The sequence below is a fragment of the Spermophilus citellus genome, assembly GCF_964194105.1.
Source record: "Spermophilus citellus genome assembly, chromosome: 8".
In the NCBI taxonomy this organism is placed as follows: Eukaryota; Metazoa; Chordata; class Mammalia; order Rodentia; family Sciuridae; genus Spermophilus; species Spermophilus citellus.
Genome location: NC_138189.1, coordinates 71,275,402 through 71,419,580, shown reverse-complemented (window position 1 = coordinate 71,419,580; position 144,179 = coordinate 71,275,402). Strand labels below are relative to the sequence as shown.

Here is a 144,179-nt window from a genome sequence, read left to right as displayed (position 1 = left end):
GAACATTGATGTAGCTATGTCCCTGTAGTATGCTCTTTTTAGGTCCTTTGGGTATAGTCCAAGAAGGGGAATAGCTGGGTCAAATGGTGGTGTCTTTTGATTAAAGATTTTAGACCACTTACCTTCAAAGTTGTTATTTAGAAATGATTTCTATTCTCTGACATTTTGTTTTACTTCTAATGTTTAAAGTGGACTTGATTGTCCTTTGACTATTCTACTAGTACACTTCATTCCTATGTTGCTTATCATTTTTATTCTTCATTTCATTTTCATAAAATTTTCCCGTGAGTGTATCTTGTAGGTCAGGCTTTCTAGTAATAAATTCAATTGGCTCTGTTTATCATGGAAGGTTTTTATTTCAATTTCAATTCTGAAGCTTAATTTTGCTGGCTATGGAATTATTGGTTGGCATCAATTTTATTTCAGATCTTGGTATATATTATTCCAAGTCCTCCTGACTTTCAGGGTCTGGGTTGAGAAATGAATTGAAATTTGGATTGGTTTAGTTTGAAATGTGACCAACCATTTTTCTCTTGCAGCTTTCACAATTGTATCCTTATTTTGTATGTTAGGCATTTTCATTATAATGTGTCTTAGAGTGGATCTATTGTGATTTTTCTATAATTGGAATTCTTATGCCTCTTTTAATTGAATTTCTATCTCATTCTTAAGGTTTGGAAATTTTTCTAGTATTATTTTATTCAAGACTGTGCATCTCTTTAGCTCAAATTTCAGAGCCTTCATGTATCCCAATGAATCTTAAATTTGGTCATTTAATATTATCACATTTTTAAAAATATTTGATGGGAGGGGAGGGGAGGGGACGGAGTGGGGGATAGGAAGGGCAGCAGAATACAACAGACACTAGTATGGCAGTATGTATAAATGTGGCTGTATAACCAATGTGATCCTGCAATCTGTACACGTGGAAAAATAAGAATTCATACCCCATTTGAATCAAATGTATGATATGTCAAGATCATTGGAATGTTTTGAGCAACTAATAAAAAATATTTTATTTATGGTCTCTTAACCTCTTTTCTTTATGGTCAGCTTTATTTTCAAGATTATATACTTTGTCTTTAAGGCCTGAAAATCTATCTTTGAAGTAGTTTAATCTATTGGTGATGCTTTCATTTAAGTTTTTAATTTGGTTTTTTGAGTCTTTTATATCTAACATTTCCATTTGATGCCTTTTCAGAATTTTTTTTAATCTTTATTGAAATAATCTTTACTTCCTGTATTTTCTTTCAATTTCACTTCTTACATCTTCCTTTAGGTCATAGAACATTTTAACTATGAACTTTCTAAATTCTTTCTCTGACATTTCCTCTGCTATAATGTTGACAAAGTCAGTTGAAGCATTATGGGAAATTTGGGGTAGTTCATTCTTTTGCCTTTTCATACTGTTTGTATGTCTACCCTTGTATGGGTATAGTTCTCACTTCTTCTTTTAAGAGCGGGATTATTTTGTGAGTTTCTTTCTCTTAAGAGTCCTGGGTAGGTTGAATATCCACATATTGATTTTTTATTTTTTATACCATGTTTGACTTCTACTTATTGCAATATCAGCACTACTTTTAGAGGTGCCACCCTCTTTATTATAATTGCTTCTGAGCCAAGCCTCATGCTGTTCAACCTTATGAGAAACTAAAACTTCTTGCTATTTGTTTTTTATGGTTCCTCAAATCCAGTGTAAACTTGGAACAAACTTCTGTAACAGGCAAAAAAATGGGTATTTAATTTAGTAAAATTACTATACTTAAATGAGGGCTAAATGGGGGAAAGGAGAAAGATTGGGCAAATGGAGAGGGAAAAGAGATACTGAAAATAATAAAAAGAAGTTAAGTTATAAAAGGGTAATTCAGACCCAGATATAGAGAGAAATAGATAGATGTTGTATATTTGAAATGGTAGCAGATAAGGCAAGAAGATGAATTAGGGGTAAGAGGAACATTTATCAGCTAGAACTAGAAAAGCAAAGATAGGATTGATTCCAATTAATGCTTTAAATCATTGGATCAAATAGTTTCAAATGGGTTGAGGGTACAATGTTAGTTATTGGGAAACAACTATCATTCAAGTTAAAGAGTTTTATATATTATCAAAGTTGATATTAGAGTTGTTTATAGTAAACCATGCCGAGGCAAAGAAAAACCTTGTTGAATTTTGATTTAGATTTCAGTGGGGTTTGGACATTTAGGAGATTACCATCATTCTTTGGCTGTGGATCTGTTCATATTACAGGGGCATAGGAGCCAATTTGCAAGTTGCTGTGAACCTCCACCAGGCAATTCCAGTTTGTCAACTCAGGGGCTTGAAGCTGTCTGCTTGGAGGGTGCAGTGTTGTATGTTGGTTGTTTTTATTGTGCGTAGGAGTTCAGGATGCAGAATCTGGAGTGTCCCTATGAGTGCCATGGGTCACTGTGTACCTCTTACCCTCTATCAGATCCTTTTAGTGGTGGTGAGGATCCTGGTGACTGACTGAGTGCAGCAACTCTATGAGCACAGGAACTCTGTGTTCTTTGATGCAGCTGTCTAGGTATGGGAAATGGCCATGGTGATTTAAGGGATAACTTTAAGGGGTGGAAGGACTGTGGACTCCAGTTCAGTTTTCTTTTCAGATTTGGTTTTAAGCTATTTGTTCTAAGAACCCTGCTGTTCTTGTCACACTTTAAATTTTGTCTGTCTTTCTACTTGTTTTTAAGTGGGTGAGCTTAAGAGTTTTTTCTGCTCCCTCCTTTCTCTCTTTGTTACCCCGTCCCACTTTACCTATCTGGTTCAGTTTTAGGGTTAGGGGACTCTGTGCTCTTTTTCTACTCTGGTAACCTATCATCAAGTCTCTCTAGGTCTTAAACTTTGTAATATTGCATCTTAAAGCATTTGTTTTGTCACCCAAATCTTAATTCTGCTTTTCCTTAACTACCTCCTTCTGTGTGAGCTGATTGGGACTCGATAATTCTTGTGCTGTGATTCACTTTGTTGTAATTGGGCTTCCAAATGATATTTGTTTACCTCGGGAGTTACTTCTAATTTGTGTAGTGATAAACTTATTTTGTAAAGCCTTTCTTCTTTCTTTCACAGTTTTCTTTTCTCATCCTCTTTTTTGTTGTTGTTTTTATTTCCAGACTCTTACATCATTCTGATTTCTCATTTGTTTACCTCTTCTCACTTAATTACAAAAGGAAATAAGTACATTTACTTACCTTATCAACACATTATCAATCAAAAAATGTCTCCAAAAAATGTCTCTGTATACAATCAGCTGTTTTAAGTCCATATTTTTTGTCACAATCATGGTATACAATATACAATTGCTTTAGACTCGTGATTGATGAAGATTTAATACAAATCATTTTTTTAAGTTCCCAATTTTTAAGGTTTGCTTAATCTTAAAAATCCTTTTTGTTTTGTTTTGTTTCACTGGTAAGTAGATCAACATGGATATAAAGGGAGGATGAAAAAATAGGAAAGACATTTGACATTCAGTATCTTGTTGACTTTTTCCTTTGTAAATTATTCATTGTATTCCCCCCTTCAATACTGATTAGCTTGTCAAAAGTTGAATTCCATAAGATTCCATGACATTGGTCGTAATTTGTTACTTAAAGTAGAGAAAAAATTTAAGAAAAATCTCCTGTAGGGAAAGGTTTCCTAAAACTCCAAGCAATTACATTTTTAGTATACTTTTCTTTTGAAGGTTTTTATCTATTTAGGGAGATATATAAAATTAACTAGAGTGATAGTAGTGGTAATATCATGTATTTGTGTAGCACTTTTAATATTAAGCACCAACTCTATATTTATATTCAAGTATTTTTATTAGTTTATAATAATCATACAGAATAATAGATTCCATTGTGGCATATTTGTACAAGCATATGACATTTTGATAAAGGTACCCAAAAGTCTTTTATAGTTCATTTGTTAATAATACCCAATCAAGGGCCATGAGTAGCATTTGGATATCATCTGTTTGGAGACTCCAAATTCCAGATGTGTTTTCTACTTCCTACCTCCCCAAAACCTTCTTTCTTCCCTCCATATATATTTACTCATTGCAAAGACTGGGCCAGTTGCCCTGTGGAATAAATCGCTTTTCTGGATTTTTATGAAAAGATCAATCAGGAATTCCAAGATAAGTTAAGGTATAGAAAACAACATTTTGGGGAAAAAATTATGAAATTGAAAAGATGCTAAAATGGTATAGTAAAAAGTGTACATTCCTGGCTCCAACTTAACTCTCTTTATCCAATCCACTTGGGATTGTTTTGTGGAGGCAGTGTGTCAGTGGGAGGTGGTTAGAAAACACTGAAACATTGCTAAAGATAGTTTGCTCTCCTATCTTAGTAGGGATTTTTTTTATGTCAGAGTCATATTTTTTTTTTAGAGTTGTAACTTACTCTCTTAAAACTAAATACTTGACTTAGTGAGGAACATACAGAACTATTAGAGCCTGAGCTTTAATAATACATGATATTACCACTACTATCACTCTAGTTAATTTTATATCATATCAGGTGCAGTCACTTGACAACTTTGCTCTGGGCCTCACATTATGCATATGATAAGAGAAACCTCTCCTTCTCCCAGGTGTCATTTACTTAACATACAAAATAATCAACATAATGAGATAACATGTCTCTATGAAGAATGGTACAGTTTAATTCATCAAATGACAGTGACTGTATTCATTCATGTGGATGATGATAATAATTTGTGTTTTAGGTGAAATCTAAAGGAGAACGAAAAATGATTAGTATAGGAATGGAGCTGATCCTTGATCCTTCCATCTTGTTCCTGGATGAGCCCACAACTGGTTTAGACTGGAACACAGCATATAAGGTCATTAAACTCCTGAAAAGGTAAATGCTATGGCAACGTTGTTTTTAAATTTATTTACTATCTGTTCACCTGGTATTCTTAGTGCAGAGGATTCAGAATCTAAAAAAGTGCTCCTCTTGGTTAGTGGAATACAGTCAATAAACAAGAAGCGGTTCAAGAAAGATGAAACAAGAGCATAGGGTAGGAAGTTCATGTGAAGTTGGGAAGCTTTTAAAATAGCAGAAAGGTCAGGTAAGACCACAAGCATGTGACACATGAGGAGAGAGTGAGAGCAAGAGAGAGAGAGAGAGAGAGAGAGAGAGAGAGATGCTGTAAATTCAGAAGAGAGTTCTGGTTGTAAGAAGCAGGCAGTGGCTCTTAGGCAGGTCATATCTGTTGTGTGGACATCAGAGAGGCCAGAGGGACAGACCCATGGACTAAAGGTAGTGGAGGTTGGCTGGGGGCTTAACAAAAAAAATAATTTTCTTATGGCTCTGGAGGTAGAAATTTGACATTAATGCATCCTCGGGGTTGTTTCTTCCTTAGCCTCTCTCCTTGGCTTGTAGATGGCCATCAACTTCATTGTGTGTCTTTGTCCTAATTTGCTCCTAATTGGAAAGGCAGATGAGCGACTTTCGAAGACCACATTTAACTTTAATAACATCTTCAAAGGTGCTGTGTCCAATGTGGCCACATTTTGTGGCACTAGAAGATATGGCTTCAACGCCTGAGTTTGGGGAGGACCCAGTTCAGACCATCACAGGTGGATTAGGATATGAGGTGGAGTTGGGCTCTTGGCAGACTGCATAGATCTCATAGGCCATATCAGATGTGTGCTTTTCCTGTCACTAGGGGACATGGGGATGGTTTGAGGGTTTAAAGCAGAGCAATGACTGTGGAGAATACTGTGCAGTTGGGCAAGGTGAGGGAGGACCCCATGAAGGAGTTGCTAAGGGAGGATGGAGCTTTGACTATGCTAATCGTGGTGAGAATTGGGCAGTTTCTGGGTCTGTTTTCAAGGGACTCAACAGGATCAGCTCAGGATTAGACTTGGGATGGGAGGATGGAGACAAACTGCTGAGATTTGGGGCTTGAAGATGTGGAAGAATGAGATGAAAGAAATGACTTTCCTCTTATCAAGAAATAAAACTACGAGGGATCACTTATAAGAAAATTTTCAATAGCTGGGATTTAGACATCATCTTTAAAAATATAGAAAAATATTTCATACCGACAGAAAGGATGCAAATATAATACAGATGAAATCCTGCTCTTCTCACCTGGATTACTCACTGTCATACTTCACTGCATCTATAGCCCCTCCTGCTCTCTCTGGTGCTCCCTACATAGTTTTTTTTTCTGCCATCATGCCCTTCTGCTCCAAATACTACCTACTCCAGACTCCAATGAGGGAGGCCAAACCACTGCCTGCACTCCCCAGTCAATAAGCATGGCTTGCCAGGATTCAATCCAGGGCTATTCAGATTTCACCACTTCTCCATACCGTCTATTTACACTCAGCACTCATTGCTCCCTGGCAATCCCATTTCCATCTTCCAGACATTTCCCAACTCATTATGGCCTTTAAAGTTCCAGTTTCTAAGTGAAGGGTTCATCATGAGTTTGTTTTGCTCCTCACTTTAGTTATATTTTTCACCCAACACAACACCAAGACAAGCACACACATAAGCACTGCTTATTGTGTGACACAGAACAGCTTCTGGTACTTTCTGAATAGACCTGTTCAGTTTACTCTTTGTTCACCTTGTTCTTTAACCGTGAGTATCTCTTTTCTTAACTCACTCCTGTTAGTGCTTTCAATATTCTACTTATATTATTTTAAGACTGGGTTGTAACCCTCTGTTTGTTTACAAGGAACCATTAGCTACTTCTAATCATCATATTGAAATTACAGATTCCTATCTTGTGTTTCTCATTGAATCAGAACATTCTTGGATACATTGCTAGATGCACAAGGTGCTTATCAAATTTTTAAATTAAAATGATTCTTCTCTTAAAATAATTTAAATAACTGTTTTGAATAGTGATTGTGGCCTTTGTTTCTTCTACCCATAAGTAATAACTTCTATAAAAGATAGTTTAGCAGTGTTCCTAGCTTAGCATTAGTTCAGAGCTCAGATCCCAAACTTGCCCCTTAGTAACTGTGAGTCCCTTTTCAGTTGCTTGACCTTTAAGCCTTATCTGTAAAATGGAGGGAAATGATTATATTAGAACTGCCTTATAACAACATTTTGTAAATGAGTTTAACTCTAAAGCATTTAGTGAAGATATTCTGAGTGCTTAGTAATACTATATCATGAGGATAGAAGTGAAAACCAATTCCTAATGAGAATTAGTTATATGATATTCTTTTAATCATTGGTCCATAACTACTCCTCAAAATGAGTGTACTTAGAGATTATCTGTGATGCTTATTAATAATACAGATTCCCTATACATAACTCCAGATATTGTAATTCACTGTCTGGGAAGACTATATAAGAACCTGCATTTTCACTAAAATTCTAGCCAATTCTAGACTGCTGATGCATCAAATTTTAAGAATCTTTATCTTCTTTAAAAAAGCATTAAATTGAGGTTCCCTGGTTTCCAAGTATGAGATATGGAATATGACAAACCCTAAAATAGTATGGCTTGGACAGAGGATGTAAAAAGAAAATTAGCACATTAACAGCATTGATCCTTTCCCAGTTCATTCTTCCCAGTGACAGAACAATCCCTAGAAAGGAAGTCAAAGCATTAATCCATCCCCAAATAAACCCTTTCCCAGTGACAGTACAGTAGGACCCTGAAGGGAAAGAGACAAGCACTGTACGCTGACCCCAGACCCTCCATTCTTCCCCAAGTAAAAATATTTCCCAGTAAAAACAAATTTTCAAATTCTCCCAAACCTATTTCCTGAGTGCCCAAACTGACCACTGACCCTAGATCTCTCCCATTTCACCCAGTATGTCATACCCCAAATTCCTAAGTGCCCCAAACTAATAAGATCATTAATTAAGTCACCTCTCAGTATAGCTTATATAAGCCCAGAAGCCTCCTTTGTCCAGGGGCTCAATTTCCACCAGAAGAGTGGGTCCATTCCTGTGAATGTAATCCCCTTCTGGAATAAAAGGCTGAAATGATCCATGAAGTTTGCACCCGGCCCTGTCCTTTTGTGCTAACACCAAGTATATAATATGAATTGAAATGAGAAGTTTGTGGGACGAGATCAAGTTGAACTGAGAGAAAATGCTCTACTGACAGGAATAAAGTATTTTACCAAGAAGTGCAAGGTTTGGAAGTTTAATAATTCATTATTTTCCCTTTTTCACTTAGCCTTTCAGAGCAGGGACCAACAATCATCTTCTCTATTTATCAGCCTCAGTATTCCATCGTCCAGCTGTTTGACAGCCTCACCATATTGGCCTCAGGAAAACTAATGTACCATGGTCCTGCCAAGATGGCTTTGGAGTACTTCAAATCAGCAGGTGTAGTTGACCTTTTCATGCATGATCCTTCATTCATAGACTCCTGGGGAGAGCAGACGGGGTAGCAACAGTGCTGCTTGATCTTTGCATAGACCTAACTGGATTTTCACCACCCTAAAACATTTTTGATCAGTTTGGTGCCAGAGTGTTCCCTCATTTTGCAGCACTTGCTTATTGTTCAGGGCTCTCTCTTTCTCTTCTCCTATGTAAGTATGCATACTGTGTGTGGGGGGGGGGCGGGGGAATACACGTGTATTTCTCATGGGCAATTCATTGCCTGTTCTATTTCCAGTTGTGATGACCTTTCCCTTACAGTTAAATAATTAACATGTTGGATTTACAGCTAGTTATTTTGTCGGTTGAACATTTTTTAAAAGTCCCAAATCATTGCCTTTTGGACCATGTAACAGATTGTTGTTTTCCAGTATTTTCCCTGACACATGATCTTGCTCTGCCTTCCTGAGGGTTCATGAGATGCTGCTGCATTTTCTAGTAATTTAGGTTTGAAGATGTAGGTCTTGAGTGATGTGGTCTTGAGTGGAATGGCTGGCCCTGAATCTGACATTAATGGACCAAACATTCCAGGCTGCTTGGTTCTATTTCAGATTAAATATTATGATTTCTTTAATGGCTTATCCATCTTCTTCTTTTTAGAAGTTTTTGGGTATTATTATAGATGTTTCTCCATGACCCTAAATCAAATTGTTAATATTATCTTCCTCAATTTGTTTTTATTAAATCTTTGTTGTTTAAAAATAATCAAACACATGTGAATCTGGGGAATCCAGGGAAAATGAACTGAAAAGTTAGAGCTCAGGCCAAGTTTAGATGATTGTGCCACAGGAAGTTGAGGTGAGAGCTCAGATGTGCTGTGCTGGTCACATTCTGTTGATAGTGCTTCTTATGGGAATTTCTTGTCTATTTGGGATTATGGCAGTTTGAGAGGTGATATTTTGGATCTCTGGATTTAATAGGTAGCCAAGCAGTCCTTGCTGATATGCATATTGCTGTTTCAGCATTCTTTCCATGAACTGAAAGTTCACAAGAAACTTAATATTTTTTCTTGGACCTATATTTAGATTTTTGAAGAAGTACTAATAAGCACCAAGACATATTGAAAGCTACTTGCGGTTCAAAGATTTATGAGAAGTAAGGATTAATATAAGATTTCAAAAATGTTTTGGAATTTTTTAACTTGGGGACAGAGTTTATGAAATATTGTAGGACTAAATGTATAAGAGGAAAGGATAAATCAGTGAGACGAAAAGAGAACAAGGAGAAATAAATTATTGAGTCAGTCTTCCCTAGCCTTACCTCCATCAGACTTACTGAGTCTGCTCTATTTTCCAAGACCTATGTGGAGTTCTTGCTGGTATCTTTTCTAGGTTACAGCTGTGAGCACTACATCAATCCTGTTAAAGTCTTCTTTGAAGTCATTAATGGTATAATAAAGCAAAAGTCAGAAGGTATGTGAATCTCTAATATTTCCATATTTTTGCCATATTAAGTTGGTTAAGATTTAGCAATGCAGTATCTCATGAAAACACAGCCTAGTGAATTTACATATTAATGTGGTGACCAAATAGATTTAGTTGTCAGTGAATACTGTGAGTATTTTTATCTAATTTACAAGTGATTATGTTGGTTTTTTTGTACTCAAGTTTCAGAATTTAGGAGTTATACAAATAAGAGTTCACAGAAAAACCTGGTAAAACTGGTAGTAATCTGTTACTAATGAGGTAGTAATCTGAGGCCTGTTATCCACTTTTATTCCAGCCAACAACAATGAAATGCCTTCAACAAATGAAAAGTCAGTCATAGAAGCATTAGCTGATTTTTATGAAAAATCCCCCATCTGTGGAGAAACAAAATCTGAACTAGAATGACTCTCAAATGATCAGAACAAGAAGAGCTTATTCAGGAAGGAGATCACCTATGTTACCTCTTTTGGTCATCAGCTCATAGGCATCACCTGGCGTTCATTCCAAATCTTGGTGGGTCGTCCCCAGCCCTGGATAAAACAGGTAACTGACAGACTCTACTAATTATGCTGTGAAATAATCATGTGAGAACTATTTGGTTCTGATATGAACTGCTCCAGAATTATTTTATCTTCTACCCATCCTCCCATTTATTTGTCATTCCTATTCTATTTGAGATATAGAAAGAGTCAATTGAACCAGAGTAATAGTTTGGAAATGATGTAAGTCTTCCCCCCAAGACTCATGTGTTGAAGGTATAGTCCCCATAGAGCAGTATTCAGAGGTGAGGCTCTTGGAAAGTGGTTGGATCATCTGACCTCATCAAAGGATGGAGGGATTCATAGTTTGGTGGCAGTATTGGGAGGTTGGGAAAGTAGGAGGTGAGGCCTAATTGGAATAAGTGGTCTCTGGGGTAGTGGGGGGTTGCCCTGGAAGGGATTATCTTGTCTGTGGTTCCTCCTTTGCTCTGCTTCCTGGCTGTCATGAGGTAAGCAGCATTTCTTCATCATGCCCTCCTGCCACAATGTTCTGCCTCACCTCAGGCCCAAAACAATTCAGCTAATAGACCATGGACTGAAACCTTTGAAACTGTGAACCAAAATAAATCTTATCTCCTGTCAGTGTCCTTTTTTCTGTGACCAAAATAGCAGAAAACAGAGGAAAAGGTAATTTGAGTCTCATGGTTTCAGAAAGTCTCAGTTCATAGAGACTGACTCCATTGTTCTGGGCCCCAGGGGAGGTAGCACTTATACAAATAAGTGTAAATGCTCAGAAGCAGAGAGTGAGAGTGAGAAGGGGCCTCAGGAAGAACAATACTTTCTGGGCATGCTCCCCAGTGACCCACCTCCTCCTACCACACCCCATGTGTCTGCAGTTACTACTCAGACATTCCATAGTAATGGATGGACTGGTCAGATTACAGCTCTCACAATTCAACCATTTCACCTCTGAATATTGCTGCATTATCAAATAAGTTTTCAGGGGACACCTCATATGAAAGTTATAATATTTCCTTTAAGTTGATTTTCTTAGGTATTTTTTTCACAATGATAAAAAGCTGAATAACACATCAGGTAAGACACAATTACATTTCTACCTTTGCAATGCTTTTTAAAGTGTTTTCCTGGACTATATAACTCAAAATTTTAATGATGTAGAAAAATTTTAATGGAAAATCTTCAACAAAATTTTATTTTTTTAAAAAGTGTCAAGTAAACAAAATATCAACTAAATACAGTATTTTCTAGTAGCTGTCCACTATCATTTATTAATTCATTCGAAAAGTTCAACTCAAGAATTATGTGTTCCACTAACATCATCAAAATGGCGATATTACCCAAAGTTCTCTACAGGTTTAATGCGATGCCAATTAAAATCCCAACGGCATTTCTTGTAGAAATAGATAAAGCAATCATGAAATTCATATGGAAAAACAAAAGACCCAGAATAGCAAAAGCAATTCTAAGCAGGAAGTGTGAATCTGGAGGTATAGTGATACCAGAGTTCAAACTGTACTACAAAGCAATAGTAACAAAAACAGCATGGTACTGGTACCAAAACAGGCAGGTGGACCAATGGTACAGAATAGAGGACACAGAGACTAATCCACAAAGTTACAACTATCTTATATTTGATAAAGGGGCTAAAAACATGCAATGGAGGAAGGATAGCATCTTCAACAAATGGTGCTGGGAAAATTGGAAATCCATATGCAACAAAATGAAATTGAATCCCTTTCTCTCGCCATCCACAAAAGTTAACTCAAAATGGATCAAGGAGCTAGATATCAAATCAGAGACGCTGCGTCTGATAGAAGAAAAAGTTGGCTCCGATCTACATATAGTGGGGTCTGGCTCCAAATTCCTTAATAGGACGCCCATAGCCCAAGAGTTAATAACAAGAATAAACAAAAGGGACTTACTTAAACTAAAAAGTTTTTTCTCAGCAAGAGAAACAATAAGAGAGGTAAATAGGGAGCCTACATCCTGGGAACAAATTTTTACCCCTCACACCTCAGATAGAGCCCTAATATCCAGAATGTACAAAGAACTCAAAAAATTAAACAATAAGATAACAAATAACCCAATCAACATATGGGCCAAGGACCTGAACAGACACTTCTCAGAGGAGGACATACAATAATCAACAAGTACATGAAAAAATGCTCACCATCTCTAGCAATCAGAGAAATGCAAATCAAAACCACCCTAAGATACCATCTCACTCCAGTAAGATTGGCAGCCATTATGAAGTCAACCAACAATAAGTGTTGGCTGGGATGTGGGGAAAAGGGTACACTTATACACTGCTGGTGGGACTGCAAAATGGTGAGGCCAATTTGGAAAGCAGTATGGAGATTCCTGGGAAAGCTGGGAATGGATCCAACATTTGACCCAGCTATCGCCCTTCTCGGACTATTCCCTGAGTACCTTAAAAGAGCGCACTATAGGGATACGGCCACATCAATGATTATAGCGGCACAATTCACAATAACTAGACTGTGGAACCAACCTAGATGCCCTTCAATAGATGAATGGATAAAAAAAAATGTGGCATCTATACACAATGGAGTATTATGCAGCACTAAGAAATGACAAAATCATAGAATTTGCAGGGAAATGGATGGCATTAGAGCAGATTATGCTAAGTGAAGCTAGCCAAGCCCTAAAAAACGAATGCCAAATGTCTTCTTTGATATAAAGAGAGCAACTAAGAACAGAACAGGAAGGAAGAGCATGAGGAAAAGAGTAACAGTAAACAAAGACGAATGGGGGGAGAGAAAGGGAGAGAGAAGGGAAAGCACATGGAAATTGTAGGAGACCTTCATTGATACACAAAATTATAAGAGGTTATGAGGGGCAAGGGGGAGGGGGAAAAAGGGGGAGTGAATTGAACAACAGCAGAGGAGGTAGAGAGGGAAGATGGGAGGGGAGGGGAGGGGAGGGGAGGGGGGATAGTAGGGGATAGGAAATGTAGCAGAATACAACAGTCACTAATATGCCATTATGTAATAATGTGAGTATGTAACTGATGTGATTCTGCAATCTGAATTTGGGGTAAAAATGGGAGTTCAAAAACCAATTGAGTCTAATGTATGAAAGATGATATATCATGAGCTCTGTAATGTTTTGAACAATCAATAAAAAAAAGAATTATGTGTTCCATTTTGATACTCTACTATACTGGTGAATGAAATGGGTAAAAATTAAAACCTCTACTGCCATAAATTTTATTTTCTTATGAGGGCAGAGACATAATATCTGAAAACAGAAAATTCATAGCATGCCATATGGTAGAAGGGACTATGAAGAGGTCTTAAAGAGAACGAAAATACAAAAGGGGAAGGGAGAGGGAAGAAGATAGATGGACTATGGTTGGTTTTCTCTTGATATCAGATGTTGAAGGAACCTAGTCTTATTGACTATTCCTGACGGTAGTTTGTTCTGTGCACTGTCTGAGGGAAGAGACTGTAGGCAGAATGCTGTTCCTTATAATGGACCCTCCTCGTTAAGAGATTCTAATCCTGGTAAAGCCATAGATGTCTCAAAGAATGTGCAGTTTATGCACGGGAAATAACCAGACTAAACAAGGCTATTCACGTCTGCTTAACTCCTTTATATAAGGTGTGATGGTGTTCTTTTTTTCCTTTTACTGGCTCTGTAGTAGTTGTTGATGATCACTTCTAAGGTTTTTTTTGTTTGTTTGTTTTTGGTTTTGTTTTTTTCCCACCACAGTGCTAGGACTGAATTTAGAGCCTCATACATACTAAACAATTGCCGTATCCCTGAGCTACAAAGCCAGCCCATTTTTTGATTTATTCATGGCCCTATGTCACACAAAAAACTAGTTCTCTCTCAGGTAGTTTATAAGAAAATCAATTTAGCTTGTTTTGGGGGTATTATTTTTAATATCAATCATTGAGTTTCTGTGGAATATTTAGATGTGGCTTGGTTTTGGCTGTTGTATGAGGCTCTAATTTCAGTCCTAGCACTGTGGTGGGAAAAAAAAATATCCCAGCTTCTCTAGCACAGTCTCAAATAATTCGACAAATGCTTTCCGTGTTTGAGTATGATACATGGCATCCTTCAGAAAAATATAGTTCCGTAAATACATTTTCAAGTTCTGTTGGGAAAAAGTCTAGAAAAAGTGTCCACATTAACCAGCTAATTTAGAGAATATGCCATCAATACATGATTCCTTATAGCTTGTCTTATAGTTTGGGGAACCAAAAGCGTGTTTACAATGAGAAGTTAACATCTCCACATATTCAAGGCTAGAGACACATCCCCTTTGTCTTGTTACTTACCCACCATGAAGTATACTATAAAAGTAAATATAAAACTTGGCAAGAACCTCCTGGCTAGTAAGTCAGAGAAAATATTTCCAAGGAAAAAAGACGACACCCTGTAGTATCAACTGATGTGCTCGTGTCTACAGAACAAAAACACACACCACACACCCCAGGTTAGTCCAAGAAGGCACAGCCCAGATGAGATGCTGCTGTGCAGACTCCTGCTGCCACCAGCTGGGATATTTATTGCCTATCTGTATTTTTTCTCTATATCTTACTACATGTATCTCTATGTAGAGAAAAATATACACAGGCAGGTAATATCTATGATATGCAGAGATATGTAGAAAGAGATTGTAGACTTCTTATCAGTATTCTTACAGATGTTCCAAAATCTTCAGACCATTCTAATACAGAGCATTAGCTCATGATAATTATAAAGTAATTTAAGAAGCTTGGCAGCCCTATTCCCAATCACAGAGCCGCGTGGTGATTATACTAAGGGGATTTATGTTATAAAGATGGCTACCCTTCATTCGCATGAAGAGAAACAATGAAATTAGTGACACAGGGTAGTTGCATGTGAGTGATGTTTTTTGTTGTTCTGATCTTACTTTCTCAGGCTATTGTAGTGTTATTGGCACTATAAACTGTTCCAGATACACAGGGAGCTACACAACTAAACTGATCCTTTGTTTTCTTTAAGGATCAAAACCATCAGTGGAGACTTTCTTCATCATGATCTTTACCCTCATGATGGTGGCTTTTTCATCCATTTCCATGTCACTGGCCATAGGAATAAATCATAGTGATGTAACTATAACAAGACAGGTCATGAACTTCTATTTTACGTTTATGTTGGTGAGTGTGAATTGGGCTTCTCTGGGAACAGAATTTTTCCCCCTGTTTCTCTGACACCTTCCTGTCATAAAAACGTCTGTTTTGAGGATTCTGGATGTGGGAATCTGATGGTTTCAGGAAGCCAAAGACTGAACTATAGTTTATATTAAAGAATGTACCTTGTTCCTATATAGGCTTTTCTGCTAGTGTTCTCATGTAGTTACTTATCTTAGCCATGTCCTTATTAATGAGCTTTTAAAAAAGACTTTTTGGTGATTATGAATGTTTATAAATTAGGACTTCAAAAACAAGAATAATGATTGATTCCCTCGCAAAAACCACAGGCTGTCCACCTGCCTTTCATGCTGGTGTTAGAGAACTGCCAGCTGTGTAAGCAGCAGAGCTGGTTTGGTTGGATTCATTATTCCCCAAGGTGAAAGTGAAGCTCCATGAGAAGTGTAACAGGGGGTCTAGCTTGGATGCCTCTTGCATTTTGAAAATGTTTTTAAATTACTGGAAATTTCTAAAGTCCATAGTATTAGGTCACCTGTTGTCTGGCTTGCTGAGAATCGCTAATATCAATATGTTTCTGTTTCATCTTTTTAGAAAATGATTACTGCTAAGAGCCACAGCCAAGTAATATGATGCATGGCATTTTTTGGTTGAAAGGTGACGCCAGCTAGCCATTGAGATGATATGATTATGTTAAGATTTACATTCATATGGATATTGGCCTCCTGCTGTCCACCTCGGCCAGCTACCGGACTCCTAGAGAGTTCCCATTGGTTGGGGAAGTGCGGTAGGAGAGAATTCCGGAGGAGGAACTTCCTCTTGGGATCGGGGAGAATACCTTGTATGTCGGTCGGCTTCTTCCCGGGGGCGTACGGGGCATTGGCGGCAGTTTCAAAAATAAAGTTTGTTCCTGCTTAAGTGGCTCATGATTTTGTGCCTAGCCAGACTGCGGCAATTGGTGGCCCGTACGGGGAACGCCTGAAGCTTGGAGGTGAGTAAAATTGCTTGCCCCTGAGGGAAGGCGAGAGAATGGGTGACCATTTCAAAAAACAATGTGCTCTTGTTTTGATCTATTTTGTTTTTGTTTCAAGCTGCCTATCCCTAGAATTTTCTCAGGCAAACTGGGAAAAATGGTTGGCTCAAGGTTTGAAGTTGTTCTGCCCTGAGAAAGAGAAGTCATAATCTTTCATGGTCCTAAAATTTGCACTCACATAGATGAATCAACAGATAAACAGAGCCTATTACCACACACCCCACACAATATCGGCTAAACAAGGATGTTCAGCCAATTGGTGTACACATCCTTTCTGGTACAATAGAAAGAGATGCCCTTGAATGGCACATATACAACACTTTAAAAAGTTCTTTTTATTAATGTGGTATAGTTATCTATAATTTGGGGTTCATTTTGAGTCAATCATAAAAGCATGGCTTACACATACTCTTGTCAAAGTTTAGTTCAATTTCTGAATTTGTCAACTGCCAATACATACCATCAACAATGTGGTGTCTAATTTGTATTTCATCTACTATAAAAAGAGTCCTTCAGTAAATAAAGATGTTTTGTTTGATTTATTTGATACATTGATTATGATTTGGAAGTTTTTGTGTAGAATTTTAAAAGCCAGTCGTAAAATTTTATTTCACTCAGAGATGTCATGTTATACACCAGGCACTTCTGGTAGATCAAGTCTGATATACGCAGGCACACCACGGCACTGCCACCATTGTGCAAATCCCAGCTCACCTCACCCCAGTTGGGGCCAGTGTTATGTGGGCCTCTCGTTCATCTCCAGTGCTCCTTCCTGAATCTGCATTGCAATATCACTTTTTCATAGCTTTAAACAGAGGGATTGTCCATGTTTTCTGCTGTACTACACCAGGTTATACAGTTTATAAGTTCTAGGCATTGGGAAACCTGAAGCCTACAATTCTGAACCCCAAATTATTATTAATATCATGGATGCAAAAAGCAAATCCTTGTAAATAACAAATCTTACAGTTGTATGGAAATGGAGAGGTGTATGTGAAGCTCAGGAACATTCTTGTATAAGTTCCTAGATTTTCAGGATCATTAGGGGCAACACATGCTGGTGCTATAATTAGGATAGTCAGTAGTCAGCTCTTTGTGTCAGTGAGTTCTGCATTAGAAAATTCAAACAACCACAGATGGAAAACATACAGAACAAGAATTAGGTATGTACTGAATATGTACATTTTCTTTTTTAGTTATTATTGCCTAAACTATATAGTTTAAATGGTTATAGGTATATAGTATAAACTACATATACAACATTTATATTATAGTAGGTAAAAGGAATCAACTCCAAAGAAATCCGTGTCTTAATACAGTGTAACCAAGATTTTAACTCCTACAAGTGATTTTGATGAAAACAAGAAAAGATCATTACCATAAGTCAGCAATATTCATGGAGCAATACTACATCATTTTAGTTATAAAGATTATAGGGTTACACAGTTAAAGAGAGAAGAAAGAAGGGGCTATGGGGTGATCTACCAAGAGATTTCCCTTCTTGGCCAATTGGAAGGAATATCCCAACCTTAGGCCTCTTAATTTCCAGGGAAATTAGTTAATGTGTGATATATTGTGAATATGCAACTTTGTATATATTTGGAAATAACAATAAAGATTGAAGTTGAAAATTTCATTGTTGTGATTCTTTGGAAATGTTTTGAAATTTAAAACCACCTTGCATTGTCCTTTGTGTCACATAGGCTTTGCAGCATAATGAATTTTGGGGACAATACTTCTGTCCAGCCCTCAGTATAACTCCTGGCAATAACTGTCCAAACTACGTAATGTAAGTTTGTGTCCAATGTCTTAAGAGGCTTTATTATTACTGTGATGAGATATAGAGAGTCCCCTGGGCTTAGAGCTGGAACAAGAATTTTCAGGGTCAACAAAACTTTCTGAGCCTACATTTTCTCCCTCATAAAGTTAGTCATTGTGCACTAATGCATGTGAACATGTTGTACTTGTATTATGCTACAGTCCAAATTGTTTTTGTATAGAAATGTTCACTGGGGGCCTGTTGAAAATTAATGTTTCAGTTTTTGAGTGATTTTTAGTTTTTAGTTTTTAGAGCATTTGAGTTTGAAACAGGCTGTTTGATAGTTTAGCAAAGCTTATAGTCTCTGGATGTATGGATTCTGTGCTGTCAGCCCAGCCCATGGACCACAGTAGGCCCTAACAGGGCTGCAGTAACCTAAAGGGGGTAACATTAAGATCTGGATCTAGTCCTTTCCTCTGCTCACATTATGTGTGTGTGTGAGTGTGTGTGTGTGTGTGTGTGTGTGTGTGTGTGTGTGTGTGACTGAGAGAGAGAGAGAGAGAGAGAGAGAGACTGACTTGGAATTCTCCCTATCAATGGTTATGTCCTTTAGTGAATAAACACATATTTCAACAAGTCAAGAAGGAATTCTCATTTTTGCATCAAGTTCTTAAAATAGAAATTCTGGTTTTAGTGAAATGAGAAGATCTTGTTTTGTACTTTTTATATTTTACTTTTCTATTACTGTTTTTAATCATTTGAGAGTAATAAAAAATTAATGAAAGAAAAGAGAATACTGGTATTTTAAATCCCTTTTGGATGTTTAAATAACTTAGAAATAATTCTTAGTAATAAAACAATTTTGTATTTTGAATTACTAATGAGAAAAACCTCTAGGAAAAGAGATTTTCTATTTTTGCCCGCTCTCCTTGGTTTGATTTGGGTGTGGCGTCTTTGTAACATAGAGTCACCACCAGGCTTCTAGGGAGGATGCAGTGGTTGGAAATGTGGGACCAGATAAGGAGGAGCCACCACAGGCTTCACACTTACATAGGGCTCATCTTCACAAGAGGAAGGAAGAAGCTCCTCTTAGCAGAGGGAGGTCATGGCTATTTTAGGAAATCCTAAATGCCAAGATGTACAAGAATGGCAACAGGCCATAACTGTGGCTGCACATTTGATACTGTCTTAGTATCAGGTGCTTTTCTATCTGTGGCAGGAATGCTCCATTCTGCTCTGTTCCAGCTGGTACTTCAGGTCTGAGTCTGTTTTCTGGGCCTGCAGGTAACATCCTGTACCCTAGCATCTGTGATGCTCAGCCTAATATTGGAGTGATAGCTGACAAACATAACTCTGGCTGGAAGCCCTTGCTCTTCTCTGGTCCTGGTTTTAGAATTCTTAGCCTATGTTTTTAGGAAGGTTGTCGTGAGGATAAGCAGAACTGCAAACAACTTTGATCATCTTAGGAAGGGGCATAGGTGTCATAACTTAGGCCACAGTTTTCCCCATCAGGAGTAAGTGAAAGGTCACTTGATAATCATTTTGGCCCTTTGAAGAGAGCAGCATTAGAGACTTAAAAACATATGAATTTGATCAAACTAGAAATTTGGTTCTTAATGTGACTGTACACTTGGCCAAGTTCATTAAGCCTACTTCCCTTCCTCTTTTAAATATGTAGGATATGTATACCCCTTTGATTTATTTAATGATTCATAGGTATTATATATGAAGGGATAATTATTGAAGATTTTGTGTGCATAAAGATGTCTTTAAGGAACAGCAACTGTATTGACTAAAATTTCATAGATTCTAAGAATGAAGTTACATTCTTTCTGTGTTTAATTTCAGATGTTCTGGTGAAGAATTCTTGGAACTGCAGAACATTGATCTCTCACCTTGGGGTTTGTGGAAGAATCATGTGACTTTGGCTATTTTGATGATTATCTTACTCATAATTGCCTACCTAAGAATATTATTTCTTCACAAACATTCTTAAATTCTGCTTTAATTTTCTATTAATTACCCTCACAAAATTATTTGTTATCTTCTGTTAAGTTTCATTACACCATAGGTAAGCAATACTTATTTTTAATAAAAAAATTATAGAAATAACTGAATTATTCATCAAATAATCCACATCAAAACCTAATTCTATTACATATTGCATGTTAACTTATCTCATTGGACAGTCAGAATTAGGAAGAAATGCCAGCTAATTTCTTGATATAACAAAGGAGAATTTAACTATAGAAACTCTTGACAAGTTGCTAATATTTGTGCTATCAGATTTCTCATGTTCAAAATGAGTAAGAAGATTAGTAGCTGGACAGTTTTAACAGCCTTTGTATCCTTGATCTGCCATTCTTCAATAAATAACAAGTGTACTAACATTCTACTAGAAGTAATAAACCTAAAATATATTGGAAACATAGTGCCATTTCTACAGTAAAAAAAAAAAAAAAAAACATTCCGATAGAAATTCACGTCTTTGATAAGCTAATTGAGGTTGGTGGAACTTACTGATAGTTCTTTAAAGGAATTGTAATATCTCAAGATTATTGGCTGGGAGCTTTGAGCTATAGGTAGAGTTGAGGGCCTGGGTTCTAGGAATGAAGCTCTTGTGTCATATCTGGGACATTCTGGCTCTGCAAATTAACTTCACTTCCCCAGATGCCTCAGTAGTATATAATCTGGTTGCAACAGATTCTCCTGAGAGCTTTGCTAAGACATAGTTGTCTACCCCTCCTGTCCCACCACAGCAGTACCTATAGAGCCACCTCCAAGAAGAAATTTGCCAGGGCTGGATTTCATCATTTCTAAGGTCCTTTCAGCTCTAAAAAATTCAGACTCATGGTCTAATAGCTGTTCTATCTTTCCTCTCACAGGATGCCCATCATTTGTATATCCCATATATTTCTATATACTCTCTTCATCCTAACTTTACCTCTAATAGGGAAGTATTTACCAGTACTGTGCTGAGTTTCAAAACTTCTCTTTTGGCAATGTAACAAAAAGCACAGTAAAGCGAAGTATCATATATTGAAGACATATGGCAGCCACCAGTCTAGGTCAAGAGGTAGAATGTGACCAGCACACAGGTGCCCCATAGGCCCTCTGCAATCACTGCTTCTTCCTCTCTCCATGGGTTGCTTTTGAAATGATCCATGTGTATTCCTCTCAGTTCCTGTTTATCAGATCATCACTGCAGCTCAGGTTTGTGGGCTTATGTGCACAAGTACATGCTTAAGTACCTCTTCCACTTTTAATAAGCTTTTAGTACTTAAACAATTTATATTTACAAAAAAAGCTGCAAAGGTAGTGTGGAAACTTCCCAAGTTCCCTTTGCCCAGCTTTCCTTAATATTCACATTTTACATACCAAGCTCCAGTTCCGATCCCACCACTTTTTGACTAGTTCTTTTATTGTTTTGGGGTCTGTTTCAAGACATCATATCACATATAGCTCCTCTTGTTTAGACAGAAATACTTACAGGAATTAAAGGGTCCAGGGGATGACCAGATGTAGACCTGATGTGGTCATCTTGGAATGTCATTTACCTACCAGTGGGTGCCCTGCCATATTCCTGCAATATCAGAGTAGAGACATGACTTTAAATTTTTATCTTTAAACTTTAACATTTATTTCTTTTTACAACATTTCATTAATGCATCATATCATAACATCTGCTTTACCTGGTTATTATGTAAATATCAAAGTCAAAGAGTTTTTCCCATTTTTGGAAGTATTCTGCTTTTTCTGTAACTGTGCTTTACAGTTCCCTACATGTACATTTCATTACACATATGAAAATATTTATCCATACTTTATGTACAATATGGACCAAAAATATTTAAAAACAGCCAAAATTATAAATATCTTCTTTTTAGATTATTCCTAATTTAAATAAACCCTAGTTTGTTTATCCTTTTGTATTATAATTACTTTTTATATATTTTATTGTGGTAAGAAACACATAATAAAATTTATCAACTTATCCACTATGGGGAGGCATAATTGTCTGGCCCTCCTGTCCCACCACAGCAGTACCTATAGAGCCACCTCCAAGAAGAAATTTGCCAGGGCTGGATTTCATCATTTCTAAGGTCCTTTCAGCTCTAAAAATTTTAGACTTATGGTCTAATAGCTGTTCTATCTTTCCCCTCACAGGATGCCCCATCATTTGTATACCTCATTTATTTTTATATACTCTCTTTATTCTAACTTTACCTCTAATAGGGAAGTATTTGCCAGTACTGGTAAATACTGTGCCTTTCTAGGGGGGTTCTTTTTCCTGCTCAGGAAGGTTTAAGCCACCTATGAAATTAAAGTCTACAATAATTAGTGAAGAACAAAAGACAAAGTCAGAAAGATATTTTCAAAATATGGAGCCCCTGATAGGTCTAGTCTACACAGGAGCTGGAACTAGAGAATTATAAAATAACTCCTGTGGTTTATTTAAGGGGGTACATCAAAGACAGGGATAAGGTTTGAGGGGAGGAGTCTTTCTTCCTGATGTCTTGCAGTCAGCAGGTTGATTCGTGTCTTGGCAGGTCACACCCATCTCAGGGGGGGGCTGTGCAGCTACAGCAGGTCACCCCAACTCCGGTACTGTGTGGGACCTTTGGCAGATGTTGAATAGGGCTCACAGCGTGTATGGGAAGTCTGCCAGAGGAAATGTCTACTGGAAGTTCCCAGACACCAGATTCTTCTATTCACTGGCTGTGATGTATGATATAGTCTACACACAGCCCAGAGATGGCTTTCAACAATCCCCTTTTGAGGAACATTTTAAAAAGTAAGTTGGAAAAATGTTTGTTTGCAGAAATTTATTTAAGAACATGTATGTACTCTCATGTAATTTGTTGTTATTTTGTTGGATGTCAGAACTAATCTATAACGGAGGGGACTGGTTGATTTGGTCTAAAATAAAATAAAGCAAAGAGGAAATGAAGCATCATCTGATAATTATACTCCAGTTGCTCTTCTTGGGATGGCAAAAACTGCAAGAATGCTGCTACAGAAAGCTGATATGTTGGGGATGGAATAAGAAAGGGGAGAAAAAGCAGGTAATTTGGAGAGAAAGATTAAAGAGGAAGTGTACATATCTCTACTCTGTCTTTGAAGCCATCCTCTTGAACCTTAGATTTGAATTTCATTAACATCTACTGCACATATACATATTTGAACAGTAATAATACTGACTTGTAAGATGTCTTTTTCCTACTCCAGTGCATATCCAATGGGCTTTAGAAAAGAATTGTCAAGGGGACAGAGATGGAGGCTGTCAATGGATCTCATAAGAGCTGGGCTGTCACCTGGCAAGCAGCATAGTACAGCTTAAGTAATGGCCAAGAATAAGGAAGTTCTAGAAAGGACGCTAGAAGAGAGAAATAAAAAATGGTGCTTGTGACCTGTGGGAAATAGCAGCAATGGGGACCAGCTAGTTCCATTGACCCTCCAGTATTGTGTTTTCTAGATATTGCTACTAGCCTCTCCCTCAAGCTGTCCAGAGTGAACTTGAGATGTTTAGGAGTGGATCTGTATGGTGGGAGGGGTGGGCTGAATTGGGTGCTGTTGGTGCTGTCACACCTCCTCTGTGCACCTCCACTTTTGGTTGCTGCTGTGGTGGACAATTCCTTGTGAGCTGAGCTCATTCCAACAACGTCCCTCCTCCAGCCTGCACCACACCTCTCTCCACTTAGGACTGCTCTTAGGCCTGTTTCTAAGTTACAAGAAAGTCAGATTGTGTGCAAGTGTGGTGGGCAAGACCAAGGCTAATATCCCATGAGCACCTGTAACAAACAGGGACAGGGCCAAAGAGAAATGTCCCAGCATGATGCTTTTCAGACAGGAAATTTGGGGATGCATTCCTTTGTGCTATCAGAGGAGGAATCCAGCCTTTTGTCTACTGAGGCAACTCTAACAGCATAATTGTGTATTGGCCTTTCCCCCTTTCCTGTCTCCTCTTCTACTGCCATTTATTTATTTATTTTGAGTTCAAAGTCTGGACTCACAGATAAACAGACAACCTAAGAATTTTTCTGTATTTGCAACTGCACATTGGATTTCATGATATGCTCAGAGATTGATCTGGATAAATAATAAAATTTGTGTTAATAGCATTTATTTCATAATCATCCAATAATCTTTTCAGAGGTAAAGTTCATGTGCATTTGGATTTGGGGGAACACTGGCTGCCTCCAGTGTTTAATATATGTTGCATTTTTCAAAGCCATTTTGTTTTCCAGGCTACTTGATAGTTTTTAATCTTCACTGGTAAATAAAAAAGTTCATTTTGTCAACACAGCTCTTACCATGATCCTTCTGTTTTCTTGGAAGATTGTATATACCCAATATTTCTTCCATTTGACAGGTTCATTTTGAAATATGCTGAATATTCAATTTCTCCACCCCTCTTCTTCATCCCACCCTTTCAATGAGATGCCTTTGCCTTTGTAATGCAGCCTGAAGTTTGTCCAATAGGAAAAGCCCATTAGTCATTTTAATTATGTCTTGGGCATACCCTTTCCTCCACAGTAGTAAATATTTCCTGTAGCTAATAAAAGAATCTGTAGTTCATACAATGAAATGATTAAATGATTAAAATGAAAAAAATCAAACCTTAAGAAATTGTAAAATTGATGCCTTTTTGACTTATTCAGTTAGCAAAAATTAATATTTTTTTCAGTCAAAGTTTTTTTTTTCCTTTTCAAGATCAGTGATGGCTTGTGATTTCAATTAAAAATCTTGGGCGTGTTTTACTTTCTTGAAACAAACCTACACCTGCTGAGAAATCTTTATCTTAAAGTTTTGAATGTGTTTCTTTTAATCTCTAGAGGAAGTTTTAGGAAATCCTGTCTTTTGGAGGCAACCTTTGAGGTTCAATAATTTATTCCATTTCATGAATAAATTTTTGTTTCAATTCAACTAAAAATAAATAATTTGTTAAAAAATGTGTTTGCAATTAGGCAAATGGGCTCATATTGTTTTGGCTTTTGTATAAATTGGTACAAACATCTTAAAGAATTGCTTGGAAAATTGCATCAAGACGATATTCTCATAATTTTTGTGAAAATTCTATAAAGAAATAATTAAAAAAGAGTTATATTAGTTATACTCTCATAGAAAATCATTAAAAATGGAAAAATATAAATGTTCATCAATAGCAGGGATGAGGTTAATATGTTTTGGTTATTTGGTATAAATTATAAATTCATAACATTATTTTATATAGAGATATACATATATATCCATGCAATATGTAAAATAATTTATAGTAACATACTCTGTCACCATAACAAAATCAGGATTTCAGGACATGTTTAATATGAGGTGATAAGGCAGTAAAATGTAGAAATAGTACTTTTTCCATCACTATTTTTATGTACATTTTAAATGTACATAGGGTGGGGTCTGTTGTTACATATTTGGGCATGCATATATAACAATATAGCTTGATTAATATCATGCCCCAGTATGTCCCCTTTTTACCCCTTCCCTCTCCCCCTAGTCACTTTCCTTTACATATCTCCCTTTTATTTTTTTGAGATTCTTCCCACCTTACTTTTCCCTTTCCCTTTCTAGCTTCCACAGGTGAGAGAAAATATATGACCCTTGATCTTCTGAGTTTGGCTTATTTCACTAAAAATAATGGTCTCAAGTTCTATTCATTTTCCTGTAAATGACATAGTTTATTTTTTCTTTATGGCTGAATAAAACTCCATTGTGTATATATGTCACATTTTCTTTATCCATTCATCTGTGGATGGACACCTAGGCTTGTTCCTCAGTCTGGCTATTGTGAATTGTGCTGCCATAAACATGGGTATGCAGGTATCACTATAATATGATGACTTTAATCCTTTAGGATAAATATTAAGGGCGTGGTAGAGCTGGCTTAGATGGCAGTTCCATGCTTAGATTTTTGAGGAACTTCCACACTGATTTCCACAGTGGTTGTACTAGTTGACAATCCTACAAGCAGTGTAAAAGTGCTCCTTTTCTCCACATTCTCCTAAACAGTTAAAATGGTTTGTAATTTTGATGATTGACATTCTAACTGCAGATGACATCTCAGTATAACTTTTTTATTTTCATTTCTCTAATTGCTAATGATGCTGGACATTTTTTCCCATATATTTGCTTAACATTTTTATTTCTTCTTTTGAGATCTATTCAGTTCGTTACTCCATTTATTAATTAGGTTATTTGTTTTTCTGGTGTTGATTTTGAGTGCTTTAAATATCATGGACATTAATACTCTATCAGAAGAGCAGCTAGCAAAGATTCTTCTTCTTTTCTCTAGCTTCTCTCTTCACATTCTTGTTTCTTTTGCTGTGCAGATGCTTTTAATTCTATCCCATCCTATTTATTAACTCTTGGCATTATTTCCTGAGCTTTAAGAGTCATGGCATTTGCAGGTAAATGCATGGCATTGGAGAAGATAATGCTAATTGAGGTTAGCCAATCCCCCAAAAAACAAATGCCAAATGTTTTCTCTGATATAAGGAGGCTGACTCATAGTGTGTGTGGTAGGGAGGGGGAGCATGGGAGGAATAGATGAATTCTAGATAGGGAAGAGGGGTGGGAGGGAAAGGGAGGGGGCAGGGGATTAGCAAGGATGGTGGAATGTGTTGGACATCATTATCCAAAGTACATGTATGAAGATTTGAATTGGGGGTCAACATACTTTATATACCAACAGAGATATGAAAAATTGTTGTATATATGTGTAATAAGAATTGTAATGCAAAAAAACAAAGTACATGTATAGAGACATGAATTGGCATGAATATACTTTTATACAAAGATATGAAAAATTGTGCTCTGTATGTATAATAAGAATTGTAATGCATTCTGCTGCCATGTATTTAAAAAATAAAATCAATTAAAAATAAAGAGTCCTATTGAGAAATTCATTTCCTGTGCATGTATTTTGAAATGTTGACCTTACGTTTTCTTCTAGAAGTTGCATAGTGTCTAGTCTAATTCCTAGGTATTTGATCCATTTTTGAGTTCTTTTTTATTTAGGGTAAGAGATTATAGAGTCTAGTATCATTCTTCTACATATGGATAAGAAGTTTTCCAACACCATGTAAATGAAAAAGGCTGTCTTTTCTCTAATGTTTGTGTTTGGCACCTGTCAGAAGTCAAATATGACTACATTTAAGTGGATTTGTCTCTGTGTCTTCTATTCTGTACCTTTGGTCTATGTGTCTGTTTTTGTGCTGGTACCATGAAGTTATTACTGCAGCTCTGTTGTGTAATTTGAAGTCAGGTATCGTGAAGCTTCCAGCATGGCTTTTTTGACTTAGAATTGCTTTGGCTATTCTCAATCTTTAATTCTCTCAAATGAATGTTAGGACTGTTCCTTCCAATTCTTTAAACAATGTCATTGGTATTTTGATGGGGATTGTATTGAATTTGTAATTACTTTTAATAGTATGGCAATTTTATCCATGTTAATTCTGCTTATCCATGAACATGAGAGGTCTTTTCATCTTCTATCTTTTTCAATATTCAATTTTTTTTTCATTGTAGAGGTCTTTCAACTCCTTGGTTAGATTTATTCCTAGGGTTTTCTTTTTCTTCTTTCTGTTTTCTCCCTATGTTAATGTGAATGACATGGTTTTCATGATTTCTTTATTGGTATATAGGAAAGCTATTAAATTTTGTAATTGACAAATAGTTTTAAGTATATTTACAGTGAAAGCTTATAGAAGACTTTTAAGAGTTTCCAATTATCATTTGTCACCATCAGTCACTCTATTTTAGATTTCCAATTTTAAATTTTTGAGAAATGCGTTCACTTTTGCTGATTCCACCAATCATTATTTGTTGAACAAGTCCCTGTGCTAGGTACCACACAGCCTCTTTTCATTTCAAAGGGAAATTTCAACTTTAATGTGCTTTTGTACTTACACATCCTTATTTTCTCCACTGTAAGAGAATATTCTAAGGGACACAAGATAGGCATTCAATTTCTTAATTTATAAATGAGAAATTGGAAGTCTTCAGAAAAGTAGACTCAGCCACTAGGAGTCTTCATAGGATCACATGTCTAGTATTTATACAGTGAGGACCAGAATCTTAACCTAGTGCTATATTTACAGCTTCTCCCTGTGTCATGGGTGGTCTACAAAGAAAGCTTGGGACATATCTCCACAGGGTTTTATCTACCTGTGTCATAAGTGAATGGAATTCCTTGGAGTTGAATTTTGGGTGAATCCATCCAGTGGGTACTGCAGGCACCTTGCCCACATCCTTTGTGTCATAGCACTTCAGTGTGTGCCTACCCATTCCCAGTTACCTGTGCCTGCAGGTTTTTCCTGACTCAGAAGCCAGTAAGGACTGCTGTGTCTACAGGAAGAACTAAAGAATTACTCATTCTCCTTGAATAGCTTTTCATCCAAAGTCCTACATCTCAAGATTAGATGAGTCTGAATTGTATCTTACTGTTTCCCAGAGTTGGGGCTTCAGTAGCCTGTGGTGTGGGTCAGCGTGATAGCCTGCCCTTTCCTAACATCTTCCCTCTCCTGTTCTCCCCACTCTATCACTTCCATTTCCCAAATAAAGCCACCTGCCTGACCTCCTGGAATCCTTGTCTTGGGCTATAATCCTCAGGGAACTAAAAATTAGACACCATGCATGACAGCCCTGTATGTAAAGTTTTAATGATTACCGGAAATGTTTATGTGGTGTAATAAATAAGAAAATGTATTAAATATCTTGTTTTTGAACATGGAAAAAGTGTCTTTTTTGAAGTCTAAGCTCTTATTAACTATCTCCTGATAAAAGGCAAATTACCCAACTGTTTTCTACATAGGAAACACACAGTTCTTACATCTGATATTTTATCAAGTCTTTATTAAGAAGTAAAGTGCTCAGTATTACACAATTATAAAATTCTTGATTGTTGAGACTGGCATATGTAACATCATAATTATCCTGTCATACAGAGGTGGGAAGGTGATAAGGAAAGGGCTGGGACTGAATGCTCCATGACTAAAGAATAAAAATCTATGGAACTTATGGATAATAAGAAAAGAATTTCACCACGTTTTACAAGTGAAATGAAAAACAGTACAATGATAAGTACCATAAAAAGAGTTTCTAGTGACCATAATCAACCTATGGCACCGGGTCAATATACATGGATACCACATAATAGTTGCACTTCAAATTGAAGTTTGTTTACATGTAACAACAAGGTACACAAACATAAATATGTACATTCCATACCCCTGGAATGCAAACTTCAGTACCTAGGAATAAAGAATTGGTGTAGCATGTTAAAGTAAAGACAGATAGAGATGAATCCATGGGGAATGACTGTTAAAGACACTCAATATGTTTTATTTCTATAGACACTAAGGCAGAAAGGCCTGTCTTCTCTTTTCATTAGAGATTTGACTGACATACTCCACCAATGGAATGAACTACTTAAGATGCAACATTAAAAAGCAGGACTCCCTTCTGTTATCCAACTGAGAGATGCTCACCAATATTACATTGCCCTTGCTGGTCCTATTAGCTATCAAAAGGCCACATTTCCCAATACTTTTGAAAAATAATTTGCTTTTTTTTTGAGAAATAGGTTTTTCTCCCATAAATTTTGCAAGACCCTTTCCTATTGAAAACAACTGCTGCTAACTCAAAATGTGGCTGGTACTTTCTGACAAAGGATGAACTTTGAATACCAATGCCTCCTTTTTATTAAATTGAGCATCATTTACATTATAAATACTGAATCAGGAATATTTGAGAACTATATTCTTGAGAGAGTATTAAACTGAAACTTTAGTTTTGTTGGTGGTTTAATGAATTTCAAAACTAAAGTTTGAAATTACCATTTCCTCTTCAAATTGGTCTTTGGTGGTGGTTTTCTTGGCTATTTCAAATTCAAAGCTAATATAAAAATGAAATGATAGTCTCACAGATTTTAGATATAAACAAACAATAAAAGCATAGTATTTAACATTTATCTTAACCACTCATACAAATTCTAGCATAGTGACTACATACCCATTCTGTGGTCTGGAGTTCTTTTCTACCTAGTCTTTTAGAAAAGTTCACTCCAGTAAGGTAGTTGGAAAAAAAAAAAGAATCCTTTTTAAAAAGAAAGCCATGCATTGAGCTCATGAGTTACTCCCCAAGTGGAGAGGAATGTCCTACTTGCTTTCATACACTGGACAAAAGTGGCAATACTGATTTTTGTGAATGGAAGTAAACTCAGAAGACCTTTGACTGTTCTCTTCTAGCTATAAAGGCTACTTTCACTGCCAACTGGGAAGATGCAGGCATGGTGGCAACTGACCATACACTCCACATAGTTTTCAAAGATTTTCCCTGAACTCAATATTTACATCTAGATTTCTCATATGAGGGGGAAAAAAAAAACCCTCAAAAACCAAAAAAACCAAACCAAACACAAACAAACAAACAAACAAACAAACAAACAAAACACTTGGATCCACGGGTAACATTTATATAAAATAAGTTAAAGTGCAGAAGATTAACAATCAGTCACATAGGCCAGCATCATATGGTAATCAGGGCATATAAATAGTATACTTGTTATGGCGATTGAGACAGCGCCTTCTCGCCTATCAGGAATATACACAACAACACTCCTCAGACGTGCATATTGGCACTCCCATTTCCACCTCCACCTTCTGCGCCCTCTGTGGACTGGGAGGAGGAAGGACGGGATCCTCTGGGGCGAGGCTGACCATTGAGTCCCACAGGTGTGCCTAGCCGGTGACTTATCTGGGAAGCTGCGTCATCAGATTCCCAGCGCTCCAGCTCTTCCCGCACTAACTGCTCCATCTGTTCCCTGTGGATTTCACTGTCACGACCCAGTCTTTCATCCTAACAAGAGAAAAGAAACCAAGGTGTTACTGGTGAGGTGATGCATGTTCTTGTATGTGGAAATGGATCATTTGTTCATCATTCTCCAGCCCATGACTTCTTACCTCGGCCACCCCATCCAGCAGCCTCCCTAGCACCTCCCGTCTCTTCACTTTGGTCCGCTCCATGGTCTCTAACTTGACGATCACAGCATCGATCTTGGACACAATGCTGCCGATGGAGTGCTCCATGCGGTCCACACGCCTCACCAGGCTGCAGGTAACCACAGTTAAGAGGGAAAAGCGGCATTATCTCTTCAGCTCCATTGGCTTTTCAAACAGAAATGCTAAGATTTTTTTAAACAATCATAACCTGAAATACTTTCTATTTTTAAATTATTTTGGCAAGGCTGGGGATGGAACCCAGGTCCTTAGGCAGGTGTTCTATCACTGAGCCACATCTCCAGCCCTGAACCCTTTTCTAGTGGTCTCAAGTTCTAGGGGCAAACTTTCATAGGCTGCTGGTGGGATTCCTAGCTGGCTCACATCTCCAGAGAGTTGCCATTGTATTTTAAATCTTAGAACGATGCCTAATCCTTCTTTTGGATGTTCTAGTTTTAGAACTTTTTCTAAAGAAATGTTTTATGTTATAATTTTTTACTACAATGCTGCTTCTTATTAGCATAACATTGAAATAGCTACATTAGCCAATCGGAGATTGTTTAAATACATCACTGTCTATCTATACAATGGAACTCTTAGGTGACACCAGAAGTTATACTGTGACAAAATATTTAATTAAATAATGTTCACAGTGTACTGAGTAAATAAACCAGTGGAGAAAACCGTATGCTCATTCATCATCCCTGGGGGTCTCAATTTTAAAATATTATGTAAATGTCTTAAAATAGGGTAACTTGAGACAACTTCTAGAATGATGGCACATGAGAGTTCTGCAGATTCTCTCTTTAGTGAAATGACTATAAATGTTGAAAATTGTTTTTAAAAACTCCAACATTCAAATGCATGAGAAATTTTCTTAAGGTCATACAACAAATGAAAAGACATTTATTCAAAGAAATCTGCTATTTTTCTATAAGAATGAGAGTCTGACGCATTTTTAAAAATATTTGAAGAAATAATGCTTGAATGCCTCCCAAATATTTTGAAAAACATTACCTATCAAGGAAGCACACACACACACAAAAAAAAAACTCCAAGTTTTTTGGGATAGTCTTGGATACTCTTGGAGACGCACACCCAGACATACTAAGTACAAATATTTAGAGACATGTAGCAGGGAACTTTAGTAAGATTAACATCATTCTTATCAGAAACATTGGAGGCCAGAAAAAAATGAAGACAAAACAAAACATACTCAGATAAACAAGAGCAGAGTTTTTGCTAGAAGATCTGCTTTACAATAAATACTAACAGAAATTCTTCAGGTTGAAATAAAATCACAGCAATTATGATCCTCATGAAAAAACAGTACATTGGTAGAAGTCATTATGTAAATATAAAATACAGTAGAAATTCACATTTCCTCCTATTTTTCTTAACTAATTTAAAATCAACTGTGTGAGATCTGTACATAATTGGATTATTGGTCCTATAAACATATATAAATACAATACACTTAACAATGACCAGGTGACAGTAGAAGTTATACTGTGACAGAATATTTAATTAAATAATGTTTACAGTATAGGTAGGAGCAAAGTTTTATTGGAGCAAGAAAATAACATCAGATGGCACCATGAATATAGAGAACAGAAGAGAATCAGATGTGGTAAGGTTAATAAGATGAGAAGGTTAATTTAGCAAATGCTATAAATATATACTTCTAATTATTCTTTCAGCTTTGTTAAGAGACATAAAATTATATATTGGGATAACTACTTCAATGTAATATTGAGTTTGTACACTTTATGTAGATCAGTATCATGTGGAGATAATACACACACACACACACAGAGATACACGTATACACACACAGAGTGGCCACAGAAAGTGGAAAGAAGAAAAAGAGCTATTTAGAAATAACATTTCCTTAGCTTGCTGGACTAATTTAATTTAAAACCTAAGTAGTTTCTCACTAACTGATTTATATATGTTACATCCTAAAGCAACCACACACAAAAAAAGTCCTAAAAATAGTGAAAAAAATTAGTAAAAGAACCAAATTATCACACTATAAAATATTCACTTAGTGGAAAAGAAAAAAATATGGAAGGAATGGAGGAACAAAAGAGACATTAGAAAATACAATGTAAAATGTTAGAAATAAATCCAACTATGTCAATGATAACCTTAAATGTAAATGGCTCAAACAATCCAAACAAAAGGCAGAGATTGACAAATAAAAAAAAAGGCAAGATCTAAATGTATGCTGTCTACATAAGACATATTTTAGATTCAAAGATGCAAAAATATGTCATGCAAAGGGCAACTATAAGAAAGCTGGAGCAGCTACAGTTATTTCCATGAAAAAAAAATTTACTAATATGGAGTGAGACATCTTATAATGAAAGCAGGGTCATCAATTAGGAACATATACTAATTACAAATGTGCACCTAACAACACTGCCTCAAAATAAAGGAAACTAAATCTTACAGAATTAAAGTGATAAATAGACAATTGAATAAAACAGTTGGAGACTTTAATAGCACACTTTCACAATTAGAACAACTACACAGAAGAACAATAGAGAAATAGGAGACTCAAATAACACCATAAAGCCACTAGACATATCAGACCTCTGGAAATCATTCCACTCAAAATGGCATAATAAATAAACCAGACTGTTAAAAACAAAGGCTGAAGTTTTCTTCTTTCATATGTGGAAGCTAGAGCAAAATAAAGCGGAATAAATGGGGATTGAGGGGACTCATTAAGATATAGGGAAGATGAGCAGAGTAGAGGGAGGAGGAGATAGGGAGGGAGGAGGGATGGGAAAGGGGAGAAAATGCAAAATGAATTTAACAAAATCACATTGTGTGCATGTATAAATATAACACAGTGAATTCCACTTTTATGTACATGTATAAAACACCAATCAAAAATAAATAAATGAGTGAAAGGAAGATGAGCAGAGAAAGGGGACTGTGGAGAGAGAAGGGAAATGGGGAGGCACAGGGGACTGAAATGGGAGTAAACCAAATTCCATATATGTATGAATTTGTCAAAATGAGCCCAACTATTATATATGACTCTAGTTAAAAAAAGTAGCACAATATACATTCTTTTTAAGTGCACTTGGAAACCTCCACAATAAAGTATATGTTAGTCTAAGAAAATTTGTAAAAATATTGTTAAATGCAAGTAAATGGAACCACAGATAATAAAATATTAATAGAAATTTTCATTGGTAGAAATATAGGAGATATTTATGTTTTTTTCTTTTTTCTATATTATCCATTTTTTCCTATAATAAACACTTTACCTTTCTAAAGACAAAATGTGAATAAAAGTCACAAAAAAGAATTGATGGTTAACAACGGAAAATAATGGATTAAGAAATGCAGGGAATTTTTGATGGAAATTGCATTGAATCTGTAGAGCACTTTTGGTAGTACGGCCATTTAGAAATGTTAGTTCTGCCTAAGAATATAGGAGGTCTTTCCATATTCTAAGGACTTCTTCAATTCCTTTCTTTAGTGTTCAGTCATTTTTGTTACAGAGGTCTTTCACCTCTTTTGTTAGATTGATTCCCAAGTATTTTATTTTCCAGGGGCAGTGGGGCAGTTTTTAGATGCTGATTCTTGGTACTTTGCTTAATTCATTTGTGAGTTCTAGAAGTCTTTATGGAGCATTTAGGTCAGCAAACAGAGATAATTTGAGCTCTTTGTTTCTTATTTGTATCCATTTAATATCTTTTGCTTGCCTATATTGTTCTGGCTAGAATTTCTAACAATATATTAAATAGGAGCGGTGAAAATAGATATCCTTTTCTTGTCCCAGATTTTAAAGGAAATCCTTTCAGTTTTTCTCTATTCAGAATAATGTTGGCCTTGGGTTTTTGTATATAGCATTCACAGAAATAGAAAAAGCTGAAAGAATAGCCAAAGCACTCCTCAGTGAAAAAAAAAAAAAACACAAAGCAAAAGGCATCACAGTATCAGAACTCAAATTATACTACAGAGCAGTAACAAAAACAGCATGATACTGGCACCACAACAGGCACAAAAACCAACAGAATACAATAGAAGACAGAGAGACAAACCCACATAAATATAGTTATCTCATACTAGACAAGTGTGCCAAAAACACATTGGAGAAAAGATAGCCTCTTCAACAAGTAGTGCTGGGGAAACTGGAAATCCAAATGAAGTAGAATGAAATTTAACCCTATCTCCCTGTATAAAACTCAACTCAATGTGTATCAAAGACCTAGGAATTAGACAGAAACCCTGCACCTGCTACACAAAAATGAGGGCCCAGCATTCTAACATGCTGGCTCAGAAACTGACTTCCTTAACAAGACTCCTAAAGTGCAAGAATTAAAATAAAAGATCAATAAATGAGATGGAATCAAATTTAAAAAGCTTCTTCAGAGCAAAGGAAACAATCAAGAACACGAGGAGAGAGCATAGAGAATGGGAGACAATCTTTGATACCTGCTCTTCAGGGCATTAATATCCAGGATATTCAAAGAACTCAGAAAACTTAACACCAAAAAGCAAATAACCCAATCAATAAATGGGCAAAGGAACTAAAAAGACACTACTCAAAAGAAGAAATATGAATGATCAACAAATACATGAAAAAAATGTTCAATATCTCTAGCAATAAGATAAATGCAAATTAAAACTACAATGAGATTTCATCTCACTCCAGTCAGAGTGGCAATTATCAAGAATACAAGTTAACAATAAATGTTGGAAAGGATGCAGGGAAAAGGGTACACGCATTCATTGTTGGTGGGACTGCAAATTGGTACAACTATTCCAGAAAGCAGTATAACGGTTCCCCAAAAATTTAGAAATGGAAGCATCGTTTGTTATCCCACTCCTTGGAATATATCCAAAGGATTTAAAACTAGCATACTATAGTGACACAGTCACATCAATGTTTATGGCAGCACAATTCACAATAGCTAAGCTGTGGAGCCTACCTAGGTGCCCTTTAACTGATGAATGGATAAAGAAAATGTGGTATGTATACACATTGGAGGAGCCATTAAGAAGAATAACTTTATGGCATGTGCCAGTAAATGGATGAGTCTGGAGACTATCATGCTAAGTGAAATAAGCCCATCGCTAAAAGCCAAAGGTTGAATGGTTTCTCTGATATGAAGAAACTATCAAAAATAAGGGGGGAAGTTAAGAGAGAGAGAGAGAGAGAGAATAGAAGAAAGATTAGTGGAGTAGACAAAGGCAAGTGAAGGAAAAGGAGGAGGGATGGGAACAAGAAAGTGGAATTAATTCTATATAACATATATATATATATATATATATATATGAATACACCACAGCGAATTTCACTACTATGTACATCAACAGGACACTAATTTAAAAAAAATAATAACTCTAAGTGAACAGCAGAAAAACCAGTAGAGTAGAGGGATGAGAACAGGGGAAAGGATATTGGAAAGGATGTGGGGAAAAGGGTACACGCATTCATTGTTGGTGGGACTTCAAATTGGTGCAACTATTCCAGAAAGGAGAGGGGAGGGGAAGTACCAGGGACTCAATTAGAACAAATAATATTTTATGCTTTCGTAATTATGTCAAAATAAATACTGTTGCCATGTGTAACTAAAAAGAAACAAACAAACAAAAATAAAGTACATGGTGAAGGTTTAAAAAAATAAAGATTCAGTATCTTTACTAATTACAAAAACCAAAAAAAGAAAAGAAAGAAAAAATGGGAAACAGCCACATCTCGTTTAGACTCTGGTGCACCAAAATTCAGCCAATTCCTTTATACTCACACTTGAAACTCTTCATAAGAAACCCCACTGGAGATGCTTCCCCTCCTTCTGGAGCTGTGTCCACTGTCTTCGTCGTCATCCTCCTCAGAGTCATCCAGGCTTCTTGGGAAACTGCGGCTGCTCATGGGACGCGGCAAAGAGCTATGGTCCAAGTCCAGGTCCTCCTGCAGGACAAGGGGTCGCCCAGTGAAGAGAGGAACCAAGACCTCACACAGAATTTAGCAAGGTCTTGGGCAAGTAGGAAATGGGTGTCAGCTAGACCAGGATGGCCACATTTTTCTATATTGTGGAATGCACACATTTTCAGACAGATTTTAACTATTAACGAGGAGTTGCTAAGCTTTTGTTTGGACAAGAAAGAACATTAAAAACATAAGAAAGAAAAAAAGTAAATAAAAGAATACCCTTATCACCTTCTTTTCATAAAAGAACAAATTCAATAACTCTAAAGCAGGAAGGATATAATCTCAGATTTTTGACTAAATACTGAGGCAAGAAAATTCCATTTACTGTCTTTGTGCCTACATTTCACAATGAATGTTGAAATTTGTAACCTTTGGACAAACTTGTCTGGAGCACTGTTTAGTAACAATTATTCTAGACTTTTCCTTGGAGGAAAGTGGCTTTGTATATTAGCATTTCATCTGTGTTCTCTATACCTTAATTTCTTCTTGTTGTTGTTAAAACATTTATATTTGAAAGTTAATGGTAAAACTGTTAATTCTTCTTAAGTTACATAAGCTCATTTACAATTTTATTTAATTATTATTTATTACTTGTTACTTGAGATGGGTTCTATGTTGCCCAGGCTGGTCTCCAACACTTGGGTTCAAAGTACCCTCGACATCAGTCTCCTGAGTAGCTGGGATTATGTGGGTACCACCATGCCCAACAGTTAATTTTACTTTCTATTACTCTGTAGTAAATATACAAATGAAAGACACATGATAATTTTATTTTGCTATAAAAGTTAATAATTTAAAGAGCAACTAATTAACCAGAGAAATTTTTATCTTCTGGTAACTTTTTTTTTCTCACTCTCTTGGACATAAAGAACTATTCAAGTAATCAAGCTCCTCTTTCAAGTTGACTACCAGAAAGCTTAGGGCCCAAAAGGCCAAGACCATTTTCCAATGTTTACAAGCATATGCCTAGTTATACAATATAGTTTTTATTAGCTTTATCCATAATGTATTTTTGCACCCTTGTTTCTAGTTTTCTGGCATTCATCTATTTTATTGCACCTTATATATTACTGTTTATATACTCCTTTTGGGATAAACAGAGCACTAATACATATGTTGAGAGAGAGAGAGAGAAAGACAGATTCCCAGTCACCCACCACTTAGGGCAGTGTTTGACTGGTGGTGGGTGCTGAAACAGATCATGGTCTCTTAACCTAGACCTACCCTCTCTTTTTCCAAGTCATCTCTCATCTGCTGATGTTCATGTTCAGTGAGCTCCTGGTCTCCATCTTGGTCATACTTGGTGAATATTGCCTCAATCTCTGCATCAGTATGGCCCTTCCTGAAATTGAGAGGATACAGATGAATTCATTCTTGTACATGGTCCAACCCCAACACCAAAAAATCAAAATGCAAGAGGAAAGAGAAATCACCGAATGGGGGCCTAGCCTCTTCTCAGAGCATATTCTAGAAAGACAGCTGCCTATGAAATAACTGTGCTTCTCTATGAGAATTTGGGCCATAAACATTCTCGCCAAGAATTGATTTTTAGCAGCAGGAACTTCCTAGTGACCCAGGATGTGTCACTCTTACCCTTTGAGATCTTGTCGAAGTTCATCAAAGTTTAACTTGCCTCCTCCTTGCCGAAGACTCTCTGAAATGTCATCCACAGTATTTTTTTTCAGTTTTAGTTTGACCAAAGCTTTATGGTATCCCTATTGGGGAAACAAAGCAGAACATCTCTTTAGTTTTTTTCTGCTTTTGCATTTGCTTTAACTCTCATTTGTAGCATCAACAAACATAAACCATTGCCTGGTAGAACTTGGTCACTGAAGTGTGTGCTAAATGAATGAATAATGAATGAATAATATGAAAGTCCTGTAGAAGACATATGGAAAAGGTAAGAAGTTTTCAATAAACCAAGGACTGAGGTCCTTTCCTTCACATGTGTTTTTGGATTGGTTGACAAATAAAAATCACTACATATTCTATAACTATCAGCTCCCAAATATATAGGTATATGCAACAGTTCTTAAAGAAACAATCTGTGAGGTGAATAGAGAGCATACCTCTTGGGAGCAAATCTTTACCCCTCACACATCAGATAGAGCACTAACCTCAAGGTATATAAAGAACTCAAAAAGCTAAACACCAAAAAAACAAAAAAAAAGACCAATCAATAAATGGGCCAAGGACCTGAACAGACACTTCTCAGAAGATGATATACAATCAATCAACAAATATATGAAAAAAATATTCATCATTGCTAGCAATTAGAGAAATGCAAATCAAAACCACTCTAAGATTTCATCTCACTCCAGTCAGAATGACAGCTATTATGAAGACAAACAACAATAAATATTGGCGAGGATGTGGGGGGAAAAGGTACACTCATATACTGGTGGTCAGCCTGCAAACTGGTGCAGCCAATATGGAAAGCAGTATGGAGACTTCTTGGAAAATTGGGAATAGAACCACCATTTGACCCAGCTATCCCTCTCCTTGGTCTATACCCAAAGGACTTCAAAACAGCATACTACTGGGACACAGCCACATCAATGTTTACAGCAGCACAATTCACAATAGCTAAATTGTGGAACCAACCTAGATGCCCTTCAGTAGATGAATGGATAAAAAAAATGTGGCATATATACACAATGGAATATTACTCAGCAATAAAAGAGAATAAAGTCATGGCATTTGCAGGTAAATGGATAGAGTTGGAGAAGATAATGCTAAGTGAAGTTAGTCAATCCCCAAAAAACAAATGCCAAATGTTTTCTCTAATATAAGAAGGCTGATTCATAGTGGGGTAGGGAGAAGGAGCATGGGAGGAATAGATGAACTCTAGATAGGGCAGAAGGGTTGGAGGGGAATGGAGGGGGCATGCGGTTAGAAATGATGGTGAAATGTGATGGTCATTATTATCCAAACTACATGTATGAAGACACGAATTGGTGTGAGTATACTTTGTATACAACCAGAGATATAAAAAATTGTGCTCTATATGTGTAATAAGAATTGAAATGTTGTGGCTGGCTCAAGCGGTAGCGCGCTCGCCTGGCATGCGTGCGGCCCGGGTTCGATCCTCAGCACCACATACAAACAAAGATGTTGTGTCTGCCGAAAACTAAAAAATAAATATTAAAATTCTCTCTCTCTCTCTCTCTCTCTAAAAAAAAAAAAAAGAATTGAAATGTATTCTGCTGTTATATATAAATTAAAAAATTAATTAAAAAAATAATACCAAGAAATCTGAGTCATGGATTAATTATCTTTTCCTTGTCTCACAGTAAGTAATTTCTTTATATATGTTAGATATACAAAAAAAAAAATCCCAGTGAAATATGGATGAGGATTTTTCACTAACATATAGAGTTGAGGCTAGGGTGTAGTGAATGGGTAGCATGCTGGCCTAGCATGTATGAGGCCCCAGGTTGATCCCCAACACCAAAGAGTCAAACAAACAAACAATAAATTATAGTCAGAGGTTGCTTTCCATGGTAATGCAGGTCTGTAAAAGTGACCTTGAAGATTGAAATTGTGAAAAGTGAACCAAATAATTAACAGCAGGAATTTTAATTGTTCCGAGAACTTTAAGACATTTTGATGAAACATTCAAACTCTCTTAGTGTCAGCTATAAATTCATTAAAAAATATAATATTAGTGCATTGAAATTTAAAACACTAGAAATATTGAAAAGTAAATTGTTATAATTCTTTTTTTTAAAAAAAAAAGGATTCAGGGCAGTTTAAACTGTGCTTGTCGTCACCTTCTCATATATTTTATAATATTATCCCCTACAATGTGAACTGAATGTGTTTTCTGTACATCAGTGGATTGTCATATTGCTTTCTAATTATGGATCACCTTCTGACAATGTTCTTTTGCACTTTCACTGTTATGAAATATCTCTACAAACTCTTCTTTTTACTTGAAGATTTCTGCTGGCATCCCCTCCTCCAAGACAGCTTCATTCTTTTCTTATTGATGTTGAAAAACTGTTCTTCTGGGTGTCCACCTGGATCTCTCCAGTGTTGGCAGTGTCAACATTCCCGTGCTCAGCTACTTCTTGGAAAACCATGGCATTTGTTTAGATTTCACTTTCAGGTTTGTGTATTTCCTTTCTTTGCTACGTTTCATCATTCTGGCCTATTCACTTTTTTCTATTATCACGTCTGTAAATGTCGCATAGGTTCATCACCGAGGACAGGAAAGCAACACTACACACTTTGTCACTGCATGAACCCAACAGCAGATGTCCAGTGACCAATCAGCAGCAGAAAGGAAGCAGTGTCACCAAAGGTCCCCAAGCATGAGGAACATCTGCTATTTAGGAATTAATGTGGGGATTAAAGAGCCAGCAGTGGAGTTCATACTTTGTGCTCTTACTCACTGTTAATGAGCAGTGATAATGCAAACTTGAACCAGATTTTTAAGGATTTGGTGTTATGTAACAAAAGTGTAGTACCTGAACATTGTGTGTTATCAAAACTGTGCACAATGTGGAGAGTTTCTGTACATGATGGAGGTATGCTAAAATGTAGGCAACCATGATGCTAAATTTAAGATAACAGGGATTTTAGGTTTCATGCAAGGGACTTGTAAGAAGCTGGAATTTTCCCTTACACCATGATAATATGGTGTATTTTCCCTTACACAGATAATATGGTCCCAGGGCTTGACCCAACAGAAAACAGGGTCAAGGAGCCCTTGTATTTACCAGCATGATGTTGGACAACACGCTTTTATACTACAAAAGTCTTTGTTATTGTGAAACTTTATTTTCCACCAAATAAAGAAGTCACGTGTAGAAGAATGAAGCTGCCCCACTCCTTGTCCTGCCCTCTCTTCAACATCTAACCCTGCCTGAGAAGCTAAGGAAGTGGAAGTCCTCAGGCACCAGGCTGTGGCCTATATCCAAGGACCTTTTCCTTTGACCATTTTACAACTGTTCTTAGAAGGTCAAGGGTAAAGGAAAAGGCATAAATACTGGCATCTAAAACCTTTTCTTTTTTAATATGATAATTGATATAGAAAAGCTGGAAATGGGTTTATATAATCTTGCCTTCCAGTTTATTCTGAGCTCAGAATCTGGAAGTGACAGTGGACTAGAGGAAATGTCTGAACATACAAAGGAGCTCAGACCCTAAGAGTCAACAAGGTAATAAAGACTTGAATTCAGGGGCTGGGGATGTGGCTCATGGGGTAGCGCGCTCGCCTGGCATGCGTGCGGCCTGGGTTCGATCCTCAGCACCACATACAAATAAAGATGTTGTGTCCGCCAAAAACTAAAAAATAAATATTAAAAAATTCTCTCTCTCTCTCTCTCTCTTAAAAAAAAAAAAAAGTTGAATTCAGGACATAAAAAGACTCCCTGATTTTCAAGCCAGCAGCACAGCTTTCAAGCCTCCAAGATAGAGAATATTTAAATTAGTTCTAAGATATAGTAATATACTCCTTATTTGAAATAATTTCAATGGATCATTATTGATTAGGAAAATTTGAGACAATTATTATTTTAAGTAGTAAATTTTAAAATTCAGAGAATTTGGGAATATCTTACCTTTCTGATGAGGTCTGAGAGCTCCATTTCAGCTTTCTGCTGGGCAAAATCAGATTTCACTTCAGAGTAGGTATCATTGATGATGGCCAGAAACATGTTCTGTTTGTAAATCAAAGAAAGGTAGGGGTTAAGAGACGAAGCCTAAACATATTTTGTAAACATTAATTCAATATGACACATGCTCTTTTGTTCACATTTTTTCCCTCAATTAGAAGGCTTTATGAAGTCATAAGTAGTTTCGCTACCATCTTCTTCTTCAAAAAATGTCCCCATTAAGTCATGGCAAAGGAAAATACACTATATTTTATTAGTTATAAAACCATGTATTTTGATATGTTTTACAAAAAGAGACAGGAAAATGGCAGAAAAATATTAATATCTTTACCTAGGAAGAGTGGATTATTTTAAATTGCTTGTTTTGTTCCATACATGTGTAAAAGTCACATAAACTATTATGGGTGTGGATCTGTAAAAAGCTCTTCAAATATCAAAAGTCAATATAAACAAGTAGAATTCTATTCTTATATCAAATTTTTTGCATGATCATATTTGAGATTTATACAATATATTTTAAAGAGTTAAAAAGATCATGGCAAATAATAGGCCAAATTAATTATTATATTATGTGCATGTATAACTATGTAATAACAAATTCCAACATTATGCACAACAATAATGCACCAATAAAATATGGAAAAAATCTCTGCAAATAGGAATATAATAGACTCAGTAGACAAAGAGTTAAGAAAAATAAAGAAGAAAACTTTGCAAAAAGATATAGACTTTGTAGTCAAGTAAAATTGGCTTTCAGTTTTGCAACTGCTAAGACTATATGGTTCAACTTTTTTAAGTCTCATTTTTAGGATATGTTTTGCATTTATGTAATGGCAAGTTACAGTTTTTCCCTTTACAGATTAGTAGTATGGGACAATGCAACACTATGCAAAATGCTTAGGATGTGTCCTACTGCAAGGCAAGGGCTAAATTATTTGCACCTATTATTATTATTCAGTGGCTGCTACTTTGTCCACTCTCCTGAGTTTTCCTTCCCCAGTGGTAATGTTTTCTAGTCACAGCATCTGAATGCAATTAACTATCTCCAAGCACTGCAAACCATAGGTCTTTCATACGTTCTTCCTCTTTGTACCTAACTTCAGTTTGCAAGGATAGAGTGGTATATGTAATTTTTTCTGTTTCCCCACATAAAAGTCCATGAACTCTTCATCAGGGCAGAGTCAGGCTCTGCTTGCCTTACCATGACATCCTTGGTATCACCCATATGCCTTCTACTGTGCAATATACATTATATATTCTATATGCTATATGTAATATTATAGGGATAAAGTGATGGAGTCAATATTTATTGACTCATTGATACATGAACAAAACAGGGCTCTCATTTTAGAAGGCTACTGATTCTCCATCAGAAAGAATACTAGTGTTCTGAAGCTGTGAGAACAGAATATAGAATACAAATAAATTCCTTGCTAAAGGCTCCATTTGAAGGGAGGGTAATTTCAGTCAGAATGTCCTCCACCTTCTTCTTTCCAACCCAGGCATCTACCATTGTATTCTGGCTTTCCAGTGGCTACATGATGCTTGCAAATGTTTTATTTAAAATGGGTTCAAGGGGCGGGGGTTCCTCCGAAGACATTTTGAAAAGTACAGTGGCAGAGTAAGGTTCCTGAAAGGGTGGGAGATGAGGTTCACTTTCTTCCTCCCCTTCCAGTCTTACCAGGGTCACCTAGCTGTCAGATGGGCCTCTGTACTAGGAGATCATTCCCTGTGAGTAGGGGGATGTGGGAGAGTGATTCTGGTTCTGACTCAAATAAGCCTTTTACACCAATGTGAATTATTTTTAAACAGAGGCAATGAATTAATACCAGGCAGTCAGCTTGCAAAGAGAGCCAATACTACAGTTAGCTTGTTATTTGCTCAGCAGACAAGTTTGTATTAAAAGTAGACTCCTGTCTATTACCTATCCATTTACCCATCTACGCATGTCTATGAGATACAGGGAAAACAGTTCCTGCTAATGTAGCACTGAAAAAGTTATATTTCAATACAAATACAAAAACTAAGATCTTGTTTTCCTGCTCTGCAGATTGATCCAATAAAATGACTGACTGATCTCAAGGTGCTGCCTTTTGAAGTACAATATTGAAATGAGTCCTCATCTGAGCAGTTCATATCATCATAGTTTTGTCCCTCATTTGGCAGACTGAACACTGAGAACACTAGGTGGCCTGAGGTCAACCGAAGGATCTACTGCAGGACTCTAAATTCCTGCTCTGTTATCAGAGGAGACATTCAGGTGCCCCAGAATCCAAAGCACCACCAATGTGAGAGGGTGACAAAGGCTTAAGCTTCTGCTAATTTATTTATAACAAGAAGAAGACACTTAGGAGGATTCAGTTCACAACCTAGCCAGGATGCTTGCACACAGCAAGATACAAATGGACTTGCTTGAAACCGCTGCACCTTCAGGGCCTGTTCAAGAGCATCATGACTCCATCAGTGAATGTCATCTCCTAACCAGGAATACCTGTGCCCACCTTCAGAATGCTACCCTCAATTACTGCAAATGTCATCATTCAACCTTCTACAAAGGATCTTTATGAAATTTACTGAAAATGGAAATGACTTCTTAAGATGACTCTTAAGGCAATCATTAAATCTGAGTGTTATATGAAAAATACCCAGTGCCTAAGTTAAGCTGAGTTACTTTAATAATATTTTTCAGTAGACTAAGTGAATATATAAATGTTAAGACAAAACACACAAAAAAACCTTTAAAACTACCTTATTAGATTGAAAGTGTTAACATTTAATTTGTAGCAAATAAAAAGACTCAAAAAGTGACCTAAAAATAATTTTAAAGCAATTTACACTCGTTGTTGGATTGAGTTTTACAGGTAATATTCCTTATATTAGTCACTAGGTGTCTACAAAGTGTTAAATATGAATAAGTTAAAACAGAAAATCTTAGTCTTGGAATGCAATAATTCACTCAAATACTACTCGTGATATCCTGGATCTAGCTTTCTTTGTCCCTTCCTTTTATTTTACTTTTTTAAAAGAAGAGTAAAATGAAAAGTAATGCTAGCAAGTGACTATGAAGTGTTGACATTTGTTTTTAAAAAAAAGTGTGAGTGAGCATATTCTACTTTAGAGGCAAAGTACTGTCTTAAGTAATATAATAAATTTGCACTTAAGTTTTAACTTTTTTTTCTTTGAGTAGAAACACATATGAATAAATGAAAGGCAATGAAAATAAATATTTTGTTAAGACTTAAAACTTTGAATGAATGAAATATAAAAAATTTTGCCAAATCAACATTTTGTTCTACTTCCTGGTCTCTATTTAAAATAATGAAGAATAGAAAAAAAAGAGAAGATGGTGATTCTTGAACATTAAATCTAAATCCCCTCACTATAAACAAAAGTGTACATACCAAAAGAATGAAGAACATAAAGAACACAAAGGTAGTGAAATACAGTGGTCCCAAAACTCGATTAGCTTCCTCAATCTCTGCAAAGTTGATATCACCCAAAATGATACGGAATTGAGTGACGCTATAAAAACAAAACAAAACAAAACACAACACCACAATACAGAAACAAAGAATGTCCCGCAACTGATGCAACATTTATTAAAGATGATTTCACATTCTAGGATTATTGTGGAAGTGTGGATAGCTCCCAAATAATTAAAAATTCAAGTCCTTTAGAAAAATCTTGCTGCTTATGTCAGCAATGGAAGTGTTCTGGAATAATAATATGCTTTCATGCTACATATTATTTCCATCTGGTTAATATTAAATGTAATTATTATTAGGTAACTTGTATAGCAACTGGATTTAACAATCTAAAACATAATCTGGCTAAATTATGGCCTTTCTATATCTCCACAATGGTCATTCTGAACCTGAAGACAATATCTCTTAAGAGAAAAAAAGAAAAGATTTTTTAAAGGATGGCTAGATTACATGTGTTCAAAGATTCAACAATCTCAAATTAATTCAAAATGAAGGTAAAGTGACTGGACATTTTGGGTGCTAGGTTTTAGTAAAATCATTTCCTTCACTGACTTTTATCAAACAGCCAGGTGAATTAGGACTCCCCATGCACAAAGCCCTATCAACTTCAATGTCATATTATTCCTCTCCTTTCCTAACTACTAATCCCTTTGTAAATGGCACAGGAATCTTATACTGACTCTTTTGTTGGTTTTGTTTTTCCTGTATCTGGGAACTCTGGAAAAAGACTGAAAATTTCTGCACTCTGAATTTTCTCCTAGAATATTCGAAATATCTATTATTCTACTTATAAAATAACTGGAAATTCAAAATGTATGGCAACCTATTCACCAAGAATGAAAATATACAAAAATGGCCTTTTAAAAGACTCCCATATACTTTGGGAGCCAGGAAGACTGGAATAGTGGTTTTCTGTGGCTGATCCACTTTATCTCAGTACCTGAGAGCAGCTATCTTAAGCATCAGCATTTCAGAAGGTATTAACAACTTTGCATTGGTAGGTAAATGTTTCTGGAAAAAGTGACTCATTTTTTATCTTGAATAAACATTTTTAACTCTTCCATAGTGCTCAAATAGCAACTGTGAAGGTTTCTTAATGCTTGAGAAGGCAGTAACATCTCTGATTATATTTTTCTTCTTAATTTTATATATACTTACATACATTCTTGGAAAGAACTGAAGTCATCAACCTGAGCACCAAAGACGAGGTATGCCAACTGAGCATATGCTAAGAATATAATGAAGAACATAATAGCAAAGCCAAAGAGGTCTTTGGCACACCGAGACATGGTTGTAGACAGTTGGCTCATCGTCCTGTTAAAATTGATGAATTTGAAGAGCTGTAAAAGAGGAAAGACAGTGACAGGTGAATAGATAAACACAATGTGGCACATACATACAATAGAATATTATTCTGGCACAAAACGGAATGGGATTTGGGTACATATTACCATGCAGACCTTGAAATCATCATTCCCAGGGAAACTATGTGTCATGAAAGGCCAAAACTGTACCATGGCACATATATGAGGCACTTAGATTGGTAAAATAAATAGAAAGCAGAAAGTATGTTACCAGGGGCTGAGGTGAGGGGGAGATGAGAAGTTAGTGCTGATGTGCACCTTAGGATGATAAGGCTCTGGTAGTGCACAGCAGTGATGGTGGCCCCACATCATGCATGTCCTTCATGCCACAGCACTCCACATTTTAAAATGTGACAATGGCAAGTTTTGTGTTATGTGTTTTAACCACAGTAAGACCAAAAGAGAGAGGACCGAAAGGACTTGGTTTTATTGTTTTCCAAAACCAGCTCTTCTATTCTTTTATTCAAAAAGGGTCTACTAAGTCCCTAACCCATGACAGGATCTGTTCTTGGAGTTGGAAGCAGGGAACAGAACACAGCTGCAGCCTCATGTGGTCACATTTTCCAGGATGATTAACATCATGGAAAAGGGCTTCCTCACAGTTTCAATGACTAGTGATATTTTTCCTCAAAAAAGGATTAAAATGTAAAAGAAAAATCTCTAACAAATAAACACCACAAAACATTTCAGGAAATACTATTTGTGTATCAGTAGCTATCTTTTATTTGGGCATCAATTATGTGGCAATGGTTTTCTCATATAGCTGAGTAAGCAGCCTGAGAAACACCATGTGAGGTCTATGCCCTCTGTTAAACCTCAGTGCTTCCAGGGATAAATATAAATTCAGGAAAGCACACAGCTCCTGGTAAGCACCTTACTCAACAGCTCTTCAAGAGAAACTTCTGTGATGGTAGAAATGTTCTACTAGTTCCATTTCCTAAAACAGTATACACTAGTAACATAGAGACGTTAAGCATTTAAAATGTGGTTAGTGGGACTGAGGAACTGAAATTTTTATTACATGTAACCTTAATTAATTGAAAGTGAAATGTAAATAGCCACCTGTAGCCAGCAGTTATTATCTGTACAGCACAATCAGAACTTGAGCTGGTCACACAGGTTGGTGGCTGCTTCAAAATTAATGAAATTTCCTGCATCACAAAAAATGAGGCTCACTGTACATAAAAATGTCCTAACCTTTCACACACCTGAAAATACACATTACGTTTTGTGAAAGAGGGAAATGAGTAAATTAGGTCCTCCTTGGAGGAAAGGTCTGTCCCAGCTGACATTCTGGGTAAAGCTTCCCTCTGGCCTCCTGGAACAGAGCATTTCCAGGTGCAGCATCTCTCCATTTCCTGCAAATGATCCCCTCTCTCAGATCCTTTTCCTCCCCTGGTCACGTTACATAAGTTAAAACTCAGATCTGCCCCAGTGTTAGGGTAACCTGGTCCGCCAGGCCCAACTAACACTGAAAAGGCCTCTTTTGTTTGTGTTAAATGACATCTACAGGATCTGATCTTGAAAGAATTCTGGCAGCAGAAGTAGCATCATCCATAATGAGAGGAACCATCCCATGAGTCCCACTAGTTTTTCTTGATATAAATTATGGAGCAGCTGGTCACAGAATTTTCCCAAAAAAAGGCAAGTTCAAGTCCTTTAAAATTTTGTGTGACTCATGTTAATTAAAGGAAGAAAAAATAGTACTAAAAACCCAGAACATGTTCTGAATCAATTACCTTAATCCACACAAAAAATACTGTGACAGCAGCTATATTGTTGAATTGTATTTGCCAATATGCCAGATGCTCGAAGTTGGGGAAAGTATTCTGGTCTTCCAGAAAGTGGAGTAGACCCTCCACATTTGATGTTCGATATAAGCTAATTCCTATAGCCATCACCGAGAGCTGGAAAACAAAAGGCTTATATTTTATTATACTGCTTTCAAAGAAGCTTACCTTATAATGAGTAGTTTATTTTTCTTCACCATGCATAAATGCCACATCTGGCCAATATGCACACCCAATGGCATTCATAAAAGTCACACACTCAAATGGCAATGCTTGGCACTGCCATAAAAGACATACACAATATATATTGCTTGCATTTCCTTACTTAGGAACAGAAATCCAGTAAGTGCATGTGTCCATGGGCCTGTGCATACAATGAGTACCCACAGATGCACCCGAGATGTCACTATAACAAACCCAAACTCGAGAAGGAAGGCCTTCTGATCATTTTGCCACCCACATATAAATCATTTTCTACCCCTCTCCTCTCTTTCCCTGATTTTTCTGGTTTTAATTTTATTTTTTATCTTTTAAAATTTTCTTGTGTGCCTCTTCATTCTCCAGTTTCTACCCATCCATTCTTTCTCTTCAGATATGCACATATACAACAGAGTCTGGGCCAGGAAGAACATATGGAAGTGAACTTGGGGTAAGCTCCACTCCCCAAAAACTCACACTCTTAAGACAAGATAAACACACAAAGCTAAATAATACAAAAAGTTCCTAAAGAGTTGGCATCAGGAGGGAACATGGCCGCCGAGGAGGAAGCAGGGACTCTGATGTCTCTGCACTAACGGGATCAAAAAGACCCTTTGGAACAGCGGCAGTCTTCACACTGAGGAACTTCTAGCAGAATTCCATGAAGAGGGGTCCTGCAGGGATCTGGTAGGTCTATTAGAAGTGTCGGTGTGTGGCCGCCGGGACTCGGGGCCTGGGGACTGTGATACTTGCCGGAGTCAGGCCGTCGCCTCCCCGGCCCCGGGCGCCGCGAGCCATAAAGACACAGACCGGGCCGCGGTGCGGCTAGAAGCCGGGAACGCCAGGGGCGGAAAGAGCGAACAGGGCAGCGCCGGCTGTAGAAACCGCGGCGGAGAGAGGCGCGGGAGCTCGAAGCAGAGACACACCGGAGAGAGTGAGCCAGCACCCCGCCATCATCCCGAAATAGCGAGAGGAGAAAGTTGGCGGCGGGAAGTGAGTAAGCCCCTCCTGTTCCGTGCCCCGCACCACTGCATCTGAAAAGCTAAGACAGACAGCTGCGACTCAGCATTAAGCTATCCGGCTGAGGCGGCTGGTCAGCGCTTCTCATTCCCCGGAGGTGGATGCCTGCCAGGCCTTCGTGGGTAGTGGCCGCAGGGTCCAGGCGGGGCTTGGGAGACAGTGGGGACCCGCCCGAGGCGTTGGTCGCCCGGCAGGGGGAGGCGAACTGCAGCCGTTTGCTGAGGACACCACTGTGGCAGAGGGCTGGCGTGGCAGGACTGCGGCGGAGGAGATAACTTCATTGAAGCCTGCTGCAGCAGGTGTGTGGTCTCCTGGTTCTCCCTCTCCACGCATCAGGGAAACCTTAAGAGCCCCTCCCAGCTCTCCCGAGAGTGCTACAGCCAGCCCAAGGGAGTCAGAGGTGCTGCGGGACTGCCGCTCCCTCCAGGGCTGGCTGTTGAGGTCTCTTGCACCAGCTACGGGGGTGTGGCTACAGGAGGGCAAGCAAAATTCGCTGAGGATTCTCAGCACCAAGCTCTACAAGCTTAGGGTCTGAGGGAATGGCAATCTGGAGGAGTGAGCCCAGTCGTTCATGAAAACAGGGCTCCCGGGAGCAGCAGACCTGGCCTGTAGCCAGTATTGTGGTGAGAGGGGCCTGGCTAGAGGAAAAGTGGAAGTGTTTGGACACAAGAGGAGGCCCTAGGCACTCAGGATTGGAGACTCGCCCAGTCTGGGAGGAGCTGCTGCACAGTGATTGGTTCCCGCGTACTGACGGGAAAGACTTGACCTGGGGGGCACAGCGCCACCTAGTGGAAGAGAAGTTAATCAAACTCTAAGACGGCATTTATTAGTCTTTTTTATTGTTTTTTTTTTTTGATTGATTGGGGTTTTTCTTTCATCCTCATTTTTCAATCTTGTTTTTTCTTTCTTTTCTCTTTTTTTTCTCCTTCTTTCTCTTCTAATCTCAATTTTATTTATTTAGTTTTAATTATTATTAATATTTTTTTAAATTTTTGTTCTTTTTTAGTTCCTATTTCTTTCTTCTTTTGTCTTTTCATTTTTCTTATCCCCCCTTCCTTGAATTCTACCTGCCTACTCTCATTCTCCTTAGTGACTCCTTCCCTTCCCTTCTAATACCTTTCCTCCCTAGCATCAAATAAATTTATAGGAAAATAACAGTAACCCAGCAGTCAACCAGAACAAGAAGCAACATGAGCAGCTTCAAGAAGCAAGGAAGAAGAGGAGTACAAGCACTGCAGGACAGCCTAAATATTCAGGAGGACCTAGAGTCATCAGAAAAATGGTCATATAAAGACCTCAAGGAACACCTTAGACAGATGGAATGGAACCTCAAAGAGGATACGAGACAGCAAATTCAAGCAGCGAAAGAACACATTGAGAATGAGTTACATAAACAGCTAAAAGAAGAAGTTAAGCATCTTTATAAGGAGATAGAGATTATAAAAAATAATCAAACAGTAATTCTAGAAATGAAGGAAACGATAAACCAAATTAAAAACTCAATCGAGAGTATCACTAACAGAGTGGAGCAAGTAGAAGCCAGAACGTCAGATAATGAAGACAAAATATATCAACTTGAAAAGAGTCTAGCCAACTCAGATAGGCTGGTTAAAAATCACGAGAAAAACATCCAAGAGATTTTGGATAACTTAAAAAAACCAAACTTACGAGTCATCGGGATAGAGGAAGGCACAGAGATTCATGCCAAGGGAATGAATAACCTGCTGAATGAGATAATTACAGAAAACTTTCCAGAAATAAAAAAGGAAACAGATATACAAATTGTAGATGCATACAGGACACCGAGCACACAAAATCACAGTAGACCAACGCCAAGACACATTGTTATGAAGCTATCCAATATACAGAACAAGGAGAAAATATTAAAAGCTACAAGAGAAAAGAGACAGATTACATTTAGGGGTAAACCAATAAGGTTGACAACGGATTTTTCATCACAGACGCTGAAAGCGAGAAGATCCTGGAACAACGTATTTCAAACACTGAAAGACAATGGATGCCAACCAAGAATTCTGTATCCAGCAAAATTAAGCTTCAGATACGACAACGAAATAAAAATCTTTCATGATAAACAAAAGCTAAAAGAATTTGCAGCCAGAAAACCTGCATTGCAAAGCATTTTGAGCAAAACACTACACGAGGAAGAGATGAAAAACAATAACCAAAACCATCAGTGGGAAGTGCCTCAGTAAAGACAGAGGGCGAGGGGAAAGATAATCACGGAGAAACAAACTAAATATTAAAAAAAAAAAGGATAAACATTCAAACATGGATGGAAGTTCAAACCATATATCAATAGTAACTCTGAATGTTAACGGCCTAAACTCTCCAATAAAGCGACATAGGCTGGTATCATGGATTAAAAAAACAAATCCAACAATATGCTGCCTCCAGGAGACACATCTGATTGGAAGAGACATACACAGGCTGAAGGTGAAAGGATGGGAAAAAATATACCACGCACACAGTTCTCGTAAGCAAGCAGGAGTGGCCATCCTCATATCGAATAAAATCGACTTCAAGACTAAGTTAATCAAAAGGGATAAAGAAGGTCATTATATACTGTTAAAAGGAACCATTCACCAACAAGACATAACAATTATCAATATTTATGCACCAAACAATGGTGCTGCGACATTCATAAAACAAACTCTCCTCAAGTTCAAGAATCAAATAGACCACAACACAATAATTATGGGTGACTTCAACACACCTCTTTCACCGTTGGACAGATCCTCCAAACAAAAATTGAATAAAGAAACTATAGAACTCAATATCACAATCAACAACCTAGACTTAACTGACATATATAGAATATATCAACCATCATCAAATGGATATACTTTTTTCTCAGCAGCACATGGATCCTTCTCAAAAATAGACCATATATTATGCCATAGGGCAACCCTCAGTAAATATAAAGGGGTGGAGATAATACCATGCATTTTATCTGATCATAATGGAATGAAACTGGAAATCAATGATAAAAGAAGGAAGGAAAAATCCTACATCACATGGAAAATGAACAATATGTTACTGAATGATCAATGGGTTACAGAAGACATAAAGGAGGAAATTAAAAAATTCTTAGAGATAAATGAAAATACAGACACAACATATCGGAATCTATGGGACACAATGAAAGCAGTTTTAAGAGGAAAATTCATCGCCTGGTGGTCATTCCTCAAAAAAAGAAAAAACCAACAAATAAATGAGCTCACACTTCACCTCAAAGCCCTAGAAAAGGAAGAGCAAAACAACAGCAAATGTAGCAGAAGGCAAGAAATAATTAAAATTAGAGCAGAAATCAATGAAATTGAAACAAAAGAAACTATTGAAAAAATTAACAAAACTAAAAGTTGGTTCTTCGAAAAAATAAATAAGATCGACAGACCTTTAGCCATGCTAACGAAGAGAAGAAGAGAGAGAACTCAAATTACTAACATACGGGATGAAAAAGGCAATATTACAACAGATCCTACAGAAATACAGAAGACAATTAGAAATTATTTTGAAAACCTATATTCCAACAAAATAGAAGATAGTGAAGACATCGATAAATTTCTTAAGTCATATGATTTGCCCAGACTGAGTCAGGAGGATACACACAATTTGAACAGACCAATATCAATGGATGAAATTGAAGAAGCCATCAAAAGACTACCAACCAAGAAAAGCCCAGGACCGGATGGATATACAGCGGAGTTTTACAAAACCTTTAAAGAAGAATTAAAACCAATACTTTTCAAGTTATTTCAGGAAATAGAAAAAGAGGGAGCTCTTCCAAACTCATTCTATGAGGCCAACATCACCCTGATTCCGAAACCAGACAAAGACACCTCAAAGAAAGAAAACTACAGACCAATATCTCTAATGAACCTAGATGCAAAAATCCTCAATAAAATTCTGGCGAATCGAATACAAAAACACATCAAAAAAATTGTGCACCATGACCAAGTAGGATTCATCCCTGGGATGCAAGGATGGTTCAACGTACGGAAATCAATAAATGTTATTCACCACATCAATAGACTTAAAGATAAGAACCATATGATCATCTCGATAGATGCAGAGAAAGCATTTGACAAAGTACAGCATCCCTTTATGTTCAAAACATTAGAAAAATTAGGGATAACAGGAACCTACCTTGACATTGTAAAAGCTATCTATGCTAAGCCTCAGGCCAGCATCATTCTGAATGGACAAAAGTTGAAGGCATTCCCTCTAAAATCCGGAACAAGACAGGGATGCCCTCTATCTCCACTTCTATTCAATATAGTTCTCGAAACACTGGCCAGAGCAATTAGACAGACGAAAGAAATTAAAGGCATAAAAATTAGAAAAGAAGAACTTAAATTATCACTATTTGCAGATGACATGATTCTATACCTAGAAGACCCAAAAGAGTCTACAAAGAAACTACTAGAACTAATAAATGAATTCAGCAAAGTGGCAGGATATAAAATCAACACGCATAAATCAAAGGCATTTCTGTATATCAGCGACAAATCTTCGGAAACGGAAATGAGGAAAAACACTCCATTCAAGATATCCTCAAAAAAAATAAAATACTTGGGAATTAACCTAACAAAAGAGGTGAAAGATTTATATAATGAAAACTACAGAACCCTAAAGAGAGAAGTTGATGAAGATCTTAGAAGATGGAAAAACATACCCTGTTCATGGATAGGCAGAACTAACATCATCAAAATGGCGATATTACCAAAAGTTCTCTATAGGTTTAATGCAATGCCAATCAAAATCCCAACGGCATATCTTGTAGAAATTGACAAAGCAATCATGAAATTCATATGGAAAAATAAAAGACCCAGAATAGCAAAAGCAATTCTAAACAGGAAGTGTGAATCAGGCGGTATAGCGATACCAGATTTCAAACTATATTACAAAGCAATAGTGACAAAAACAGCATGGTACTGGTACCAAAACAGGCGGGTGGACCAATGGTATAGAATAGAGGACACAGAGACTGATCCACAAAGTTACAACTATCTTATATTTGATAAAGGGGCTAAAAGCATGCAATGGAGGAAGGATAGCATCTTCAACAAATGGTGTTGGGAAAACTGGAAATCCATATGCAACAAAATGAAACTGAACCCCTTTCTCTCGCCATGCACAAAAGTTAACTCAAAATGGATCAAGGAACTTGATATCAAACCAGAGACTCTGCATCTGATAGAAGACAAAGTTGGATCCGATCTACAAATTGTGGGGTCGGGCTCCAAATTCCTTAATAGGACACCCATAGTACAAGAGTTAACAACAAGAATCAACAAATGGGACTTAATTAAACTTAAAAGTTTTTTCTCAGCAAGAGAAACAATAAGAGAGGTAAACAGGGAGCCTACATCCTGGGAACAAATCTTTACTCCTCACACTTCAGATAGAGCCCTAATATCCAGAGTATACAAAGAACTCAAAAAATTAGACAATAAGACAACAAATAACCCAATCAACAAATGGGCCAAGGACCTGAACAGACACTTCTCAGAGGAGGATATACAATTAATCAATAAGTACATGAAAAAATGCTCACCATCTCTAGCAGTCAGAGAAATGCAAATCAAAACCACCCTAAGATACCATTTCACTCCAGTAAGATTGGCAGCCACTATGAAGTCAAACAACAATAAGTGCTGGAGAGGCTGTGGAGAAAAGGGTACACTTGTACATTGCTGGTGGGACTGCAAATTGGTGCGGCCAATTTGGAAAGCAGTTTGGAGAATCCTGGGAAAGATGGGAATGGAACCACCATTTGACCCTGCTATTGCCCTTCTTGGACTATTCCCTGAAGACCTTAAAAGAGCATGCTACAGGGATACTGCCACATCGATGTTCATAGCAGCACAATTCACAATTGCTAGACTGTGGAACCAACCCAGATGCCCCTCAGTAGATGAATGGATAAAAAAAATGTGGCATCTATACACAATGGAGTACTATGCAGCAATAAAAAATGACAAAATCATAGAATTTGCAGGGAAATGGATGGCACTAGAGCAGATTATGCTTAGTGAAGCTAGCCAATCCCTAAAAAACAAATACCAAATGTCGTCTTTGATATAATGAGAGCAACTATGAACAGAGCAGGGAGGAAGAGTAGGAAGAAAAGATTAACATTAAACAGAGACATGAGATGGGAGGGAAAGGGTGAGAAAAGGGAAATTGCATGGAAATGAAGGGAGACCCTCATTGCTATACAAAATTACATACAAGAGGTTGTGAGGGAATGGGAAAATAAACAAGGAGAGAAATGAATTACAGTAGATGGGGTAGAGAGAGAAGCTGGGAGGGGAGGGGAGGGGGGATAGTAGGGGATAGGAAAGGTAGCAGAATACAACAATTACCAATAGGACATTATGTAAAAATGTGGAGGTGTAACCGATGTGACTCTGCAAGCTGCATTTGGGGTAAAATTGGGGGTTCATAACCCACTTCAGTCCAATGTATGAAGTGGGTTATGTCAAGAGCTTTGTAATGTTGTGAACAACCAATAAAAAAAAAAAAAGTGTACAAAAAAAAAAAAAAAAAAAAAAAAAAAAAAAGAGTTGGCATCACACAACATGAGGTGAAGCCGAAACCAGACACACTAAAAAGGAGTGCACAAAAGAGAACAGAATGTGCTTGGTCTTAGAATATGGTGGGAATGAAGGTTAGAGAGGCTAAAGGAAACTTGCAGTGAAGTATGTGAACAAACTGGTTCCTTCTTAATCATGGCTATCTCTGCATTTATAACATACAACTTTTCACATGTTTCTTGGGTCTGAGCTATACAAGATCAGAGGGAACAATGGCCCCTTCTTGCCACCCACCACCACTGGATTAATGTGTATTATGTGAACAGTTCATTGTAGTATCTGTGTCTTACTATGGGATCTGAGTCTGCACTACGTGGGCTGTGACAGGTTCTTTGACCTTCTTTGTTCTTTCCCTCTACTTTTGAATGATGGCCAAAGATCACTTCATTAGACCTTCGTGAGAGAACAATCCAGACCAGGTGATTTTCATAGAAAAGACCCACCTGGCTGACAATCACAGCTAAAAAGCCAACCTCACTTTCTTTTCTTATCAGTGGAGGATTTCCAGATACAATCTTGAACTTTTGTGCCGATGGTAGGAACATTTTCTTAGAGCTCTCTGAAAATGTTCTTGTACATTGACTCATCTGAGAGGGATAAAGATGCTGGGGTTGGTTGAACAAATCCAACAATAACCCTCTACACAATTCTCACATGGTACAATTTGCTACCTAGTCCAGATATTTTTACTCCACACAGGAGAAATGTTCATAAACACATGGAAGTGATGGTTGTTTATACAACATCAATATCATGTTATATTAATTTTCCTTGGGACACTTCCTCAAAAATACTGATTAAAAGAAGAGAGGTGAGAAAGAGGTTTGTGAGCATGTGGGTTGTTAGGTTACTCCTGATTATCTCTAGGATTCTCATCCACATCTACAAAAGACCTTTCTCTCCATATTAGAATGTCAGCATTATAAGGGCAGAGGATTTGGTTATTTTATCTGACTCTGTATCTCTGGTGCCTGGAAAAGTGCTATACATAGTAGATGCTTGGAAAATATCTGTTGAATAACGAAACATCTTTGCTCTGAGACACAGCAATCAACATTATTTTAATTTAGTCCTGTAAATTGTCTTTTTTCAATATTTCTGCTAGCTACAAAATACTGTAGCCTAGGAGAATTGACTGACTGACATAAACCTGTAGACTTCAGAGTATTTGCTGCAGAAATAGAATGAGAAAAGAGTGAAAACAATTTCAAAGTAACAGCGAGATGTGATCCTTAAAATGTAATTTTTTTTTTCAGGTTTTAAGGTGAACTCAAACAAATTTAGGCTAGATGACAGAAATCCTTGGCTCAGGGTACATTTGGGGATGAGTAGGAAGCATGTCCTTACTTCTAGATGGTGAAAAAATTTTCAATAAGAAGGTGAATTGCAATTGTCCTTCCCTGTTCTATATGAAGTACAGTCTCAACTGTGTCATGGCACTACTCAGAGTTAAACCAAAACAAAGGAAAGCAGGAAAAAGTTTTGAAAAGATACTTGCAAAATGCTGTGACTGCTAAGATACAGAAATAATCTTTGACCCACACATCTCCCCATCTATTTTCCCCAGGGTGTCCATAGTAGGTAGAAGGCAACTCACTGGAGTGTGGCATAAAAACTTGTAGGTATGTAAGAAGAAAGTGCTCAAATTCTCTTTGTATTAATTTTTATATTACTCTTCTAAATTCTCCCAATACGCACGTGCGCACACACACACACACATAATATACTATAGTATTCAGTCAAAGTTTTCACTGATAGAAATACAAGTTAAAAAACAATGAATCCTACCAACTAGTCTTTTGTCAATACTGAAGTCATCTGGTTAAAAGAAATCTGTTATGTTAGTATAACATCACACTTACCTTTTTGCCATTATTCTCAATAACAAATAAATTTATATAAGTCCAAAAAGAGAGTTTCCATCCTTAAGGGTTACAAACAATAACTGTGTTCCAAAATAATTCTTACTGTGTAGGGTCTGTACTCTGCCCTCCCTTAGTAGAGAATATTTTGAAAAATTATTTCCAGAATTGTTGCTTCTCCTGCTTCCTTAAGTACTGAAATTCTTTTATAACTCTGCTCATTATTAATACATTGGAAATGTGGGGGACAACTCCTGTTACCTTGATTTGTGTGGGCTGTGTGATGTTACACAGCCATCATGAAAGAAGGAGGCGGTTTTGACTGCACTAGGTTCCAGACTGTAGCTATTCTGTATGAATTTTTTTCTAAGTATGACCTTTTTCTGTAGCACAAATGTACATGGCTCCAGAAGCAGGTGCAGAGTGGTTAAGAGGATTAGTGGAAAAGTTAACTAAGCTTTTGTGTATGAAAAGCACTTGGAAATGCACATAACACAGTAGCTTCTAACGAGCAGACTGTTGTTATTATTATGATTGGTACTAATATTGTTCATTACCATGAAACACATGCCTGGACAGTTTTACTTATGCCTAAAGTATCCTTTCACTGAATGACATGTTTTCTTAATTAATACTAATGAGAAATGATTTAATACTGACTTGATGTAAATGCTTCACAAAAGCCAAATAAATTTTGGGGAGAGGAGCAAGGGAAAGAATAACTATCACCAGGAAGGCTAAGACAAGAGTGAGTGCCAACAGGATAATGAATCATTTCCTGAGATTTCTGAGGTTCATTTCTATGCTAGGCAGTGGGCATAGAACAATATATAAACAGAAAAATATGACATCACTATGCTATTCAAAATTTTAAGCACGTAATAATTAGATGCATTATTACATGGCTAAATGTGTAACAAAACTTAGGCAAAGGCTGACTATTTTTGCTGAAGACACAAGTTTGACAATTCATTTTTACACTGAGGCCTCTGGAAGGAAGTGATTAATTAATTGACTCCAACGAAGGGAAAACAAATTGAACAACTGTTAGAAGTTAAAATACAGTCAAGGGCAGGCACAACATCTAAAAGTTGTTTTAGTCTTGACTATGTAACTGTGCTTCATGATTTCTTGTACCTTATACAGAGAACTTTGATGGGCATGACTTAAATTTTGTTCTCTGTGGACTATTCATAGGAAATTCTTAACCTAAGAAGGTTTACTCTGTCACTCAAAATATTTTCAGGATGTTCCTTCTTGCCATAACTTGACACATAGGCAGAAAAATGTAAATAATTTTTTAATAGAAGTTGAACCCCAAATAAATAATTTTATCTCCTATATCTCATATGGCTGGCCACAGTCAAATAGTAATTGCTGAGTAATTTTCATGATTAGTGTGGTTATTTGAGAGCTCACTGTAAATGCCCCTCTACACCACAGTTAGTAAGGTCTCACATGCAAAATAATTTGTAATGCAGAAGTGGATTTAATAGAGAGAGGACATTTTAGATTTTCTTCTGGAAATATCAAGATCCACAGTTCTGAGGAGATCAAAGACTGTAATTAATATGCTTTTGGGATAAGGTAGGGAAATTGGTATTGCTTTTCAACCTACCAGAATGATCACAACATCCAGACAATTCCAGAAACTCCTGAAATATTGTAGTTTGTGAATGCGAATTTCCAATATCTCTTCCACGACATAATAAAGGATAAAGAAACAAAAGATAATCTCACAGGCTGCCAGGAAGAAATCAAAAGTGGTGACGTATCGAATCAGCTTTACAGGTTGAAATTGCCAAGAGGGAACCACACCGCCTGTTGCTGGGAATTCAACCAATAACCTGCATTGCAATAAGAACAATTAAAACAACTACAGCACAGGGTTATAGCCAGAAGGGTGTTTCTTCCTTCTCTGAATTACAACATAATAAATCTGCTACCATAGCTCACCCAAGCTAATGGCAAATCATTTTTATTATCGCCAATACCAACACACTTGTAGAATCTTGTACTAAAAAAGGAACCAGAATTCCCAAGACCTTCATCCAAAGGATTCCTTTCTCTTCAGGCTTCCCTTTATATTTTCTGGCATTTGTACTGTTTAAAATACTGTACAATTTTTTAAAATGGATAGTTACTCAACAAAGAAATCTTTCTAATGCTACTATTAGGTGCAAGTCATTTTACTAGGTAGCATGAAAAAACCCAAATACAAAATATGCACTAAAACATATGATAGGGTTGAGAAGTAGGGTATATATTTTGCAATATGTGAAGATAGGCCTGAGCATCACATTCATTCATTCATTTTACTAGGTAATGCCTAATTAGCACCAGATACTTTCCTCCAGGGTACTTTCTTTCCCCTCCCCAGTGCTTTTGGGTTCACAGGCTCTCAATCAGGGCCTATTGTCTGAAGAAGTAACATGTTTTCAATCATACTGATGGCACTGATAATCAGTGCTTTCCTATGATTGAAATAAAATTCCCATTTTACAGTTCTCACATTAAGTAAGTTAAATGATTCACTTAATGGTACCATTTTCCTATCAAATTAGAAACAGAATCTTTAACTCCATGATTTCAGACATTTAAAAGCCCTTGGGAAGCTACTAGGCATCGCTATCTCCTCTGGTACAGGTAGGACTAGAGAGTAGCCATGAGAACCACAATTTCGAGAGCACTACGGAGAGCAGAGCCTGGAGACAGACTCAGAGTCAACTGTAAGGGGAAGGAAGTGGCTCTGTGTCAAGTCATCTCTCTCTGACCCATTCTGGCTCTGTACTTGGCAACCACTTCCAGAAAATTAGAAAACTATATAGGAAAACGGAGTAACTGGCCTTGATGGTCATCACCCTTAAAGTCTGGGAAGGACATACTAAGACTAAGTGAGAGATAGAGCTAGAATTTTTATAGATGGACATTGACTTAAATGTTGGCTGCTTGCCTATTTTTATCCTCTTCTAATTCTCTTGTAATCATTAAGGGAAAGTTCACCTCAGGTGCCTTTGGTGAGACTTAAGCATGAGCAGGAATCCATAAGGTATAGCCCCTGACACTGTCTATTTACTAATAGCTTGGGCATCATCTGAGAGTGGGAAGGTCAGGGAAGGGAGTCTATGTTTGACAGCCTTGGAACATGTAATGGAGCACGTAGCTCTGATCATCCTCATAATGGCTGAGGATAGGTGTTAGAAAATCAGATGCTTTTTCTGAAAAGGGTCTGAACTGGGATGAACTTGGACTAGATTTAAGGTTCTTTCCAAATCATAATATTCTAGGATCATAAATTCCTTCCTGAAATTTCCATGTCCCACTAAAACTTCAGTTTTCACCCCTGCCTTGTTATTGGCCTGGATCCTCATTTATACGGCTACAAGCAAGAGTTGTTTGGCCTATCTCCAGAATAGGATATACAGGCACTCCCAAGAATTGGGAGCAGTGTGTGCCCTCAGTACACACCTGACCACGCAGAACAGGTTAATGTTGGCATTGTACACTGAGAAGTCAATAAAAGTTGCCCTGGTTCCTCGGTCCAACCAGACATTTTTCCTGAGGCTAGTAATCTGGGCAGCTGTTTCCTCTCTGGTTCTTGACAAATCCAGGTAATAGCCAGCTCCACTGTAAGATGCGATTATTCCCCAGTGGCTACTCCCATTCAAGTCTTTTTCACTTGTGTAGATCCAACTAATTTAAAAAACAAAAACAAACAGGTAAAATCAGTAAAATACCAATGGCAGTTACAAGGTTCCTGGTAAGATAAGGATAGGAAAGATGGTGGAATGAGATGGACATCATTACCCTAGGTACATGTATGATTGCACGAATGGTGCGTCTCTACACTGTGCACAACCACAGAATTGAAATATTGCACTCCATTTGTGTACAATGAATTGGAAATGCATTCTGTTGTCATGTACAACTAAGTAGAACAAATATTTTTTTTTTTAAAAAGAAATAAGTCTTATCATACTGAGTAATACACTTGATGTGGTACTTCATTAGTGTTTTCTTACTGAATTTTCATACAGTTTTTAGCCCCAGTAAGGCATTGAGGGTCCTAAGGATTACTGAGATCAATTTAGTCCCAAAGTTTTTGATGGTAGAGTTGAGAATACACATGGGGCTGTCTGTCCACAGAGCCTCTGCCATCAGTCCCGAGTTCCCATTGCTACTTTCCCTGATGACTGTCCATACTCAAGGACTACATGACTCCAAGTCCCCAGTGAAAATCACAGATAAAAGGGGACAAGTCCATCCTGTATCTTGCCATGTGGTCTCCATTTTTCCATATAAAATACACATGATGCCTATATAGAGATGCATATATTTTGTGAGAGATAAAATAATACATCTATAAAAAGAATCTCACACAGAGTAGGGGCTGGAAAAATTTCTTATTAATGATGTGAGATAAAGTAAAATATTTGAAAAGGTGCCACTGATTAAATATATTATTTTGCAGGACTTAGAAAAAGGAGCATTAGAAAGTATAATGACTTTCATAACCTGGAAAAAATCTTTTCAGATTATTTAGTACCTTTGGTCTAATCTCCCGATTTCTACTAAATTTGTGACTTTTGAGCCTTGGTACTAAATACAGTGTACACTGAATTGTAGGTAAATTATCTTGTCATTAAAAAAGTATTTGTCCCATTGAACATAACAAATGTGGATTCTGGGTGACTCAGTTCTCAAGAAAATGATGCAGATGACCAGACATTAGTCATTCAGCATTGCTTAGAAGGTGGCTCTGCCATAGTGACTTACCCTGGGGCAGCCACCTCAGGAGGCCCACCCTGAGACAGCCTGAGAGCTTTGCCCATTTCTCTGGCATAACTACAATAATTCTAAACCTAGGAAGTTTAGAACGCAGAAATGTTTGAAGCATGGGTACTAAAGTGTACTAAAACTCCTGCAAAGGTGCACATGTACAAATGTATACTTAGGATTATAAACATACATTTTAAACCAGGGGCTTTAAGTCAGACAAAAAGAAAGAAAGAAAGAAAGAAAGAAAATGCTGCGTCACCAGCTCACACTTTAAAAAAACTACACTTTTCATGGAGATTCCCTGAAAAACTAAAAGTAGAAGTAGCATATAAGCCAGCAATCTCACTAGTGGGTATTCATGCAAAGGAAATTAAATCAGTATTTCGAAGGGACCTCTGCATCCCCATGTTTATTGCAGTACTATTCACTTTAGCTAAGATACAGAATCAAAAGAAGTGTCTATCAACTGAAGAATGGATTAAAAAATCAAACACACACAGAGGAATATTGTTCAGCAATAAGAAAGAAAGAGAGAGAGAAAGAGAGAGAGAGAGAAGGAGAGAGAGAGAGAAAGAAAGAAAGAAAGAAACAAACAAACAAACAATGCATGCAATCCTGCCATTTGCGTAAAAGTGAATGGACCTGGAGGACATGATGTGATGTAGGTGAAAGAAGACAGGAACAAGGTAAATATTACATGTTCATGTCCATATGTGAAAATTGTAAAATCAATCTCATCAAATACAAGCACAGAATAGTAGTCACTAGAGTTTAAGAGAGAGCATGGAGTGGGGACAAAAGAAGCCAGATCCAGGACGCAAAAACCCAGTCAGATAGGAAGAAATACTTCTGATATTCCACACCACAGGGGTAACTAGGGTCTGTAATGACTCGTGCTATGTCTCCAAATAACAAGAAGTAACCAAAGTTTCCCAACACAGAGGAATGATTGAGGAGATGGAAATATTAATTACTCTGATTCGATCAGTACTTATTGTAAACCTGTGTCAAATTATTATACTGCACCACAAATATGTACAACTGTCAAATAAGTTACACTTCAAATAACTGCACTGTAAACAAAAAGCTATTTATAAGAAATATTAAAAAAAAGGAATTTCTACATCAGAAAAGTTCCTACTGAATAACCTAGGAGACAATATATACATGGCCAACAGACCTAGAAAGTCAAGGTCAAATGTTTTCTCTTATATGCAACAGCTAGACCAAAATAAGGTGGAAAGTGAGGAGCTGAGGGAGAATCCCATGAAAACAGAGAAGAAATCAGTAAAGGAGAGAAAATGGACTAAGTGGGAAGAAGGAGGGCTGGGAAAAGGGAGAAACAGTGGAATGGAACTAACCAAACTATGCTATGTACATACATGAATATGACACGTGAATTCACCTTTATATATATATATATCCATTACACAGTGATTTAAAAAAAAAACTATAAGTAAACAGAAGAAAGGCCAGTAGGGTCAAAGAAAGGGAAAAGGGAGGAGGGAGTAAGAAGGTAAAGGGGTAAGTACTGGGTACTGAATTAAATTATATTCCATGCTTGTATAATTTTATCAAAATAAACCCCAATATTACGTATAACTATAATGCACTGATTTAAAAAGGATCAAAACATCTTAAATAAAACTTTAAAGACTCAGGTAATTTGTTTTTTGTGGATCATACAATAAAAAATTTAGCCTTTTGGAAATATGCATAGAGAAACTAGAAGGGAACCGAAAAGTAGAGAAAACTTAAGACACCAGATGTCAGTTTGGCCCAAGCTTTAAAACAAGCTTTGAGGACTCACTGAAGGCATCTTCTAATTGCTAAAACCATCAGAGAATAAATGATGGAATGTCAGTGGGAGGTCAGAGAATGAGTCAATGAGTCAATGTCACTTAGTGGCCACAGTCCCAGATACTTACGCAGTTCCATTTCGTGGCCCAAATGGAGCCCTGTCTTCGCTACTAACAGAGTAAACATCATAGCACTCTTTAATTTCCTCTCTCAAGTCCTGGGGGATGGAACAGGATCCATTTCTGACTTTGACTTGTCGTATGCGTGGAACCCCTAAAAGCAGATTCTCGTAGAAAATGAAACTTCGGTTGTCAGCTTCTGTTTGGTTGCTGGGCTGCACCTTCCAGTACAGCCCATCCAGTAAGGGGCCTTCTGCAAACTAAAAGCAAAGACAGCTTTTTTTTCTTCTTTTGCCTTTTTTCATCATTATTTATTTATTTATTTTTATAATTATTTGGTGCTAGATCACACCCAGAACTTCACACATGCCAACCAAGCACCCTTCCACTAAGCCATGTCCCTGGCACAATGGCATGGTTTTTTTTTTTTTTTTTTTTTTTTTTTTTTTGTTTTGTTTTTTTTTTAAATATCTCCAAGTCACTGTCTTGCCTCTGCCTGAAATATTTGCATTACCAGGGTTTTGGCTACTCTGAACAAGGTAGAGCAGTAAGAGGGGGTTCTGTTGTCAGTACACTTGGCACAGGATGGGTGCTTAATAAGTGGCCACTCTGATTTCTGTTCTAGGACTAAAGGCAGTCAGGTGAGAGTGTTGTGTGAGTCCACAGCCACAATCAATTCTATACTTCCTTATGAAAACAGCATTCCACATAATCATTGCTCTGAGCTAAAAGGTAAGAGTGTCAATTGTCAGCCTATCATCTGGTGGATTTTTTTTTTTTTAATGTCTGGACTCCTGCTCTACGGGAGCCTTTCAACATATCTCCTCCTCTTTAGAGCTTGGAATTTATTATCACAGAATTGTATATGTGTGAGAAATCTCTTGTTAGTTTGTACAAGGAGCTACACCCCAAGGGAAGAGAGATCTAGCCACTTCTCAGCATATAATCTTTATCAGATGATCAGCAGAGATAGCAACCAGTTCCACTGAGGGGGCAAATGTTAATATTATACAAATGTGCTTTTGATGCCAAGTACTGTTATTTATTAATAGATTCTCATGACTCAGTTTTTTTTATGCTTAAAATCAACAGTTTTTACCCAGAGGTTAGTCAGAATTTTACAAAGTATCTCACCATGGAGAATCAATCATTTTCTTTCCATTTCCATCAGATTTTCTTAGACACTGAGCACTGTATTGCCCAGATTGGCTTAAAATTTGTTCTATATAACTTTTTGCTTATGCTCTGCTACTATGGTTGAATTTATGACACTGGGAAAGGGGCTGGGTTGAATTTTACATTGGCAAACCTTTGAAAGAATATGCTTCCCTTGTATTAAACATCATCCCAAGAGCTGGGGATACATGTCATCACCAACAAAGACAAAACACAAAATCCAAGCAACACAGAGCAACCAAAATGCTCTCCTGATTCTCAATATTTACTGAACCACGAATGGCTGAATGAATAATAAACTGGCGCAGAAAAGTGGCTGTCATAGTAGGAACAAGTCTCTTATTCCCCAGCCAAGTGACCTTGCACATTCAAACACCTGAATCTCATTTGCAAACTGGGGACAGCAGCAGTATTGACCTTGTAAATTATCATGGGGATTAAATGGGGAAGGTATGAAATACCCAGTGTGGCATAAGGAATCTGCAAAGATCTCAATAAATCTTAACTTTATCCTTCTTTGAAGGTAGCAGCAGTAGATTTGAAGAACTCACCATGACTTACAACATCTCACAAAGTAGTAAACACTCAGCAGGCCCTGAAGAAACACATGCAGTGAAATTCTGAGGCCAAATAAACAAAGTTAAGGCATAAATATGTACTTTCAAAGTTATTTGAAAATACCTTCCAGAAGTCCTCCATTGAAGAAAGAGTTTTAAAGTTCGTTTTCTCTGTTTTAGACAATGGGGTGTCTAGGAAGAGTTGCGACATTATCCGGGTATAGTAGTATACATTGGAGCTCATCATGCCATAGGTCACTGGAACACAGAAAGAGCCAAATGAGCTCCACAAGGCAACCTGCACACACATTTGCACAGCTTACAGTTTCCACAGGTGGACTATGCCTGGTTGATGAACATTTTGAATGGACAAACATCCATGTTAGGTCTTTTTTACACTTGCCTTCCTTCCTACATCATTCTTCTAGGACATGTCTACATCTTTGGCTTATAAAACACATTTAACATTAACATTGACCACTGTGAAACAAAATTGGTTCATCATTGAGCATCACGTTAAGATCAGATCATTTTACTTGATGGCTTCCAATATGCCAGTTTGTCATCTCCCATAGAGTGGTCCTGTGTCAGATCACGGGCTGGTGAGTCTGATGTGCACAGGTTCAAAAGGAGCAGTGCCAAGCTCCTTAAGCTATGGCTGTATCCATGCTATGGGGATAACATGGACAGGCCCTTCTCTGGCTCCCTCAGATGAACTTTCCATTTCTATTTCCCTGCTCAGTTCCTGAGGGTGACCACTGTGAACTGGATCACCTGTGAGCCTTTGCATCTGACCGGGTAGGTCAGAGGAGACAGAGGTCTGGGTTTTTCCCTCTACTCTCACGCTCCATTCTGACCATCTGATACAGTTTAGCAAAGGATCCTGTATCTTGGCCACAGCTTCTGGTGGAATCTTCTCCCACAGATACACTGCGTTTTTGCCAGGCCATTCCCTCCCAGAGTCTCTTCCACCCTGGAGGTGGTAACCTTCCCCGGAGTGCCTCATCTCCAGTGCTAATTCCCTTCCTGCTGCCACAACTCTTCAAAGAGCCTCTTCATTCAACTTGAATTATCACCTTGTTTCACCATCTCTCTCCCTGGAGGCCCACTGTTACAGACCTATCCTAACCCATGAACACTCACTGATCACACTGAATGGTCTAGAAAAGGTGGGAAAATAATTTATAAACTTGTGAGATCAATGTAAATCAGGGTTTGACTCCTGGCCATGCTCCTTACTACCCACACTGAGCAGGTGGCTTAAACTTCATGAGCTTCAGTTTTCTCTTCTGTATGATGGGATAATTAGCTATTCCATGAGAGTTTCTGATAGTTACACAAAAATAAGATTTATCTAGCACTACATGCCTGACACTTAACAAATGTCCAATCATGGTGATTCTTCCTCCCTGCTGGGTTGCTACAATCTATCTATTGCAAATTTAAGCAATTTAAGAAGTATTGTCTCACACTGGGTTCTAATTATTATAAGTGCAATATGGCACACTTCCCATAATTTGCTCACAAAAAGCCTCAAGGGGACAAAATGTGTTATATTTCTTTTGAACACAGCTCTGAACACCCAGCAGATGATTAACACTTACCTGACTTTATAATAATCTTCAGGCTTCACAAAATGTATATTAAACTTACATTATGTTGGGATTCAGTGTTATTTAGTCAATCTCTCCTATAGCCCTCTTCACCTTTTCAGCATATAAAAATGCAGATTATTAAACAAGAGGAATTGATAATAGTGATTCAGTACAATCAAGCTCATCCCAAGCAATCAGCAAGAAATATACACATATGGACAATTAAATAATACATCAAAGAAGTATGAATAATTTCCTGACCCTTGGTCAGGCTCCCTCACCTGTCATCCTATGACCTGAAGTACTAAGGACGAGAACAGTCTTCTCCGAGTGTTATCCGAGTTGCTACCTTTCAAAATGTACTGGATCCTCGTTAAAGGTTTATAATTCTAACCTATTAACATTGACAGAACAGGTACTAAGCATGAAGACAAACAGGTGACCTCTTCCTCCAGGAGAGGATTTTATAGCATTTCAGGGGATGTGCTGTCTGCCCAGATACCACCAAGAGGTGGACACAGGTACAATACACTCTGCAGAGGCCTTCTACAGATCCAGAGCCAATTAATGGGCCAAAGATAACATGAAAGAGTAAGTAATGAAGGCTCCTAAAGCCAACTAAATGATTAACTTGATTGTTTTCAGTTAACATGAAATTATATTTCCTTTGGATGAGTGAATAAAGAATATTGTGAAAGAGTTTTGGTTTTTTGCCTATGGGTTTGTCATTGCTTTTAAAAATGAATTTTGATAGCTTAAGCCTTCTGAATTCTAAATATGATCCCGTTTTAGGTGTAAATTTAAGTATTTTAGCCAGTGATTTTAAATATGCCTATCTTTCATTTTCCTCGTGTATATATGACCCAATATTGAGTTTTGCCTTTTAAATTCTCAGGATTTATATTGGCATCCACACCTTCACTCGAAGGGAAGCAAGCTTCTCCTGCTTGTGTAGCACCAACTGCTGGACAGCCAGGAAAACAACACATTCTCACTTTGAAGGATGATTATTTTAACAGACCTTTCATCAGGTCAGCCCCTTTTTTGCACCAGGCTCTAGAATAAACTACTACATATTCCTTTTTTTTTTTTTTTAAACTCCCTGTCCTGGGGATTGGAGCTAGGGTTGCTCTACCACTGAGCTACACCCACAGCTCTCTTTACTTTTTGATACAGGGTATTTCTAAGTTGCTGAGCCCAATCTCTAACTTACAATGCTCCTGCCTCAGCCTCCTGAGTAGCTGGGATTGCAGGCATGCACCACCACACCCAGCTGTCATGTGATGTCTTTGAGTGGCAGTTTTACACACTCCAGGAGTGAGCCACAGCCTTGAGTCCATGTTGGTGGCTGCTCAACAACCCTTGAATTTGGAGTCAGATGATTTGGATCAGGATTTTAGCTATGTTCCATTCTGAATATATGGCTCTAGGGATCATGACTATGGGTCTTGGTGTCTTAGAATCTTGGACAACTAATAATTTTGAAATAGGTTAAACCCCTACTAGACAACAAAGTTTTAAATAATTGGTTAAAAAAGGGAAAAAAGGCATATTTAGTGTTTTTATAAGAAACATTCAATGTAGAGTTGAAAAGAAAAAAGGGACAAATATAATTAAAGTTATTAAGTGGATTAAGAATATGACAAAAAAGATTATAAGGAAAACACTGAGTCATATAAAGTTATTGTATATTGAAAATGGTATCATACACAATAATTTAAGTATCATGAACTCATGTGTATTGAATAACAAATCATCAACAAATACAAACTAATACTTGCAAGTAGTGTAAGAATTAGCAAAAATCATAGAAACTTAACCTTACATCTTTCAATCTTTGACAGAGAAAGTAGATGAAAATTATCTAGGCATATGGAGTATCTGAACTGAACACATGACTCACTATACAAATATAAAACTTCATACAGTAACCGTAACTCAAAAATTTGAAATCTAAATTTGTTCCAAAATCTGTAAGTTTTTGAGGGCTTGATATGATGTTACAAGTGGAAAATTCCATGCTATGAACCTTTATTTCATGAACAGAATTATTACAAATATTGTATAAAATTACCTTCAGGTTATGTGTATAAGGTACATATAAACATGGGTCCCATCCTCAAAATGACTCATTACATATAGGCAAATATATCAACATCTACTCACAAATCCCAAACACTTCTAGTCCTAAGTATTTTGGATAAGAGTTACCCAAGTATAATCAAAAGAGATCACTCCCATTGTTCCTCAAGTATTTGTGGAACATTTACAAACTTGGTAATATGCTAGGCCACAAAAAGAACATCAGTAAATCTCCCAAATTAAAAATCAACTGGGCACACTTCTGAAGACACTGACATGTTTAGACAGAGAGAAAGTGAGAATGCCACATGGGATGGAGGGTTGGAGCAATGCAGCTATACCTAGGAGGCCAAGAGCTGCAGCAACTACAAAGGCTACAAGAGACAAGCAAAGACCCCCACAGTTCAGAGGGAGCCTGTCCACACTTTGATTCCAGACTTTTTGCCTCAGAACTCTTGAGGCAATAAATTTCTATAGTTTTAAGGAAAAACACAAGACAAATGAACTCCTCACAACAAACAGGAAAACATAATAAGCCAACATTTTTTTAAACCATAAATTATGAAAATGAACAAAATGATGCATATAGCATGAACATATAATATTATGTCACGAAACAATTTAAAAAGTTTCTTTCCCTTAATTAGTTGTGGGCCAAAGAGGAAATCAAAATACCATAAAAATGTAACTGTCCCAGATATAAAGATGGTATAACTAAAACATATTGGTCCTGGATTCCAGGCCATGTGCCACAAAGTGAAGGGGCCACTTTGCACAGGAAGCTTAACTTTTTCGCTAACTTCATATTGTACCATCTTCTTATAGGGATATGTTGAAGATATAATAAAAACATATATTTGAAGGCACTCTAGAAACTAAATCCATCATAAAGAAATGCCAAGCACTGTACATAAATCAAAGAATTATTAGGCTTGAACTGATTTAGTTGTCATCAACTTGTAGGAAATATTCTGTGCATTAGTGAATGAGAAGCACTAGTGAACAAAAGGGAGAATGGAAATGGGAAAGCTGTCAACAGTAAGTGAGAAGCCTTCATGCCAGCACTGCAGTGTGCTTCCTCCCTCCCTGAGAGGGTGAGGGACCATGAGCCAGTCTGCCAATCCATTTGAGGATGCATGACAGAGGTGGCCCAGGGCTTCTCTCTGGATCTGGCTCCTGAGCTGATCTTGAAGAGTAAGGATTGACAAAGACTTTTTGCTTGGTCAAACTACAGTCAAGATCCTGACCCTTCTCTTAGGCTCATCTACGTACTTCCTTGTTAAGTCTAGCTTCAGCAAAGAAATTTGCTAAATTTGTTTAGCAAGACTTTCATCCTCCGTATCTGATCAGGTTCCTCATCCTACAGCTCCCCCAGTTGGTCACTCTGGCCCATCATTTGCCAGAATCCTCCTTAAGCTGCTATTTCCTCTTAGGAACCTTTTATTCCCTCACTCCCCACCCTGCTCCTTGGCTATAAATTCCACGTGCCCATGCTGCATTTAGAGCATCCTTTCCTATACCCACCATGATGGTCCTGTCTACCTTACTATGTCTTGATAAATACTGCATCGTTTTTCTTTAACAGCAGCAATTAGATTGACAGGAAGGGAAACTTACACCTGGAGACCCTTTTGAGAGTCAAAAGTTGACTCTCAAATCTTGAGGAGGTTGAAGTGCCATTATTTATAGGAAATGGAAGTTCTAAAAAAGTAAGCAAAGACCATAGAGTAAAATGCTGGTCCATTATCTAAATATTTAAAATTTTATCTTAAAGAAGAGGTGATTACACCTTGTCCCTTGGGAAATCCAACTGCATTAATCTGTTTTAGAAGCTCTAATGCCTGGAGGCAGGGTATGGTAATCCTAAAAGTCAAGACAGAGGGAGAGTGGTATGCATCCAAACTGTCTTCTACTTGGCATCCAGTCATCTTCTTAAAACTTAAATGAACTGTATAACTCTTTTAAAGTCCTGGCTTCAAACTGTTAGCCCCTAATGAAAGCCCACAAAATTTATAGAGTCTGGGCCATGATCAATTTTCCATCTTCATTAAATGGCATTGTCCAGTAACTGGCTTTATTCAACTTCTGGAATGCTCTGAGTCTTTTCCTGCTTCAGAACCTTCATGAAGTTCTCTCTTTATCTGGGTGGCTCACACTCTTGCTTCAATCTTCAGAAAGGCCTTCCCTGTAGGAGAACCCTCTTTCCCAGTTTTAAACTTTTGTATCACTAAACTTAAGTACTGGAGAGTCTATGGCCAGATCTAGTCCACATGGGTTCTGGAACTAGAAAAAGGGAAAATGGCTCTGGTGGTTTATTTAAAGTGTACATGGAAGGCAGGCATATGTTTAAAGAGTGGAGTCTTGCTTCCAGATGTCTTGCAGTCAGCAGGTTGACTGACATGTTGGCAGGCCACACCTGTCTCTGGTACTGTGTGGACCATGGCAGAGCAGGAAAGAGATTCACATTTTCCCTGGGCAACTGACCAGATAAAGTGCATTTTTAGAGCATCATTCCCAGATACCAGATGTCTCTATCCATGAGGAAGGCTCCATGCACAGTGACACACTTCCAAACCATGGATGGCTCTCAACACTTAAGGGCAGAACCTAAATCTGTTTGTAATTTAGTAAACAGTCATATGAATGAAACATGAATAATTCAGGAGAGAGGGTTAAAAGAGGAACAAGATTCATATTTGAGAGATACTGAAGAGGTAAGGGCAGGTGTCTCAGATGCCTCTTCAGCTTTGGCTAAGGTGTTCACAGAGGATAGTAATGTTCACCTGGGTAGACGACGTGACTGAAACATGCCTGAAAGGGCGGTGTGATGAGACAGGTTTAGGACTATTAGGGATAAGATGCCTGTGAGAAATGCCATTGGGATGTCTAGTAGAATATGGCACAAGATGAGTAGCTCATTAGACAGGTCTGGAGCTGGATAGAAGGACTTGAGAGTCACCATATAACAGTACTAGTTGAAGCTTTGCTTTGGGAAAATTCATCTAAGAGAAAACTAGTCACAGAGAATACTCTGCCTAAAGGTTTCAGAACAACGAAAACTAAGAAAGTAAATAAGACAAGGAGGAGTACTGGAAGAGAGGAAGTTATAGAAGTCAAAAAGGGAAGGAAGATTCCAGAATGCTAAATGTCAAGGGACCAAATCCCAGAAAGGCTGAAAAGATCCCATAGAATTTGGCAATAAATAGATCCCCAGTGACCTTGGTGCAGGGCTTTTAAGAGGTGGAAGAGAGACTGCAGAATCAACAAGAGAGTTCATGAAATAAAGTTATTCAAATTCCCATGTTTAATCCAGTTTGGGCTAAAATTTCAAAGAAAATGGTAAATAACAAGTTCTAATGGAAATATTTAAGGGATAGAAAATGTTGACACAGAAGCTTTTGAGAACATCAGTGCTAGACTAGCATTTTGCTTGTTCTGTTTCAAAACAAGAGGAAAATTTACAATGTGCATCACCAGAAAGATGAAAAAGTATGCCAAGTGGAAAAAAAAGGTCATGATTAAAGTCATTTCTATACATCTTTGCTTTCTTGTCATTGTAAAGTTGAATTTTTGTCTAGTCATTTACCAGAAAGGACAAGAAGTTTTCCAGCCACCATCAAAGGCTTTAACAGTTACTTCCTAGGGACTATGACCTGTGATGTTTCCATTTTGGAAAACTACATGGAAAGCTATTAGAATGTTTGTCACCAGAAATGGAAACGGTGTCCCACTGGTATGGCCATAAACCACTGACCTTGACTTCAATGAACATAGTTATCAGCAATTCAATCTGTGTGGACTTGCTGCTAATCAGGCAAACTATCTATAGCATCCTTGCAGTCCTTTACAAGTAAAATGAAATATTCCTTTTTTTTTCTTTTAAGAAGGAAAGGAAAGTCACCTTCTAATATAAAAAAATGGAGAGACATATTTCTTCTTAAAAGAGCTCCTCCTTTCCTAGGACCTATCAGATTTTACTGTGACTTTTGTTGCTCATTCTTTCATTTTTATTACTTCTTTGCATACCAGTGGGTTTAAAGTCAAAGACTTCCCACATAAATGGATTACATATTCCACTCTGTGAAAAAAGTTACGTTTTCTCTCCTGCAAATGTTTACAGAACCACCCCAGTGGTTTCTGACTTTAAAATTTATTAAAATATTAATAGTTTGTTATATTCCTTGTACTTGGTCTTTGCAATTTTTCTGCATTTTAATTTCTTTGACTTTCAGAAATACTGTATTTCTATGGTACTGATTCAACTAGATTTTTAATTTTCATTATATCCACAGTTAAGAGGTTGAACAACTTTGTAGATGAGTAAAGAGAATAGAAAAAGGAAAAGACAGACGTATTTTTATCATAGAGGCTGAGAAGAAAAAAGATTTTTGCAAAAATCTGTGGAAATACTCCTTATTCCTTCCTATAATTTTGGCCAGCATCTAACTCACATAAGTGAGATACCATTATTATTTAAAATAGTAACCCATATATATTGATAAGTACTTTGATAGTGAATTAATATCAACCTCAGGTTTCAACTAAGAATAAATCCTAAAATAGAAAATAGGCGTACTTAATTTACTTGTTATTTCTATCCTCTTGGCAAACAAAGTAGGCTGCTTTTTTAAAACAGGAAACAGAACTAACAATGTTAAGGTGAAAAATAAGCTCTTAATGGGCATTTAGCTACTCCAAAGGAATTGGGAATCTGGGTTCAAATAATAACACCTTATAGTTCTTAGAACTCACTAATTTGGTCATTCTGATGTTTTTAATGATTTAGAGATTTACTTATCATTGCTATTGTATGAGAGATAGTATCCTGGTAACTTTTCATGTATTACTTCTAATCTTCAAAACAAGTATTTTAAAGATGAAAAAAACAAATGTTCAGAAAGATTAAATAATTCATCAAGTTTACCTAGCATCTCAGTGGTAGAACTGGAACTCAGATCTTTATGAAACAAAAGAGCTTTGAACATGCAAATATGCAGACATACATAGGGTTAAGCATATGATCTCATTTGCACAAATGATTTTGAAAATTCATAATCATTTGATATTGATGGCGAAATTTTAGGATTAGTGATTGAAAAGATGGTTTCTGAAGAATTCCATCATTAGAAGACAGAAGGCTTTATTAGGACTGAATCATGGCTGGTAATCCTCATTTTTCAATTTAGTCAATAGCTGATAGATCAGAGGAATGGTAGAGGTATTCAGATAGGCATTAAGAAGTCATAAACCATTAACCTTCCATGAATACGGAGCTGGATGATAATGCAATGGGTGAACTTCACCTAAAGGGTGTCGATTAATGGACTGATGTTCATAGGTCAATCTTTTTTGACTTCTCAACTACAAGAATAAGAACATGAAGGATAACTCGGCTAATACTGTGAAGCTGAAATAAAGCTGATATGTGAGATGAATAAATCTAAATAATTTCAAAAAACTGGAATAATGAGCAGAATCTAATGAGATAAAAAAAAAAAAAAAGCTGAAAGGGAAACCCTCAAATACTAATCAGAAGACATAGAACTTTATGATTTTGGGTGAAGAGACTAGGGAATCATTGATGAAGCAACCTTCTAAATAGGATGGTAGGGTGCATGAAGGCAGTGCAGTATCTAGAGAAAGAAGCTCACGGCCCCAATATCCACAGTGAGGGACTCTGAAGAACAGAACACATGCTACTAGGAGTTACCATGGTGTGAATTCCTCAAAAGCATGTATACAATCACAGGATCAATAGTTGAACAAACCAGAAAGCTTAATCCTGGAGAAGACTTTAGAGAGATTGGATGTCTGCCTGCAGACATCCAAAGGGCTAGATTGGAAGAGACATAGAAAAGGTATTTGGCATCAGTGAGTTTGGAGGGTAGAACTAGGAGAAGGAGTCACAGAGGAAAGTCTTTGGCTTGATAGAAGGAAGAACTCCGTAACTTAGCCACAAAAAAATAAACTAGTTCCAAAATGTCGGTCTTTTAACTTGGCCTCTTCCTCAATCAGAGGCAGGATGATGGCCATTCAGAAGGGATGGTGCAGGGGAAATTTTAACATTCAATGGAAGTTTGACCATATGGCTACTAAGATCTGATCTTAACCAGAGATGATAAAATATTCTAAAAATAAAACTATGCATATTAAAATATGTAGATTCTGAACTAAGGAAAAGTATATTTAGGGTAAAAAAGAACAAACTAAGAATATAAAATTCTAAAATAAGTAAGAAACACTAATTTGTTATGTGACTGCAGGCAGGTTTTCTAAACTCTTCTGTTTACTTATCTGACCTATTTCCCAAACTTACTGATGCATCTGAAAACTCATATCTTGGAAAGTGGGTTGGTAGATCTTGGCCAACTGTAATTCTTTCTTTCTTTTTTTTTTTTTTTTTAATTTTCTTGGAAGTTCTAATGTTTAGGCAGTTTCTATAATTCTAGATTTACTTAAAGGGAAGGCCTATTTTGCTTAAGAAATATGTGTGCATAGGTAATGCTTGAAAAAGTTTAATAGTTCTAATCAACCTGTTAATATTTTAGGCTACTGCAGTTTAGTATTTAAACATCATTTCCATGCAGAAAACAAATTCAACCTCAGTACTCTAAGCTCTACTGGCTTAGAACACAAGAGTTTAAAAGATGCCTTCTCTTATTTTGCAATGTTTAATGTAATATATAGATTATTCTAGCATCTTAGCATTTCTTTCTTAGATAACATGTTTTATAAAATAATCTCATATCATTTACATGAGGAATCTAACATGGCCAAATTCATGCAGCAGAATTAAGGGGGTAGAGTAATGAGTCAAAGACATAAAAACCAAACAAGTCCTTTCAAAACCCCCTCAAAAAATTAAGAAATAAAGTCAGTAGAATGCTGCAAACCAAAAGCTAAGTAATGGTTAGCAGAAGCATTTGAAGGATAAAGGGGCTTTCTGCCAAATGCAACCAACAGAGGGAAGTTTGGGGGATATTTTTGAGATGATGGAAATGTTCTAAAATTGAATTTGAGGGTTGCACAACTCTGTACATTTATAAAAAGAAATACATGCATTTGATATTTAAATGGATGAGTTAAATTATACTTCAATAAAGCTCTGTAAATTATACTTCAATAAAGCTTTTTTCTTAAAAAAAATAAAGTATCATGAGTTTCTTTAAAAACAAAAAAGGGACTACAATCATTTTTAAAAGCATGAGACATTTCTTCCTAAACAAATATTTTAAAACTAAACTTCAGAAACTTAGTGTGAAAAAACAAAGAAGATGATGTTTTTCATACATACAGAGGTTTTAGCTTAAAAAAACTTCATTTCCTTCTTAAATTTCCACTTGGGTAGGCAGAGTCTTAGGAAATATAAAAAGAAGACATTCCCTGGTAAAACTTGTTAGAAGCTTACTAGTTCTAGTAAAAAACAGCTTAGAACATAAAAGTTTCTAGCAGCTTGGGACATAAAAGTTTAAGATGTCATCTCTTGCTTTGCAATTTTTAATGTAATATATAGATTATTCGAGTTTTTAGCTTTTATTTCTAGGATGTTTTATACAACAATCTCATATTTCTTACATGAGAAATCTAACATAGCTGAAATCATGGAAACAGAATTATGGTAGTGGGGAGAGTGGGAGGGGCCTGCACAAGTTTCCTTGAGCTAAAGTGGAGCAATTATTGAAGATTTGGAAAAAATAAAGAATTGGTATGAAACACTGACATGGCATATCCAAATCCAAAAGAAGGGACTTTTAAATGTATATCAAAATAATACCAGGTAACATTATTTGCGTTTCCTGAAAGTTAAACTTGGAAAGTCATTCTTCTGAAACAGAAGACTTCATATTCACTGATCTCCTAATAGTGATGATACTATATTCATTGCTATGAAATCTAATGTTAAAACCATTTAACTTGGGTTCTTCAGGTTTGGCAAGTGACTCCATGCTTCTCATTAAAAAAAAAAAAAAAAAAAAGACCACAACTGACAATGAACTGGCCAGTCAGATATGCTGATTTTTAATCTGTGCTTTCTAGAGGATAGAAAAGAGTTTACCCAGAGACATGAGATGGGAGGGAAAGGGAGAGAAAAGGGAAATTGCATGGAAATGAAGGGAGACCCTCATTGCTATACAAAATTACATATAAGAGGTTGTGAGGGGAATGGCAAAATAAACAAGGAGAGAAATGAATTACAGTAGATGGGGTAGAGAGAGAAGATGGGAGGGAAGGGGAGGGGGGATAGTAGGGGATAGGAAAGGTAGCAGAATACAACAATTACTAATAGGGCATTATGTTAAATTGTGGATGTGTAACCGACATGATTCTGCAATCTGCATTTGGGGTAAAATTGGGAGTTCATAACCCACTTCAATCTAATGTATGAAATATGATATGTCAAGAGCTTTGTAATGTTGTGAACAACCAATAAAAAAAAAGAACAAAAAAAAAAAAGAGTTTACCCAATTCTAAATCAGTATTGAAAACAAAGCAAATGAGAACTCTTGGCTCGAGCCAACATGCTTCCAGTGCCTACATACTTCTTTTTAATTAATTTTGACAGGTCAAACATTTTCAAAACTTTTCCATTAGTGGAAGCTAAGAGACTACTTACAGATGCACAAGACTATGAGAAAAAGAAGGTATGTGACCAGTTCCCGTAAAACACTTTTAAGGTATTTCTCTCGGTTAGTGTTGCTTTCCTCCATGAGTCTTGTTCCCCAGAGACCTTTAAAATAATAATGGAAAAAAGAAGATGTCATTTTATTTAAGAAATGTTATGAATGACAAAAGGGAAAAACATGAAATAAATAGTATAATCTGTACGGGGAGTTCTCATTTATAAATATGAACACTTTAGCAATCTCTGAATGTGATTAGGAAGCTGGGGTTAGCAGGAGTAGCTTTTATTTCAGATGCTCTCCTGTTCCCCTGAATGTGCAAAACATGAGGCAACAATCCAATCATCTTCTCAACTCCCAAGACCATTAGCAAATATTTTAGTAAAAATTTAAGACAGGAAATGAGGGTATTTTCAAAGAGGAGATTAAGCAATTGTGCACAACTCACAGCTCTTTCTATTTGAGAAAAAAATACAACCTGGTATCTGACTACTAAACCCAGCTAAGTAGATAAAGGACTGCATTGCTAATGACTTTTAAGGTCACCCCAGTGAAAAGAATTTCTGGTTGGTACATCAATTCAAGTTGGAAACACCCATCAAGCATCTAACGCGCTGGCAGAAAAGCTACTCTGTGCTCATCTTTGTCCTTTAAGAAACTCCATGGTGCCTGATTAGCTTAGCAGATCTTTAAAATGCCAATTAACATATGCTTTTTAAATTAAAAGCAACAGTTCATCCCCTACCCGCCCCACTGAAGAAAAAGTAAAATCAGCAATTATGTTCTACATTTTAGCAGATGGAAAAAGTGTTGGGCTGGCTACGTAAAGATGACATAACCCTCCGTGAGCTTGCTGGAGAGAGTTACCACAGTTTTGGATTCTGCCAGCAGACAGGCATGGTGGCCATCCAAACCCCTGTTAATGAACAGTGTGGTCAAGTCACATTACTAGTTTCTTGGAAGAACCTTAATGTTTTCCAGAAAAGACAAACTTCTCAATCCTTTCTGATGAATTAGGTTGGTTGTTAATAATCCTTACATGTCCCCTCATGCTTTTATTCTACAGACCTTACCTCCTTCAATAATTGAAATTCACATGGCACTTAAACTACAATCAAGCCATTCAGAACAGAGGGAAATTTTGTATAGAATCTTTCACTGTGAAGAAATGACTTCATAATTAGTATTATCTTAGGATAATACATTAGTTGTACTCTTAAATTTGAGTATATGCTTTCCTTTCCCTTCCTTTCTTTCTCCCCAATTTCCTTTAGGAAAATCAGCATCTGAATTGAAAGACACTGTGTTACACATCACAGGTTTTACCACTCTGAAAATGGAGCATAACATATGACCAGGTTTGCTTCTGCCAAGATCTGGTAGTCGTCAGAAATTACTCACTCAAAAGAAATGCAGCAAGCAGAATGTTTGTTCATTGAAACTCTATCATATTAAAGAATTATTACAAATTTAAATGACATGGAAAATTACAACTTGGAATAACAGAAGCAGCCAAGGATTAAGCTCAATAGTCCCGGATACAACCACACCATTTCTTTTGGTAGACTTCTTTTGGAGCCCCAGTCTAAAATAGTCATGTGAGTAAAGAGTGTAGTCTCGGGGCTGGGGATGTGGCTCGAGCGGTAGCGCGCTCGCCTCGCATGCGTGCGGCCAGGGTTCGATCCTCAGCACCACATACCAACAAAGATGTTGTGTCCGCCGAGAACTAAAAAATAAATATTAAAAATTCTCACTCTCTCTCCTCTCTCACTCTTCTCTTTAAAAAAAAAAAAAGACTATAGTCTCCTTGGCATCAGGAAGGGCTGTTACCTTGCCCTACTTGGTCAGGGATTTCATTCTTTCCCATGGTTGACAGATAACCACATGTAAACAATAGGAATCATTCTTAATATTCACAGATGGTGTTGTTGGCCTTTAAATGGAAAAAAAAAAAAAAACAGATTTCTATCAAATTTTATTCAAGCTAAATTTGCAATAACCTATGGCAATTTAATTCTGGCCCTTAAATGAGGCATTTCTAAGAAAGAAACAAGTCCTCTTACTTATATTTTTTATATGATCAATTATTAAGTGTTTTTTACTTTTTCTAGACTATTCTACCTACCTCCTCAAATATTTATGGGTTTTTAACATTTTCATTCCATTTTCCCACTCAGTGTATGTGTGTGTGTGTGTGTGTACATACATATAGGATCTACCTTGAGAGACAAGGACTTATTTACATTCTGATGGGTAAAATAATTGTCCTGCAGTCAACTATTTCTCTTGTTTAATATCACTGATAAAGTAAGAACAGTTAAGTATGTAACTCTTATCCAAAATAGGGGTACTTGAATTGTACGTTCCATAGGTGGCTCAGACTTCTATGGCCCAAAAGATTTTTCTTTTCTTTCTCTAGAAGACTAGTTTTCCTGTCTGGGTTAATTGTATCAAGTCAGAAATAGGCCCTCCTCTTAGCCCTCACATGGAGCTGGTTCCACAGTCCTGACAACCTCTTTCTTCCATCCTCATGTGTCTGGTTGTGGCCTTGGTCACCCCTCCCTATCAGCCTGCTCCTGACCTGGGGTTCAGAACCATCCACCTCACCCCATCCTGTCTTCCAACTGCCTACTGGAAAAAGTTCCAATTCATAATGTTAGCTGCAGGTTTGCTTGGTCCTGCTCCCTCGGTGGTTCCCTTCCTGAATTTCCACCTCATACTTTCAAAATGTAGCTCAAATTTGACCCGCTTCTGGAAGTCTCTGACCTCCTCAGGCAGAACTAACCCCCTCTTCTTTGGGTTCCTTCTATGCCTGGGACCTACTATCACCTCTACTACCCCTACTCAACTCTGACCTTTTAAAAAGTTGGGTCCTGGTGTTATTTTTTCTGTATCCCTAAGACCTACCATAAAAGGGATTCTCAAAATATGACCATTGATTGCATGAATTCTGTTACTAGCATAACCTTAACAATTTCCAAAGGGGAGCAAACTTCCCTCAAAAGAACCCCCCCAGGTAATGAAAATACAAACCCTCATTTGTTCAAAATCATGGTGCAAACAAAAAAGGAAAAGGAAGTGATAAAGTTTGGGTTAAAAATAAGGGAAAGTAACAGTAGCCAAAGGGTGGGGGTTGGAGGGGAACCATGTTTACTAACTAAGGAAAGGATAAACAAAACATGGTACAGACATACAATGGGACACAATTCATTCATAACAAGGAATGAAGGGCCTGCTGCTACATGGATGAACCTTGAGAACATTATGCTAAGTGAAATAAGCCAATGCAAAGGACAAATATTGTTTGATTTCACTTATTATATTAGATAGCCACGGATTGAGAATTTCATAGAGGCAGAAAATAGAATAGAGGCTACCAGAATTTGGAGTAAGCAGGATTAGGGAATCAGTGTTAAATGAATACAAGGGTTCTATGGGATGATGACAAAGTTCTGGAAATAATAAAAGTAAAGTACATTCACTATGTTATGAATTTACTTAAATGCCACAGAATTATACACTCAAAAATGGTTAAAACAGCGGCTGGAGTTGTGGCTCAGTGGCAAAGGGCTTGCCTAGCATGTGTGAGGTACTGCGTTCAATTCTCAGCACCTCATATGAATAAAAAATAAAGGTCCATTAGCAACTACAAATACAAAAATAAAAGAAAATGCCTTAAAAATGGTTAAAACAATATTTTTCTGTTAGATATGCCATTTTTTTTAACAGAAAGGCAGGCTCTCTTACTCTCTAGATCAAGAATTTGGATACGCAAATTTATCTGGAATATTCTAATGAATTCATATTTGTAAGGAGAATGGCTGGTTGAAGTTACGTTCAGGCATTCCAAGGATATACTATAGTGGATAATAACACCTTTGGGGTCCAATGCTTGGAATTAAATCCTGATTCAAGCATTTAATCCTGATTGTGACACTGGGCAAGTGGTCTAACCTCATCTGTAAAATGGTAGTGATGATAGAACTTGCCTCACAGAGTTGTCCTGAGGATAAAATCAAAGTATGTACATAATAAAGAGTTCAACACAGTACCTGGAACACAGTGAAGAATAGATTATTATTATTCAATTTATCAACTTTCAGCAAGGCTTCTCAACCTCTACACTCTTGACATTTGGGGCAGGAGATAATGTACTGTGGTAGGAGCGGGGGACCATATGTGCATTGTAGAATGTATAGTAGGATCTTTGCCCTCTACCCAGAGATACCAGGAGTGCCCCTCACAAACACACACCTCACACCCTGATTTAAAAAAACAAAAATTGTACTGGGAACCGGCCAAAGACCCCTGAAGGACAAAACTGCCCTTGAACCCAGGCTGAAGGTTGAAGGCTTCCAATTTAGAACAATGCACTGCTGTTAATGAAATAAGACTGAATTCTGAAGCCTTAAGAAAATTAGATGAATTCTCATGAAATGCAACAAAGAATGGTGGGTTCCATGTTTATCATTCTGGTTTAGTACCATCAGCTACAGCCAAGTTCAGATCTTTTTTAAGTCTTAATCACTGTGAATATTCTCCCCTAAAGATATCAAATGGAACGGCAGGGAAAATCAAGAGTACAGCACAGTACTCATAAGAGTACAGCAAATGGTATCTTAGGGTGGTTTTGATTTGCATTTCTCTGATTGCTAGAGATGGTGAGCATTTTTTCATGTACTTGTTGATTGATTGTATATCCTCCTCTGAGAAGTGTCTGTTCAGGTCCTTGGCCCATTTGTTGATTGGGTTATTTGTTATCTTATTGTCTAATTTTTTGAGTTCTTTGTATACTCTGGATATTAGGGCTCTATCTGAAGTGTGAGGAGTAAAAATTTGTTCCCAGGATGTAGGCTCCATATTTACCTCTCTTATTGTGTCTCTTGCTGAGAAAAAACTTTTTAGTTTAAGTAAGTCCCATTTGTTGATTCTTGTTATTAACTCTTGTGCTATGGGTGTCCTATTAAGGAATTTGGAGCCCGACCCCACAATATGTAGATCGGAGCCAACTTTTTCTTCTATCAGACGCAGAGTCTCTGATTTGATATCAAGCTCCTTGATCCATTTTGAGTTAACTTTTGTAGATGGCGAGAGAAAGGGATTCAGTTTCATTTTGTTGCATATGGATTTCCAGTTTCTCACTCCAGTAAGATTGGCAGCCATGATGAAGTCAAACAACAACAAGTGCTGGCGAGGATGTGGAGAAAAGGGTACACTTGTATATTGCTGGTGGGACTGCAAATTGGTGCGGCCAATTTGGAAAGCAGTTTGGAGATTCCTGGGAAAGCTGGGAATGGAACCACCATTTGACCCTGCTATTGCCCTTCTCGGACTATTCCCTGAAGACCTTAAAAGAGCATGCTACAGGGATACTGCCACATCAATGTTCATAGCAGCACAATTCACAATAGCTAGACTGTGGAACCAACCCAGATGCCCTTCAATAGATGAATGGATAAAAAAAATGTGGCATCTATACACAATGGAGTACTATGCAGCAATAAAAAATGACAAAATCATAGAATTTGCAGGGAAATGGATGGCACTAGAGCATATTATGCTTAGTGAAGCTAGCCAATCCCTAAAAAACAAATACCAAATGTCTTCTTTGATATAATGAGAGCAACTATGAACAGAGCAGGGAGGAAGAGCAGGAAGAAAAGATTAACATTAAACAGAGACATGAGATGGGAGGGAAAGGGAGAGAAAAGGGAAATTGCATGGAAATGAAGGGAGACCCTCATTGCTATACAAAATTACATATAAGAGGTTGTGAGGGGAATGGCAAAATAAACAAGGAGAGAAATGAATTACAGTAGATGGGGTAGAGAGAGAAGATGGGAGGGGAGGGGAGGGGGGATAGTAGGGGATAGGAAAGGTAGCAGAATACAACAATTACTAATAGGGCATTAAGTAAAATTGTGGATGTGTAACCGACGTGATTCTGCAATCTGCATTTGGGGTAAAATTGGGGGTTCATAACCCACTTCAATCTAATGTATGAAATATGATATGTCAAGAGCTTTGTAATGTTGTGAACAACCAATAAAAAAAATAAAAAAATAAAATGTTAAAAAAAAGAAATAACTTGAAAAAAAAAAGAGTACAGCAAAGTCACTTATCAAATACAAATAGCAGACCAATTTCAATATCAGGGTCTGATTCCTTTAGAAGAGTACACCTAATATTTCACTTGAGCCCTAGCACCAATATAGCAGAGACTGCTAGCTGTCTAACCAAATCCATTTCTTCCCTCTAGACACGTGGCTATTATCATACTTCCCAACCTCTCTTGCTGGTATCCTTTGCTATGTGATTATGAACTTTGCCAATAGAGCGTAAGTGGGGGTTATGGGGACCATTTCCAGGATGAAGCCTTTAAGTCAACAGCAGTGACAAGCCATCTTTATGCTCCTGTCACAAGAACCTGGATATCCAGCTTTGGTCATGGATACCATGAGAGGGCCCTGGCAAAGCCACATGAAAGAAGGAGCCTAAGTCCCTGAATAACCCCATGGAGGAGAGCTGCCACTAACCTGGACACCCTCCTTAGAATGTAATGAGGATAAGAAATCAACTTTAGTTCTTCAGGCCACCAAATGGGAAAAAAGGTGTTTATTCCTTATAGTAACTTAGCTCACCCTGACCAATGTGACTAGTTGAACATTCGTAATGCAAAAATTTGAAATTCAAAATGTTCCAAAATCTGAAACCCTTTGAGGACCACCTTGATCCCTCAAATGGAAAACTCTACTCCTGAATTCATTTGATATATCATAGTTAAAATGCAAGTGCACTAACATATTGTATAAAATTACTTACAGACTATGTGTATAAGGTATATATGGAACATATATGTCATCTTTAGTCTTGGGTTCCTGCCCCAAGATATCTCATTGTATATGTAAATATTTCAAAATCTGAAAAAAAAAAAATCCAGAATCTAAAATACTTCTTGGTCCAAGTATTTCAGATAAGAAATATTTAACATATATTTTTTAATTTCTTAGGAACCAAAATAGCCCAAGAATACATATTTAAAATAACAAGAAAAAACTGACTTTAGCAAGTTGATACAATCATAAATCATTCGACTTTAGAAATTCAGACTATATGATAACTATTGAGTGCCACATTTCACATTTATACTAAGAAAAGTTTTTAAATATATAAATAAAGAGTATAGAAGATTGTTGGGAATCTCTCTTAGTCTGGGGCACTGCCTCTGGTCCACATTTTCAGCACCTTCACTCTGGCTACTTCCTACTTAGTCTCCTCGCTTGGTATCTCCCTTTTCAAGTTCTCCTGAAATACAAGTTCTCCTGCTCTCCAAGCTGCTGACTCCTAGCTCCTATCAGCATGTTCTGCTCCTACTCAGAAACCTTCAGTTGCTTCTTAATATTTAGGAAGACATTCTTAATTCCTTGTTTAGATACAATGTATCCCACAACCAGCTCTCAGCACTTCTTTGCTCACCATCTTCTGCTAGGAAGACAGATCTATCTATTGTCCAAGGAGCAGGAAGGACCATTTGCTGTCCATCTCAGATTCATGTCATTAAACAACAACCAAGTATGCTGAAGCTTGTTTAAAGTCACAAAGGCGGGAGAACTCCAGACAATCTCCTGACCACTCCAAGCTCCAGTAATTTCTCCTACCTTTAAAAATCAAAAAGTTACTTTCTTCTGATCCTGGGGCACTGCTTACATATTACAAAAAAAGATTTCCATCATCCATATCCTGAGAGGGGAAAATAATGGAATCCATTTATGGTTGTTAATTTTGCATTTCTTGGTTCTCTCCATAAGAAAATGGTGATGTACCACTCTGGTTTATTTCCTTTCCTAGCTGCTAGCACATGATTAACTACATACTAGGTGATATTTATCAAGTTGTTTATCTAGTAAGCAACAAGAATGCCAACTATATCTCTCCCTAACAGAAATAAAACAAAATTTAAAACATTTTCTATAATTAATAATTATGCTTGAGTCTCCTCTCCTATAAGTTAGACCATTGATGGATTTTTTCCTTCTTATATTTATCAATTAAATATAACTGATATTACCAAGGAAACAGATGAACAGATTCACAGGGCCTACCATTGGGAAGGGGTGCACAGCCTCCATGTCCTTTCCAGGAACACCACACTCTAGAAGTCCCATGTGTTCAGCTATGGGGAAGTTCCCACTGAAATGGTTTGACTAGTATTCACTGTAATAGCCCTCAAATTTTTCTTCAAAAGAAATAAATGTGTATATATCCTCAAATAAAAATACATATTTCATTTTATTATATTCCATTACTGAGTTTAGTGAAAGGTTGTTTTATTAAATAATCTGAGTTTTAAAAGATCACGTGACTTATTAGTATTTATTAACTTAAAAGAAACTTCTCTCTCACTTCACTGACTTTTTTAAATCACATTTTACATAGTATAAAATAATATCTAATTAATTTTGATATATTTTTGATTCTTAAAAACTATTAGTGCTTTACTAACATGCTCATTTAGGTTATCAAAAAGTATCTTTTGTTCTCCATCATATCCTTAACCAAATACCCTCAATCAAATATCCTGAATCAAATAAACTAGCAAGCACACATGTAAAAGAAACACAATTTATAATATTTATAAAGCACTCACAATATGGCAAAGGCTTCCTTCCCATTTTGGATATCTCATTTAATTCTTCCAACAAATCAGGAAGTACTATGATTATGATTATCTCTTTTCTTTTTTAACAGATGCAAAATTTAAGAGTCAAAGAGGTCAAACTTGTTCAAGGTCATATAGCCAACAAGTAGCAGAACTGGGACTCCAATATAGGCCTGACCTGTCTTAATTACACTGCTATAACAATATCTGTAGTTTTTGTGAACCATTTCCAAAATTGACGGGGAAATGTAGGGAGGGTTTCCAAAAAACTGAGAATGGAAACTTGTAAAGATGGATATTAAAATAATTTGGTGGTAAGAGTCAATGCAAGGCTTTTCCAAGGATGTGTCTTACATAAATTTATAAAACAGGATCTCACTTGCTACTATAAAAATCTGTGTCCTCTTAGTAGGCACCAGATAATTTGAAAACTCCTCTCCTGCCTTTTGAGTGCACCCAAGTCAGACACATTTATCAAGTGGCATCTGAAGATTTCATCATTTTGTTGGAATGCCAAGGAACATTGTTATTTAAAAACACTTTTTTTTTAAAGCAATGTAATCTGTTCTTTGCAACTGTTTTAGAAAAATGACTAGAACTAGAAATGGCCCAAACATCTACTATCATAGACATTATTTTTATTCTATTTATGGTGTTCTCAACAACTCCTCCCCAAATTGTGATACACACATCATCAAAACAACATCGATGACAACCTAATGACACCCCTCCCATAATTTGGATAACACTGTGTTGTTTTCTTTCCAGAACGGAATGGGGGGATAATGGAACATCAACGCCGGAGGAACAGCAGGCAAGGGAGCTAGTTTATTTTGTTCTGGATTTTGTGACATTAAGAAAACATGAAATTGCAACCATCATCAGTTATACTGGAATCTTCACTCCCCCCCCCCTCCGAAAACCCAATTTGTCTTTCACTTGTTCTCACTTGTTTAGGATACGTCTCATGCGGACATATCCTAAAGAGGGAGGAACCCAATAAATTCTGACCAACACCGGCTCAGTGGAATTGCACGAAGGGTACCGGAAATAAAGCAGAATTAGCAGAGGTGGGGAAAGCCCTTCCAAAGGAGGCGGGGACCTAGAGGGGAACGCGAGGTGGAGGCCTGGACATCTATCCGCCAAGGGCGAGAGCTCCGGCCACTAGTGGCAACTCTGGTTTGTGCATCAGCCACTGCGGGTCGCGGTCTTACCTCGCAGCCCTCGAAACAGCCTCTCAGCCCAGGCCACGCGGGGCGGCTGCCCGTCCAGAGGGAGGTGGCGATGCAGTGGGTCCCCGCCGCCGACCGGGCTAGGGCACGGCGGACCCTGGTCCTCTCGTCTGCGCCGCCTCCCGTTCGGGTGGCCAGATCCGTGGTAGCTACTCAGCCCCCGGCCGCGGGCGCCCACAGAGCTCACAGTGGAGGAGACTGCTGACCTCCGGCTGCCCGGGCGCCACTCCACGTCCATCTCCACCACCATTCCCCCTTCTTCCCCTTCCACCTCCTCTTCGTCGTCGTCTTCCTCAGCCTCGAAGCCCGGGTTATCGCGGCTCCACGCCTGCCTGGAGCAGGACGAGAGCGGAGGAGAGGGGGAGGCCGAGGCTCCCGCTGGAGGGTCCCGCGCGGCAGCCTGCCGGATGCGCTCCATCTCGATCTCCAGGCCCCGCTGCTCCCGGAGGCCGCCCGGGGCTGCGAGGCCCGCGCCGCCCGCCATCAGCCGGCCCGGGCCGGGAGCTCGGGGCGGGGGCTGCCGCTTCACGTCCCCGGGCTGCTGCGGCTGGACGCGGCTGGAGTTCACCATCGTGGTCACTGGCGCCCGGCGCGCGGATGCGCTGCGCCGCCCTCGGTGCTGCCCGCCGCAGGAGCCATGTTCTTTTCTTCCCGGGGCCGTCGCCGCCCGCTCCCCGCCCCCGACCGCCCCGCAGTCCCGCGTCCCTCGCCCGCCCCCTCGGCCCGCCTCCCCTAGCCTCGCCTCGCCTTGCCCAGAAGCCGTGGCGCGCTGCTTGGGGAGGCGCAAGGAGATTTCCCCCACGGCTTTCCCCCACGGCCAGCGCGCGCCCTGCTGAGCCCCGGCCCGCGTTCCAAGTGGAGTCGTAGCTGGCGCCCCGGCGGGCGCCCACGTTCCATTCGGGTAAAGGCTCAGTAAGGGAGGGAGTAGCTGATCCGCCCGACTGCGGGGAGACCTCCAAATAATGGTGCTGTTTAACTGCTAGCCACTATTGCCTTGATTTATCGAAGCGTTTAACACACACACACACACACACACACACACACACACAGAAATATCGAAACTCTTTGGTAGGATAGCGTAAATTAGTAAAATCCAGCCAAAGCTGAAGTCTCAGCAGGAGCAAAGAAAACTTTCCCTCTTTTAGAGACCACCAGCAAACTACTAAGACTGACTTGCTTTGCCTTCTGCCACCTTCCTCTCCCTGATTTTGCTGTTTGGTGGTTTCTTCAGTCTTTAGTTGGCTTCTCCACACATTGTGGGGATCCCAAGGATTGGGGCTTGGATCTCAGATCACTAGTGCTTCCAAGGTGACTTTATTTCTCCCCTTAGCCAGCACTAGCCTCTGAGTAACAGAATCCTACATTAGGCCAGAAGTTTAGAACTGTATTTCTGTTCAGCTCACACAGCCGACTGGACGTTCAAACTCAATCTACCCCAAATTCAACTTTTAATCCTTTCTCCACTTCTAAAACTGCTTCAACCACACCCTCAGTTGAGGGTTTATTCATCAGCACTGCCTTCCTGACTTCCCAAGCTACTTTTCTACATAATACTCTTATCTGTCTGCTCTTCACCTCCTGCACCTCTTGTTCTCTGAATCTTGTTATTTCTGCCCCCAAATGTCTCTCTGATGAAATTTCTGCTTTTCATTCCCACTAACCTTGATTTACATCTTGTTATTCTACATTGGATCAATGACCTCCCTTCAATTCCACTTCTTTTCTCCTTGTCAGTGTTCCACTGTTTGCAAATTATATTATAGAATCAAAGCCGCTAATTTATCATATTGATGCTTAGACATCTCTGTGGACTTCCAGCAGTTTAAATAACATTTAATTTCTGTAGTTTGCTTTAGTAAATTTTCATGGTCTACTCCTGTATTACTTTGCTAACACAGAGCTACCATAACAAACTACCAAGGTCAGGGTGGAACAATGGAAATTTATTTTCTTTCAAGATGTTGGCGTGAAAATGGCTCATCTTTTCTCTAATCTTCTTTTCCTACAAAGAACCAGTCATATTGGATTAGGGATTTCCCTAATAAGTTCACTTAAAGCCTATCTCCAAGTGTACCCATATTCTGAAATACTAGAGTTAGACCTTCAATGTATCGATTTATGGGAGGACACAATTCAGCCGGTTACAGCCTCTAAGGTACTTTTCTAGTATGGTTTCCCATTCTGTACATTTGTCTATTCAGTATTATTTGTTGGTTCCTATGCACTCATACATGCTGATCATATTTAGAAAGTTATGGCTACCCATCACCTGATCTAGGTGTCTGTGTCCTTCTCCTGATTGTAAGCTTCTCAAAGGCAGGACTGGTGACTGGCCCAGAGCACAAGCCTGACTCCTGCTATTCATCAGTTCCTTCTGTAGATAAGACATTTCCTGTGTTCCAAGAAAGGATCTAAGCACATTAAACAGAGTGTGATATAGTTCTTGGCTTCCAGAAGAGACACATCAACCAAAACCAAAAACAGAGATTTCCATCCTGAACAGATTCTATGAACCCTGTCATTCAAGAGGAGTGCCCTGAGCAGCAGCACCTGTACTGCATTGTTAATTCAGTTTTGAATTAAGAGATAAGTGGAGAGCTGGGTGCAGTGGCACATGCCTGTAATCCCAGATGCTCTGGAGGCTGAGGCAGGAGGATGGCAAATTCAAAGCCAGCCTCAGCAATGGCGAGGCACTAAGCAACTCAGTGAGACTCTGTCTCTGAATAAAGTACAAAATAGGGCTAGGGGTGTGGCTCAGTGGTTGAGTGCCCCTGAGTTCAATTCCAGGTACAAAAAAAAAAAAAAAAAAAAAAAAAACCAGAGGAGAGCCAGGAATGAAAGAGATAACAAGATCTAGTGCAATGCTTTTTAAATATGACTTGGACTTCCAGTATCACTTGAAGGATTTGTTAAAAATATAGATTCCAAGTCCACACTCCAACTTCATTGGTTCAGAAACTCCAGGACCTCAGACCTGGAATTATAAATCTTCTGAATTCTGGAGCACCCTAAGTTTGAGAAGCAACAGTATGTTCCAAATGGAAAGGCTTTCATAAACGTTTTTTTCCATTGTCCTATGCTTCATTATTACCACCAATACCATCACCTAGAATCCCAGTCCTGGAAGAAACTTCAGTGGTTTTTAAGTCAGTCTGATTCTTTGGTTTGTGACTGCAGTGCTCTACCCAGGAGGCAGACTGCCTGGGTTTATATATTGCTCTCTACTTCTGAGCTGTGTTACCACGGACAAGTTATCTCACTTGACTGTGTCTGTAAAAATGGAAATGATGAGAATGCACATTTCACAGTGTTGTGTGGATTAGGTGAATTAATACACATAAGTATCTTAGTCCATCTGTGTAGGATGCTATAATAAAATTACCAAACAGGAGTGGCTTATAAACAACATTTAATTATTACAGTTCTGGAAGCTGGGAAGTCTAAGATAGTGGTGCCAGCAGGTTTGGTGTCTGGTGAAGGTTCAGTTTCTGATTCGGAGGAAACCTTCTAGCTGTAGACTTGTAAGGTGAAAGGGACAAAAGAGCTCTGTTATGGTTTGGATCTTTAATGTCCTCCAGAGGTTTATGTGTTAAAGGTTTGGTTGTCAGCCTGTGGCCCTGCTGGGAGGCAGCTTTCTGCACTGAGGCCTAGAGTGAGGTAGTTAGGTTGTTTGGGACATAGCCTTGAAGAGAATGTTGGAACCACGTCCCTTCCTCTCTTTCTTTGCTTCTTGGCTTCCATGAAGTCAGCAGGTTTGCTCCACCACACACTTTTTGTCATAATGGTCTCCCTTACCACAGGTCCAATGGCAATAGAGCCAATCAGCCATGGACTGAAACATTTGTTATCAAAAATAACTTATTCTTCTTTTAACTTTATTTATCTCAGGAATTTGTCACAGCAATAAAAAACTGACTAACACAGCCCCTTTGGACCTTTTAAAATAAGGGCAGTAATTCTTTTTATAAGGGCCTCATTCCCACCACCTTTTCATCTCTCAAAGACACCACTGCATAATAGCATCTCTGTGTGGGTTTGGATTTCAGTATACAAATTTAAGAACATTAACATTCAGACTAGAGCAGTAAGGCATGTGGAACACTGTCTGGCAATGGTAAATGCTAGCAGTGCTAGGGTTGTATTAACTTGTCTATCTTCAATAATTGTTTTCAACTGCTATAATTGCTTATTTGGTCATCTTTGTCCCAATTGGACTGTGACCTTCTTGAGCACAGGGGCTCCATGCCAAGCACAGGATTTTATAGGAAACACTTACTGAGTACCACTATGTACCAAGCCGAACACTATGAGCAAGAGAATAATCAAGAAAATAGGCTAAAAGCCTAGTCCTTACAGGGGAGGACTTACATTCCTCTGGTATTTTCTGAGTGAATGAATGAATCTAGACAGGTAGAGGGTCTGCAGTCCAGTGACACAAGGAAGAGAGAAGTGATAGGAAAATAATCATATCCAGGGGCAGTAGATTGAGCAAATTAATTCAATTTTTATCTATATATTGGGTTTAAATTTCATACTTTTACTATGCATATAAAAACATTATTTGATTTAGGAGGAACAGAACAAAAATACTATTTAGATAGATCCTTTGGGGAATTGTGTTCTCATTTGAGAGACACACAAGAAGGGGTTCAGAGAAGAGATTACCAGGCTGAAGTGGGAGGGAAGGTACTAGGGCCAGATCAGATTTTATTATGCAGTAAATATTAATAGGTCTGGGGTTTTAACAGTGTAAATTATTTAAAAGAAAATCAGAAACATTCTTCCTGATTCTATCACATCACCCTTAAAATAATTCATCTTGGAATTGAAATGCATTCTGCTGTCATGTACAACTAGATAGAATAAATTCAAAAAAATTTTTTAATCATCTTGCTTGAAAATGTGTCTACACACACATAATTTAGAGTTCAATGTGTGTTTACCCACAATTTGGTTTACAAATCATCACAAAAGAAATGTAATTTAAAAAAAAAAAAAACTGTCAGCAATTCTTGTATCATATAACTTGAATAGCATTTGGCCCACTGCATCTTAATTAAATCTTACACTCCAAGAGTTTCTCTTAGCATCGTAAACCCAAAACCTGTCATCCAAATATTTATCCATTATTTCTGGCTTACTAATGTTCCCATTTGTGCTTTTACTTTAAAATAGTTTACCCCTGCAAACTATCTACCTTTCACTTATCCCCAAGGCTGTAAATTTCTCTCCCTATCCATAGAATTCCTTCCTTTAATATCCATCTTAAAACTCTACTTCTCATAAGAAGTTTTCTCTTATTACATAAGCACAGTTCACAAAGTTGCATTTTTCTTCATCTGACAGTCACAGTCCTGTTGTGATATTACCAGTATTAATAATCCCGGGAGTCTGGAATATGGGGTGGGACAGATAACCTGGCCTGGATGCTATTTAGTTTTATTTTATCTGTGTAGTAGGTTTCTGGGGGACATGATGTGCAGACCCCATTCTTAGTGCTAGAGAGGACATTTTTAAAAGACAACAGTAAAAAGACTTCAGAGGAATGGATACATCATCATCTCCCCATCTCTAACTTATTTATTGTTAGAATTGCCTGTTTATTTCCTGGTTTGCTTTTATTTTCCAGTGAGAACTGATGAGACAGACATGAGCTGAAGTACCCGTTAGTCTCGCCGTCTCCACCTTTAAAAGGAAATCCAAAAGGAGTTTCTGGCATGTGTGGTGTTGCTTAGCAATTCACCCAAACAAACATGTTTCCCCCACATTTTTTCTCAGTCCTTATTTATTCAAGAACATCATAAAATAAATTTTTTACCACTTGACATCTGAAATCATTAGAAGAAAATTTGGTGTTTGGGACTTTGTAAGAACTGCTCAGCATAGTAAAACTTAGACTTTATTTTATTTCTCATTTTTCTGCTCTAATAAGGCAGGCTAGGCTTTGTGGTATTCTTCTTCATGTCTGGGTTTGGTTTGGATTTGCCATTGTGTGTTTCTGTCTCTGTGGGATTATCTTGGCGTCATCGCTGGCTGGCACCGTGGTCTTGAGGACCTACCCTCTCTCCCTTAGTTTTCTTCTCTAAACAATGAGGTTAAATATTTGCTCAAATCCCCTGTGGAATTTTTGCTGAAGATTAATCAAGAAAAAATAATAAGTTCATCAAACATTTATTCAGTGTCCACTAGATGCCATACACCATGTTGGACTTGGGAGAGACAAAGATAAAACATGATTGCCTACCTTCAGGAGGAATCAAAAGACTGCAAGGAAACATCCTTATGTTTCTCTCATTCCCTCTTCTATCCTACATAGACTTGTGAATCTTTCTAGATTCAGACATCAACAACTGACCTGATCTTGGTTCCCAGCCCCAAACTTACTTGCACGTATGCCCAGCAAACCTTTATCTAAACATTTGCATCCTATATTAGCAGTATTTTTTCACATTGTCATCATCTTAAGAATTGTGAAAACTCATAGAGTAGAAACTCTGACTTATTTAATTGTTGCTGAGCAGCTCAGAAGCAAGTCTCCTTTACAGTGATAAAATAACCAAGGCTGTGATTCAGGTGAGGCTGCACCACCATTAAGCTCCCAAGTGGTGAGCATGGAACTCAGGCGTGGCTGGAACATCGAGTTCCCTTGGCCCCTCTGAATGGTATTCAACAATGAAAATGAAAATGATTCAGTGAAAACCAGGCCAGAGACATTTCCCAGTTGTTGGAAAAGAAGAGCTTTTCTTACCATTAGATTTGAAGTTGTAAGGATGTAAGCCCAGACGAGCTGGCAGCCCAAATGTTCACACTCCAAAAAAATGGAGCCAGGAGCACATACACGATAAAGTGCATGCAATGTGAAGACTGGAAGAATATCAAAATTGAACTAATGTTTGGGTAGCCATGATAGTCAGGAACATTACAATATACATTTTTATCATGTGCCATCACCTGGTTTAATGAGGTGTAGATATTTTATTTATCATCTGTCTTTTTCAAGCTCCAAAGAATTTTGAACTAGGTAGGGCCAAGAACAGAGCTCCTTGGAACACTGTGTGAAGCTCTTCTCTTCACCAACTCTAATTTAGTCATTAATACCCTATGAGTGTATTTGTTTAAAAATCGAATCCAACTGTACTACCACTAGCATAGACTTTTCCAAAAGCTTATCAGATTTTTTTTCAAATGCTTCTTGAAGCCAACATAAATGAGGCTTTTAGAATTCCCAGATATTCCAGACTTTATAGAATACCTGCCCATTCATCCTGCATACTGCAAGAAACTTGCTATACACAGATAAAACATTTAACCAGCAAGAGCTTTGTGACACTCTTCTGGAAAGGTATTGTTGTAGAATTTTGTTTTATCTTAAATACAGATTATGGGCTCTAATCCCTAGGGGTTCTGATTTATTATGTCTTAGGTAGGTTTTAGCAATCTGTATTTTAAAAGAGGAGAGCAAAGAGTTGGAGCAAGACCATGTTTTAATGATGTTTGAGCCTCCAAATCAAGTACTAATTAAAGTTAGAACTTTGGATTTCATGAGCTGAAACATTTCCTTTTTGGTTGATTTAGTAAGGTTAGGATTTCTGTTAATTGCAAATAAAATTACACTAAATAATATATTTGAACAGAAGTGAATCCTATAGACTGGTAAAAGTCATATTAGACATATGCATAAAAAGCTATACAAACACATCATTGGGCCCCTTGTCTGAGCTGAGGGGGCTAAAGAAGGAATTGAGGTGGCTGGCTTGGCTCCCACTCTACCAGGTGAGGAAGTTAGGGACTCTGGGGACACTGACCTCTACTTTTTCTTTTTAAATGCCATTAAATTGAAACTTTGAAATCTTTGCTATAATAATATTCCAAAGAACCTTCTAAAAGTGCCTTTTCATTCTCTTGACATTATTTTCTGAAGCTTGTCACTTTGATAAAGTTCAATTTATGAATTTTTAATTTAATGGTTTCATTTTTGGTGTCATGTCTTAGAAATCTTTGCTTCATCTGAAGTCACGAGTATTTTTGTCCGTATTTTCTTTTGGAAGTGTTATAATTTTAGGTTTCACATTTAAGCATATGGCCCATTTTTTATAATTTTGTATATGATATGAGGTATGGATGAAGGTTTTTTTGGTTTGTTTGGATTTGTTTGGTCATTTGGTATATGAATATCAGATAATTCCAGAACTCTTTGTTGAAAAGACTAGAATCATCTTTGTACCATTGTTGAAATTAAATTGGCCACATATATACAAGTAAGTCTATTTCTGTATATTCTATTCTGTTCTCTGATGTATGTGTTTAGCCTTTTACTAACATCATCCCAGCTTGGTTAAAGTAGCTTTTCTCATACTGCTGCTTACTGGCTCCATAAGATATTTTAAATTTGTAAATTTCAATGGCTTCATTTTATTTAATGATTCTTTGTGATCACAGCCCTTACTTTGATGTGACCCAAGTGCTACTCATTAGTTTATCAGCAAGCATTCGTAAGCTATATTGGGTTTCTGTTTGAATGATATTTAGAAGTCACTTACAAATGCAAATTTTAATATTAATCATCAGTTAACAAAAAAATGTTTAAAGTAGGCTTTATTTGTTAAGTTAGTTTTAGATTCATAGCAAAATTAAGTAGAATATACAGAGATTTCCCATACACCCCTTATCCCCATACACACACAGCTTACCCCATTATCAATATGCCTCATCAAAGTACTACATGTATTACAATTGATAAACCTACATTGACAGAGTATTATCACTGAGGGTCAATGGTTGACATTTTAGGATTCCCTCTTAGTGTTGTATATTCTAATGATCAAATTTGTAATGACATCTGTTGACCATTACAATCCCACACAGAATAAATAGTATCACTCATCAAAAATCTTCTATGCTTTTCCTATTCATCCTTTTTTCTCCACTAACTCCTGGAAACCATTGATATTTTTCCTGTCTCTAATGTTTGCCTTTTCCAGAATGTCAGACTGTTAGAATCATATAGGTTGGTTTCTTTCTCTTTGAAATTGTTATAGTTTGGATCTGGAGTGTCCCTCAAACCCCATGGACCCCCAGCTTATGGCACTATTGGAAGGTGATAGAATCTTTAGGAGGTAGATCCTGGTGGAAGGGAGGTTAGATCATTGGTAGTGTGTCCTTGAATGAGATATTGTGACCCTGCTCCTTCCTCTCTGTGTTTTCTTCCTGGCCACCATGAGGTGAGCAATGCTCCTGTGCTTCCACCATAATGTCCTGCTGCTACAGGCCCAAAACAATAGGGCCCAGTGACCAAGGAATGAAAACTCAGAAATTACAAGCCCAAATAAACCTTTCCTCCTTATAAGTTGATTATCCTAGGTATTTTGTCACAGTGACAAAAAACTAACACAGTAGGGTTCATTTGAATTTCCTCTACACTTTTTCATGGCCAAATGATTCTTTCTTTTCTTTTCTTTTTCTTTCTTCTTTTGTACTGGGGATTGCACCCAGAGGAGCTTAACCACTGAGCTGCATCCCCAGCCCTTTTAATTTTTTGTTTTGAATAGGGTCTCCCTAAGTTGCTTAGGGTCTCCCTAAGTTGCTGAGGTTGGCTTTGAAATTGTGATCCTCCTGTCTCAAGCTCCAGAGCCACAGGGCTTAGAGATGTGAGCCACCACATTCGCTAGTTCATTTGCTTTTAGTGCTGAATAATATTCCATTGTTTATACGTAGCACAGTTTGATCTCTTTGCCTACTGAAGAACTATAGCCCACATCAACAGAATCAGGGTCACTACAGGTGAACTGGGCTGGCACAGGAACCCCTGTTTTTACTAGGGGAAAGACATTCCATAGAATATTCCACCCAAATAAGGCAAGGGATTGTCTTACAACAAACAGGGGGTGTAGCCCAGTCCCATTGGGTGACACCCAACCCCAGAGCTGCACTTCCTTGCCAAGTGAAGGTAAGGCCCACTTGTTTCGCATTACGTGTAATGCAAGTTCCATACCCCATTACTCAAGGCTAAGGGGACATGCTCAGCTCCTGTTCAGGGTGACCCCGACAAAGGACATCTAGTAAATTATAATTTGGCAATTATAAATAAAGCTGCTATAAATATCCATGTGCAAGTTTTTGCATGAACCCAAGTTTTCAATTGCTTTGGGGACACAGTTGCTGGATCATTTGATAGAAGCATGCAAGTAACTTATCTTAAAGTGCTTTATCACCTGTAATGAGTGAGAGTTCCACTTGCTTCATGTCCTCCCCAGCTGTGAAGTTGTCAGTGTTTGGATTTTGATTATTCTAATACTTCAGCAGTAATATCTCATTTGCAATTCCTTGATGACATAGGATGTGAAGCATCTTTTCATATGCTTATTTGCCATATACAGCACCCTTGGTGAGGTGTCTATTCAAGTATTTGGCCCATTTAAAACCAGATTGGTTATTTTCTCGTTGATGAGTTTTAAGAGATGTGTATTTTGGATAATAGTCCTTTGCCAGATACATCTTTTGCAAATATTTTCCTTAAGTCTGGCTTGTCTGTATTTTTTTTTTAAGTTTCCCCTTTTACTGAAGGTTTTGACTTAAGATATTAGCAAATATATACTTTCTACTAACAAATTCATTTTAAAATAAATAATAATATTACATCACCAAAGTCTATACATTTTCATTTTGTTGTAAAACAATAATATAATAAATTTCTTTATACTTAAATATATTCATTGCTCTCTGCCAATGAACTCTCTTCTCTGATAGATTAAGATATCTGGGAAAAGGCACAAAACAGAATGGTACTCTCTTTCAAATCATCAGTAGAAGATGGAGGAATTAATGGACCTCTTTCTGGTTCGTACAAGTTCTTTGACTCTGAGTTCGCCACTAGACAGTGGGCAGGTATGTCCACAGGTATAAGCAATTATGTCCTCCCCTTTCCTCTTCTTTTGTCTCCTCTTCCCTTTGGTTCTCTTCCTCCCACTTCCCCTCCTCTTCCTCCTCGTTGATCTCTGTTACCTGAGGTAAAGTCTGAGGAAGTCTGGAGGGAAAAATATTCATGCTTCCCTATCTTATGTTTAGGAGAGGTTATACTCAAATTAGTTACTTGCCGCATAGTTGTGTGAATATCCATTTTATTCTTTGTCTTCATTGGTATTTTAGTGAGAACTAGAAAAGGTACTATCAAAAAAGACAGGCCATCTATCTTGTTTTGTAATCAAACTTTTAATTTTGGAATAATTATAGATCCATAGCAAGATCAAAGAAATATACAAGGAGTCCTGTGTACCTTACACCAAATCTTCCTCAGTGTTGACATCACTTTTTTTTTCTTTAATGTGTTTATTTGCCATCTGTACTTCCTCTTCAGTGAAATGTCAGGGAACATCTTTTGTCTATTTTTTAGTTGCATTGTTTGATTTTTAAATTTTAACTTTTGAGAGCTCCTTATTATGATATAATAATAATTGAAAAAGTTAATCCGAGTTTCTGGTTCCCAGCACATAGCTCCTAAAATACTCAGATTCTCAGGAGTGACTACTACCTTTCTTGTGTTAAATATATGAGTGGTGGCTGGGTCCCTGAATAGCTTCAAGAGGGGGCTGGTTGCCAGAAAGAGCAAGCCATAATGAGAGGGTTGGAACTATTCAGCCCCACTCCCTAACCTCTGTGGAGGGCAGAGGTGCTGGCAACCCAGTTTAATCACCATTGGCAAATGATCTAATCAATCATGCATTACATAATAAAACCTCCACTAAAACCCCCTAAAACATGAGTTTCCAGGAATTCCAAATTGGTGATCACACAGAGGAACTCAGAGGGCAGCACATTTGGAAAAAGCATGGAAGTTCTGCACACCCCCTCTCCCTGCCTTGCCTGATTCATCCATTCTATTCAGCTTTCCCTAAGTTGTACTCTTTATAACAAACCAGTAAACACAGGCAAATATGTTTCTGAGTTTTGTGTATTGTTCCAATGAGCTATTAAACCTGAAGAGAGTCATGGAAATCCTAATTTTGTAGCCATACTGGACATCAGTGTGGGTGTCCTGGGGACCTAAGTCTTGCAACTGGTATGTGAAGTGAGTTCAGTCTTATGAGACTGATCCCTTTAGCTTTTGGAGCCTGCACTGACTCTTGAGTACTTAGTGTCAGACTTGAATTGAATGGTCGGACTCCTATCAGTGGCTAGGGAATTGGGACATTTATAATCTTGATGTAAGTCCTTTGTGTGATGTGTGCTCTTGGTTTCCATTTGCTTGTTGACAGAATACCGGAATTTAATTGATTTTTTAGTTAATTCTGTATCCTGTAATTTTGCTGAACTCATTTATAAGTTCTGGGAGTGTCTGTATAGATTTTCAACATAATGATGTTTCTAAAAATAGAAACAGTGCCTTTTCTTCTCTCTTAATGTATGTGCCTTTTATTTGTTTTTCTTGTCTGATTGCAGTGAGTTCTATCCAGTTCTATATTGCATCCAGTTCTATGTTGAATTGGAGTTATGAGAGTGGACATCCATGCTTTTTTTCCTCCCTCTTAGAGGAAAGGCACTTAGCCCAAGTATTTATCCCTAAGAATGATGAAACCTCTATTGAAGAATCCTCCCTTGTCTCTTTCTAGCTTCTGGTCGTTTCCACAGTATGTGGTGTTCCTTGGCTCGCAGCAGTGTACCATCCATCTCTCCCTGAGCGCATCTCTGTTTGCACATAGCCTTCTTCGCATCAGGATATCTATCATATTGCTTTAGGAGCACACTGTGCTCCAGTATAACTTCATTTGAACTAAACTAATTAGCTCTGCAACGAGTCTTTCCAAATAAGGTCGCTTACTGAAATACTGGATGTTAGGTCTTTGATATCTCTTTTTTAAGGGAATACATTCAGCTCATAATACTATCATTCCCTAATTACCTTTAATGGCTACAGGATCTGTGTGGTCTTTTACCTTTATTTCCTGATGTGAACATTTGTGTCTTTTAACTTCTTGTTTATCCATCTTGCTAGAATATTTTGAATTTACTTATTTTTTAAAGAATGAGCATTTTGTTTAATTTTCTTTGTTTTTAGTTTCATTGATCTTTATTCTTCTCCTTATTATTCCTTTTTTTCTGCCTGCTCTGGACTTGTTTTGCTCTTCTTTTTCTAGTTTCTTGGGCTGGGATCTTAGATGGTTGTTTTTCTCATATGAGGGGTCTAGGAAATACTGCATCAAATCAGCACTTAAGCCCCTTCCTCTCTTTGTTCCTCTCATGAATAAAGAGGAAAATGGTGCATGTCCAGTGTTTGAGCTGCACCTAGAGGAAGGCCTGTATTACTTTTCCCTGCCTTCCAAAAGCAAAACATCAGTACTTTTTTCAATAATATTAAAATAATAACTTCAAGTATAGCCTTGATATGTTATGAACAACATTGGTGATAGAACACTTTAGGATCCTACTTTCGGATTTCTCTTTAGGACTGCCTCGCATTCTCATTATAGAACCTCAGAGAAAACTGATCTTTTATCTCTTTGGTGGCTACCTTATGCTTCTTTTAATGTGACAAGCTGAACATATTCAGCTACATGGATCTCTAGGATTAATTTCATCTTAGGAGGTTTATTATTAGAGATTTAGGTCTAATGACAATATATAGCTTCTAGTTGGATTAAAATAATCATATCATATTAATCAGACAGGAGCCACTATGGTATTTGGAAAAAAAATAGGAAAGGTGAAGAAAGTGTTTAAAAATAACACTGAAGTTGAATTTGCAATGTTGCAGAGAATTTATGATTTGGGAATGGGTGTTTCAAGTGAAGAATATAATTATGCTTCAGTGTGTGAATTTGCGAGATACAGAAAATTGCGTTGTGAATTTTCAAAGTAGAAAATAGCCTTTTCCTCAATCTCCACAATGATGTTTTTAAAGTCCTGTTTGCATGCTTGGCACATATAAATATCAGAATTGCTCGTTACTGTTCTTTGTCTGTGTCTGACTCCACGGGCTAGACTGAGCATCTTAGGAGACTTGGCTCTTAATGCTGCAATTGCAATCAAACAGTATTTGGAGAAACTGTTACTAGGAGTGTAGAAAATCGGAGTGGCTGAGGGAAGAGGCCTTGCCAGGAACCAGAGAAAAAGAGTTTGAATCACAATGAGGTCATACAGTTGCCACAAGAGAATGATGAATAGATTCTCAGACTAAAGAAGAACTACTCCAAAGTGAGTATGTACTATGGGAATATGGAAGGTGATGGGACATTGGTTTAAACATTGTTTTATAATTTATAATAATTTATGAATGCTGTTTCCATAATTTCATGAGCTGAACAATGAAGAAACTGTTCTGACACTTTTATATCAATGATATTTGAGATATTCTTTTATGGACTTTATTCATTATACAATCACTTTTATTCTGCCTACTCTTTCCTTCTCCTCTCAATTTTCGGAACATTTTCAGACCTTGTGCAATTTTGAAAGAATAAGACATTTTGCCATACTCACGTTCTCTTTCTGTATGCCACTTTACTGACTTATTTTTTTTAAATAAATTTTTTTTGTATATTGAAGGTATACAACATATTATGGGATGCACACACACACATACACACATACATACATATTTCAAAAAGTTTACTATAATGAAGCAAATTAACATATCCATGATCTCACATTTTTATCCTTTCTTGTTTTGTCTTGTGGCAGGAAGGATTAAAATCTCATTTAGTAGTGATCTCATACATAGTATAATGGTATTAATTGTAGCCCTCATATTATTGTACATTGAATCTCTAGACTTATTCATCCTCTGTATCTGTTACTTTGTATCTTCTTACCTGCCTCTTCCCATTTCCTGCTAGTACTGTTTTTCCCCTTTTTGAACCATTAGAAAGAAAATTATAAGAACCTTCATACGTAAATATTCATCATAGTTTTCTTAAGAATAAGGACATTTGCTTTCATAAACAATGTAATACTATCACCTGAAAAATATACAATCATTCTACAAAAATCATCTCTCATATTGTACACAAACAGATCATCACCATTATCTCTACATTTTTTATAACTCTATGTATTTTTTTAATCCAGGAACCAATAAACAATCATTGGTTGGCTTATACCCTTGGTTGTGTCTTTTAGACTTTGAATCTTCATGTCTTTTATGTCTCATTACATCAACTCCCTTTTTAAAGGACTAACAGATTTAGAAAATAAAAATTAAGGATGCTCAGTTAATTTGGATGTCAGATAAACAATAGATTATCTTTCAGTTTAATATGTACTATGTCTATACTAAAGGATGATTTGTTGTTCTGAAATTCAAACTTAACTGGACAGTCTATATTTTATTTGATAGCTCTTCTTTTTGGAAAGTCCATGGTGGATGTTTTATAAAATAGTTCAAATTCTGTATTTACCTATTTTCAGTGATCTGATCCCACTAATATTATCCAGAGAAATATTTCATAGGTGATGTTGCATGCTTCTGATTTCATCACATTCTAGGAGACATATCTAATGGTCTCATTGGTAAACTAAGTTCAATACTGGATTAAAATGTTTACTACCAAATCATTCTAGTTAAAAACACCTTCCTCCTTTTGAAATTTTTGAGTAATTTGTGGGGTAATATATTGAGACCAAATGAATACCTGTTCCCAGTCACATTTTATGCACTGATTTTAACATTAACTAGTGGTAACTTCCTAAATCAATTATTACATTGTGGCTTGTGAAATTATTTTCTAATTTTATCATTTATTCTGCATTTATTATTAGTTTGCATTTGTCTGTAAAGAAATGTTCTCCTCCTAACCTCTTTCTACCCATCACTATATATAAGAAAGGAATTTTAAAATTCAATTTGTTACAATACATTACTACATTTTCCTTTTTACTACTTATTCCAATGGCTGGTGTTGGTCAATGGAGAGTCCCTGCTCTTTAGTACCATGAATAGGAGTCCAGGTTGTCTTTGAGTGCTTGTTTTCATTCTATCATAAAAAGATGTCCCAGGCTTACTTTGTACTCTTCTTACCAGGAATTAGGCTTTTTTCTAATAAGCTTGTCCAACTATCAGTTAGTTTACTACCATTCTGCTCCAAATCCATTGCCTCTCTTCTGCTTTATGATTCTAGAGTTGGACCCTGCAAACATGCTTCCTTATCTTGCTGCACAATGCCGAGCTTTGTCAGTAGAGGGCGCTGGAGGGACATTGAAGAACTGGCCCTCTCAGGCGTTCCGGGTGTCCTTGCTCTTCTTTCTTCTAAGGCGCAGCTGCCAGCTTTGGTGCTAACTCTCCAGCTTCCTGCTCAGCAGCCCTGCCCCATGATTTCCTACTCGCCAGCCTAGGTTTTCTAGCCGTTTGTGGTCAGTATCCTGTTTACCAACTTCAGCCCACCCGCTGTGGACCTGACACAACAAACTACTCTACCATCTCCTGAGCTGTCGCTGCACCTTTTCCAATAGGCATGAGTCTCTGCTTAAATTGTTCCTTATCTCATCCCTATGCCCTCACCAAATTTGTCTTTTATCCTCTCTGGTTAACCTCTTATCTCTAGTTAATAATTTTTTATGTTCAAGTTTCCCTGTTCAAATTACTGGTGAATTTTCTGTTGTCTGAACCTTGACTGATAAAGAAGTGTTCCAGAGACTGGTGTTTGGTACCACTACTGAAAGATGTGATTTCGGATAAACTTGGCGATGCCCTAGGATTTGAGCACAGTGCTGAGCAGTGTTCCTAATAGGAAATGGGATGCTTGCATTCTCTGGCATGTATGGATTACACAATTACTAGGCTATCAGCTGCAGTTAATTGTGATGAAGTGCCAATTGAAGCAAGTACATTGGGGGCCCAAAAGGCTGGGGCACTTGACTAATGATGCCTACCAGGACTGTGGTATGGGATTGCCTTGTCATAGTAGAAAAGTTTTTCTGATACCCAGATTTAATGGAACCCACTCATCTATTTGTCTAATGTTTTAATGGCTTCCTTTTAAATTTAAATCTCTGGTGTATTTGGATATTGTTTTGATTTTGATATATGGGTAAGATATGGTTCCAATTTTATCTTTGTCCAAATGGATATCAAGCCACTCAAACTCATATATTGAAAAGTCCATCTTTTCCTAAGTGGTCTTGGATGTCACCTTTTTCATATATTAATATCCCACATGTGCTTGGATCTGTTTCTGAACTTACTGTTCCCTTCCACAGATCTGTCTATTCATGTGCCAGTACCACAACATTTCTTTTAGAGTCTTTATAGTGTGTATTAATATTGGTTAGAACTCCCTTGTTGCTGTAATTTTTTAGAATCTGTCTTCATATTTTTATGCTTATTTTTCCATATAAACTTTAGAAGCAGCTTGCATAGCTCCAGGAAAATTTTTTACTTTCGTTGTTTATTGGAATCAAATTACATGTGTATATTACTTGCAGAGAACTGACATTTTTATGGTGTTGAATAGTGCAATACAAAAAATAAATGCTATCTGTCCATTTGTTCAAGTCTTCTTCTTTGGCTTTTAGGAGTGTTTTAGTTTTGATAATATCATTGTTTATACATTTTCTGTTAAGTATTTTATCTTTTTTTCTATATTAATGACATATCTTCTAAATGGTTAGTGTTTGTATTTGGGGGGCATGTTTTAGGTCAATTTTATATCATACAAACTTACAGAATTTATTAGTTAGCATATTCAGTATTGATTCTTACCTACATAGAAATATAATTTGCCCAATTCTCATGCTTAATATCACAAATTTGTATCTCAATATGGTGCTGAACACTGGTGGAGATAGGGGGCATATTTGCTTTGTCCTTGATCTTAAAATGGGAATGCCTCTAATGTTTCTCCATTGAGGAAGATACTAGTTGGGGGCTGAGGCATAAAATATTTCATCATATTAAGAAAGAATCCCTTAACTTTTGTGTTACAAAATTAGGAATGAATGTCAAATATGTCACAAGCTATATAACATGTTATTACTTGCTCGCTATTATTTCATTTTTCTCTTCATTTATTCCAATTCACTGTGAGGGAAGTATGTCTTACTTGTCCATTGATACTGGCTTTAACCATGTGACATGCTTTGAACAATGAAATTTGATTAAAGACAGTAGTGTTTCAGTTCTGAGTGTAACACATCATGCTTCTGCTCACTCCTTTTGTGTTTCTGCTCCTTCCATCAGGACTTGCCTTGGGACAGTTGCTGTTCCCAGACTGAGAGAGAGGTGGAGCACAACTAAATCCATCCTGCACCCTCAAGCACCACCACTCTGGTCAACTACAAACTGGGGAAGAAGAAAAGTAAATAGTAGCTGTGGCAAAGCCCTGAGAGTGTATCCTGCTCATTATTGCCACTGAAAGAGCTTACAAATATAAAGTCTTTTTTATCATCTATAAATCTAATCACATGACATTTTTCTCCTTAGACACAAACATATGGTGAATTATAGGAATGACCTTACTTATATTGAAGCACCATTGCACTAGAATAAATTTTCTTTGATTTTGAGGGGTTCTTTGAGCTTGATTTTACATTCTGCTTGCTGACATTTTATTTAGGAGTTTTCCAGTGCTAGTCATGAATGAGACTGGTCTGTAGTTGTGTGTGTGTGTGTGTGTGTGTGTGTGTGTACATGCATATCTGCATGCAATCTTTTTCAGAATTGATTATAATAGTGGAATAAAGATCATTTGAGAGATGTTTTTATTTTATTTTCTACTACAATTTGAGTGGCATTGGGACTATCTAGTTTTCCACAATTTGATAGAATTCTCCTGTCAAATTATTTGGAATTCGTTTTTTACAGCTAATTCTTTATATTTTTTATAGTTAACTTTTTCTCTTTCCTCAATGGAAATTTGTATGTTTATTTCTGAACATTCCAGGGTTGATTTTGGTATAGAGATGACTCTTGATGGTTTGACTTAAGATTTTTCAACTTATAACAAGTATGAAAATTATACACGTTCAGTAGAACTCACACTATGAATTCCCACGGTGATGATACACAGTATGATGATCTCTCGTGATGCTGGATAGTGGCAGTGAGCCATAGGAACCAGTCATCCACGTGATCAGGAGGGAAAGCAGCTGATGCTGCACAGTATACAGTGTTGCTAAGCTGTGATGTTTGACATTTTGTTCATTGAGTACAGTTTTGACTTATAATATTTCAAAGGTTCAGTGGGTTTATCTGAATGTAACTCCATCAGAAGTCAAGGAGCACCTGTGTTGTTTTCCAAGAAAAAGATCTAAGTCATCTAGGTTTACCTTTTGATTTGAATATAGTTGTGACAAATAGTTCCCTTTTATTTTTGAGGTGTTCTAAGTTTAATTGGCTATCTCCTTGTTTTTATTTCTTATTTGTGATTTCTGCCTTTTTTTTCATTATTAGGTTGGCTAGTGGTTTATCTATGTTGTTGTTTTTTTCCCCAAAGTCCTAGTGTTTTGATTTATTAGTTTCTTTTTATCCGGTTCTCTATCTCATTACTTTTACTTCTCATATTATCATTTCTTTCTTTTGATTTGTTTTGTAGCTCTTTTCTAATTTTTAAGACTAGAGATCAATTCACTTATTTTTATTCTTTTTGTTTTGTTGCAAGGATGTAAAGCTATCAGTATTCCTGTGATTATAGGATTAACTGTATTATATTGATTTTTGTCTTCAATGTTTCTTTTTAAAATATTCTACAGTTTTAATTTTTTCCTCTTTTGTCCCAAGGGAAAATAGGCAATTTTTGAATTTCTAAATGGAATATCAGGTTTCAGAAACAGCAGAAGAGCAAAACATGGAATTGAAGAAGCTTGCTCTACTCAGTCTTCCATAAGTTTTAGTTTTGATGAAAATTTGAATTCTGATTATACTTGAAACAGCATTTAAAATGTTTCTGTTACAAAGGGTCTGTCTCTTTCTTATCTAAGAGTGATCAGAATAGCTATCAGACCTGCACAAGGTTTCATCAAAGGCAGGAAATAAAAAAGTTAACTGACCAAATTTAATGAGTTGTGATGAGAAATAATACAACGGATTTGTGATTGCATCTAGGCTTTTGTTAGTTTCTGTATCAGCTATGTTAAAATTAGTAAAAAGACTTTTTTGGCGTGGCTGGAGGCACTATAGCTGAGTATCAGCTCCCAGACCCTGGTTTCATTGGCTAGGAACTTAAGCTCAGCCAGAAAATGGTTAGTGGATCCTGTCTCTGACCCCAGCAGGATCTCTATCAAATTCAGCAGATTCATTAAAATGGTTACATGTTACTAATTCCAAGACTACTGTGGGAAAGCAAATAAACTATTGACTCCACCATATTCATTACATTCAGATACAAGATTTATTCACACCAACAAAAATAATCACAACAAAATATACACTCATTTAAAAAAACAAAAGATTAAAGTGACATAAAATGTTATATTCTCTTAAGTGTGTATAAGTATCTTTTGCTTCTATATACCTTTCTATTCATAAAAGAATAACAAATATTAAAATACAGTGATAGTTTGCATTTTTTTCAATAGAAAAGATGTAGACAACATGCTGAAGCTTTTAGGTTATAAGGGTGTTACCATGACAAAGCTACAAGCTAATGATCAAAAACATTATCTATTTCCTGATCCACATATCCATTCACCCACTAAACTGAGAAATAAGCATTGAGTATTGTCTTTCAATCTCTATAATGTATGTTTTCTTTTTACTAAGAGTAAAGTATGAAATTGTACATTTTTCCCTTCTCTTTTTAATTGACCTCAGAGGATGCACTCTCTATTTCATGAGAAACACGAAATATCAGGTGTTTATCTTCTTCCTTACTCTTAGGGTCTAGGACCAGCTTGTCTTCCTTACTATGAGATTCGTGGCTTTGGAATTCCTGACTGACTCTGGAACTTTCCTGACTGTCAATCACATCAGAGTGCTCACTGCTGTTATCACGGACGTTCCTCTTGTATTCCCTGGTCTGCTCTTGGCTGTGGGTTTCCACACTGTGGTCATCCAGCTGACTGGTTTCATGACTGTCCTTCCCATGGCTGTCCCAATCAGAGGGCACTTTCAGGTGGTGGGCAACAGGGATGGCCTTGTGAGCGTCATTCAGCTCTGAACTCTCCATGTGTGAGGTGAGGTCCTCGTCTGTAGCGTCAGGATACTGAACCAGAGCACAGACAGAAGAAGAATGATATGAACAGTCAAGGATGGGAACATTAGAATTCTTTTTAGCTCTCTGTAATGTTTAGGCCAAATTATTCTAAACATTGTCTAAATTTGGTTGAAGGAAATAAGAATTCTAGCATGTTGCTAAGTACTTTACCAGCCCCTTTCACATAAGTCACGTCCTTGAGTTAATAGGTACATCATTTACCTATATAATGAAACCTTTGAGGTAGTCTCATTATCTCCAATTTGCATAAAGAGAACACAACTCTGAGAGTTAAATTATGAAAAGAATACTAAGTGTGAAGCTAGGCCATATCTTGATCCTTTGCCTCTGGGTTCAATACAGTTAGTGACTCTAAAATTCCTCTTAGTTATAAAGATGTGAAACACCATATTTTGCAAATAATCATTGTTTTCTGAAGTCTTTTTTTAATCTAAAAAAAGTAATTATATCAAATGCTTTGGAGACAGAATTTGGACACATAGAATTGTGTTGGAGTGGAAAAATTTGGAAGAAATTGTGTGAACTTAAAAACCACCAAGTGGAAAAAGTTTTGTATTTAATGATCATAAAGTAGATTATTAATAAATGTTTGCTTGCTTGCTGAATGATAAAGAAGTATGCAGACTCTGGTTTCCTAGAACTGAACTCTCTTCATTACCATTGAATGTGTCTTTTAAAGGATTTACCTGGACTTCAGAAATGTAGAACTTCTTAGACTTTGACCTCACTCCATAATCTACGCTATCTCCTCGGCCATCATAGGTTTCTACTGTGGGGACAATCTGAGTGAAAACCGGGGTGTCTGGACCATCAGTGGGAGATTCAGTGATCACTTCATCTGATTCATCGGAATGGTGAGACTCATCGGAATGGTGAGAATCATCTTCATCAGAATCATCTGAGTCAGTAGAGTCCTGGTTGTTCACGTGGTCTCCATCATCATCATCATCCACATCGTCCATGTGGTCATGGCTTTCATTGGACTTACTTGGGAGGGTCTGAAAGTCAAGACAGTACAACAAATTAGTGTCTCTGGTTTTTATTTTCCCTCAGCTTTTATTGTGCATTAGTCTTTAATTTTTCTTTTATTTAGTTTCACAATCTTTGCAATTACAGTATACTCTATGAAGTGAGTGTCTTCCAATGTCTCTTTTAACACAATGATAAGTGAAATATGCTCTAGGGTACTTTTCTTACTTTCCAGTAAAAAATCATTTTCATAGATATTTCTAAGACAAATATTTGAGTATAATGTTCATATTACAACATTGCTTTGTCTATACATGTTAGACATTATTTATTTTACAAGTTAAATGATGTAGTAAAAATAGACACATAATTGTAAGGTTGATTTTTCTATTTGAAATGAAAATTCTGAAGCTATCAGAGAATTCATATTTTAATGTGTATACAAAACCTATAACCACATCCCTATTATCATGTATAATAAAAAGATGACTCTGTTATGCATATGTGTATAAACCACAGCTTAAATATGTCCACTGAATTAATCATTAAATGTCTATTAAAATTCTAATCAGCCAATAGTGTATCATTCATCTAACTTTCCTTATTAGTGATTTTTAGCATATACAAGTTGAATTTTAATGGAAAATAGATTTATCTCCTTGCTCAAAAATACATTAATAGTCTTAATAAAAAGAATAGTTATCAAACCAACTATTATGTTAAGAACAAAAATATTCTAAAGGCAAAAAACCTTTACTTTGGTAAACATTAATCCCATATTTATCAGATACTGTATAAGACATCTTTGAAAAACCTTAAATAAATGGCAAGAAGCTTAATGTTTCAAGTAATAGGCATTAGTAGGCATTTTCTGCAACACTACACTTATCTGAGGAAACCTATAGTTCTGACAGTTAGTGAATACGTATTATTTTACTGAGCAAGTTTTAGACTGCTGATTTACTAGGAAACTTGCTAATGGAATTTCATCAGAAGAGATTCCAGGTAAGAGCTTCTTCCATTTCTCAAGTGATGGGTCTTTGATTAAAGTGAGAATTTACCTCTTGTTTAAAGTCATCCCTTTCTTCAGAGGACACAGCATTCTGGAGGAGGAGGTAACATGTTAGTGTACATCATACATGCTCAGTTGTTTTGGTTCAAAATTAATTTTTTCAATCCAAAGAAGGTCGTATTTTTCAGCCTCAGTGGTCGATGTCTTAGAGTGGAAAAGGCCAACATGCTGACCAATTGGTGTCCCGAGCATGCATTTCCCAACAGGTTGGAAGGACCATTTTACCAGCCTGAATGACCTGGGTGGTAGCTATCACTATTGTTTTAGTTTGGAGAAATTTAGGAATACCTGTGGGGCTAGGAGATTCTGCTTCTGTGATGGATCAGGCTTTAGCCATGTGGCCACAGCATCTGGGTGTTTGTTGTAAAGCTATGAAAAGGTGCATATTTATCAATATTTTAAAAAGAAAAAGAAAGAAAGAAACCCAGGAATATCAAAATGTTATACAACTATATCCAACTATTGAAAAACAACTATACTAATCCTGATGGATAAACATAATATGCATTCATCTAAACATATTTTAGATACCCTTTTTATAACTTACTTTTACTTGTAGATTTATTTATTGAACTTAATAGAACCTACTAGGGGCCAAGCATTCTTTCAAAGTGTTTTACAAATATTAATTTGCTTGATTCCTTTAATACACTATGAGAATGTTTACCACTAGTTTCCCCATCTTACAAATAAGGAAACTCAGTCACAATGTGTTTAACTGATAATAAAAGGCAGATTCAGAGTTCAAATTCAGGCTTACTAGCCCTCAAAACTGATTTTAACACTACACTTTGCTGTTCTATCTCTGCTGGATGAATTTCTCTCTCTGATAAAGCATCCCTGGAGCAGAGTTGCACTTAATTTCCATTCAGTTCATCTTCACTGTTCTTTTCTTTTCAGAACAAAGATAAACTCTCTAAGGCAATGCTTTCTCTTATAGTATATTTAACCACATGTGGTTATTTAAATCTAGGTTAATTACAATTTTTAAATATTTAAAAATTTTACTTCCTCAGTTGCACGAGCCACATTTTGAATTATTAATAGCCACCTGTGTCTAGGTGGTGAGAAGTATAACAAAAACAACATTGCACATAAGTTCTATTGCTCTAATGTGACAAAAATGTAAGTGGAATGGGCTTTCCTTTAGCCAAATTAATCTATCTGGAAAGTAACGATAGATCAATGCAGAGAAGTAGAAATTGCTCTGGTGAGTGTCATCTGACAGGCTGTATTGCCCAGGCCCAATCACTTCACAGCTCTGTCATTTGAAAATGAAAACCCTGGGGGTGCCACACAGTCCCATCCACAGCCACATGGAGGAGAGGTGAGCAGGGAAGGAACTAGACAGTAAGACTTAGGATTTCTATCATGGCTGACTCTAAACAGAGCAGCTTAATATTGGGCTTCTCTGAAGAGTTTGCTGAAAGAAGAGGTTGATGGCCTGAAAAAGATGCAAAACTTACTGCGATATATATTGTTTTTCTTGATAGCATATGAATACAGGCCCAGGTAGACTATAAGTTAAATCTATAATTCAAAAAGTCACATGAAGAAAATATAAACAAAATTAACAGACTAAGAAACATTCAGAGCCCAGGCATGATGGCACATCTGTAATCCCAGCAACTCTGGAGGCTGAGGCAGGAGAACTGAAAGTTTTGAGGCCAGCTTCAGCAATGTAGTGACACCCACAGCAACTTAGCAAGGTCCTATCTCGAAATTTAAAAATTAACAGACTGAGGATATAGCTCAGGGTAAAGTGCCTCTAGGTTCCTTCCCCAATAATGAAAAATAAAATTAAATTTAAAACTTTTTAAAAAAATTCAGTGATCCTCACACTCCCAGAGAAGCACTCCCAGTGCTCATCTTCAGGACTGAATCCTTACAGACTTTCTTGTATTTCCTACCAGCTCCTCTAACTGTCTGGGATTCTGGAAGGCTGAGCGTTAAGCTCTTCACTTACCTGATAAAGACCATTTAATGATACACTGCCATGACTTCATGTGTCCTTTAAACATGCATCCTGACAAACCTGCACACACTCACACACCACACACAGCTGGATCACACAGACTAAGAAAGAACACCTCTCTGCTGTCTTCATTAAGCAATGTAACTGCCATGACCCCAGGCACCTCTACACTGGCCTCTATTCTGTTCATCTGGATTTGAACTCTGTGTGCCTTTTTGTCCAAAATCCTCTGGACAAGGCCCACTTGTTATTCCTCTGGCACAGTTTCATCTATTGTGGAGGGGCAGGTACCTCTGCCATGGTGGTCAAATAATTGTAAGAAAGCATTTGGTTTGGTCTTATGCTCGGTTAGAAAATGTGATCTAAAGTCAGCTGATGAACACAATAGATAAAAACAGCATAAATAGACTTTCACAATGGGCTTCTTATTAAAATCTTAGGCAATGCTGTGACTATTATGGTCATACCAACAGTTCTAACATCTGAGGTGAATTTTAAACTCATCGTTTCACAAAATAAAGCAAAGGATGGAATTTTCTGCTTCTCCAACAGCATGTTGACTCATAGGAAAAAAAAAAAACTCACAGAATTTTACAGAACCAATTTTGTATAAGTGACAATGGCCCAGAGCATTATGTTATTATATGAAAACATCTAGTTTTATGAGAATACTCATTAAAAAGTATACCATGCTTGCTACTGGCTTAGATCTAGAGCAAGCAGTCATAAATACTTACAAATTCATAGGATTGAATATGAAGATAAAATTGCAACAAATATGTTTACAGCACCTCTCGCAAAAGTTGCATAATTTAACTACATGATAAACCTAAAACGTGCTTACCTGCCTTTCTTCAGAGCTGCCAGAATCAGCCTGTTTAACCTTTCAGAGAGAAAAGATGGAAAAGAAATTGCAGTGTGAAAGTGTTCCTAGTACAGGGAAGCACATGATTTATTTGTTCTCAAGAATTTTAAGATTCAGCTGTACTCACTGGGAAGGAGTAGGCGATGCCTACTAGGCAAAAGAAAATCACTGCAAATCTCATGGTAGTGACCTTTCCTGCAAAACATTTGTAAGGAGGATTTACTATTTTCATAGGTTAAGACATACTTTTAGATGCTGCCACTTTACAGAATAATCACAAATAAAATATATCCTACAGAATATTTTCTATTGCTTCTAGAAAACTTTTCTTTTTAATATTCAAATCCTTTGAGTTAATATTTGTATTGCCACCCCTTTTCTCCATTTCTCACTACTAGCAAGGGAGAGAGAAATTTTACAACTCTATATTTATTCAACTTTTAAATTTAGAGTTCCAGAGATTATACAACAACTAGCTGATACATTCATCTATCTAAATCTCAGATCAACAATTTTAATAATTAAAAAAATAAACTAGGGTATGGAATACTTATTTTTCAGGGAAGAAAAACACAAAGAGAAAATAAAAGTATAAAAGAAAAATTGCTTTCTCCATTTTTCCAACATGTATTTCAAATGTGAATTTTAGTTTACATTATTAAGGTGTTGCTTAGTTGCCATGAACTAACTTTGAAGTTATTTAATAAGGTATTCTAGAAATTTAAAATGAGCAAAGAAACATTGAAAACAGTTAACAGATTTTCTGTTTGGGATCACGAGTCTACAGTTGGTGAAAATTTTAACATGCAAAAGTAAGATATTCAGAAAGGGTTTTATTTTTCCTTAAAAATGAGATAAATAATTTTTAAAATAGCCTCATCAGTAGTTTATATTAGCATGAAAGATTCTTCTTGTTTTAATTTCCTCCATGATCATCTAGTCCCTTATAGTGATGTAACCATACTTATCCCAAAGGGATGTAAAATTTTACCTTCTGAATGGAAGCATTGATTTCACATCCTTTGAGAACCCCTGGAAGTATTTTTTAGTTTTAAATATGACCGGCTTTCAAAATACCTGGAAACCTTTGATCCAGGAGACCTGTCATACATCTGACCTGCTTATTCAAAAGACTAGAACAATAAAAGTCTGATTAACAGCCTTACAGTTAATACTATTTTCCTTACAACTTGGACTTCCCCATGAAATTCAACTGAACGCACACCCCACGGCACAGTAGCCAGCTGCAGGCTTACCTTGGCTGGTGTCTGGTGGAGAAGGCTGAGAGTGACCTGAGAGACCAGTGCCAGAAGATGCTGTGCTCTCTGGCTCCTCTTCCTGCTGCTGACAACCCTAACCTCCCAGTATTTAAATGCTGCTCCAGACATTCTCCACCAACTCCGGGAGGCGGAGAAATGTGTCATGAGGTTTTTGCCACTGCCCAGCCCACCTGCTCCCACACTTCCCCCTCTGGTTTTGTGGTTGAAAAAAAATAACCACACACACACACACACACACACACACACACACACACACACACACACATCTACAGTTAAAACATTACTTATGTACAATATCATTAACTAGATTTTTCATTTAGGGAATTGGCACTCAGCCTCCTGGAAGAGCAATTAGCGGTTCCATAAAAAAGGAAAAAGTAAATAGTTCTGACAAAGATTTTATTTTATAGTTTCTCAAATGAGTAGGATAAAAAGATTAATGTAAATACATCCTAAATGAAATGAAATAGGATGGATTTTATTTTTGGTTTCATTTATAGATAAGGCATATCTCCAAGCACATTATACTTTGATTAGATTAGAAGGCTATTGTTCAGGCAGGCAAAGAGTTCAGAAACATTCCTCTCTCCATTACTACCCAATAGCTCAATTTTGTGATTTCAAGTTTGCAGCAGCTTGTCACTAGATAAATGACATTAGCGACATTGAAATTCCTGTTCATGCCCTTCAAGTTGGACTTCCAAGTGACCTTTCAAAGACATGGGTCTTGTGCTGAATTGTTTAGAGGTGAGGAGTCCAATAGCTATATGACTATATAAATAGAAGAGGGGGAATGTACCCTGGATGTTCCAGAAGTAAAGCTGTTTTAGACTGAGAGCTGGAAAGTGAAGCTTCAGGAGCCAGACTGTGACTTGCAATCCCACTGTGTCACTAATGACCTGTGTGGCCTTGGGCAAATCCCTTAGCTACCTATGCAGTTTCCTCACATGTAAATTGCAGATGCTATTATCTAGCTCACAGGACTGTTGAAAAGTTCAAGTGAGTTCCATATGTAAAACTAACAATGCCTGGCACACACTAGATGCAAATGCCCTGCATATTTTAAGGATCATGAGTGTGTTAACTATTAATGAAATTTATAGCAGGAGGAGGTTGTAGTGCTTTGTCATGCCTTTCAGTGGAATATGTCATCAGGATGGGCAGTAAGGTGAGATGTTTAAATTGTGTACATTAAAGAGTAATCTGCACACTTCTAAAGAAACAGATCATGTTTCTTTTTCTAGTTTTTCTCCCAGGAATATAGGCTACTTGATAAAAAAAATAATGAATATATTAAAAAAAACTTTCTTGAGTATTTAAAAGGAGTTGGAGAGAGAAAATTATAGATGACGACAGAATATTGCAGCAGAAGTCAGGGTACCAGAGCTCTGGGCCCATTTTAAATATTTCATGTTGTCGAGATTACTATCCTCCTCATTCTCCTTTCTCAGTTGTGAAATGGAGATCACACTATTATTATCTTACACCTCCATGAAAAGAATTATGTGTAAATTGAGATTACAAATAAATGATTCTATTATTATATTAGCTCTGAAGTGTCAGTCCTATTTGCCAAATATTTCTTTTAATATGTAGATTACAAAATTTCCTGCAGGGTTAGTAGTAGTATAACTAATCCATAGATTTCATGGACATTTGGTGGGGGTAAAATATGTCTCTTTTGAGTTGGACATATTCCAAATGAATATTTACCATTGGTTTGTAGGTTAGTAGCACACTTTAATAATTGAGATGGTACATATATTGACAAAATATAAAGCATGCAGGTTATAAAGTTGAAAAACAACATCTCTTACTCTTGCTTTTAAAACCACTTTCTTTTTTCCCCTTTAAGCACATGACCCATAGAAGCTTGTCATGTTTTCAATTTAGTGAAGGGAAGTCTGCAAATTCTAAAAACAACAAGATTTCCACAGCTTTCACTGTAGTTTGCTCTGTGCCCACAGTAATGATTCAAATGTGAATTTAGAGAGTTATAGGAATAGATTTTGTTGGAGCCCAGCCATCCTGAGACGAACCATATGACCCTTCACAGGAATCTCCTTTCTGGTCATGGCTCCAAAGTACCACTTGATGGCAGCATTTCTGAAAAGGATTTCAGAACACATTCTGGTTCTAGAAATTTTCTTATTCCAGGGAGATAGAATGTCCATGTTTTTAATGGCAAAACTACAACTCAGTGGTAGAGTTCCATTTCTTGGAATGTCAGGTGAGGAAACATTTCTCAACAATGACTCGCTATGCAATCAGGGACAAAGACCAAGAGAACCAACATGTTCTTGTTCTGCTCCATTGATGCCCTTAGCAATCCCAAGTTGACATTCTTGTCTCCTTCCCCATTCCTACACTCACTCAGAAGGCTACTAATCCCAAGGTCTCACTCAGAGTCAACCTTGTGAATTTATGGTTAAAGAATGTGTCTGGGGTGAGTCAGAGTTGAGAAGATAAAGTGATTTGTAAAGGGAGACAATTCTGCACCCCATGGAATAGACAGTATGTCATTCAAACTTTTGGGGAGGTCTGTGTTTCTTGCATTTTATGCTGAAACAAGCTACTGACACTTTTCCTGAGTATGATTTTTCAATTGTCAGAATTAACATTGTTCAACAATGTAAAACAGAGAGGTATGATCTGTTCTGTTTCCAGTTTCCATTTTTGATCAGGCAAATGGTTGACTGTTAGAATCAAAAGGCCCAATGCCCAACTTCCTTATAAATCTTATATGTGGAAAGGAAAACACTTAAAAACTGGAATTAAAATGCTTTTATAATGAAATGGAAAGAGTCATTTATGATCTTAAAATATAGCCACTATGAGAAGACACATGAAAACATAAAATACATTGTTTTCTCCTTGAATTGCATGAAAGTTCCCATATCATAGAACGATTTAAGTGTCCAAATATCATTTAAATTGGTGGCCAACTATATTTATTCACTTCTAGTTTATTTAGTTTCTAATTATAGTACATGTAGCTATTTCAACTTTTTCATTTCTGTAAGTAATTATATTTACCCCTCAAGGTATAAATTTGACTCCGATTATCTTGGTAACACCACCAATCTGTCATAAAAAATGTTGGGAATTAAAGCTAATTTCCATTATACTAGAAGCCTAGTGTAATGTCCATCATATGAAGTCTAGGGAAAATGAGCATTATTGACCAGAGGGAGGGAAGGAAAGGTAGAAGATCAGAGAGCAGTATTTCAATTTCAGAAATGAAATCAGAACTTTTCAGAAATACAAATAAGAAACATCTAAAACCATTTATTTAATTGCTCAATAACATAGGCAACAAAATTCAGCACCTGAAAAATATGGTTTTATTATTGGTAAATGTTGGTTTTTAACGTGAAATAAATGAAAATAAAAGTCTCACTTTAGATGAAAAGAAATGCTGCAAAGTGAGTGCTCAATAAATTGTCAATTACCTACTCCACCTATAACAATAAATTCTGAACATATATTTTTGCTTATGAATATAGTATATAGGAACTGTGATTGAATCCATAGTATATCTCATGTATTGAAATCTTATATTTGCCAATTCAAGAATGTAGCACTTCTTTTTTCCTTTTTTTGGCAGTTGTTTGATTTAGATATGAAGAGTTTCCCACAGGCTCCTTTATTAATGCAGGAGATGAAATGATTAGATTAGGAGAACCATAACCAAATTAGTTTAGCCTAGTTCGAATAGAAGAACTTGGTGGTAAACATATGCAGGTGGGTCATGGCTGGTGGTGGTTCGTGACTGGGGGTTTATCCTGGAAGGGTCACTCTTCTCTGTGGCCTCTTTGGCCTCTTTCCCTCCCTCCATGTTTGTTTTGTTTTGTGTGTTTTCTCTGATTATCATGAATGAGCAGCTTCCCTCCACTATGCCCTTCCTCCATAATGTTCTGCCTCAACTTGGGCCTAGAGCAATGCAGTCAGCCAACTGTGGACTAAATTTCTGAAAACATGAGGTCAAAATAAACTTTTCATGTTCTAAATTGTTCTTATCAGATATTTTGGTCATATCTATGAAAAACTGACTAACAGAAATTGGTATCCAGAGTGCAGTCATTGCTGTGTCATACCTGACCACATGCTTCAGAAGTCTTCGAAACTGATTTGTAGGAGGAGTGTGAAAAAGTTTGGAGATGCAGCCTGAAGAAAACTTAGAGTCTTCTAAGCAGGGCTTAATAGGCAATTCTGGTGGGAGCTCAAAAGACCAAGAATGCCTATAGGAATGAGATAAATACTATTTTTGAGAGGTTTTATAGGGAAAAGAGGACTCCATTGGGAACTGGACTAGAGGCCATTTGTGTTAAATTCTGGCAAAGAACTTGTTAACATTTTCTTGTGTGCAGAGACTTTGGTGTGAATCTGAATTTTAAAAGGATGGACTAATTGATCTAGTGGAGGAAATTTCAATACAGCATAGGATTCAGGCAGAAGCATAAATATTGCTATCAGGTTTTGGCTAGGTTTACTGTGAAGCAGAAGTTAGCAGAGCAAAACAATTTTTAAACTTCCATTTTGATCACAGAAGTGCTTGTAAAACTGGGGCCAAGAAAGGTATGATTGTTGAAGAGACTATACCTGCTAAAGAGATGGTAAATACTTTGCACAGAGAAGTTAGGAAAGATACCTGAGGGCATCTCAGGAATCAGCAAGAATATACCCATTACAGGCTCACTGGTTTAAAATTGAAAATTCATTTAAGAGAACACTGAGGCACTCTGCACTCTCAGAGGACCTAGCAAGTTTTTCTACCCTGCTCAGAAGCCATTGCACCCATGGTTGAAGGAGGCCTGGCTATTGTTTGAGATGACAGCAGATCTTGGTGTCAATCATGTGGTGTTGGTTCTGCAGGAATGCAAGATGCTAGAGTTAGGGGGTCATGAAGCTTTCCATAGAGATTTCAAAGAGTGATCTAGAAGATCAAGCAAAGTGTAGTAGGGTTGGAATCTCTGCAGGATTTTTATGAGTGGGCAAAATGTGAAGCTATGAGGGTAAAACTGAAGCTAGAATGGAGACCCTAGAAGTTGAGAGAGGCCCATTACAAGAACTGTCTGCTGAAAAAAAAATGCTGACTGCTGAGACCTGGGCCAAGAGAGAGGTCATGAGTGCTCAAAAAGGAAGGCCAAAAAGGTTGGACTTCCCAAATCCTTTAGAGAGAACATCTCATCATAATGTGCCCCACATGCTAGACAAAGAGATATAGGTCTTGTTTGCCCAGCTGGCTTTCAGTGTTGCTTTGGTTCCATTCCTTCTTCAATGCCCTGATTCCTCCCTTGTATAATGGGAATGTTTACTTTGTGTCATTATATCTTGTATGTATTTAACTTGCTCTTAATCTTTACAGGGGCTCATGGCTAAGAATTTGCTTTGAGTCTCTAATGAGACTTTGGACTTGGACTTTGGGCATTGCTGAGCTGTTAAGACTATGGAGACTCTTGGAGATTGACTAAATGCATTTTGCATTGAAAGTTGTACATGAGCTTTGGGAGGCCAAAGATAGAATGTTATGGTTTAGATTGAGGTGTGTTAATGCAGGAGGGGAAATGATTAGATTTTGAGAGCCATAATCTAATCAGTTCATCCTAGTTTGAATGAAATAATTTGATGATAATCATAGGCAAGGCAAGGGGAGCATGGCTAGAACAGGTGGGTCATTAGGGGGGCATTCCCATTGAGTTCACCTTCCCTATTACCTATTACCCTCTGTATGCTTTCTGGCTGCCATGAGTGGAGCATTTTTCCTCTACCACACCCTTCTGCCTTGATGTTCTGCCTCACCTTGGGACCAGAGCAATGGAGTTGAATAACCATGGATGAAATCTCTGAAACTGTGAGTTCATAATAATCTTTTCCTCCTATAAGTTGTTTCTGTCAAGTATTTTGGTCACAGTAATGAAAAACTTACTAACACAGTCATTCTGAGGATGAAATAAGGACCTCGTGCATGCTCAAACTCTACCACTAAGATACACTTCTAGCTCCTAGTATTTTTTTAATCAAAATATTACTACTAACTCTGAAGGCATTCTAATACACTTTAAATTGTAGTTTTTTAAAAGTGGGCTTAAGTTACTAATATTTTTAATTACTAATATTTTCCTTAAGTGACTCCATTCTTATCCTCATAGAGACCACTTGTTAATGAAAACAACTAAGAAATTTGGAAATTGTGTAGCCAGTGAAGTTAAGGAGGTATGTGGGAAAATGGGAGGGCTAGATAGAGAAAGCACGTGGTAGAGGTCCTGTGTCTAGGAGTTGAAAAGCATTATGGGATTGGACTCAAAGAGGAAGTCTTTCTTCTAATCCAATATCCATCACAGCCAGATAGAATTCTACACTCACCACAATCTGTGAAACAGGAGCTGATAATCAAAGAAGGCCCAAAGAGGGAGGTAGAAAGCTGTAGCAAAAAGCAAACAGAAAATCTAGCAGCTGTGGGACCTTGTTTTCATAGAAAGAACACTTCGTGGCAATAAGCAATGATAGGTATTTTGAAGAATGTATTTGAGGAGAGAGAAATATTCTTAGAAATAAATACATGAGATTTCTCACTGAAAATCTGATGTTAGGGTAACTTTCAGCAGAGAATCCATTATAAAACTGATATGAGGGGTGGGGGTTGTAGCTCCGTGGTAGAGTGCTTGCCTAGCACATGTGAGGCACTGGGTTCGAGCCTCAGTGCCACATAAAAGAAAATAAATAAATAAAGATATTGTGTCCATCTACAACTAAAAAAATTTACAAGACTGATAGGAAAAGGTTATGGGTTTGATATAGAACAGAAAAAATCAGAAGAAAGAAGACAAAAACTAGCCAATAAAAGAAGCAGATATATGAGATATTTTTCTCACTACACTTGACCAAAGTTTTTTTTGTTTCTTTTGCCAATTCCTGTTAAGAAATAAATTACATTAATGTCCCAATCTTATAGCATAGTATTTCTGTTTTAAAATATATAATTTAAAATAATTTATAATTAAAATTTTATTCTTCTTTAATATTTGAATTTCCTTTTATCTTTGAAAGTTCCATATTGTGCCTATCCCACAATAGTTTATATGCCAACATATATTTATTCTGTGAATAAATATATTTAACTGTCATAAAATATATATAATTCCTATGTAAGTTGACTCATTTCTGATGATTATTTTTCATTGCTTTCATAGAACCCCAAAGTAAATATCTCTAGATCCCATTAGATGTATATCTTGGGCTGAATGAATTGCACTGAAGAACTTCAGGCAAGAGTCCTGTACCTAAATAGAACTGATCAGGTGAATGCTATTTCTTATATAGCATGAATTCCTCTGGAGTGTGGCATCCTTCTCTCTTGATCTTATTTTTCACCAAATCCTTTCCTTGTACTCCCTAAAATGAGCATGCAGTGCCATTTGGGATTGCCCAATGTGCTATCCTACTTCAGGTCTCCATACCTTTGTTCATACCATGTTGTCCTCACACCTAGAATATGCCCCCAACTACTTCTGACATGTTTGCGTATCTTTCCAGACTGAATTCACATCAAGCATCAAAATACCTCCTATAAATCCTTTTCTGACCTAAATAAAAATAACACTCCATCTTTTGCCTCTTGTATATCCTGCATTTGCTCTAGCACAGCACCTAGGATACTTTTTTTTTTTTGTCTTATATGTTTATCTCATTGCACCAAAAAGTAAACTACCTACAGGCATGAGACTTATTCTTGTTTGTAAATTTAGTGACCCGTGAGGCACTCAATGTTTGGGGAAACAAGTGAATGAAGGAGCATTATTTAAATAATGCTTAGTTTTGTGGGTGCTACATGTAATATTTGCATTTAGTATCAACTCCAAGGAGCTGGAGCTACTGCTGGGTTCTTAAAATTATGTATATAAACTTTTTTAAAATGCTGCTGCAGAATTTGAAGAGCCTGCATTTTCTCCCTCTCAGCACTCCCCTTTTCTATGGGGTACTGATAAACACTTTCACTCCTCTGAACCTTGGGTTCCTTGATAGAGTTAACCTAGATTATTCTTAAGGCTAGTTTTAGCTCTAAAATTCTGTAATTTTATGGTTTTTATTTTATGTTCCTGAGGAATAAAATAATGACATTATGACAGTAAGAGCAAATAGGTTGTAGAAATATAGATGGCATCCAGAGTGCAAAAAGAGTTCAAGTTAATAAGAAGGGAAGGTTTGACACAAAGTATCTCTAATGACCATAGACTGGGGAAAGTTCAATAGTTAAGATGAATTTATGTGAAATATCAGATGTATTTTGCTATCATTTAATCATAGATAAAATTAATAAGCATTATAATAATATGAGTATAAGTAAAGCCCTCTTTTTTTAAAGCAAGGAAATTCCTCCCAATTTATGACTTTAGTAAATCAATCCTTCATGTATGGTGAATATTTATCACTACCTCCCACAATATAAATTTTCTGGAGGCATTTTTCTCAAAATAAGTCAGATTCTGTTGCACTAAGAGTGAGAGACTGAGGAGAAACTGAAGAGGTTGGCGGTCTCTTTCCTGGAAAACAACTCCTGTGGTTTTAGAGGGCAGTTTCATTGCCAAACAGACCAGGCATATCAGGTCTGCCCATAATCTGGAGATGATTTTAGATTTTTTTTTCCCACATTCACATTCCCTTCATTTCCAAGCATTTCTGAATGCCGCTAGTATAAACAACCTTGTAATTTCACTTTATATCCAATGAAATTGAGAGTTATCCAGAACCCACGTTTATGACCAATTTCTGCCATCTTATCATGCATTTCATGATTAACACAATTTTCATTGCTTTTTTTCTATAATAAATACTTCCCTACAATAATTATGCACTCAGAATATACATTTTCTGTGGTAACAAAGAGCAAGCCCCAGATTTCTCTTTGCTTATTAACTGGGATATATTTAAAATAAGAAAAATAACAATAATAGCACTTGTATATTTATGGAACAACCATAATGATTTTAAAATAGACATTATGACTAATATTCCTAACAAAATATAAGTTTGAGATTATAAATTCAAGTTTTTCAGATAATCATAATTAGAAGCCATTTACTGTGCCAGTCATGTTTATTTACCTTATTTTATTCACTCCTTATAAAAACACAAGGGTGTGTTTGCAGGGTCAGTGGGCCCAGAGGAGGAAATGGTTAGTTCTACCCTACTCATGGGGTTAGGAAAATCTTCTAAAAGGATGTGAGATATAATTTCAGTTGAGGATTGTCATAATACCCAAGTCAAAAACCTTTTGGGAATATTGGACATAATGCATATTTTTAAATTTTGTGAATTATAGGTATTTCATAAAAATATAATTATTGCTATTACTATCAACCAAGGTTGGTAAAAGTCTAACTTTTAAGCTATAAGTCAAAATTATAAGCATCTAACTTTGACCAAACTTGGTTGAAACAAACAAAAAACCCCAAGCAAACATGCAACAAAAGCTTTCAATTACAATGGTATCAATGAGAGAAATATTGTAAAAAGTGAATAATCTTTCATCTAGCAAGTTCAAATCTAATAAAAATGTAAAGCTTTATTTTTCCATATATGCCACACACTCATCTAATGTCATTTAAGTTCAGGAGATGTTGTGAGAGAATATCAATACATCTCTATTAATCTCAAATTGTTGCGCATCACCAATTTGAAGAACTATTCTATTAATTGTGGAATAATGTCATTAGCTTCATACTGAATGCATGACATACAATGACCTTAAACGATAGTTGTCTTGATTCTTTAAACTTTAAGTGAATTACTTATATCTTAACAGGTACCATGTATTTAGAGAAAGGCATAGCCTTTCATCTTACTACATTTGAATTCCCTATATTATCTACCACAATAATTGTGGTAGTTTTTACCAGTTATGTATAAAAGATTCATTGTCTTCAGACTTGTTGCTAGGGAGCAGCTTCCAAGGTGAGACTAGATCTCCCAGACTCCCTTGTATTTAGATGTGGTCCTGTAAATAGGAAATGTAAACTAAAGTGATGTATTCCAGTTCAAGGCTGAAGTGCCTCCATGATTCTTTTCCTCACTGTGTGGCCAGATGAGAGAACTCAACCATTTTTAAAGGGCAGCGCCCCAAGGACATCAGAGTTTGAGTTGTCTGCTAATCAGAAACCCTAGTATTAGATATTATATGAATAATAAATGTTTCTATTGCATTAAAATATTAAATACCTGATATCTCTTACAATAGCAGATATTAGATTACTTCATACAATACTATACACAGAGTTTTAGCTTTAGCATCTGCTCCAGATCACTAGACTCTCAAAACTATTTAAGTTATGGTACCTTAATTTTATACATATATACTGACAATTAATTTTTACTTCCCCATTTCTAAAACCCAAAATAAGTCCATGTAAGGTTACTAATGTTTATTTGGAGTTGATTATTTAATGCAATAAAGACATGACATATTTAACTCCAAATGAGGAAGGTATGTAGAATCAGTAGATATGATTAGTAATCCAGATAGGAGTTTTCACTTGATTCTGGTTTTGATGTTCCCTCTTTTATCAGGGATGAATCAGTTTGGTGTAGGTTATAGTTGATAGTTTTCAGTGTTGGCAAACAGAACTTGACTTTTATATTGCCTGTATCAAAAACTCAATTAAATATTTATTAATTTAGGTTGCCTCTGAGAAGAAAGAGGCTATAGCTATGACCCACTAAATATTAAATTGATCTTGAAATTGATGCAAATTGTTCACACAAAATAATTTATTTTTATTTCTTAATTAAGCTACCTATATTTTGATATTGTTTTCTTTTTGGCCTGCTTACCAAGTAGCAGATAGAGATAGGTAGGGATAAAGTTAAAATCAGTCTCTCTAGTTTTATTTCAGAACTTGAATGTCATGTCCTCTGCAGGTTTTAGATGACGTCTACTCACTAGTATATTTACAGATTAATTTTAGTCTCACTTGGGTGGTAAATTCTGGGAAACTTGAAGAATTTAAAAACAGTTACTATCCTAATGTGTGGATAGCCATAATTAGAGGAAACCGTAGGTCACGATAGAGACTGTTTATTGTTGGGAACTAAAGTTTTGACTTTTTCCTGTATATTTCATTGATATTCCCTAACTCTTAGTGGTCTTTTGGTCTGTGGATCGGGGGTGAGCCAGAGTTCTTGGTGAAGCAGCAAAGAAGTTTTGTGTGGCTTATCAGCAGAGCTGGTACCTACGCCCACTTGTCTGGGTTAGGGAGGAAGTGCAGGCTGGGGTCAGAAAGTGGCCTTTTTCTGCTTTCAGACATTTCAAAGCATCTCAGACTGGGGTTTCAGCTTTAATTTTGTTTATGTGGAATTGGTTCAGACACAAGTAAAATTATGGTGTTTTAAACGTGCCCAAGATTTCAAACATATGGCTTGTTTCATCAAGCTTAGTCTGTTAAGAATCCAGTTTATAGCTTACAGATAATGATATTCTGAATGTAGAAGGAAAATAATGACATATTTTTATTTAAGTCTTGTAATCCTTGATTTTTTAGTGTGAAAATACATGAAAACATCTTGATTCTTGTTTTTAATAATAATAATAAAATCATACATATATAAATCTATTTTCCTGGAGCATACTTAACTTTCATAGTATTCTTATAAATTTGAACAACTGATTTATTTCTTGAGGTTTTAGCTTCCATTCCATGCTGAATATTAACTTGGTGGGCAGGAGAACTAGGATCAGAAAATAAAATCAACGGAATTTTTATTCTATTTGTCCAGTAATGAGTGAACATATGCTTACCTGTTTAGAGATCTTTCAGTCAAAGGATTTGAGTCTCTTCATAAAAGTTCATGAAACATAAAAGTACACAATAAGTAGCTGAGAAATTTGAGGGAAAAAACAAAAAAATCAATAAAATGTATATGTTGTAATAAATATTTCACAAACATATAAAACACCTACTTCTGTATATTGGCTTCTAAATATTAATTTTAGTTGCTTTGGGACAATAATTTTTTGGTATAAAATTATTAAAAACACCATTGTTATAATTTGTTGTTATAATTTAAAGGTATAAATTTTTGTATCTATTCGGGTATTGAAAAGTCATCTTTGAAAAAAAGAAGAGGAGACCTCTATTAAAAACAGCACTTTCTAATTTCTTACAATGATTCTTCAACTAGAATCTCTCAGCTGGAAGAGGGACAACAACCAAGTAGAGCATTGAGGAAAAAAATGGGTAGCTCTTGACTTCACGCTCCATTTTAATTCTAAGACAACAAGTTCTGGAGAGTCAAAAAATCACAAAAAATGGAGATTAGAGCAGAAACTTTGGTTCAAATAAAAAAGGAAGTCCTCAGTGGTAGTTAATTCAGTTTACTCAGAAAGCAATACTAGAATTATCATTATAACCTAGAGGGTCTGATCTTAGCATCTGGGTTTTTTTTCCTAATATCTTTAATCTTTTAATCAAGTGCCAAACTGAAAGGTTTCAGATTAATGCATCTTATATCTTTACCTTTCTGGATCAGGAGCCAGGCAATCCTTAAGCAAGATTCATCCATAGCCTATTTTCAAAAATAAAGTATGTATTGGCCAGGTATTTTTGTTGTTGCTGTTGTTGTTACCACAACAAAATACCTGAGATAGCCTACATCTTTTAATTAAACATTTTACTTAGCTTATAGTTTTAGAGGTTCAAGATCACGGTACCTGATCAGCACAGTTATGGTGAGGGCTCTTTTGGCTGTTATACATCATGGTGGACAACAATGGAAGAAATATGTGTGAGAGCAAGAAATTATACTTAATGACCTAAAGACCTCCCAATAGGTCCTACCTCTTAAAGGTCCACCACATCAACACTGGCACACTGGAGACCAAGTTTCTAATGCATGGGCTCCTTGGAACAAAGTCTAAACCACAGCAAACATTTATGAGAACATGGCTCCATCTTCCATTCACACAGTGTCTTTGGCTGTTTAGTACAATAGCAGTGGAATTGAGTAGCTGCAACAGGTACCATACAGCAGGCAAAGAGCAAACATTTATTATCTGGCTCTTTATAAAAAAATTTGCTTACTTTTGTTTCATGATATGTTAAATGAAACATATTTCATGTGAAATATATTTCATATTTCAGTCTGTTATTAAACTCATGTATATGAGTCAGTCCTTCACTTTAGTTCTGCCTGATTCCATCATTTCTAGTTATTTCAATTAATTCTTGAAGTATGATTGATAGTATTCTATGTGCTGTGTCAGATGCATGGGACTAATTTCAACCATGCAATACAAAGCTTTCTGTTTGGTTTTCATTCATTCACATCACAGTCTGCTTAGGATACTGAATTAAAGAAATTAAGGAATGGGTATTTAACGGTCCTTCAATCTCTTTCTGATTATCAGGAATAGCACATTATACAAAATCTTGTTAACACACTTGATTATTATACCAGGTGTAAATAACCCTACTTATATATGACATGCAATTCATCTGCAATTCATCTGTCCCTTTTCCTTCCTTTTCCTTAGAGTCCCTTATGAGATAGTGCTTTTGTCTCTGTTTTTCTCCCTTTCACTAATTCAAATATTTCCCTATCACTTGTAAATCTGGAAATGTTTTCGTAAATAAAGACATCAATATCTTTCTGATATATTATTCTTTTAAAATTTAAGGGGTTTCAGATTGACTTCGTGAATTAATGTTTGTAACAGGGTTGCTGCTTAGAAAGGGACCTGATTATTTTGAGAACAGAAAGGGATAGAGACTCAATTTTTAGAAAAATAAATTTTATAGCATTTAACTTTTGTATCTTGTATGCATAGCTATCTATTACCAAGTGTCTACCACAAGATTACCAGCTTATAAAATACATATATATTATCTGTTTCTGTGGGTCATATTCTGTATCAGAATCTCTCACAAGAGGGAGTTAAATTTTCACCCGGGGCTTGAGTTTCATCTAGTCTTGACTGTGGAAGGATTTCTTCCAAGTATACATGGTTGGCAGCAGGGTTTGGTTCCTTGAGGACTATTGAACTGATGGCTTCAGTTCGTAGCTGTCTATTGGATGGAACCCTTCCTTCTCTGACAGGACAGTTTGCTTCATCAAAGTGTATCAGTCATAAGGGGGAGTCTGACTGCAAAAATAGAACTCAAAATGTTATGTAAACAAATCAGATGGAAGTATCACTCCATCACCTTTACTATCATCTGTTCCTTTTAACAAGTTGTTAAAAAAGCCCACACTCAAAAAAAAAAAAAAATCTCATACTCAAAGGGAGGGAAGTACACAAAGGCATAAACATCAAGTCTTGGAGACCAAGACCATAGGGGCTATTTAAGAGTCAGCACACCATGAAATGTATGCATTACCTATTTAGTAAAATTAAATAAGTAAAAATGCCTTTAAAGATCTAGACTTTTAAATGAAAATACAAGTCTCAGTGCAATATGTGAAATGTGGGATCTGCCCTCAACAGGGGATTATGTGCCCAAATAAAAGATTGTGTTGGAGGGAGTTTGCTCCTTGTTTGCTCTTCTACCTTCCATCACGTGAGCATCCTTCCCCTCCTGGGGATGCAGCAATAAGTAGCCGTCCTAGAAACAAGACAGCTGCCATCAGATGCTGAACCTGCTGGTGTCTTGTTTGGGGGCTTCCTATCCTTCATACTGTAAGAAAATAAAATTTGTGTTCTTTATAAATTACTCAGTTTCCAGAGTTTTGATATAGCAGTACAAATGGATAAGACAGTAGGGCTTCATTTGGCAAATAAAAATATAAGATGTCCAGTTGGAGTTAGAAAATAAAAACAGAAGAGATCTGAATAAATAGGAATTTAAGTTATATGATGAACAATGTATGTCTTCAACATACATATTGTCCTATGCAAACAATATTTGGGATATACTTATACTATAAAATGGTTATTTATCTGAAACCCACATGTAACTAGGTGCTCTTATTCTACCTGGAAAGCTCTATTCTGTGGATATTGAAAAGAGCAGTGCAGGTGTTTTGAGCAGGAGGATTATGTAATAACAACTAAGTATTATCAGCCCCTCATTAGTTTATATGTTGATCCAAGATCCTCATTCTTACCTTTCCAATTCAAGGACTAAACAATTCAAAATATTTATGAATGCCTGTTTGGTGTGAGGTACTGTGCCAGGTGGTTAAGATGCAAAATCAAAAGTCCCCTGCCTCATATTCAAGAAGGAGAAAATATTTTTTGTTGGATCTTGTTTTAGGATTTTTTTTGGGGGGGGTGGTTAAATGTAGGAAAGGACCAAAGCTGATACAAACAGATAAGATTGGGAATGCTTCTTAGCTTCCAAATTTTGTGGGGTTTTTTATTTGTTTGTTTGGGGTGTTAGGGATTGAACCCATGACCTTTTTCATGTGAAGAAAGCACTCTACCAACCAAGTGATATTCCCAGCCCTGTAGTTTTTTTTTTTTTTTGGGGGGGGGAGGAGGAGTCTGTTTAAACACATATTCATGCTTAAAAATAACAAGATATAATGAATGCTTAAGAGAAAATTTTTTTATAATTGAAAATTTTAAAAATACTGGATTTAAAACATTAAGTTTTTGAGTCCTCATCATCTTTTCTATTTTTCTGAAATAGTCACTGAAATATCTCTGTGGAAGTATAAAGAAATAACATGATTTGGTAGAATGTGATTAAGTAGTATAAATTTGCCAAATTTGTTTTTTATGACTATATTCCAGGAAAGCGGAAAACTAAAACTCAATAAGGAAATAGGCCACAGCTAAATTTCAATAAGAGTTACAGAGCATGAATCTTTGTGTCAAGGTCCTTCGCACATTTCTTTAGTAGATTTTCTTTAGCAGTTTAAAACACATTATTCCTGGAAACTTACACCCATGATGTGCCATCATAAGATAAGCGACCAGTCATTGTATTAGTTTTTAAATTCCTGATGTTCACACGGAGTCATAGCTCTGTGACAGGGAAAGAACGACTATGAGGCCACAGAAAGTGGAAGAGAGAGTGAGAATGTACCAATCAGCGCTGGATCGTTCTCAAACCAGCCAATCCAGCCCTTGCATCCTCCCCACTTGATTCTGAATCAGAAGCAATGACCTTTCAGGCTATATATTTCCTTAACTTCCAGGCCATCTTGCTTTTGATTGATTTCAATCAATGAATTGGTATTGACAGGAAATAGTTGGGCAGAAAAAAGCATGATATTGCTCCTTCCCTTTCTGTGCATCTGTCACATCTATCAGCATCTCTCACCAGGTCTGTATCTTTTTCAAGGCTCCAGCTTTCACTCAGTGACCTCAGGATTGAGCTCTGTTATATTCTCTTTCCCTCCCCTGGCTTAGGGATGTCAGGGGCTCCATGATGTTCTTGCTCATTAATCCTGTTTGGTATCTCAGATCTTTCAACTTCCATGATGTCAGTACCTTGTTAGATTCTTTTGTCCTGTGTACTGGTTTTTTGTTTTGCTTTGTTTTGTTTTGTTTTGTTTTGTTGTTGTAAGGGAGATTTAACTCAGGAGCACTTTAGCACTGAGCACATGCTTAGCCCTTTTTCTTATATTATTTTGAGACAGGATCTATCAAGTTGCTGAGCTTCTTGGTAGGTTACAGAGGCTGGTCTCAAACTTGGTGATCCTCCTGCTTCTGCCTCCCAAGTCTCTGCAATTATAGGCATGTGCACCACACCCGTTTGTTGTATGTACTTAAAATGATTCCTAATTTCCTAGTTTGACTTTGATTGATACAAGGAGAATACTAATTTTTAGGAAAATATCAAGAAATCAAAGATCTGTATTCCTCTATTTGATATGCTTTTCAGGGAATTTAAAATCAACACATTGATAATTGTTTCTTTAGTAGTAGTGCTTTCTTTATATCTAGGAATAGAGACTGTTCAGTATTTTCCAGATTCCTGGGAATGTTTGGCTGGTGGAGTATGATGCTGAAATGCCAAGTTTTTCTTCATTTTCGCAGTGAACACAGATAACTTGCTTTTTTAAGAAGAAATATTGCTACCACTTCTAGATCAATAATTCTTAAAATGAATGTGTAAGTGAAGATAAAATAAAGAAAGATATAAGGAAATGGAGGAATATGAGTTAAATGATAGGGAAAGAACACAAAAATATAATGTAGATTTGGGTAATAAAAATGTATTTTTTGACAGGAACAGTATCCTTGAGCAAAGAGGATAAAAAAATCTCTCAAATGTATTGCTTATAACCCAGAAGTTCATTAATATAATTCATAAATTTGCACAAAATCATAAGCCATTCATAAATATATGAAATGTTGATTTGATGTATGTTGAAAATGTTACTAATCACAACTCCTTAGTGAATAAACTCTTGCTTGCCAACAAAAGAGAGGAAATATTTTCTAGTGAAAAATATGAGCTTGACAAGCAACAATAACACAAACCTGACAGAGGGGAGGAGGCAGTCGTGTGGTCTTGGGTTGGGTAGGTGTAGACAGCAACACCTAAGTAAGGGTATTTGTTATCACTCTGTTAACGGTCTTGTTGGAGGATCTGTTAGGCAAGGTCAAACCTTAAATTCAAATTTACATAAGTCACTGCTTTCTGGCATCAAAGGTAAAGAAGACAAGTCCTTTCTTAAATGTCCCTAAACATTACTGCTACACAGTGTAGCAGGCCTTCCAACCCTTAGGTTCTGTATTCATGGATTCAACCAATTGTGTACTGAATATGTTTGGAAAAAAAATTGTCTGTACATATTCAGGATTTGTATTGTGTTAGGTATGTTAAATAATCCAGTGATAATTTAAAGTATATGGAAGGATATGCTAGGTTATACACAAATGCTCTGTTATTTTATATAAGAGATTGAACATCCGTGCCAGCTACGGTGGCACATGTTTGTAATCCCAGCAGCTCTGGAGGCTGGTGGGGGAGGATCATAAGTTCAAAGGCAGCCTCAGCAACTTAGTGAGGAGTTAAGAAACTCAGTGAGACCCTTTCTCTAAATAAAATACAAAAAAAGGGATGGGGATGTGGCTCAGTGACAGAGGGCCTCTGAGTTCAATTCCCTGTACTAGAACAAACATCCCCAACAACAAAAAAACACTTTGAGCATCCATATATTTCGTTATCATATGGGGTCCTGAGGCCAATACCTATGCATACCAAGCGATGGCTATTTAACATTGCTATCAGGGGAAAAGCTTTCAGATTAGGCTGCCTCAGTCCAAATGCTGCATTTTTTTTTCTCATCAGAGGTGCCTTAAACATATTACTTAATCTCTTTGATCCTCTTTTATAAAATAGAAACAGAAATAACACCTCCATCAGAATACTGTTGGGAAGATAAAATGAGCTCATACATATAAAGCTTTGCCCAGTGCCTGGCACTTAGTAAATGCTCAATTAAAACGACATGTTGTTACCTCTTAGAAATGATATTGGTGATTCTAGAGTTTGTGCTAAAAGCAAATTTTGATAAAAACATTTTAGATAGATGAATAAAGTTATACACTGCCCTAAATGTAGAAATTTAAGATGGTTTATGACTTCTTTTATCTTACAAGCAAAGGAAAAGAAAAACAGCAGCAAATGGAAGATTTGACAAATAGATGATAGAAAAAACATTTTGAAATGAAATTCCTTTTGTCAGGCACCATTTGACACATGCATAATGAAGAAAAATGTAACCACGTTAGAACAGCAAAGAAAGCAGCGTGACTAGAATCAGGAAACTACAGCAAATGACTGCATTTACATTTACAATGTATTAGGAAATAGTAGGTCTGAAACTGTGGTTAATGTTCAGCTTATGTTCCCTTTTTTTCTTGAGAGGTTTTAGCTTACTTAAGTCCAATGACATTTATTTATGGATGGAAAATTATGAGCTGTTAAGGGAAATAAGCAAATGTCCTAATTGTCCAACATCACCTTTTCCACAAGAAATGCAAACTGATCTTTTAAAAATAGTTTATATAGGAACTAAATGTCTCTGTCTCTATCTCTATCTCTGTCTGTGTGTCTCTGTCTCTCTTCCTTGGTTCCTTCTAATGAATGGTGGCTCCAATCCTCATTTTAACAAACAAGAACACAGCAAAAAAAGTTGCATTTTTGAGTAGCTATTCATTCTATCATTATCATTGCTGATTTGCTGAGACACAAACTTGTGGCAGGCTGTAAGTCCTGCTGTAATTACTTTGAAGAGTGGTAGGATTTATGCAGGATTTCCCAAATAAGAACTCTGGAAACTAAAAACTTACTTTAAAAATGGCACTATTTATAAATGCATTTAGGTTTAGGAAAATGTAAATAACCATGTGCTTACTTTCAGGGAATTTATCATTATACTTTTTCCTTCTGGAACAAAGCAAGTAATTGTTCACTCAAATATATTGGTGTTCGAATCTCACCTGACTCATCTGGCTGGAACAACACAATTAATTTCCAATGTGGGGATGGCCACATCATTCTTCTAGGAAAGATAGGAAGTGATTTTGAGCATTGTGATTTTGAGCTAATAAGCATTAAGCAGCAATCCATCTTCCTTTTGCTTCTTTAGGCTGAATTCATTTATCTACCTGTGTCACTTTATGCCAAACACAGACCATGTATTGACACTGATTCCTCCTGCCTAAATTTGGAGACAAGTTTGGCATTTGGTTGGTTTAATGCCTCTACTGCTCAAGTATGCAGTTTACCAGTAGAGCATTCATTAAAGATGACTATATAGCAATGTTTATGGAACTAGAATAAGACCACAGGCTGAGAGTAAAAGCAATGAAAGTGAGTGGTCATTTTGTGCCAGGGCCAAAAGGCAGATGGATTAGGGGGCCTCCAAAATCTAGATGGCTGTCTTTCTCCTGGTTTGATTTATATTTTCAACAAATTGCTACTATTATTACTGCTCTTGAATTCCCTCCTATGAGACTTTGTACCATTCTGAAAGTACTCACAGAAATGAGTACCCAGAATAGCTACATTTATTACATTTCTTTTTTATCTTTTGCCTTTGTATTTGAAAATCACAGGAATCAAAAACTGGAGAGAAAAGCAATAAATATTAAATGTATTATTTAAAGTAATCACAAAATAAGTTTTGATTAATACAAGTTTCAAATTATAAAATGGCAGAAATATTTTGTATCAATATCATAATGCAATTAATTTTCTTATTTTTCTAGAATAAAAAACTGATAAATGTGTTAGTCAGCTTTATGTTTCTGTGACCAAAATACCTGACAAGAACAACTTAGAGGATAAAAGGTTTGTTTGGTCTCATGGTTTCATAGATGGTACATGGTCAGCTGCCTCCATTGCTCCAAGCCCAAGGTGAGGCAGGACATGATGGTGGAAGATTGTGGCAGAGTAGCACTACTCATGTCATGGTGTCCATGAATCACAGAGAATGAGAGGGAAGAGGGGAAGGGGTCATGGGGAAAATGAACCCTCCCTGGGTATGCCTCCAGTGACCCACCTCCTCCTGCCATGCTGTGCCTGCAAACTAGGAAGCACTGGTTAGATTACAGCTCTCACATTCCAATCATTTCACCTCTGGACATTTGAGGTATCCCTGAAAAGCTGCTAACCCCAAAACATTCATGTCCAACTCACAATTTAAAAAACATTTAGTTCATCTTCAAGAGTCCCATAGTCTGAAGAGTTCCAGCATTGTCTAGAAGTGCAAGTCCAAAGTCTCATCTAAGACTCAAGCCAAACCCTTGGCTGTGAGCCCCTATAAAAATCAAAAGCAATTTACATATATCCAATATACATTGGCACAGGGTAAACATTCCCATTCCACCAGGGAGGAATGGAGGCATAGATAGATGGGATGGGACCAAAATAGTTCTAAAATCCAGCTGTTCAAATAGGTCCCAGAACTCTGCCTACAGAATCTAGGATACATAGAGGCAAGATGTGCTCTTCAAAGGGCTTGGGCAGTTCTGCCCCTTTGGCCTTAACAATTTCAGCATACATGGGCTCTCTTTAATCCTTTTTTTCATAACTAGCATCCTTTCTTGATGGGTAGTCCATATTGCTGGCATCCCTTATTCCTGGAGTTTCCACTTTAGTTTTAGCTGCACCTTCACAGATTCACACATTTGCCCTCTTGGGGGCAACCCACATGGATTCCAACCCTGCTACACTTTGCCTGGCTTCCCAGGTCTTCCTTTGAAATCTCAGTGGAAGCTTCCATGATTCTTTACTCCAGCACTCTGTGTTCCTGAGAACCAGCCCCATGTAGATGATGTCAAGTAGAACAGTAGCTGAGCCCCCTGGGATCACTGTTGCACACCCCCTGAGTGCCTGGACAGTTGAGTACAGTGAAACAACAGCCTAAGCCCCCCTTTTTGAGCAGAGTGCTCCCATGATCTCTTCTCAAAGGAATTTGCCCCTCTAGACCTTGAGTGTGTAATGGATATGGTCTTGTAAATTCCTGAACTGTCTTCAAGGCATCTTTCCTATTGTCTCTGAAAAGCACTTAGTTTCCTTTTAGTTACTACCATATCTTTAACAACCAGACCCTCCTTGGCCCCAGTTTTATGTGCATTTTACAGCCAAACTGTAAGGGTTTTTCTGTTTTGTTGTTGTTGTTGTTTGTTTTTTTAAACATCCTTCAGCTCTGCTTTCTACTCACAATTCTCAATAGTAAACCTGGCTAAAAGCATCCAGCAAAATCCATGCTATCGACTGATTGCTGTGGTGACTTGACATTTCCTTCACCAGATTAATTAGTACATTATTTAAAATTCAACCTCACACAAAATCTCAGGACATGGACAAAACATAAGCAAGTTCTTTGCCAAAGTATAACATGAATGCCCTCTAGTCAAATCTGTAATAGAATCTTCACTCTCTTATGAAACCCCATGAGCACAGTCTTTGTTTGCATTTCTCTTGTCATTCTGGTCTTCTGTGTTCCTCCTAGAATCACCATTTAAGCCCTGTTAACAAAATTCTAAGGCTTTTCTAATAGCATTTCCAAACTTTTCCAAACTCCTCCCACAAACCTGATCCAAAGGCTTCTGAACAACATGGTCAGGGAAGTTATAGCGACAACCCCACTTATCAGTACCAATTTCTCTGTTAGTTTTTGTTGATGTGACCAAAATATCTGATAAAGAACAACCTAGAGGAGATAAAGTTTGTTTGGCTCACAGTCTCAGAGATTTAGTCAATTATCAGCTTGCTCCAAGACAAGGTAGAACATCATGGCAGGAGAATGTGATGGAAGAGCATTGCTCACACCACGGTGTGCCAGGAAGCACACAGAGAAAGAGAAGGTGGAGAAATGGCCTGGAACCCTTCCAAAGCATGTCCCCAGTAACCCACCTGCTCTATCCACACCATCAACCTATAGTAACTACCCAGTTCACTGAAACAAAGGATGGACTAGTTAGGTTACAGCTCTCATAATCCAATCATTTTACTGCTAAAGATTCCTGCATTAACACAGGAGTATTTGAAGGACATTTCATATCAAAACCATAACAATAAACAGGCACTGGAAACCATCAGGAGCTGACAAAACCATTTAGATGACAAAACCACAGTGAACCAATCAAAGCCCCTACCTTCAAGGATTTTTTTTGAATTCTAATAGGAAGTCTCACTTAAAATAACTAACCAATAAATATAGAATATAACATGCAATGATAAATGTATTATAATAGCAGATTATATTCATAGTATTGGCTGTAACATAATCAACATAGTTTGCCATGGTTTGGGACAGTAAATTGGATCTAAAGGAGACAGTATCAACAATAAGGTTCTGGCATATGCCTTTTCCCCCTAATATTTGTAGTTAAATTTGTGAAGAATACTCTGGTCTCTTTAGCTTCCTGTTTAAGTAGTAAAAAAGGAAGTCTAGGGAGGTTTACTATGACCAAGCGATAATGATAGCTTATTCATTGGAGATCTTTGTTTTTGCTTTGCCCATAAGCATAGACTCCGTAAGATAAAATCCTTACCACAGCACATGTGTATATTTTGCTAAATTGGCAAAAATTGTATAATTCAAATCCCAACCTTAGACTTTGGGAATTATACTTGAAAACCAAACTTAAACAAAGACTACATTTATAAAAAGATCATTATTCAAGTCCTCAAAAGTCAGTTGTTTGGAATAGAAATTACTAGAGGTAAAATTTTAGAAGCTTGAAAATTCTTTGAAAACTGGTTACTATATGAAAAATTCTGTTGTTATCTTATAGGAATCCTTCTTCAGCTGGTTGAAAAAAATCATATATAATAGCTTACTCTTATTCACAGAAAACATGTTCCAAGAACCCCACTGGACACCTGAAACTATAGATAATACTGAATCCTATATGTACTATGTTTTTCCTATATGTACATGCCTATGATAAAGCTTAATTTATAAATTAGGCACAATAATGTATTCATAAAAACTAATAATAACTTGAATAATTATACAGTGTACTATAATGAAAGTTATGTGAATGTGGTCTCTCTTACTGTACAATATGCAGACTGTAGCAAACTCAGCACATGACTTTTTTCTTTTCTTATAAAGTCAAGAAGTTTCACCCTTCAACGTAAAATTAAATGACAGGAGATATGACTTATCTTAAACATATTCAAATTGCCACCATCACTACTTTTGCTCTTTGAATCCATTAGTAAGCAAAGTAGAAGTTACTTGAACACAAGCACTGCAGTACTTCGACAGTTGATCTGATGCACTGAAAGTGTTAATAATAAGTGATTAACAGATGGGTAGTATATACAGTGTAGACAAACTGGACAAAGGGTAATTACACCTTGAGCAGTTTGGAGCATGGATTTCATCGTTATGTTCAATTCAAAATTTGTGAATTGTTATTTCTGGAATATTCTATTTAATATTTTATGAACTATGATTGACTTTGGATAAATGACATGGTAGAAAACAAAATTACAGGTAAGAAAGGAATGGGAGTCATAATAATTTATTTTGTATATTAGATATTTATGTGTGTTTAGAGGTACTGAAGTATTAAGATGTCAAAGAACTTTTTTAGTCTACTTTCATTCTATAAATTATGTTTTGCATTACTACGTTAGTGTATTTGTTATTGATTATTACCATGGTAATTGTTATTGATTAATTGGCAATCTATCAAGAGAAGGATGAGTATTGAGGTATTAGTTTAAATTTAATCATGGTTACCTTCTATTAAATTTAGGAGCAGAGATTCAGCACAGCATCTAAGCTCCTGTTTTCTGCCCATGTTAAGTCAAGATAATATTGACTCTACTTCACTGAAACTTTTCAGAAGCAACCTGAGCTCAATCAGAGAAGGTTCATCTAATTGTCTTGCTTTACTGTGAGATTTAGTGTACAGTGTATACCTAGTAACAATTATTTATTAAACACTGCCTTAAGATTCATTTTTTAGACATTTCAACATCCCTCGGGGCCCTTAAAAGAGGAATGCAAGCATTTCACAGGAGAGTCATTTCGAGCTGTCCAGTTACACCCTGACTCAGATATAGCTGCTTTGATGTCCTTAAGTTTTTAGTCTCCTTTTGCTCTGGTATCTGTGTGGTTGAAGTTCTAATTTTTACCTTTCTCTTGTTTCTGGCAATTACAATCCCAAATCACTTTGCTCCACTCTATAAAAAGCCTTGATTGCTTCTTTGACCAAAATTTCAAAAACACCGACAATTATAAATCTCAGACTGTCACATAATAGGATTACAGTATTACTATCAGCAGAAAGTTGAAATTCAATGATAGTCATCCATCCTGGTCCTACCTTGGCCTTCATCCACCATTTCTTACTGGCTATCTCTTTTGGTTTGCCATCCCCATTAACAGTCCTTGACTTGCCCACTCCTCCTGTCCTTCCCCCATCACTTCCTAAATAAGTGGGCCAGGACTGCTAGAAAAAGGACACAGGCAAGATTTTTAAATGACAGAAATTGGTTTTCTCAGTCCTAAAGCAAAAAGCCCAAGATCAAGGCATCTGCCGGGTTGAATTCTCTTGAGGCCTCTCTTCCTGACCTGCAGATGGCTACCTCACTGTGTCCTCACATAGACTTTTCTCTGTATATGTGCATCTCTGGTGTCTCTGTGTGTCCTACTCTTCTTACAAGGACAAAGTTAGATTGGATTAGGGCCAACCTCATTTAAATAACCTCAGTTAACCAATCATCTCTTTAAAGGCTCCATTTCAAAATACAGACACATTCCAGGCTCAGGAGTTGTTAAGACATTAACATGTGAAGCCACAATCCAGGCCATAGCTCCTAAATCCTTTCTCCTATTCTGTTCTAGCTTCTAATCCCTCAATTCCTAAAGCAAAACAACTTTGCCTTCCAGTAAATACTTCTCTATGTGTTGAATGCAAAATGGTACTTTTGTACTTCATTTTTTAGCAAAGCAGCTCAGATGACAGTTTTGAAATTGCAGTTTCTCCTATAATATATGTAAATTGTGCTGTAGGATTGTTTTTATCAACAGAAGAGGGACAAACATGATTGATTTTCTTTAAAGTTCCCACTGGGTTGGCTGAGGACGTTGTTTTCTTCTTTGATGAACTCTTCTGTTTATTCAGTTGAGTTACAGTAAGAATTTGGAGAGGTACTACTAAGTCAAAGAGAAAGGGATATATCTTGTCTGCTGATCATATCAATTTTAGACATTTGTTTTTTAAACAAAAGTTTATCCAGTCCAAAACAGTTATCCTACCTCAAAAATCAAAGAAATGTACTTGATTTTCCAAATCTCTCCTTCGACTTTTTCAGCTATGTAGTCCACCCTTCAGTTCCTCCCTTTTGGGAAGTTTTTTGATTCAAGGAATCTATCATCACACATTCACTGAAGTCATTTTTAATGAGGAGTTGTACTACCTTATCTGTAAATCTTTTTTAATTTATTAGTATTAATTTATTGGTACAGGGGATTGAACCCAGGGGTGCTTAACCACTGAGCCACATCCCCAGACCTCTTTACCTTTTATTTTGAAACAGGGTCTCACTAAGTTGCTTAGGGCCTTGAGAAGTTGATGAGGCTGGACTCAAACTTTTGATCCTTCTGCCTCATCCTCCTGAGTCACTGGGATTACAGGCATAAGCCACCACATCTAGATCTCTATTATCTATAATCTTTAAAACATTCCTACAAGATAGGTGCTATTAAACAATACTTTACCAAAGAGAGGTCATAGGTCAAAGTCTCAGTAACATTGTACTTAGTGATAGATTCTGCATTTGAATCATCTGTCAAGTTCTCATGTTTCTGTTCTTTTCACTGAACAAAAATAGCAGATATAGGATACTTTAACTTTGCAAACTCTCAGAAGGGTTTGAAGTTCTCAAAATTCTTAGTAATGTCTTCAAACATTTGGATACTATAAGGTCTATCCTTGTTTTTGTACCTTCCTCTCTCCATCATTTTTAAAATTAAAGAAAGAATATTTGCATACAGGGCATTATCCCTGATCTCACAATCCCTCAAAATAATTCTTATTAATTAATTAATTTTACATTTTACCATGGCATCCTGGTTGGCATTGGTTTACAAATTGACCATCTCTCTTTAGTTTAGGCAAGAAGAGAAGTGAGTCATGCCAGTCAGGGTCAAGAACAGCAGGAAAAGTGTGCAGCAATTGGTCAGTGGCATGGAAGGGAAGGAGCCCTGGGTCAATGCCAAAGGGGAGTAAATTATTGAGACACTATTGCAGGAAACAAAAAGCTAGTGAAAGTTTTGGAAAAGCAATGGAACATTCATAAACCAAGAAATAGTTCAAAAGGTGAGTCACGATGAAAAATTCAGTAGGAGGGGCAAGAGAATGAAATAAGAGGACCAGGAGCCAAAGGAAATAAATAGGTTGAAGAATGACTCAGGAACAAGGTCTCTGATTGCAGTTATACTGTCCTTTATGCATATCTTAGTGTGTATCCTTAAGGCCTGTTAAAATGTCACTAGGACTGGACTTTTTGGATGTTGTGATTAAAAATAAGATATCTCAGTAATTGGTGACTAAGGTTTATTCTCCTGAAATCATCATAGTGAGAAGAAAAGATACAAACTTAATAAGTAGTTAATTTATATTGAATGCTATGTTCCTCTAACAATTCTTTGAATAATTATATTATCA

General features: G+C 37.0%; 2 protein-coding genes across 4 annotated transcripts; both read right to left on the bottom strand.

The window, feature by feature from the left end:
- Window positions 1-29,084: 29,084 nt before the first annotated feature.
- Window positions 29,085-90,564, bottom strand: PKD2 (polycystin 2, transient receptor potential cation channel). Of its 2 annotated transcripts, XM_081304269.1 has the most exons (15): window positions 89,764-90,562; window positions 79,884-79,997; window positions 67,717-67,850; window positions 65,869-66,119; window positions 62,630-62,854; window positions 60,780-61,008; window positions 49,411-49,578; window positions 47,466-47,647; window positions 46,224-46,344; window positions 42,769-42,867; window positions 38,795-38,916; window positions 38,426-38,543; window positions 37,017-37,180; window positions 31,207-31,354; window positions 29,085-31,102 (listed from the first exon to the last, which is right to left on the bottom strand). In XM_081304269.1, exons 1-15 carry the CDS (start codon window positions 90,350-90,352, stop codon window positions 30,866-30,868), a joined length of 2,901 nt encoding a protein of 966 aa, XP_081160395.1. In that variant the 5' UTR covers window positions 90,353-90,562; the 3' UTR covers window positions 29,085-30,865. The 2 variants fall into 2 exon arrangements, with proteins under 2 accessions (XP_081160395.1, XP_081160396.1); XM_081304270.1 differs by lacking the exon at window positions 79,884-79,997 and having other exon boundaries at window positions 89,764-90,564.
- Window positions 90,565-110,082: 19,518 nt separating this feature from the next.
- SPP1 (secreted phosphoprotein 1) lies at window positions 110,083-117,185 on the bottom strand. Of its 2 annotated transcripts, XM_081304671.1 has the most exons (7): window positions 117,059-117,185; window positions 115,930-115,997; window positions 115,782-115,820; window positions 113,251-113,331; window positions 112,952-112,993; window positions 111,608-111,919; window positions 110,083-110,909 (listed from the first exon to the last, which is right to left on the bottom strand). In XM_081304671.1, the coding sequence occupies exons 2-7, from the start codon at window positions 115,981-115,983 to the stop codon at window positions 110,505-110,507; spliced, it is 933 nt and encodes a 310-aa protein (XP_081160797.1). In that variant the 5' UTR covers window positions 115,984-115,997; window positions 117,059-117,185; the 3' UTR covers window positions 110,083-110,504. The 2 variants fall into 2 exon arrangements, with proteins under 2 accessions (XP_081160797.1, XP_081160798.1); XM_081304672.1 differs by lacking the exon at window positions 113,251-113,331.
- Window positions 117,186-144,179: the final 26,994 nt, after the last annotated feature.

Excerpts from the sequence above, each read along its gene's own strand:
- PKD2 (XM_081304269.1), bottom strand. The coding sequence starts at position 90,352 with ATGGTGAACTCCAGCCGCGTCCAGCCGCAGCAGCCCGGGGACGTGAAG. Across the intron at positions 62,855-65,868 it reads GGGCCACGAAATGGAACTGC|TTGGATCTACACAAGTGAAA; the intron begins GTAAGTATCTGG and ends TTTTTAAATTAG. Across the intron at positions 31,103-31,206 it reads TGCTGGATGGGGTGGCCGAG|GATGAAAGACTGGGTCGTGA; the intron begins GTAAGAAGTCAT and ends TTCTCTTGTTAG.
- SPP1 (XM_081304671.1), bottom strand. The coding sequence starts at position 115,983 with ATGAGATTTGCAGTGATTTTCTTTTGCCTAGTAGGCATCGCCTACTCC. Across the intron at positions 112,994-113,250 it reads AGAATCTCCTAGCCCCACAG|AATGCTGTGTCCTCTGAAGA; the intron begins GTATTCCTAAAT and ends CTCCTCCTCCAG. Across the intron at positions 111,920-112,951 it reads GGGATGACTTTAAACAAGAG|ACCCTCCCAAGTAAGTCCAA; the intron begins GTAAATTCTCAC and ends CTTGACTTTCAG.